The sequence below is a fragment of the Athalia rosae genome, chromosome 3, assembly GCF_917208135.1.
Source record: "Athalia rosae chromosome 3, iyAthRosa1.1, whole genome shotgun sequence".
NCBI lineage: Eukaryota > Metazoa > Arthropoda > Insecta > Hymenoptera > Athaliidae > Athalia > Athalia rosae.
In genome coordinates this window covers 5,838,960-5,966,948 of record NC_064028.1, presented here as the reverse complement: position 1 = coordinate 5,966,948, position 127,989 = coordinate 5,838,960, and the positions used below count along the sequence as shown (strand labels likewise).

Here is a 127,989-nt window from a genome sequence, read left to right as displayed (position 1 = left end):
ACGGCCTCGCCGATTCAACGACGCTAGTTAGTCGTAATGTGTATTTTCAGGGAATTTCGCGTACCACGTTCTTGTCCCGAAAGTCTTCCCCAATTACTCCCCGAAGTAAACTGCTGTGCGGTGTAAACGCGTAGGTATACGTATGTATATTTTTATAATATATTACGTTAATCAATGCGGAACACGCGTTTGATCCGCCGTTAAAGATAGCTATCTCAAGGTTCGTTTTACGCTCGCACTCCGAGAGAATTGTGGGAAGATTGCGAGAGAGAGAGAGAGAGAAAGAGAGGAAGAGAGACACGTTTTTTTTTCACGGGGGGGATCGTTACAAAAGCGTACAGAAACTGACCGCGAGCAAACAACGCGGAACAATGAGACTGACCAAAGTATAGATGATGCCAACGCCCGGCCGCCCGGCTGTAACAACCTGCGCTACGTAATATAATCGCGGGTGTTATACGCGGATGTCGATTGTCAAGGACGATTTTTTCCCCCCTCGCCTGTTTTTTTTTTTTTTTTTTTCTTTCAATCGGTTTATGATTTAACCCGCCGGATTCATCGACCCGAATTCCTTCCATCCCGGACGAATTCCTTATTCCGAGAACCGATCAAAATCCGATTCCCGAATCGATTTCCCCCTCCCCCACCAGCTGCGCAGGGGATGTAAAACGTAGCAGGAGATGACCAACACCTGCCGTATAAGGACGACGAGTTCGTCTTCCGAATTCGGATCCGCGTTCGACGGTATTTTTATTTTCGTCTGGCTCGTCATGCCTCAACGGAACCACGAAAGTTGAGTACTTTTTTAATGGGGGCCTAAGCGCGCGTAGTCTGGAATAATAATATTCCCTTCACCGATTTCTTTGCTGTGGTCGAAAATTTTTGTTAAAAATTTTTATCGCAGCTTTTCTACCTGGCGTAATAATAATAATAATCATTTCAACACCCAATGGGGGGGGGGGGGGGGGGCCTCGGATAGATTTCAGTTTTTCTCGAAGCGGAAAATGAAACTCGAAACCCGTCGGCATGTGGGCATAATTATCGAGAGTCGTTGATTGACAGCGGTGTCCGTTCTATTTATTTATTTTTTTTTTTTTGTATCAAATATGTAACACTTTGGCGCACCAACGTGCGATATCGCGTTTGTATGTTTTCCAACGAAATGTAAGCGTTGTTAATTTATACCGCGTGTTCAACGCCGCGTCGTAAGTGCGTGCGCGGAACGGCGCGAGAACGAGAGTTGTGTGAAAGTAACTGGATGAATATTAATTAACATGAATGAAATCTATGTAAGTGAATAAAACGAAATAAGAAGAAAGAGAGAGAGAAAAAAAAGCAAAACATCACGACACCTGCGAAGCTGTGCGTGCGTAGTGCCCGCATCGATTTTTATCTAGCGTCAAATCAATCACGATCGGATCGATAGATCATCTTCCGAAATGTGCTGCACGTTGCCTTGTGTATCGCATTATGTATCCGCACTTTCGCCCGGCCTTATGACGTATAATCGTCGGTAACGGATGATCGAATATTTTTATTAATCTTCGAAATTCCGAAATGAACGCGATCGATAAATAACGCAGTAGGGAACTGACCGGTAAGCATCCGGATCGGGGACGGACTACGCCTATGAATTAGCCCGGTTATTAGAAAGAAGATGATGAAAAATGAAATAAAAAAAAAAAATCAAATAATAGGGGGTGGGGATATCCGTAAATCAGCCCGGGGACGCGGTTTGGTGTTCCTCTGAAATATGGTGCGAGACGTGTATAAGAAAAAAAGATTTTCACATCCTCAATGCCGTATATCAAAAGACGTTTATATATATGTATATATACTGTGGGTAATTTCAGATTAGACAACCGTGATAGTAATTAATTTAGTGAAATCTACGGATGAAGAGCGCAAAGCACATGATTTATTACAACTGTAGCATATCGTGTATACATATATCTGTATGGACGCGGATCGAGTTCGCTCCACGTGCCGTTAAAACCCAAATAAAATCAGACCGTAAAATTTGTACACCTGTCATATTTCGGGGTACGTATCATAACGTATGTTGCGTGCGTTTTGAAAACTGAGGAGAATTCGTCGACGAATAAAATGGAAACAAAGTTATTTCGGAGGGTATTTTCTTCAAGAGGCGTCTCATCCGAACGAGTTACCCGATGAGAACAGTTGCGTATTTCAAGCTCCCTGCTCGCCGACTCGATTCGATAAACTATTCCGTGATTCATTCATCTCGAGGAACTTACTCGTAAAGCATCGGTTGTAACGACAACCTTGCAGTGTATTGGAGAGGAATTTTCGAATCCGCATTCAGGTCGCGTGAATTGGTCACCTGCACAATTAATGACTAAGATTATAGGTAATAATTTCTCTTATACGCGTCGTGAATAGTGAAATAAAAATGAATTTATTATCAATTATATTTCTTAAGTGAAATATATTGCTAGTGGACAAAATTTCAATGCAACATTAATTTAAACCCCGTTGAGTAACCGGCGTATTTCACGTGATACGATTTTTGTAAAACTCGATCTGTAGTAGACACGAAATGGCGAGAGCGCGGTTTATTCGAGGGGAAAAAAAAATTTGCAGTTTATACCGATCGAGTTATCACGTCGGTTCCGCTACCTTATCTACCCTATCATAAATTGACATGGCTGAGCAATTCCAGGTTTATCAACGCTTTTTGATCCTTAAAATTATGATCGCGACGATCGCTCGTTTATCCGATTCTGTTTGTTTTTTTTTTCTAATTAGTCCGTACGTGGAAACTGAAGTTCATTTATCGAAAAGTGTGAGAAAAGGTTCCCCTAATACGGAGATGAATTCATCTTCGCAGGAATGAAAAGGCGACAATAAAAATAAGATGAGAAAAAAAAAAAAAAAATTGAAAAATTTCTCTAGGGATCGGCGATCGTGTAAAATTATTCTACAAATTGGAATTGTAATTTGTAAGTGCGATTTCGGATAATTGGTGAGCGAGAATGAAGTGCAGTTCGCGTATCACGAACCGGTGTAATTAGGTTCGGTATACAATAATGGCCAGTTGCCAAACAATGTTGGAATGTCAGATGCATGTTAAATTTCCAGTTAATCGTTCGCATAATTCACACAACGCGGTACGAACACGTTGTACAATTTAATTGCGATCGTACGTATGAAACTGCCGATCGGCATGCTCGCGATTTCGATTCGAAGAAGCACCGCGATTGCACGTACGGACCTACGCCGCGTCGAAAATCGACGGTCATCGGTTCGCGTTCGTCGGTGATCTATGCTCAGAGAGAGAGAGAGAGAGATGCTTAAAAATCAGCGACAATATCTCGATCGACGATCGGCGAAACGCTGACAATTTCGCCGATCATATAAACACGCGGTCGTTACGCCGGATTATGGAAAAGCAGCCCCCCGGCTAATAAGATCGATGTGTTCGATCCGCATAAAAATTGTCCGCGTAACGCGATCTACCGGCTTATGACATTACGTGTGCACGCGTGCGTTTAGATTTATCTCGAATGTCAGATACTTAAGTGATTCGGATCCATTTTTTATTATTTTTTTTATTTCTTTTCTTTCTTTCGAATCGACGAAGTGGCAAATTATAATATTTTTATAGACGCCCACGCGTTCGATAACGGTGTTAAGACAGCTCGTCAACTTCAATCGCAATAGTAAAAGTAAAGCTACGTTGACTTAGGGCTGTTACGGTGCCATTATGCAGGTGGTACAGTTCCGTTCACTGAATTATTAATCAGCTCACTTCGGAGCGACCAGATCAAACCGTCGCTCGTAACTCGTTCGGCATTTTTACACCAGTTATACATTATACGCAAGAGTATTTTACATTCGGAGGGAGAATGGAAGAGAGAGAGAGAGAGAGAGAGATGGAAGGAGAATGATTTACTCTCACCTGGGATTATTACACCTTTTATAACACGGACGACGCGGACCCGAAAATTGTAACAGTGAAATTAAGGTGGATCGTTACGACCGGCGAGCGGAATCGATCGGAATGGCGAGGTGGCAAGGGGAAGAGGGAGAGAAGAAAAGGACTTATCAGTGGAACGAGAGTTGCGGCTACGTGGGGCGTTAGATTGAAATTAAAAAATACATCGCGTGTCAAGATTCGAATACCTCGCCGATGTTTAGTTACGGTTTGAAATAAATGCGTGAACTCTAACCCAATTGACGTCTACCTAATGAACGAAAATTATCATCCGACTGTCTTACGCTTGTTTATAGACGTGACCGCGATAGCTTAGAGCTGATTGATCGATATAATTCATTTGGAAATTCACGCGAATCAATAAACCAACCTTAATTGATTCTCAAGTACCATATAATGCTCCAACTGTTGCGAATTTAGCTGCACGAAATTTTTTCTGCACGAAAAAAGCGAAATATTGGCGATAACTCGATTAATTTTATAGATAGATCAATTTAACTTGCGGATTCGGATTCCTGAGGTCAAAATACACAAGAATAGCGTATAAAATGAAATATTTTTTTTCGACCCAAAATCGACAAAATTTTGAAGGGGTACCCCTTTGGATTTTTTCGATTTTTGGGCCAAAAATGTAGTATTTTTGAAATCGATCGTGGGGCACTTTTCCAACGTATTTTGACCCCAGGAACACGAATCCGTCGAGTAAATTGAGCTGCGATTTTTTCTCAACGAAATATCTCCATTTTTCTGCTCCGAAAATCGAAACATCGGTGAGTACTTTATCATTTTCACGAATGGTTCAATTTAATCAGCTCATACGGATACGAAAATATATGACGAAGCTGATATTTGTACCAGATTGACCCCTCACCTAGATTCACGTGGTTTTTACTTCAGTTATGTTTTCACAAACAAACAAACCAAAAAAAAAATTATGAGTCCAGTACTTGAGTATAAGGTTACCTGTGAAAATTATTATTCATCGCAATTCTAATTGGCGGATGCTGCGCTTGCAGTGTTCATTACATTGACTATTGAAATAATTATACATGAAACGTAATATCTTTCAAACGCATCCGGACAAGCGAGTTTCTACCCATGAACTTATTTACTTATACTTCAAGAACCGACGACCAACCACATAAGGAAACGGTTTCGTGCAACTTCCTATCGAATATTCAAAGAAACTTTCGCCGTGCAGTTTCATCTTGCCTACGATGATCAGCGGATGATCATCACACACGTATTCGCTGAAATATACATATATATATTTCAACGTAAAACGCGACCTCCGATACATTCAATTGGGCTAACCCAGTCGGCGACTGCAAATTCACAATCAGCAGATCTTCGATACTACGACTCACTGTAGGGTTACCACAGGACCGACGAAAAATTGTTCCTTTTCGAAAAACGTGAACAATACATCGGAAGAGACGCGAGAAAAAAGGGAGAATCCGCACGCTCGAAACCGCGTGAAAGTAGACGAACATAAAATTTCATTCCGTCATTTGCCTTGGAATGCAACAAAATCTAATGGTTGACTTGATCCAAATAGAGCTTCGTCCGATCAAAACGACTTTCGTCGAGTCTGGGCATTTATGCACAACTAGTTGCTGCTGAACGGTTAAGTAAGTAAAAGGTGGTAGCGTTTGTAAGATGAATCGCTTTCCTGACAGCCGTGTATCCCGCGTTGAATACAAATTTTAAAACACGCACATAATACCGCAGAGTCGTAGGTGCGTTCTTGAATTTCCCATTCGAAAATTTCCCATTAAATATTATTCATTCAAGAATTTTCGAGTTTGCTGTCCAAAAATTTTTGAAGCCTCTACAGTTTTTTTTTTTTTTCAATTCAGATTCAAACGATCGATATTCTTCTTAAATTTTTTTTTCTCCACGGGGATAAATTGTCCTCGGGGATTAAAATTTATATACGTAGCGGGTATTCGAGAAGGAAGCTGTGTCAAAGATGTAGATAACCGGGTAGGGGAACACCCTTTGGGTACGACGCGTGTGGCGACTATACATGTACGTACCTGCCGTTCTTTGTACATTTTATCTTTTGTTTTATTTTCCAGCCAATTATTTCTCGGGTCCTTTGATCAGCTCTTGTGTTTGCTCTAAAATTAATCCGACGATAATTTATGTTCCGGTTTGAATTCAACGACCCAGCCGATCGTTAATGCCGATAAAATGAAGTAACTCTGTTCGCCTCACTGATAATAGCTCGATCGGATCGAAGAGAAGAGAAAAAAAAAAAAATAAAAAAAAAAAAAACCGAATGTATGTAAAAATAAAAATGGAACATTTCGTACCTATAACACTTTGATCTCTCAACGAAAGTTGTTGACGCTACTTTTGATTCTGCATCGTTTATCCCACATCACCCAAAACAGGACATCCCAAAATAATATATTATACCATTATATACACATATCCCTACGTATGCGTGTACGTGCGCATACCAACGACGACTCCACGTCTGAGCGATTCAGTTTAACAACTTTCATTTTGCATCGTCTCATCAAAAAATATGACGTACCTATACATATACACGCACGCCGATGATTTTATCTCGGGTATATTTTTAATTTTTGTTTCCTCGGATTCGTGCAATATTTTTACGGAATTCCTTTCAGTACGGTGAACATTTTTTGCGGAAACAAAATATCTGACTACGGAACGAACGAATGCGGTCCGCTAAGTTATTTGATTTATATCATCGATTTATCGCAGCGCAATAAAATTCGCTTCGCAGGGGTTAAAACGGAGGTCTCCAATATACCAAAAGACGGTAATGATCGAACATTGCAGTGAAAGCCGAAAGGCTCGAGTATACGTGTAGCCGTCGTTGTAAAAAAAAAAAAAACAAAGTGCGAAGAAAGAAACCAAAAAGAACTCAAATGCCGATCATCTCTATTTATGAGTATTACCGATTATGCAAGTATAATGTACGTATACATATATCAGCCAGATGTATAATGTGAAATAATAAACGTATTACGGTGCAGAATTACAAGCGTTAACTATCATCGTGATGTATACCTACTGAACTATCATTTCTTCGCTACGCGAACGCCCAACAAACGTGGCTCTAATTAATGGGATTATGATTATGTCTGGCAGATTTTCAGCTAACTGATTACGCTTCGACTTGCGATCATTCTCTGAAACGCTAATCAGCAGGCGTATTATATATATATTTGTTTCACGCATGTAATCATATGTATAACGATATATAGTTTTATGCTACAACGATCCTTTTTTACTCTTTGCGTATAACATTTCGTAACACCTTCTACCCTCATAAATCAATGACGAATTATTATATATTACTTCAGTGATTAACGTCCGGTTGACCTATTTAGAAAAAAAAAAAAAAAGTAAAATAAAATAGAATACTTGCAATTTACTTACGTAGATCTAGGCGTACGTACAATCTATCGCGCGTTCAAAATTTAGTGACGATCATTCAAAATGCGGACAAAAATAACAGATTTCTGAAAAAAATTCATACCACATGTTATAGATCGCAAATTTATAGATCATTATTCCTTAATTATTCTAGCCTAGAAATATAATCTGAGGGAACGATCGGTCTGGGCAGAATTTTTTCCGCAGTCCGCATCAATAAGAAATCAGTATAATGTATGTAGAGGCAGCAGCTGGGAATAATGTTACGGTGCGTAGCGAGGCGCTGAGAAATAAGCGCGTCGCGTCGTTGCAGCTGGGGGATATTGCGGTGATTTCAATGCCTGTGCAAGGAGGTTCGATCGGGCGTGCGAGATTCGAATAGGTGTGTGCGGGGCACCCGTACGGGGCCGAGACAGTCCTACTTATCTCGACGTCCTCGCGATAATAATTCGCTCTTAGATTTACTAACGTCTATAAGTCCGCTAGATATACCCACATGGGTTTTATATGTATCTATATATATATATACGTCCGCGTTACATAACCTGCATATCCTGCAAGAAATAACATGCATGATTTTCTGTGCAGATATACATAATAAAATAAATTGTGTGCACAGAAGAGACAAGCGTAACACAGCCATGTAGGTACGTTAATTATTCGTATCTATTCCTTCTCTGCGAATAAACGCGTTCCATGGTACTGCACGGAAACGATTTAGTAAATCGAATGAAAATTCAATAAAAACCGGTTGGTGATTTTAACATTCTTAGGAGACGCGCCGCCGGAATATCCCCTGCGAAGAAACTGGAAACTATCGAATAAAGTGGTAAAAAAAAAAACAATTCTTCCAGTTTTCTGCAGTCATCGACTATCGAGTTTCCATCGCGATATAAGTTTCACATGTGTTACGCGTGTAAAAGGGGATTTTTGCAAGGCTGCAGAACCAACGGTACGAACGTTAACGGATTGTCTAGAGTTTTGCCGATCAGATTCGCACGACCGGCTTCGCGGTGGCGTTATATATATTATATATACACAAACTGCAGCTCGTTGTTCCAAGATATATCTACTCGTGATCGGCTGCCTCCCGTACAGTAGGTGCACGAGGTATTTGTTTTTTTTTTTTCTTTTTTTTTTCCCTCTTTTTATGCAAAATATACACCACGTCCGACTAGGAATTTGAAATAATAGCGTGTAACATTTGCGAGTCTCTGCGACCACTTTCACCGGTGTGTGACACCATTGCGCACCATTTTGTTTTTCGTTCGACCGTTATATATGCACGTCTAATGTACCATACAGGAGCACGTAAATGCACTATAGAATTGGTATACGTGAAACTGTTGAGCTTTTCCTCACAAGATGCGAATTCGGGTGCTCGAAATATACCTATTCTATATTTCGAAGGTATTTTTTTTTTGGGGGGGGGGGGGGGGGGGGATGGGTAACGATTTTCAATCGATCGGTTGATTTACATATAAGTTTCTAAATTTACAACATATAAGTGGACGCGATAAATATAGATAGGATAGACGCTCACCTAGACACATTCCGGCCAGATAGGATCGGAATGAGCATAAAATGCTAATGGTTTCAAATGTCAAAAATTCCCCGAGGCGTAGATCTCATAATTTGTGAAAACTTTAGATTTTGCCTATGCGCTCGTCGCGTAATGATAAAGGTCTTTGTTGCTAATCGCGCTTTTCCGCTTCGTTATTTCGCAACGGTATAAGGTATAGGTACAAGTCTCGTTTTTCGCACGATCTAAGTTAGGTATTGTATACTGTAGCATGCATCCCTCGTGTACAAATGCGTTATATATTCACATTCCGTTCGTATATCGTAGACATATTTTTTTGCGATCGATGTGAAAATTCTATCTGTACCTAGGTAATAATATTATAATTACATAATATATTCGTTCGTACATGTATATATATATAAGTAGGTACAGCGCTCATGTGAATTTGACCATATAAGTAAAAGTGAACAACCTGCATAGAGCTGCTCGATCTGTATCAGATTATCTAATGGACTATATCATCGCGATAGTTAAATCATACACGACGATATTTCAAATCAACAGCAACGGTATGCAACATATCTCATTCACACTTTCACCGGAATGATATTCGCGTTTCAAAAAAATAACAACTATTTCATCATTTGCTCTCAAAAATTTTTTTTCCAAACTCGGAATGCATAGGTATATTAGAAGAAAATTGTGCGGTAATCAGCTGTGCGATACCAGCTGTGTAACGCATATAGCTAATTGTAAGTATACCTATTCTTATTACTTCCTCCGATCATTATTTTTTATTTTTTATTTTTTTATTTTATCTACTGTTATCACGTCATTTTTCGGATGATTATAGCGCGAAAACCGATCGTGCAACAAATGACACACGAAAATTTGTATAATTTACGTGATATCTAATTTTTATTTTGTTTTCATTTTTTTTTCAAACGGACACGATGCAACAATTTTGTCTGTTTTCGAAAACAAATTCGTCGGGGCGATTTGTTTTTCGTTTTTTTTTTTTACGCCAAGTTCGGTTGGTCGAAGCTTATCTGCGAAAGCTATTAAAACAAACGACGTCGTTATTGCATCGAAATAGGAACGACAAGTGGATAATAAAATACATACCATATTATTACATGACTATGTACTTCGAGGCTAATGTACACTCGATTTTATTTCTAATACACTTTTAAAGTGTTCGACCCGTGAAGCGATTCAGCCCAATTTAACGGAATGAAAACCCCATGACGTATACCACGATTCGTCGTTAACAAATATTTAACAACCTGCTGATTTACTCTTACATCACACGCTCGTGTTGTACGATACACACAGAAATCTCTACCTATGCATATTCGTGCGTAACAGCTGACTTCTCAGAACGTACGGTAGGTGCATACACACGCATACGTACGTACGTACGTACATCCGTACGTTTAAAAATCAAGCGCATGCAGTGCAGCGTTAATTAACTTCAAAATGTCGTGAGATCATTGCCGCGCGCCCTACCTGCGCACAGTTACGGTAGCCAGGTAACCGCCGCACCGGCTTCTTTCGCTGTATATAATTATTTTATACGACATGCTCGTACCACGTGTTGGTACACCTATGTATACGACGTGTAATCGTACGTGCAATCGGCCTCAGCTGTATCGGTCGCGTATGAATATTATTGGGATTATTTCATATCATCGCCATCATCATTACCATCACCCGATTGCTCTAATGGCCGGTTAGCTCACGTATATTTTGTGCTATTCGTGCTCTATTAATTTTCTAACGCTTTTAAAATTTCAACGCTTTGACGTTTCACTTCGCGGCAATTGGCAGTCAGTAATATTACTTTTGATACAATATTTAAGAGAAAAAGAAGAAAAAGAAAAAAATAACACACACGTTGCCCAAGAAATTCTTCTCGAGCGTTTCCTCGGCGTTTATTTTATCATTTTGCGATATCCGTCGACGTCTTATTAATTCTCATTTTTTTTTCTCTTTTCTTCTGCATACCGTTCATTACCTCCGCAGCGACAAAATTATCCGTCTTACGTTATTACGAAACGTCCAATTTCCACGTATCTGTCCGAACGGTTCGGTAAAATTCAATTTCATCGAAGAGAATTAACGGAATCGATACGGCGCGCGGGATAAAATGACCTGTTCATATATACAATTAAGCGAGATATTCGACGACATATTGTGCGAATGCACCAAGTCATTAACACGGATTTTTATTGTTAGCTATGCATAAGGCATTTTCAGTCGGTATTCGATTTTTCATAAGGGTTTCAAATATTTATATACATATGGTCTGCGGGGCATAACATAACTCCGTCAAGAATTATTACTGCGAGGGATAGAAAATATGCGCGTCATGGGAAATCTGTCGATGATGGCGGTCTGAAACCTATACGGTCGACTGCAGCGGTAAGCCGCTACGATTTAATTGTATTTCATTACATTAGAGAAACATTGAAACGGAATTCAGAGGAAAAAAAATTAACATTACAGGTTCTACGTTTGAATTCAGTATTTCATTACATCGGGATCAGTTTATACGTCATATATTCGATGTATACTCTAAATCGCGGTAAATCAATCTCACTTTGCACGTTGCATTATGGCGCAGATGTGTGACCATCGAACGTCCGATTCAATGATAAATATTTCTATCGCACGGACGAAATAAAATGATATAAATTGCTGGTCAAGTTTATTACAGTTTTATTTTATTTTTTTTTGATTTGATTTGATTTGATTCGGTTTTTTTCAGGGACGAATAATTTATTTAAATTTCAAAACGATGTACGTAGCGTCACGATTTCTATAGGACAGAACAAGTGAAAAAAAGAATCGGTTAGAAATCAAATGAGTCTGACCTTTCGAGATTCTCTATGGCTAAACGTTAGCTGCATATAAGTCGAAGCTTATAAATTAGGATCGTGATTTATTAAACTTAGGATATATGGGCTCTCCGGCTCGTAAACAAAACAGATAGTTGAATCGCGTGTGTTGTATTTTAAAATGAACCCGACACGGTACGATTTCTTGAATTTGAAGTGCCCCTTTTTTTTTCACATTTTTCCCTACTGTTTCCATAGAACACACGTACCGTAACAACGTTATATGTCGACGGCTATGACTACCGTTTCACAAATGGCCCCCTCGTCCGAGCACCAAATTGTTCCGTTTTACTTTTAACGATCATCGAATTCGGCTGGCAACTTAAAATTTAACAAATTTCTAACTTTTACCAAACTCATCGCCAACGGAACAGAAAAAAAAAAAAAAACGAGTTATTTTTCTTTCTGTTCTTTCATCGCACATACACCGCCAAACTTTCTCCAAAAAAACTGCTCATCTTCCATCTTCGCGAGCTTGGGCCCATGCATTACGTTAGAATTTTTCTATTTTCCTCTCCCATCGCGAAAAATCAATAATTTTTATACGCGATAATAATATTTTTGAAACGACGAGAGAAAAAAAAACAAAAAAAAATCGAGACCGTTCTAAATTCCTTTGACGTCGCATCGAATTACAAATGAACGGATATTATAATCCTCGGTGCAGCCAGACGATCACGAGAGTTTCGAAGGAAATTTGAGCGGGTTATTTCTCCATACGTTAGTTCGGGGATTTATATCATCCACTCCCGCTTTTGCCAGACTCTGACCCGTCTATCATGTTAACCCCGGAGGCGCACGGTTTAAGATTTTTGACAAGCTCTTCGCAGCGGTTCATTTCTCCCGAGGTGCGAAAGCGAGGCGCGCCTCGTAGTGTTCCGTAGCCGCTACGTTTTTACACGATAGCGGCTGACATCGTGAACAGGATTTCGATTAACGTCTGTATAATCTAAGTTTTTAATTTCCTTTTTTTTTTTTTTTTCTCAACTCCATACCGCAATCACCGCATGACACGACTCAGAACAGTGTGATAAGGCAATTTGTCGATCGATCACGATTACGTTGAAAAAATTCAAGGGGGTTCCGTGACGTCACGTACGCACAGGTTGATTGCGAAACCGTTTTTGTTAACTTCGTATTTATTACACGTTTGACAATTTTTGTTTTTTGTTTCAAAATATACACCCTCGGTGAACATTTATCTCGAAATAAAAAAAATAGCTCTTTTAATTCGGGTCAATTTTATTTTTCGTGTTTCTTTCCTATTCCTCCGGACGGTTGCTCAACAATTATATATTACAGCTGTACTAACATAACCGTTATAATGTTGTAACGTACCGATAACTATCAAAGAATTACATGTAACAAAAACGGAAAGTGACAAAAAACGCCAGAGAGAAAATAAATAAATGAAAAAAAAAAAAAAAAAAATACCGTCTAATTTATAGGACGGTGTAAAAATTCTGACTCGGTTCTGAAATCCTTGACGTTAAATTGCTCGAAAGAAGGACGAAAAATAAAAATCATGTTTACGATAATTATACCACCTCGGTCATCGCGCGCACACGTGCTCGGCATAACTGCAGCGCGTTGTACGAGTGGGGGGCCTTAAAATCTACGATGTCAAAAAATCGTCCGACCGCTCTTAAGAAGTTTGGAAATAAAAAAAGTGAGAAAAAAAAACAGAAATCCGTACGTCATACGGGAAATACGCGTCATCCGCCAGTAGGTATGATATTAGGTATTACTTTCCAAGGGAATTCGTGAATTAAATCATTTTACTCACAGCGCAAATATCTGGCTTGAAATTATCCATTCGGCAGCGCGGCGGCCGTACTTTGAGGCATTCTTGACTAGAAAGATGATTTCTTGAATGAATAATGTACACAAGTGTCGTTACGTCGCCGGAGGACGTGAGCTGCTGCCACTTACCGTAATGCGAAGAATAAAAGTATATGAGAAGAAAAAAAAAAGCGAAGAAAATCAGGAAAAAGATTCATCGAATCGACGCGGTATTTCATATCCGCGGTACGAGCGAACATGAGGAAAACTCTCGTGGAATTGCGAACATTTTTCAGACGCAATTATAAATTAATACGCTCAATCTGCACGCGTTACGTTCCGTCTCATCTTCACCTCGGGGTTAATTTCACCGCGAGACGATACGGAAACGAATGAAAACGTGGTTACGAAATTGAGACGGTGTTTTTTTTTTTTATCAATTTTTCAAAAAACTTGGAACGATCCAGTGTGCCCGGGGGTTGCGAACTCGAGCAACGAAGCTGAAAGAAGAATCGTGAAGAAGGAGGATCGTTTTACTCGAGACGAAGGACAAGAGATGCGAAGAGGAAGCGAAGAGAGAAAGGAAAACGGGGGGAAAAAAAGTTTAAAGAGGAGAGAAAATATTGCACAAGATTCTTCTGCAAAGAAAGTTAATTGCTTTTACCGCCGGCGCATGCACGCGCTGCGCGGTGTCGGTAGTAATTTGTTGATAATCCGAAGGCTCGCCGGTAGCGCCTATGAAAAATTCATAATTTATATTTATAGCCTGTACAACAATAACCGCTACACCGCTTGTGATCGTAATTGTAATTAGTATATCGTGAAACCGAAAATTTGCATAATTGCATGATTAACGCGGTGTAAAGCGTAAGGATGATGAGCGTCGGGGGAAAACACTACTAAAGAGTTAATGCGCCGTAATTCAAGTCGTGTTCGTAGTTAGTTCAAACGGGTTCTCATCCGACGTGCGAGTTCATCTGTTTCATTTTACCATTATTTGTCTATTTTATCTCGGGTGGTTTTTTTTTTCTCTCTCTCAAGTTTCTTACGCCGTTTTCTATTCTGTAAAGCAAACACTCGATGGTCTCGACCAGCACCGATTCGGTATTATATGTATACAGCCATTTCGTTCGCGCACCGGCCGCAATTAATTTACTCGACAAATGACCGATCTTGGATCTGTGCGAGAAGAAAAAAAAGAAAAAAAAAAAAATTTAAGCACCGTGCTTTTATGTAATTCATGTAATCAGGCTTGCCATGTCTTTAATGTACCTGCGACACGTCATTTCCTCGTTTGATAGAAAAAAAAAAAAAACAGGATAAAAAGAAAAATGATGATTACGAGGAAAGAAAAAACGAAGGAATTCGGATGGAAGGAAAGTTCCCCATTATAAATTCTATCGGTCCCAAGATATTCGGATTAGGTTTTAAAAAAGCAGCATATCAATCGACGAAAAATTTGTATTGGCGATATGTAAGAACTTTCTATATAATAGATCGAGGAAGAGAGATTTCAAAGAGATCTGAATCACTAATTAGGCCCATTAGATCGAGAAAAATAGAAAGAAAAAAAAAATGTATATTCCGGTCACTTTTAGTTCTGTGAATAAAAATGATCGACCACCCGATACGTGTCTTTCACCCAAATTATTCACCGCAGATCGTGCCCTCGGGACGTTGACAATTTTCGTTTCACATTCCTATTATGTCGTTATGACGTTATATACATATATCTACGATAAAAGGAGAGTTGGTTAAACAAATTAGTTGCTCAGGTATTTCGTACCGAAAAATCGATCGAATATTCATCCGAATAATTCCACCGCCTTAAATTTATCCGATTTATATTCAAATGACGATTCCATAAATTTTATTCAACGTCAAAAATCGCCCGGTGGATCGCCGCGCGTAGATCGTTAACTCCCACTTGACGACGTGATTAACAGGATCTCGTTCATCTGCTTTTGCTGCGCTCCGCTAAAAATGAAATTTCGTCGATCTCGCGATCGAATGTTTCGAGGATCGCGATCCCGTAGCCGATCTCGCACGTACCCTTCGATCGATCGCGCCACGTGATAAAGTCGCGCTTATTGGTACAATAGGTGCGTATATCATGTGTAACAAGGTACGTACGTACGTCGATCACCGCAAAGCCACCGCACATCGGATTTTAACGCGCGCGCGCGGCGTCTTTCATATAAAGCCGCACGCGTTACGCAAATATGTTCGGGGAGCGCGCGGCCGCGTTCTTTGAGTGTGTTTAAAGCTCCGAGACCAATGATATGTAAATAGATCGCGACATTTTTATACCACCCAGTGACTTTCACTAATAAGATTCATTCCCGGGTTCCTCGTACTTAACTCTGAACAGCGGCGGCGGTGCGGCTGGTCGCGTAGCTCGTTGCTAAATAACGTTTTCTTGCCACAAGTATTATAATATCATCCGGACACGGGCTGTACCTCGTTGCGCACGTACATACATTTTCACGTACACCCGTGCAGATGTGTAACTCACGAACAACGTCACATGCTACAACCTAATTACGTAAAAAATCCGACACGAATAGGAGGTACTCGCGTCAACCGAATCCTTGGAGAAGAAGTTTGCGTCCCACGCTTTTTATCGGTCAAATTCATTACGGATCCTTCTTTTTTTTTTTTTCATTTTTCATCCAAATCGTTCAATGTGGTTTAGGACAAACGGAGAGGTCTTTTCAAATATTGACAATGCCCCAGTATTTAGCACATCGAATTCGAATTCTCACGCTCGCTTCGCGATATTGTACACGGAGTGCCCCGTTTAACGTACCTACGCGTCGTACGAGAGAACGTTACACCTAGAGATATCGTTGTCCCGTGTAAGTCGTACGAGTACTCTGATTATATTTTTTTTTTTCAACAGAAATCCACTTAAGTGTGGGTACGTCACGCCGTATTACCGGGTGTCAATTAATACGAGCGAAACCGAATACCCCATATATCGTACAAAAGTGATGAGGTAAATCGAGGGTGACGTTAGAACGCATTCCGAAGGTGATTTTTTTATTATTAATTCTGTCGTTTTTTTTTTCTTTGGTTTTTTTCTTTCACGCGTATAATATTCAAACGACCTTCGCGGTCGTGCGGCGCGCACTGTCGTCATAATGGTACGACGTATCGTAATAACGTTATTCAACGATTATGTCGGTAAGAGAAGCAGAATAAAAAAAAAAAAAAAAAAAACGAAGATGAGAAAGAACGCTTGCATCCGAAAAGCTTCCGTTCTTAATCTTACCGACGTATTACACGTTAGATCGGTATTACCGACTCTGTGTATATGCAAATACGTGTATGTAATTAATGTAACGAGCTCTTCAACGCGTCTCTTTTAGCCCGCGGGTCCCAGGTGCAGAGTGAATTTCAGCACCACCGTTCGACTCGTGAATTTTATTCGATACGCCGCGCGCGGCGCTTTCGAGTGCCTTGAGAGAAACACGCGAACCCCACGCCCCACCCACCCCCCCCGAATAAGAAGCATATTATACAGCGGACTGCATTAAGGATGACAGTTGTTAAGGCTGCACTTCGCGAGTGAGACGACGCCGCGCGCAGCCTCAACGCTGACATCCGGACCACACCTAAGGGCAAACGCCTTTATGAGATCGTACATGCGAAGTCGGATGTTAATAACGTTCCCCGCGAACGTACCAGCACTTGGCTTTTTTACTTCTTTGTTACCGAGGTGGTTTTTTCGATCCGTCTATTTTTCTTTCGTTTTTATCTCGTTTCTCGTCTTATCGGACGCCACGTCGCAAATCACCGTTTCACTTACTCAATCTTCTCTCCTACGCGCCTGAATCGCTCCGTAATTCTTTCTTATTCTTTATGTTTTTTATTTTATTTTCTTTTATTATTCGTAACGCCATTTTAATCGGCCATCAGATTTTCAGCGCATAATCGACGTTACGGTGATTTTTTTTTTTTTTTCAATCGGAATCGCGTAGCTGGTGTCCACGGGTATTGAGCTCGCGTTACAGCTATTCTGCGGTAAGACCGTGCGGAATGTGCGCGGATCGATTCCTAAAAAACTTGAACTCACATACGGTACGTACGTACGTACGGAACGATACGTAGCCAGCTGTTATACAATGGTTACGTATTATCTGGAACCGCGCAATAGATTTACAAGTCAATGGACACAGTCGTCGGTCGGATCGATGGTCTCGCAAGTATCATTATCCGCGGATTTTTTCCCTTTTTTTTTTTTTTCGCGCACACGATGTGACATAATTGCAGATAGTTGTAACGGTTTTTACGCTCCCGCGGAGGAATGAGGAGAATTAATAAAATAGAATCACGGGGTAGTTCAAAGTTCAAAGTTTCTCGGGAAGAAATTCCCGTTGCATGGATCCGCGGAACTTTCGTCGTTTCACATACTACATCTGGATTTACTCGTTTGCCATTTTATTATTTTCTTTTTATTTTTTTTTCATTTTTCTCTTTCTTTCTCCTCGAATTCCGTCGATTCATTTTTCTCTTTTTCTTCGTACCGAAGGGGACTCGTTGTGCAGTAGTCGCCGCGGTATTGTAGCCGCAACTTACAAGTCGAGGTTGTATTATAGCGAGATTTGCGGGACGCGCACAGGTTTTCCGTTGTACCCGCTGCAGCCGCGTATTATAACTTTCTCCGCTAAAGAGCACCGTGCATACACACAGGTATACACGGGGATTAAAGTCGTTGCTCGTTTCCCCGACGTTTGTAACGACTTCATTGTTTCGCTTCGCGGACGTCGACGACCCGCGAAATATACACACGCGCACGTAAAGCGTCGCGAAGCTCCGAGGCGCCAACGCCTCGTTTTTTTCATCTTCTCTCCCTTCGAACTCACGATCGAGTGAATTTTGTCTGATGATGAGATGAAAATTTTCGAACAATCATCGCGGTTTCAGAAGCTAAATTATCGGATTAATTATTTCAACGGTTTTTTTTTCTTCTCTTCCATCCTCCGCAAATAAATAAACTACAGTGATGAACGGTTGGATTGTTATCTTCGCTTCGCGTACACCCAATTTTTTCTTTCCGAATAAAATAACGCCTAGTTAAATATTATCTTGATACAAGATCTTAAAATCGCCGGTTCAAACCTGGCTTTCATTTTGTTATGATATCATGGGATACTTATTCGTTGAAATATACATAAATTTTATCGAACTGGGTCAAAGTCAATTAGACACATGTTCGTGTTTAATGTGTAGTTAAATTATCGAAAAAAAAAAAAAAAAAAAAAGGCTTCGCGAGCTGCAGGAGCTTGCGTTCGACTCGAAACGATATTGCTTCGATCTTCGCTCCGCTTAAATCGGCGTACATGATTTTTCGTCGCGTCGACGTAGGTGCGTATCGCGTACTCGAATGAGATGAAATTTTACAATTACGAATTCCTCGTGTACGAGAATTATCGCAGCGATGCCGCCACCGTGCGCGGTCCGGTGACCGAAATAATTGCACAATGCACGCGATGATTTCTTCGCGCGCTTTTAACAATCTACCGAAGTGTCCGTATACGCGTGTACACATTATTAATTCATACGTACAGCTTACTATGGGGATACTGAAAATTGTACGTAAGAAGAATGCGTTCCCGAGTCGCAATAAATCTCAGTTAGTCGAGCCAACCGACTGAATAAGATTTCGTGCGAGTAAGTAGGTAGGCCTAGCGGCGCGCTTACCTACGCGAGTCCTATTATCGTACACCGCACACATTTCGTACATGCGAAAAAAAAATGAGAGAGAAAAAAAAGAAAATTCTCATACACCTCGCGCGCGCACACCCGATTCTTCGGAGAGACCTAGTTGATTCGGGAACTCTATCATTACATAGACCAACCTTGCAACCACGCCTCTATATGTATATCTGCTTCCGCAACGGTGCAGCACTCCGATTCTTCGTAATGTATTTTCGGAAGGAGCAAAAAAAAGAAGAAAAAACGAAAAGAAGGAAGAGAAATGAAGGAATGATCACCGCTCCGCAACGCGTTCATTATGTTAATAGGATTTGTACAAAAAGAATAAAGATGCGAATGAAACGATTTCAGAGAAGTTTTGTTTCCGTCTGCAGCTGTACAGCGAGAGAGAGAGACACGATTTATGTGTGAAGTGTGATACGATTTTTCTTTCATTTAATTTTTTTTCTCCATCTTCTTCATCCATTAGCGACGAAGAAAATTGTCCGAAGCGATTTCTTCGAGCATCACTTTTTTCCCACAATCTCGATGAGATTTTTTTTTGCACCGATCGGGAAATGTATGGGAAATAAAAAAAATTCAAACAAACAAGGACGGCAGAAATAATTTTAAATATTCGTCGCAATGATTCCAATGATTGATCACGTTCGTAACGAGAATCGACAAACGTGTGCATACACTGCAGTGCGGTGATTATAATTCAATTCGATTAGATTCGCCATACGGTTTTATTTCCTCGTGCCGCTGTTACTCGCAAAATAAATTAGCTACAGAGTAGTATACGGGTAATACAGGTATTGCACGTTCGATTTGCGAACGCGGTGCAACTAGTCGCGGTTTGTTTGCGAAAGAGAAGAAAAAAAAAAAAAGTTTATCGAATAAAATTTCACGTAGATCAATCGCGGAAATCTGTGCGCAGGTGTCGTTTCGCGTTTGATTGATCGTTAAACGATCGATCGATAAACGTAGCTGCTGTAAAAATTCACGTATGCACATGCACGCGTATACCTTGACACGTGATAAGTGGCAATCGCTATCGAATCTGCGGTGCAAATCCGCCCACCGCTGCCAATTACTTTTGACAAATTAATTGAACCGTGAAGAACCAGGAAGAAATCTGAAAAAATATTACGCGCGCGCACTAATTAATTAAAACACGAAGAGAAGATATCGCGGGGATACCACCCCCACCCATAACTCGCGTTACGTACGTCGTATCTGATAAGTGCGTCGCTCTCCTCTGTTTCGCCAACAATTGAAAACAGAATGAAATGAAATGAAAAAAAAGAGAGAAAAAAGAGAAAAAAAATTGGAAAAAAGACATCGTTATGTGAAATAGACAAAAGTGTCGCGTGTTCGCATGTGGGAAAATACGGTGGATCGGCTCTACTCAGCTCTGCACTTGCAAGTTTACGACGGGGAAATCTGCGCTAAGCGAATCGCAATTAAAATAATATAATAAGGAGTCGTCGGTGCCACCACGTCCGACTCACTCGCGCGATCCTAACGATAATATATAACACAAATTAGGAAATCGGGCGTGAGTAAATGTGAGGGACAGGAAAGTTGATATTCGCAACTATACGTACGTATATATACCGCGTACGCATAGCGTGTGGGCATAAAAGTTGTTACAAGATACGAAATAAATTTTACATCCACAAGCTCCGTTTGGTATAAATTAATACACCATCGCGCGTACAAAGGATGCATGCACTTTTTTTTTTTTGGCGGGGGCAGAGAGGAATGAGGGAGAATAAAAATTAATGATCGTCCCGCTACGTCTCGGGAGGTACACCTCGCGATACAATGCAGAATACGAACGTCCTCCGGAGGTTTCAGGAATTTTCATTAATATTTTCCTGCTCCGCTTCGTGTCGAAACATTTTCCTTTTTCTCACACATTATGTGAAACGTGTGTTACCAACTACACGTTAACTGTAGGAAGTCGTTTTCGCGTAGTTTTGTCATCGCGGCGGATCGCGTTTCTACGAGAGACACGTTTTCGAAGGAAGGTGAAATTTTTTCACCTCTGAAACCCCGCAAAAACTCGACGAAATACTGAAAGACATTTTTCGACGTTTCCTTTTTTTTTCCGTCACTTTTACTTTTTTCCCTGTAGAAAAAATTCTCGACGATTTGGATCCTGTTCGTCGGACGATGAGTCATTTCGAGGCGTCGACGGGGGTGAAATCGGTTTTTCCGCGACAATGTCGCTACCGATTGCTAAAAGCGTACGATTTATAATTTACCGTTTATTCATATCGTGATTCACGAATCGGGCGTGAATGTAACGCCGTTTAAATACCATTCCATGACCTCGCGAGTCTCGAGGATCAAGTTCCGCGTCTTGCAACAATACGCCGTACAGAAATTATCGTGGAAATATTTTTTCCGACTTTATTTGTTCTTTTCTTTTTTATCCTGCGTATGGTTTGTTGAACAACAACGGCGGAATGAACAGCGGTAGGAGAAAAACCGGAAGGTACGAGCAGACGATATCCGTGATCAACGAACTGATCAAAATTCGCATTACGAGTCCGTTCGTCATGCCTCGTAAAAGTTAGCTTAGTATAATAAATATTAATTTATTGTAAATAAACACGAATAAAAATTATTCGTCCAATTAGACCTCAATTATACACCCATCCCATATTTATATTATAGTTTATTAATAATGTTTACATTTTTCAACGCGTCTGTGCAATTAACATGCGTACGTACGTAATGAGGTATCACAACGGAAAATTGGCTACGTTCGAACGGATTGTGTTTAGAAAGTGAAAAAAAATAAGTTCGATGGAAAATATAAAATTTTATTTTCCGGTAAAGTTCAGTGGACAGAATGAAAACCAATTTTACGACCGGTATTATGTTACATGGGTACGTTGTACGTTGACGGAATAAAAAAAAATAAATAACATTCAAAGCAAACAAATATCGAATATTATCTATTGTGAAAGAGTATTAATTCAAAGTTCCCGACTACATGCCTGTTAATTGTTATGCTTAATTTCTCGACTATCTCGTCTCGAAAATGAGAAAAAAACAAATTTTCCAAAACGATTCAGAGATTTTACCTCGGAAGCACGGAGTGGCGATACTCAAATATTTGGTCAGATACACCCGAATAAGTCGTGCCAATACCGAAGTTGTACAATTTTCTTGAATTGGTTATTTGGGTCAGTTAATTTGCAATTTCCACTTTTGCTGCGGCCAGTAAAATGGTAATAACATAACTTGGATTATAAGGAAAAAAAGCGTACCCGGTGTGGCACAATTCCGTTACATATTAGCCGCGTGTCGTTACCGTTGTTTTATAGTTAACGCCCGCTCTATATCCTATACGATCCGTGTAACATTGGTGGCATTTACAATTCACCTGAAAACGCGCGATGCATATGGAGGTGTGAATGTGATCTTATGCATCGATTCCATGTACGTATGATTCTTAGGAGGCAGTTTTCCGATGAATATGATCCCTGCCATCACGGATCGAGAGAAAATCGCGCGAAACGATCCCACGCCGCGCTTAAAAGCTCTCATGTGCGTACTTACAACGGTTCGTAAGAAATCGAGTCGTTCCGAAACGCCACAAAATACAAATTAAAAGAATACGAAACACAAAAAAAAAAAACATATGTGTAAAAGCGACCGGTGAGAAAAAAATTCTTGTGCCATACAGAAATTTGTTTAATCATTTGTACAGGGCACGAGTTTTGCAGAAATTGTTTGGCACCAAAATTGGCAAAGTTGATGCGAATGGTGTCAGCGAGGTAATAAATTTCCTAATGGTACCGCCAGCAACGAACTGCATTAGTAGGTATTATATGTATAAGCCACCAATTATCTATTATATATACGTATACCCGGTTCATGATTCAATTCGCATGATAATTTAGCGGCTTTTATTACCGGGTAATTATTATTTGTTATAACTATAGTGTATACGCTGTGTAAATTATTTTATTATTATCATATATATATATATATATATATATACACGTAGATACCGAAGACCGTGTTGACACGTTGGTTATTCATTTTTCATTTCGCAAACCAATAAAAACCTCAAATTATGAAGTCGTGAATTTTGTGTACTTATAAATTCGCGATACGTGTACTTATAAATTCGCCAGGGGTTCCGAAACGGAAACGTCCTCCAACCAATCCCTCCCACGAATATCACAAAAAAATTAACGACCTCTGTCAAAACGATTGTCTAGCCCTCATTACGATTGCGCATAAATTCCTGCCCGCAAGTATCGACGCTCGAAGTTTCCGTATTTTCTCCAGACGTGTTATTCGATAAACTAATAATTTAATCACTTGTTTTTTTCAGATTACATGTTACAGACAATAAGGAGCTGAAACTGGGTTGAACGCATTTATTACATGTACGAACCACTCGAGAAATTAGCTCTGCCATCGCGTCGTTTTTCTTCAAATATAATTTACCCGCGTGTCTGAGAACCACATGCGTGTAACATATCACGGTAGATAGGTGCATGTACGCGTCGCTTCCGAAGTACCTGGGCGTGTGTTTCACACGTACGAGTACAGGGAATTATTATATATTGTGTGTAAAACAGGTAAACTTTCCACCTGAACCTGAAGAGTACGTATATATATATATATATTACAATAATGTTGTTACATTCACTTGTGTACATACGTGTCCATATACGTGCACAATATATCCTACGTAATTATACACGGTGAAACCGACACCTCGATATATTTGACCTTGAACTTCACGGGCGCGTTACGTGCCCAGACACCGTGGAATCCGCTTCTTGAACCGGCGGGACGAAGGTACTCGTATAAAATGAAACACGTTCCTATTTTTTTTTTTATTTTTCAATTTTTTTTTTTCAACTCTAACGAGATTTTCGTCTTTGATGAGATTTTTTTTATTTTAAATTTTCGCGTTTTTCCGTACTCCACTTTCAAAGCTGCGATTACAAGGAAGAAGAGAGGAGAAAAAAGAAACTTTTTCCAGGGCAGAGCGAAGTGCAGTTCATTGGTTTTTTTTTTTCTTCAAAAATGCAAATTCATCGTCACGGGATAATTCTGAGGGAGACGACCGATGGCCCTGATTCTCCTATTTTGAGAAAATTTTGGCCGTCGTGAAGATATGAATAACGGAGACTCTAGATGTCGAAGAGAATGAAAAAAAAAGAAGTAAATTTTCATTTCGTCTGACGTGGGTGAAAATCGCGAGTGACGCAAACGTCCGCGTCGTTAAATACGGTAGCGTTTAAGTCGCTTTACGTAACAAATACGTGGCGGTGCGATGAATCAGAAGTGAATAGCCGTTAAGGAATATCTGCCTTGGCCGTCTTCTTTGCAGCGGATGAGTTTTCAAGTTCATCCGGTTGTTATATATGTACCATAAAAGCTACTATCCTTCACGGACGGAGCCGCCTGTGTTTCGTTGTGTTGTAAATACCTTATGTACCGTACACATATATATATACATATATACAAACACCGGGAAGGGGTCAGCGACGCCGCGACGTGCGGATTGCCGTGTTGCATCACAACGGATCGTTGCACCTGGAGGAGGTCGTAAAAGCGCGTCATCGCGTAGCGGTGAGCTCGCTCGCGAGTCGTCCTCGATCGTCTCGCGCGGGATTCAAGATCACGGATCTTAGGGATCTCTCGATCGTCTGGGACGCCTCGTATCGCCGACAAATTGTACCGTTCGATAAAAAAGAGACGCGAGACGAAGGTGAGACGCTAACGTAACTCATCCGAGCGTGATCACGTGCGAAGGGTACGTTCGGCGGCAGCTCGTGATCCACGATTTTTTTTCTTTTCCCCCACAGAAAAAAATCGAACGAAAAATCGGAGAGATAATTTGGTACGTCCCGAATGAAAAGCTTCGTCGATCGAAATTTTATTTCATACTCGAAGTTCCGGACGACGACGTCGTGTTTCAGCAGGGATTTTGCAACAGTTTCTCGTCGAACTGAAAACGGAGACGGAAGTGATCCGCGAAAACTGATCGAATTTTATACCTGAGGTGTTGAACGAAACCCACGTATGCGATGTCCGCCTCGTTTATGTAAATATCTTTATTAAATATTTGGCTCGAGGATACGAATACGTACAACGTTACATATTCGAGTAACCAATTTTATTTCAACAGTTCCTTGAAGCGATTGTGACAGGTTGATTTTTTTTCCCTTTTTTTTCCCTTTTTTTTTTTTTTCTCTCTTCTTTTTCTCAACGTTTCAAATTTGTGTATCGCATGCGAACGTATTATATCGCAGTTGCGTGATCGAACAATATGAGAACAACCGCCATACAGACTCGCTTTCGTTTCGCGATGACGACGACTGAATTTTTGACGTTTTGTGTCAAACTTACCCATTTGTTTTATTAATTAATATCTTTTTTTTTTTTTTTTTCATGTACACCCGAGAGTCAGGGCAACACCTTGAGGCGTATCACATCCTGACGTGGATATTCGTAATTGTAACTGACACGAATTTTAGATACACGTTTCAAAAAACGGCGTCCTTGCCTAATCAGTTTTTTGAATGAATAATCGAATAGCTACAAATTAATTTCAAATACAAATTCAAACGCTCCCAGCCATTCGGCCTGTAATTGGGTATTCGCATGGGCATTACCCGTATAATTAAAATTGTTCGATAGTTATTTTATATTTTGACAAAAAAATAAAGAACCTATGCGTATTACACCTATACCATTATACCAATGCCTGTACGATATCGTTATGAAATAGAATCGGTCCCAATTTTGACATTAAAATAGCCAAAGGCCAAATTCGTCGGTTTCGTTTCGCTGAGTGAGCGAAAATTTCACGTGTAAACGTAGGTGGTGTAGGTCTGGATCGTATATATGATCGTGAAATTTATCGATCTTTCACTAATTATACACACTAATTATTTATGTATACATATTATACGTTCTCGATATCGATAAGCGACGTGTACGCGGTATCTATCCGGGTAATTTTACCGACACTCCGAAAGTCTTTATAATAACCTGTGTATGTTTTACATTCGTTTATCGATTATGTAACGCGTGTAATTTCAACGATTGAAAAAGAAACCAAGAATAACAGCGATCTCGTACATAAATATAATTACAACATATCAAAATTCGGTACCGCGGCAACGGTTTCATTTTTCTCCACTTGTTTCCTGTCGGGGTTACTTCGAGAACTCGGTCGCGTACATAACGAGAAATCTCAGCCAAATTTCTACCAATTTTAAAACGAGTTGGCGTTTTTTTTTTTTTTTTTTTTATTTCGTTTTCTTTCCTTCGAATTCACGCTGAAGTAAGTAATTTTGCTTCGGTATAATTAAAATATTTGTATGCACAAATTCTTCAAATTGTGTACGAATTTCTGAAACAGCCGCCGCGCGTCCGCGAGTCGACGGTTGAATATATTCTCAGTTAATTACTTTATCGGTGATCACTTATAAGTACATATATAAGTAACTTCTCGCGACTCGCGAAGTCTGAAATTACCTTATTCAGTCGTACGGTTGAAAGTCGCCGATCCGGAGGAATGTGAAAAAATATTTGAACGATTGATGGAAGAATGTGAAAACGAGAAAAAAATATTGACCGAGTGTTAAACAGCGATTATCATTCAATTGGACCGGGACGAATCGAACTCAACGAAACACAGCGGACCACGTATTTCGAGGTCAATAATTCGAGACCCCGTTAGGCCTTGACGAGCTTCGTTAGATTTTTTTTCTTTTTTAGAATCCTGATTCGAGGAGAAAAAAAAAAAAAAAAATCGCTAATTGGCTGTAATTAAAAGTGACACTTCGGAACGATATCGTTTTATGCGGAACGTTCTGCGGGAACCTTCGGTAAAACTGGGCCCATCGGGCGGGCTGAATAATAATTAGTTTAATTATGAAAGTCAAATAATTTTGATCGTTCGACACTTGCGTTACATTCCTATCGAGGTGATCGTATGGATATGGTAACTTTTGTCCGCTCTGATTTAGGCATTGATCATTGCGTAACAAGGTCGTTCGCGTCGACCCTTTCCAGGTGACTCGTGAAAAGTGGCGCGAGTCGCACAAACTCCGATATCGTTCGTACTTTTCGTCATCGGAATCGAAACATTCGCGCACGAATGAAATCGCCGAACAAAATTTTCGTTTTCGATTGTTTTATTTCTGATGAAAATAAAATATAAGTCATCGTGCGATGTGAGTATGAAAATGGTTAGGAATCGACCGGGCACGAAAGATTAGAATGTAAAACAGACACAACGGAGCGTGAAGCAGACAGATATGGGATAATAATTATCACTTACACGCAATGTATTTGAATAAACATGCACGTGTACGGGGGTATAATAGCGTAATATTGAATATGCCCAGGTCTTGCGACACCGCGGTATTATGCACATTTACTCCAGCTGTAGTCTACATGTGATAAAAACATTTATTTTCATTTACCCGTGAGTTATGTGCGACAACGAACGTACGGACGTTAAATTACTATCGTCCAAAAGCACCGTGTGCAGCCTACACGATCATGATCAATTTAATCCCATGGGGAATAAGCTGTGGCCGACGAACATTTTCGTTTACGGATCTCACGATTTCTCGGCATATTTTTTGCTCCTCAAATCGTGCGTACCTCTGACTTTGGAGGTGTTAATTAATTGAGTGACGAGAGGGGAAAAAAAAAGAGTAAGACTCGCGTGTGGCTTAAAACCGATCGGAATTGACCCACTTGGGATTCGAAGCACGCGCGAATTCGACAAACGTAGACGAGCGGTGAAATTTTGTTTTCCTCTAATTACCTATATCGCGATCGCGTTTCTAATGCGGTTGTTATTGGTTTGGAGATGGAAGTTCGTACGTTAGAATTGCATTTTATGTATGTAGCTCGCTGTATATAACGTAAGAAGAATTTTAATTGCCTTTTTCCAATTAGAGCAATTAGACTCCCATAGGGAAGTCGGTATTTGGTCATTTCCAAGCGAACGCGTGCATGGCACAACGTGTACTTTATGTTTAGGAACTACAGAAAACATGTTTGTACATATCTGCGTTACTTTTATCGAGTTTTTTTTTTGTTGCTTTTTTCAGACCCCATCAAGCTGCAATCAATACACCATAACGATATGTAGGTACCACGTGTAACGTACGTTAACGCGAACGCGCGCGCGTTCAGCAAAATCGAAAGTTACACGATCGTTGTTCCACTCGCGCATTTTTCTCTCTTCATTTTTTTTTATTTTTTTTTTTTCCTCTTCTCTCAACAGGCCTAATATTTTTACCGCACATATTAAACTCCATCCATTGTCCCTTGCACCACCGCCAGACGTTCGTTCGCGCTTAATCTCTCGATCGCCATACTCCACCGGACACGCCTTTCGCGGTCACTCTAAAATAATTTTTCACTAAATTATACACGGGAGTATGTAATTGTGTTATAATATCGCACCCATTCACAGGGTTCCGACTCACATTGTCTACTTCTAGTTTATATACTTTCGATATAAAAATTAACAAACTCTCGCACATAGCGTATTATAACGTGTAGCGAGTAACAACTCCCGTTCGCTCGACCATGAAACCGTGATAGTCGTTTATATTTTATATTTCACTATCTCTACGTTTAACGTTGTTTTTTTCTTCTTCTCTTTCATTTCATGCAACGCGGAGAACAATCGAAGGTTATTTTATAACCGTTGCACCTATACTCGCCATCCCCAACGGATTTATAGTACACGGTGGAACACGACGCTGTTAGCGATCATGAAACAAGTGAACGGTCAAGCATTCTGTTTTTATCTTGTTTCAAGTGGAGAAGTTTTTGCTCGTCGGTGCAGCTGGATGTTATATAATTAAATGCAAGTCTCATTGTCACCGTGTCTACCCACCGGGCAAAAGGAACAAATAAAATTCTCCAATCATAATTCGCGTTGCACCTGTAGTTCGATCCGCATAACGAAGGTAGTAATAGCTTACGAAACAGTTTGTTTTTCTACCGTCTCCAAACCGAACGGTAAAAATCATGAGCCGGGATATCTTCCGCGAGGGTTGAGAAAATCACGGAAATCGTAGGTGCGTCGCAGTTCGGTGGAAGAGAAACCGGTCCAAGCAGCGGGTCAGCGGAATTTCTTATAATTTGATAGGCAACCTAATCACTTTCTCGTAATCACGACCGACGTATGGAATTGAAGTCCATTAAACTCCCGTAGGATTATCCGGAGATATCTCAACGGTGCTGCAGCTGCATAGGTCGATGCACATAATGTATAATACGGGAAAAACGAAAAAGAAAGCGGGAGAAAAAAATCAAAAATAAAAAAAAATCAAAAACAAGCCCCGCTATTTATTCCGCACCGCGATTACGGGGCCAGCTTAATGCCGGATAGGATATGAACTTTACGAGCGCAATATCATCACCATCATTCAGCGGTCGGTAGACGTGTATATCTGCACATCGGCCGTTTGCGGAGATCGTATAATAAATGACGTTATACGAGAATAAAACCGGTGGCTGGATACTCGTGCGGTGATTAGAGGGAAATATTTGTTCAGGTAAAAGTGTTAAAATCTTCGAGCAGATTTTCAGTAGCGGCCACACGTGCGCGGCTCGTTTATAAACGCGGCGTTATATATATATATACATATTAAACATTTACACGCCGTCGACCCGGTGTGAGTGTAATAAGCAGGTGCATGACGCTTGAAAAATGAGGTATAAGGTATGTGCAGCGCAAACATACGTCGTATATGCCATACGAGAGAACCCATAGCACTTATCCTATAACTTTATTTTATACGTACGTACGGTTAGAATCTGTACCCACATAGAGAAAGCCCTGCAACGCGCGCTCATAATTTATCGAACCGTGTAGCCCCGTCCCGCCGCCGGTCGTACGCGAGCGAAAATCAAATAAAAATTGAAAAAAGAAAAAAACAAAAAAAAAAGAGGAAGCGTAAGAAGACTCACGGATGCCGGAGGAGTTGAAACGAGAAAAGAAGTAAAAGGGATGATGTGCGGGTAATTCGTTTGTCAATTCGGAAATTTCAATGCGTTATAAAATAATTGAATAGCAGTCCCCGCCACTCGTTGATTCGATTAAAGAACGATCGATCACGGTAAGAATGATGAATAGCGGAGGAGGAACAGGTCGGTTGGAAAAGATGTACGTAGTTATACCTTTTTTTCTTTTTTTTCTTTTTTATATTCGTGTGATTTGAACTATTTTATCGATCACGATAAGAGGCTGGTTCCATTTCGTTCACACAATGAGTAAAATCTCGCGTTCCCTCATTAGCCGTATGTAAAACTGATGAAAGAAACTAAATGAAAGAAGAATAAGAATTCGAACAAAATCGAGTTTACATCTCATCCGTATACACGTTTCTAATTTTTTCAACGCTAAATAAGACACAGGCGTGTATATATATGCCACAACCTATATCTCACCATTGTGATCCGTAATGAAGCATGATGTATCGTATAGGATATGCTCCTAATTGCAGAATTTCATACGGCTGCGGTAAAAGTTTTTTTTTTTCTTGTTTTATTTTTTTTTTTCATTTATTCATATAACTAGGCGTTATCTGCGGATCTTCGCCTCTTAGAGATTCTCTCGAATTATCATATAGATTCAAATCGTCGAGAGAGATAGAGAAGAGGAACCTCGATTCCTGTCTCCTAAAATTGATGGATCGCGATTATAAAGACTCACATCTCAATCCTAGAGATCAAAAAAGCCTCGCGATCGTACCTATCTTTGGAAAGCATCGACAGCTGTTTTTATACCGCATACCATACTCATTATGGTGAGTTTCGACTTTCCTCTGGTTTCATTTCGTCCGATGTTACAATTCCTCACAATTTCTATCAATTATTCGATTGATTTCGCGATTTTTTTTCACCCCGCAGAGTTTTCAATCTCGTTAACCGGCGTCGCTCGATTCCTTTTTTTTTCCCCTTTTGGTTTCACAACGTGTAATAATACATGGAATGAAGAAAAAAAAACAAAAATCAACACACTAATACCTCGGCTACTAAAAAAATAAACGTCCGCAAGTTACTACACGCGCCACAGCTGATAGATTACAACCAATGTAACATAATTATGAAATAATTCTATTCAATAATCCATAATGCGTAACTACGTGGTAGCTTGTAGATCAAAACGAAAAGTACGAGACGTACGTCGTGGCGTGCGTATGGCGAATATGGTATAAGCGTATACCTGTTGTAAAATTGCGTAAAATTGTGCCACTTGAAAGACCACTCCAGAGCCTCGGGCGTTTTCATACAGGTAGTAAAGACATACGCGCCCGTAAGTGTATATTATTAGATTTTTATTCGTTTATTCGATTCTTTGTAGTTTTTTTTTTTTATTTTAATTTTGAACAGGTGTCAGCGGTTGCCAATTTTTAAAACGGTATGTACGGATCGATCCGCGTGTACGCGTGGTTAGACTTTTAATGTAATTTCGACCTTCTCGATACAAGATACGCTATACGTCTACGTCCGCACAAGCGTACGTAAACGTCCGTCATATTGTCGGAGTGAAAAAAAATCGTTACACCGATTAAAAAAATTATCATAATTAGCAACATGGAGAGAGAATTGAGAAAAAAAAAAAAAAAAAGAAAAAACTGTGTGTACTTAGATCCGAAGTAGCCGACATCCGTCATTCGGTAGGAGAGAGAAAATATCTTTGGTACGTAGACGGTGTACCTAAAGGTATGCGGTTTATTTGCCGATGTGTATATACACATTATTCCTTGCATCGCAGTTAATTGGGCGTAGGACGTCGTCGTACGTATAGCTAGTGTGCACGTGGATGTGTAGCCGTTAATGTAATGGGTTTTAGTTAATTTATTGCAAAGTGAACGAGAGCGGGGATCCGCATATCATTATTTGAACGGGAAATTTCACCGTCGGGCCGCCCGTCAGCTCTGTACGGACGAGTGACTTCGACGCCGGTGTAGGATACGATCCTCTGTTACTTCTGCGGCAGTTGGCGTCATTTGAAAAGTGAAAATCGAATAAATTAAACCGACAATTCTCCATTGTCTCGCTCGGTTTATCCATCCGACTCGATAGCGCTGACTGACAAAATATACAATATCGCCGATTTCCTACTCCTCGACGAATTCGCTATTTTAATCGATCGATCGCGCTGTCGACTAACAGCCCGCTTTTCAACGATCTCTCTGGCAAATACACGGATAAAATGTAACACGATAAGGGCGTGGAATTTCCCATTATCCACATGATATAATGACAATGGCAAAATTAACAGTCTAATGTATAACTATGGGTGTACGCGTCACGTAATATGCCGTGAGTTTGCGAATCCGTTTGCGAATTCCTTCTTACAGAAAAAGGACATCGAACCGCGCTTGGTGAGATTTTATCGATTCTATCCTAAGAAATGAATCTAATTATTTTCTTCAGACATTGTGTGTCGTGTATACCTCCTAATGGCATGCCCAAATTGAATGCGGCGCGGGGGCGATTTTTATTCTTCTTCTTTTTCTCTTTGATCGGCATCAGTAGATTTCTCGTTGGTTAAATTTAATCCTTTCACTAATTTCTTCTCTTCGATAATTGTAAGTGATTATGTGAATACAAATTTAGCTAGAATTGATTTCCGTGGATACGTACATAATAGCTATGTATACATACCTATGTACGTACATACCTATACAGAATTAAGCGCGCGCCGCGCGCGTTCGCTGACGCGAGGGGGTTACATTATTACGTTCTGTTGCAAATTTTCGATTGGATATCGGTCTGTGTTACCGATTATCTAACAATCGTTAAAACGAACTGTTCTCACCGCTGTTGCCACCGCTAACCGATTTTTAACCGCTACATTTTTGAACCACCCGTGCCGTCGCAAATCGATCGATTGTGACATTTGCGCGTGAAGTTTATTGCCCACGTCGAATCATAACGCGATTACACCTAACTGCATATTTTAACATTCTGGCGTAACCGTGTCCGTATTATACATTGTGGGAACTGCTTTTAATTACGCTTCGTCATTCTATAAATTTTTTTCATCAAAATGGATTAATATGCTGTTCTAACGTATTTTGATCTCAGGAATGCGAATTCGCAAGTTAATTCGATCTGTCTATAAAATTATTCGAGTTATCGCCAATTTTTCACTTTTTGGAGCAAAAAAATTGAGATATCTCGAGGGAAAAAATTCGTAGCTCAATTTGACCGACGGATTCGCGTTCCTGGGGTCAAAATACGACACGACACGAAAGAAAGTACAATGGAAATTTGACTCGTTTCGCGTGTCGCACCGGGATGTCCAACGGGACTTGTTACATTACAATTGAGTTAACGAATTCAGTTGCGCCGGCGATTTCTCGTTTCTGTCGATAGTAACGACCGACACAATCCCTCCATAAATCCTATAAAGTTGAATGCATGAGCGCAACGGTTCTATCCGTATGCCCACATCGCTATATAATACGTATACGCGGTGGACTTAGGCTTTCCAAGTAATTATCAAAAGTGGATCAAGGTTGGTAGTTGGGTAATGATACGTGGAAGGAATTCGCGGGTGTAGGCAATATTTTTAGACCAACAACTCGTAATGATATACCCTAGAAAATATATCCATTATATCCAACAGCGTGACGTACACAGGCTGATGGTGTATACCTATATCATATGAAGTTTGCATGACGTGGCGTTAAATTTTTCGGCAGAAAATTGGGAAGAAGAAATCAAAGAAAAAATCGCCGTCCTTGTACAACGACACGTTTTTATCTCTTGAAGAAATTTTTCTGTTGGCACAAAATAAAAAAATTTTACATTTAATACACGCTCCGCGTATGATAGCTGTCATTTTAGAACGGCGCAAACGTAGGTGCGAGTTGTCACAACGTTGATCTCTGTAAATGTGCAGCTCGACGTCGATTTTTTTATCGTTGAAATAAATCTCTTGAAAAATTCCTCGATCCGGTCCAGTGGATCTGCCGTTGATTTTCGAAATGAATTTTACAACTACGTCGAGCTACCGTCGTCTAAATTATGCTCGATCGCGTGATTATATATGTACGTATAATAATGCAGACTGCGGATCACCGATCGATTAAACGACGCTAGTGTACCGATCGAATTATATTCGTTAATGGTGATAAATGCATATATGTTAATGTATTTCGAAGGATATTTTATAACACTCTGCGTGGACATCGGGAATTTTTTTTTTCTTTTTTTCTTCGATTATCGGAAATCAGTAAACACGGGAGTTACTTTCTAGTGTACAGCGGTGAATATGCACGAAACATACGGACTCCGTCTCATTTCGTTTTTCTGTCCGCGGCGTTAGAAAAACCGAAGGATACATACGATATAAATTTCTTTGCTGGGCGTGGAGCGTGTAACGACGCTCGGCGTTTATCGAAATGTCGCGAAAGTCGAGTTAGAAATGGAGAAAAAAAATAATCAGTCCGACAATGAGATATATCCAGAGAACAAGTAAAAGCGCCGATGACAGGAAATGTCCGACACACGCCGTCCACGGAAATTTTCGACTTCTAGTTCTATTCCGTACGTGAAAGATTGAGCGCACAGCTTATCGCTCGTTTAGCATAAAATCGCGGAATCGTCGAAGAGAAATTCACGTCGATTATAAGCTCGTACGTACTTCGATATTATGATAATCATTTACATAAATATACGGCACACACAGCGGCGCGCAAACGTTAAATCTTATCTCGCATCCTCGCGACACGAGCCGCCTCTACGTATAACGATCTGATAAGAACACGCACCGCGGTCATTTACATACCCCTCCGATGTGCGAGTAATCGCGATTACAAATCGCAAAGCCACCAGAATCCGCGAGCAATCTCTACAGCTAATTTGCACGCGACCGAAAGTAAGACGGATCCGCATAGACGCATCGCTGCGGATCCGCTAATTATCGTTCGTACGGTGGATGAATAAATAAGGGGAATTGAAATAAAATCAACGAGCGCCTAAAATATCGATTACCGGTCACAGGAATTGGGTGAATCGGATTTTATCGACCTCGATGCCGTTGGAAAATAGGGACGCGTCAATATTCAAAAATATGGAGATAGATACGCGAATAGAAATTTGAGAAGCAAAAAAAAGTGAAAACTACCGATGAAGTCATCAGCTTTTTATAGATCCGTGCAAAAAATTGGTCGATATCGCGTCTGATGTGTAGATACGTGAGTTTATCTTCAAGTATATCACTGAACTGGACCACATCGCTGGACGTATGGGTCGAATAACGAACGGAAAATTGCCCCGCATTCGTCATCGACAAAGATATGGGGGATAAAGAAATTCATCCGTGATTACGATAATGCGATAATACAGTCTAATATCCATTGGTTTTGGTTTTACTTATATGTATATATATACCTACGAACGTCATATACGGTGCAGCAGGTAAACCGCAAGGTATATAATTTCTTTGTATATAATGCCTGCGCGTGAATTACACCCGTATCAAATTTCCGTGTGCTTTCAAATCGCGAACTTTGCGCCGCATAGAGTCTCTTCGACTGGACACGAACGTCCTATACAACGATACGATTAATAAAGGATCTAATCAACGGAGCGAAAAGTTTTGGGGCTTAAAATTAGAATGTCCGGAATCTTGCGTAACGAGAAATTATGAAAGTCGCATACCGCGATCAAGTGTCCCAAACCTGTAGAAAAAATAAAGAATAAAAAAACATCTATATCCGTTCGTTGCGACAGTTCGAAGCGATCGATCGTTAGGTCAGTCGAAACGAGGTGTGATATGATAAATGGAACGGATCATTCATCGAATATCCGTCGAGGTCGCGTTGCGGACGCCGACGGGGTCCGGCCGATCAGAAATAGCCTGGGTGGGTTCGAATTCCGTTTTAGGGCTGGACTTTTCGTAGATATTTTTGAGGCCACCGTCTGAATAGGAGAGTATAACCTTCGCCCGGCCAGGTGTCGATCGGCATTCATCATTTATTTATTTATTTTTTTTCTTTTCGTCTCATTTTTTTTTTTTTTATTATTTTTTGTTTTCGTTACCCGGAGCTCGGCACTACTCGCCATCGCTTATAAAATACGCGGTTGCGTACCTCGGTTGCAGGGAACGATCACCGGCTACGTATAAAAGTAATAAGCTTGTGAAATTTATCCCTCCAGCCGACGCGGGTATCGTTTGAAACGAATATGCCGCACGATCCTGGGGCATATTCGTAATATTGTAATTCGTAGAAGGGTTCAGAAGGCGACCGTAAAAGAAAGCTAAGAGCAACGGGAAGAAAAATAATAATTTATTCAACGTCAGGACTGAAAATTATGGGAGTTGAAAAATTGAAGCCGGATAAATTGGGAAATTTTAACCGACCCCGGCGTACGTATACGTATACGTACGCCGGTGCACAGCCTACGTGCACAAGCACCGATCGGGAATTGGCTCGCAATCGGCGTAATGTGACTGAAATATCGATTGTTCGACGCACGTGCACAGCGTAACGTGATTTTTCAAATATCACGATCATATTCACCCGCAATTCCATCGCGCGGCTACTCGAAGAATATATATATCTTACCTTACCTACACTCGAGGCCTCCCCGCTTCCAATTCTTTCTTTCGTTACTCTCACCGTAGGCTGTACGTGTACTTTTTTGCATACGTAATGCATACTTGTACGTGTACTATAACGACCCTGCAGGCGGTCATTATCCGCCGAATGATCGGTCCATTTAACAACCTATTGACCGTACATATGTATACACATTTTGCATAAGTATACAATACGTGTGCGCGTGCACGTATATTCCGTAAATAATCGATCGGATGTAGAAATCGAGGGAGCGCGCCGGTGACTGTAAGAAACGAACTACGACGATACGATAGAAGTAATTGTGAAGATAATTCGCGATGCGTCGCGGAATGAGAGGAATGAGTTAAATTTTCGACAAGGAGGATCGAGAGTCGGACAACTATAAGTTAATAACGAGACGTGAGCAATAGCGTACGCGTAGCAGGTATCTCTTGTTGGCGAACACCGGGAACGCCGCTTGCAGTGTCCTTCGGAAATGGTACATTCTACAGGTACATATGAAACGGCGCGCCGACGGAGTTTGGCGTGGTCGCGTTTGACTGATCGGATAAAGGCGTGTAGCGAGCGAACGGGCGAGAGAGCGAGCGAGTGAGTAAACGCTTCGCGTGGAGTTCCTTTCACCCGAAGCATGGCCAGGTCGATCAGGCTGGGACTTAATGGATTCAAGATCAAAGCCGTCTAACCCGCGCGCCCCCGTCCTCGTACGAACAAAATGAACCCACCTTCCCGGCGCACGGAGATTCTCGAAAAGGATGATCGCGTCTTCGACGCACCTTCGAATTTTAAAAACCCCACCCCCAAGGTTTAGGGATTACCATAATTCCCACATAAGGATAACATGAAAATCCTGTAGGATTATCCGATCAAATTTGTATCCGTCTCATTTGTTAATCGTCGATCGTTTCCGGTTCTTTTCTCCATTCAGGTATTTTCTTCATTCACGTAATCGGTTGAGGTTTAACGTTTTTACCCAAGATGGTGGGATACATGAAAAGTAACTGGTATCAGTTCGCTAACGAGAGACAATGTGGTGACCGCGCTGGTACCTATATGGTTATAAAAGTAGGCTACGTTTGTACGCATCGGGTATTTGCTGCTACAAAATAAGTTTCTTTCGAAAAGGAAAACTACTTTCCATAATTATCGTGATATAACCTCCGCGTATTACCGGTTACCTGTCTTCCACACAGTTTTACGATCGGTATTAATTATTTCATAATTTTCGTACGCGCCCGACGCGGATCGTGTAACAATGGAAAACGATGGACGCGATTTTATTCTTCTTTTATTTTATTTTTTTTTCCCAAATTCGTTAGGTTCAAAATTTACGCCGACGATTTCAATGATCCGATTGGAAATCTACTGGTTCATTCGTTCGTTTCTTTATTTTCCTCTCGTACCCGATCCACATGCCTGAATCGTGAATCGGGATAAAAAGCAGAAAATGAAAAAAAAAAAAAAAAGTAGTCAATTTATGTTCGAATGCAGGGAAATCCAATTTGCATTAGGGGATTATGTCACCCGTACTTCCGCGAGGCCCGTGTATCGCCATATAATTGTGACCGATAAAATTTATCCGCAGATACTCCGTAAAACTGCGATTAATCCAACGGTGAATAAATAAATCAAACTTGGGACCACGCTGACGTAATGAAATGCCGAGGCGTAGTATAACGTGTTACGCGAAAGTCCTCGTAGGCGTTAATAGAAATGAGAAATAACGATATAGAAACTTGGAAAACAAACCAAAGAAAAAAAACAAAAAACAAACAAAGAATAGAAAAAAAGAATAGAAAAATTAAGTCAAAATCATCGGGAGAAATTAAGCCGCTGTATCGGCGTCACGGATGAACGAAATGCAAGAACTCAGCTTGGTGAGATTGATCGTGAGAAATCAGAATCGGGAATCGAAAGAAATTCAGTCGGTTCGTAACAAGCGTACAGCTGTATCCCCCCGGATGAACGAAGCCAGAGATTCGCGGCATATGGAGGGTTCGTTTCGCGTGGTAAAAAAAAAAGGCGAAATACATCCGGTCATCGAACACAGCCCGGAAATAACCGAGGAGACGCGTCGGCGTCGATGCCGGACAGATATCGTACGTTTATGTATTTGTAGGAGAATAATTATTTCGCAAGTTTTGCCACCAATGGAACGTTGGTGGCAGTTTGACCGAGCCGTTGCCGCTCGGTGTTTTCAGGCCTTACAGTCAACGTTCGTTGGCTACCCAGTGTGCCCACTTATAGTCTCGAATATCAATCAATCGTTAGACATTTTACTCGATTCCTTAGCACAGATCGCATAGATCGGTTGTTGCTTCTAGACCGCTGAATGCTCCGTAACCGACGATTGCGAAATACGTCGGTACTGCGAACCTGAGTTAACCTATATATATATATGTATATATATGTATATATATATGTATATAATATACACGGTGCGGGTGCACGGGACACTCCCCTCGACGACGAGTTCCTACGGAGAACGGGACCAACCGCCGCCGCCGCCGTTGTTGTATAGAAAGGGACTGCCGATTCCGATCGCCTTTGGAAACACTCGCGCCGATATCGACGATCGTTACAAATCGAACGTTGGAACCGACGACTGTGAAAAAAATCACGCTGTCGAATTACAGGTTTTTTCCACAGAGATTCCGACACCGCGAAATCGTTTCTTTCTCTCTTTTTCTAATCGGCGAATTTCCGAAAAAATTTTTCGCTCGCTCTGAATCGGAAGACCCTAAAGCACGTTACAGGTAGAAAGGTACTCTTCCACCGCCGACCGCAACGGCACGTGCAGTAAGATAGATACCGGGTCCTGCCCTCCAGGTACAATTTTTATACGTACATTACCCCTGTACACGTGTATACGCGAAGTATACCACAGTAGTGTCCGTATACACCGCTATTCGAGGATCGACTCTCGCGAGTGTGAATTATTTTACAAATTTTTAATTCTAGTGCGGAAAAACATTTTACTCACTCACCGATCTGCAGTGATGCCGTTCGACTCCCGATGCCCGGCAACCCTCGAGATCGACCGCCACTCGGCGATTCCAATCACGTAACAATTACGCTTGTATAATTTACGTACCGTGTCTTCCGAACGCCGATCCGTGAGTGAGCATGAATGAGCATTACTGTGGCACCGCGATGTCTGAACGAGGATGTTTACTATGAACTCGTCGTACCCGTGTTGTTGTTGTTTTTTCTCCGTCTACCCGAGGAGCGTCTCCGCCGAAATACGCTCGTCATTTCCTACCCTGTTTCCTACAAGATCTTTCGTCCGATGAAATTCGACGTACCTGGGGAACCACAATAAATTACGTCACGTTATTCGAAGGTGTACACTAGGGTGGGTAAAAAAAAAAATTTGTTCCTTTATTTTCTCAGCATGGGGGCAGAATTTGTACCTTATGAAAAAAGGAAATTTTTCAAATGTGGAACGAAATTGTTTACTCGATATTTTGAGGTAGGCCACTCGTTTTTTGAATAAATAATTAATCAAGTGGGGTACTTCCAGCAAAAAAAAATTTTCCACCCAATGATTACTCGATCAATTACATGAATAGATGATTTTGGCTTCCAGATTTGGATTCCTGAACTGATTATATGTGAGATTACTCTTGAAGAACCAAAAAAAAATTTGATTTTTGAGCAAAAAATAAATCATTGTTTCAATTGGGTTTAATATGCTTTTCTTACGTATTTTGACCTCAGGAATCCGAATCTAGAAGAAAAATTGATCTACCCCTAAAATTGACCGAGTTATCGCCAATTTTCAGCTTTTTGGGGTCAAAAATGAAAAATTGATTTTTTAGTCTATATCAATGTAATTTGAGCTCAGGAATGCGAATCTGGAAGAAAAATTGATCTATTTTAAAAAATGACCGAGTTATCACCGAATTATCGCATTTTTTGGCATAAATTTGAGAATATCTCGAAGGGAAAAAATCGTAGCTCAATTTGGACAACGGATTCGTGTTTCTGAGGTCAAAATACATAAGAAAAGTGCCATACGATCAATTTTAAAAAATAAAAATTTTTGGCCAAAATTTGAAAAAATCGTAAGGGGTACCCCTTGGAAAAATCTCAAATTTTGGCCAAAATTTTTTATTTTTTAAAATTGGTCGTATGGCACTTTTCTTATGTATTTTGACCCCAGGAACACGAATCCGTTGTCCAAATTGAGCTACGATTTTTTCCCTTCGAGATATCCTCAAATTTATGCCAAAAAATGCGAAAAAATGAAGATTACTCGGTCATTTTTTAAGATGGATCAATTTTTCTCCCAGATTCGGATTCCTGAGCTCAAATTACATTGATATAGACTAAAAAATCAATTTTTCATTTTTGACCCCAAAAAGCTGAAAATTGGCGATAACTCAGTCAATTTTAGGGGTAGATCAATTTTTCTTCCAGATTCGGATTCCTGAGGTCAAAATACGTAAGAAAAGCATATTAAACCCAATTGAAACAATGATTTATTTTTTGCCCAAAAAATCAAATGTTTTTATGGTTCTTCAAGAGTAATCTCACATATAATCAGTTCAGGAATCCAAATCTAAAAGCCAAAATCATCTACTCATGCAATCGATCGAGGAATCATCAATTATTCGCTGTTGGGAGCAGAAAAATTATAAGACATATCGTTTGGTTTTAGTCGTAGACCCACTTTGATTCGTCGCAATTCATGTATGCGTCGAAATATTCGAATTCTTCAATTTACCAGCCAACTCGAGCTTTGCTGGAGTCAGCGTAGCGCTTTGTTGTGAGACGTAACCTTCGGGGCTGAGCAGAGGTGACACTCCACAACAAACCGCGCGCCCGTGGCTACCTGACTCCAGATAAGCTCGGGGGCTCGCTGGTAAATTGAAGAATTCGAATATTTTGACCCATGCATGGATTGCGACGGATTTGAATAGTGAACGAGTAAAAAACAATCACAATCGACAATTTTCAGATATTTTTTATAATTTTTTACCAAAAACAAAAATTTTTTTGCTGGAAGTAACCCACTTGATTAATTATTCATTCAAAAAACGAGTGGGCTACTTCAAAATATGAAGTAAAAAATTTTTTCCACATTTGAAAAATTTTCTTTTTTCATAAGGTACAAATTCTGCCTCCATGCTAAGAAAATAAGAAAAAAATAATTTTTTTTCAATCCACCCTAGTGTAGACAGCGCGTTATAAAATTTAATACACGTCGTACTCGAACGAATACTTTTTTCACCGCGTCATTCACGTAACGTTTCGTCATTTCCGCCCCCTACTTTTCTCCTCATTGACACCGTAAAATTCCTCGGATATATAACGACCGTTGTGTTTCCACTAGTAATTATTTAACCCGACAAGAGGAAAAAAAAAAAAAACCGTTTCGACAAAAACCGTTTAACCGTGGCAAAAAAATTTCTTAATATTTCACGCGAAACTGTTACAGCATAAATTTCTGCATGTGCATATTATAAAGCGGGTATCACCTTTCTCTTGTTTTGTGTCGTCGTTTCATTCACAAATTTTTATCCAATTTTTTTCAGAGTTATAATATTACTCTACTCGGTTACTCTACTCAGAGTATAAGAATGCAGCGCGAATAAAATCGTCGAACGAAACTCGCGTACCGTGACAATTTTGACTCGGGGTTATTATAAACTATTATTTTCTTTGCATATACATGTAATATGTGAAAATTATATCAGCGAGACAAATTGCACAACCATGCAGATTATTATGTCGTACGAAATGGCGGCATATCAATATTTCAACAGAGATCAGTAGTGGTAACGTACCGTACAACGTGTGGTTGTGTGTATAATTTTAACTCGAATACAAAATTATATATGTGTATATCGTATCCGTTTCTATTAATTTTTCTACCCTTTCAAAATGGCCGCGCCCTTCTTTGGATGCCCGACGATTAATTTAGATAGCTTTTTTTTCCTCCCATTGTGTATCATCGAGTCCACGGGGCATTTTGGTAATGGAATATTCGGCGCGTACGCGTATCAATCATATTACGAATTCGCTAAGAATCGGGCGTAATTAGTGGGTAATTTATACGAAAACTAATGGCACGAGTTTCATAATTCTACGATACGTTATATCATTTGTAACATACACGTGTACACGCATGACGTGTTTCGACCACCCGCGCAACCCTGAACCGACCCAACAAGGCTGCGTGCGATATGTAATTTTTCTTAACTGTTTTTTTTTTCTCCTTTTGTAATGTAAAAGGTGGGGCGTTTTTGCCAGGTGATTGTGTCTCAGTTTCGTTCCATTCAATGTCAATCAGAGATATATAGCCACTCCTATTGTATAAAATATCTGTACCGGATACGCCCCGATCGAATTAACTCTGAAACATGGACCCGGCCTACGTCGGGCATCGAGACATCAAAATCTACACGCGTTTTTTTTCTTCGTCCTCGTTGACAGGAGACAGAGTTTTATGATCAAATGTCATCTCTTGCACTCCGCTGTACCCGCGTTGCATCGAGGCGTCACTTCGATTATGTTTCGTCATCGGTCCTTTTCATGCATGACCTTACTTTTTTTCTCACCAGATTTTCGAACGAAACAACATCGCGGATCCCACGAAAATCGAGGGCCGCTACGGGCTGGTGGATAAACTAAGTGTAAAACTATAAAATCCGATAAGGTAGAATCGCGTTCGTTCGCATGTGCGGGTTCACGCTATTTCGTCAGGGAGAAATTTCGATTCCGTTACTTTCCAACGTGTCGCTTTTATACGGTGAGAAAATAAAACGGAACGAAATCAAATTGTAAAAAAAAAAATATCAACCGTAAAGCAAATGGAGAAAAAAGGAAATAGGAGAGGACAAAAATTATCGTCCGTCTGACACGTAACCGCGGGAGCATTCCGCGAATACGAGCAGCGCTTTGAATCGAGGGTATAAAATTTGTCGAACGACTTCGCGTGCCGCGCTGCACGGCGTTAAAATAATTTCTGCCATCAATATGCGCATAGCCTTTCAACGCTCGTTAACATTTTTTTGGTTTTTCGTTATTTTATTGGATATCACGTATAACTGTATTCGTCAGTCTTTAACAAAAAAAAAACAAAAAAAAAACAAAAATTATATTCATGTTTTCGATTTACCGGAATCAAACGATCGCCGGACGTATTTGAAAGTGAATTTTTTGAAGTACTGCCAACTACGATCGGATAGAAATCCGAATTATCGCTTTTCACCAAAATCGTTGACCCGTATCAGCGCAGAAATAAGAAATATTTTTCTATCGAACTACCAACGGTCACGTATCGCGGACGTGCCACACCTTTCACGGAGTGTCTTAGAAATATTTTGCTGGGATCCGCGAATCCCGATTCGCGACGGAGGTTGAAACTTTTTAAAGTCCCATGCGCGCTGACCGTTCACATTCTTCGATACGAATTATGTATCTTTTGCGGTCCGGTAAATGGTCAACGTTTCCTTTTTTCTGTTTTTTTTTCTGTTTTTTTTGTTACAAGTTTTTTCTCTCCAATCTTCCGAGTGATATTTCAGACTCCGTATAGGGTGGGTACATGCCAACGTGCACGGCGTTCGTCCCGCGCAAGTGTACCCGCATTAATTGCACACGCGGTTATTATAAAACTGAAATACTTGAAATTCAACGCGTTTCAGAACAACGGAGGTGGTCCGATAGCACGATCGACGGTGCTGAGACGTTCTAATTATATTTCTCGTACTCGCTAATCGTGCGGGATGAATAAATAAATAATTTTACATCAGGTGAAACTCTTCGAGCGCACGATTCCGTGACTCCGCATGCCCTCCAGCGCGGCGTGCTTCGAAGTAACGAAACCCCATTTTTGACCAGGTGAAAACTCGCTAATGGACAAGACCACTTCACTTCTTGCTCCCCCAACTATAAATTGCGAGCTTTTTCTAAACCGTCCTCATTTATTTACATTATACCAACGTTGCGAAATTAAATACATGATGCATAAGCTACGAGTCGTAAGAATTTATTCAGAAGAATACGACGCTATCGAAACCTCTGTTTTATTACAAACTGCAAAATCAACGACTGTAATCAATAACCTTTGATAGAACTTTTTAGTCCGGTTAAATGATCGACTATCTATCTACCTGAGATCAGAACAAAGAAAAAGTCAAGTTCTTATATTACGCCACCGGGGCGTAACGCGTAAGGTTCGATATATCTACGGTGTGAGTGTGCCTTTTGAGGTGAGAATTATTAGAGGTCCGAGGTGTGGTTGTGTTATACATTAGCCAGCCGATCGAAATGGTACGTTTTTTTTATCGTCTACATTTTTTTTTTCTCCAAATTAACCGAGAGTTTAACCTTGGAAGAAACAACGTGTACCGGAGTCTACCGGGTCATAGGTGACTTTGCAAGTAGCACTGGAATTAAAATTGAACGTGCAGAGAAAATTACGTCGTTCCAAACGCCGCTGGCAAAGTTTATGGATTTTTATCGATCGTTTGATCGTAAAATATTTCGATACATTTCCAGTTTATTCTAGGGTGAAAATGATGCTAGAAAAGGGGGAAAAAAAAAAAAAAAACATTCGATTGAAAACGGAAGAAACAGAAAATGTGGTGCGAAGCTTAACGAGGTGATTAGTAATTATGAAATTGAACGATCAACGATCTATCAACTTTCGAATCGGTGTTTAATTACAATATAATGAAACCAATTAATTAACACTTTCCGATTAGCGCGTAGTTATACGAGACCGGTCGTACTGGCCGTATGTAACCTTTGGTGATAATCGTATGGTGCGTATGGCTTCTAGAAATTGCTGTTCCTGCTTTCCTGCGAATGTGATCGCTTATTTGGAAAGTTGATACGAATCAATCATTCAGGGGTTGCGCTAATGCCGAGAAAAACAAGCGAACACATTTTGCAACACTGCGAGATATCTTCGTTTATTTTTCTTTTTTTCTTTTTTTTTATTATTTTCCGAGAGCTTTTACCGCACGCGTTCAAAATGGAGCTGATTTCTCCTATACAACGCGATAAAAATGGATCCGTAATTCCGTCTACTGATTCGTCCTACTTCATTCCCGTTCAGGATATTCGGGCGTGGGGAATTCGACTCCGCATTACCGCCCGATATCAATTAGTTGTGAATTATATTTCAAACGTAAAAAGTAAAGATCGATAATTTCAGATACTCTTCGTATCCCGTTCCGGGTGTCCGAGTGTGGGAAGAAAAAAAAAAAAAAACACCCAATTCACAGCTCCCGCAGAGATACGAGATTGCCAGAAGGTCGCAAACGTGCGATTTATCATTCGATCTAACCTGAATGTAGCTGTTGAAAAGACAAAAAAATAAAAGCAAAAAAAAAAAAAAAAAACTCCGATAATTATACCAGTACCAAATGATTATTTCAACACGCTCCACACTTTGTGCAATTATGCGTAATTTTGCCATTTGCTAGCGGCTCACGGTCGATCAAATTTTCTAGCAGTTAACGCGTCAACCCATAAGTCATTTCTGTAACCCGGTGCAAAAAACGAAATCGGGAATAAAATCTGCAATTTCGAAAATGCTCCGCGAACCAAGCGCGCGCGCGCCGTCGATACGAGTAACGGTGCGAATTCGAGGGGTGGGAAAAAAGAATCGTGGCACGAGCGAAAAAAATGCGGCGCGTTCCTCATGAGGTATTTTATGATTGATGCGAATTTTCACCTGCCAGGCACCGCGGGATTCGTGCGTATTGTTTGTATAAGTGATGACATGAACGAAGAAAAACATTTCCGGCAAAAGATGAAAGCGAATCTAATAAAAATGAACGTGTGTGTTCACGTAGGTGTGATGCATTCATTTAGATTCGAAGATAAGATGTAATCTACGGATCTCGATTCCCGATTCATCGCACGAAAGGATAATATATGCGCATCTTTTATATCGGCTGGTATAATTTCGTAGTTTTTTTTACTCGAACAAAATCAGGTGTTCGCTTATCGTGAACATTTTACCCCCCCCTTTTTTTTCTTACCGGTGGTTTTTTTTTTTTCTCTTTTTCTTCTCAATAAATTGGTGGATTGCACAGGTGCGCGTGTGTACCACGTAGATTTTCTGTACACACGCAAAATGTCACAACGCCGTACGTTTTATACTTTGAAACGGTTACCTAATAAACGTAGCTATCAGTTAAATTAAGAGGAGAAATTAAGACATTAATGTGCCCGAACTAAAATGCTGGAAGATAAATCACTAAAGTCGAGTAAACTGATGCAGTAGTGTTTTATACCTCACGTATACACACCCGTATGTATACACCGTAGAATTCTAAAATAATTACTTGAACGTTAGTAATTTATCTCTGTCTCCTAAGTATAGGCATATCGGGCACCCACCTCCCTCCCTTCGCGAAGGTTTCCGGTTTCGGCGTGCGGTTTTTGCAAAAGCTAAAACTTTAACTTCGCATTGCCATTTTCACGTCGCGTATGATGCGTGCCAGACCAACGTGAAATATGATTTTAGTATATGATGACATGTGAGACCGTCTTTTGGAATGAGGAAAACTCCATACATGTTGAATACGTTTCAATCTGTTCATCGAGTCGAATTACATTTGAAATAGTTTTATTTTTTTTTTCTTTCCATTTTCATTAAGTCCGCAACAGCTGAAAAGAAGCGGCGGTGCACGCCCGTATTGCTGCAGTCCGCGCTAATTCCTGTACATATAGGTACGAGCGTCGGTGCTGGTTTTGAATAATTTAGAAACCCCATGAGAAACTTAAGGATGCAATTATACCCGAGTTAATGATGCAATAGGTGTAATATACATATTATACATATATATCTTTACTAATAATCAAAACTGAGCTGTGGGCATTATAATATAGAAAATTCCATGCATTGTATATGGTGTTAATTATGACGAGAAAATTAAATTTTTTTTTTTTTTTTCTCCCAACGTGAAAATGTGAGACGCTCGCTTCGAAAATTTAGGTTCGCAGCCTACGTATTCCGCTGCTGATCTACGGTAACGTCGGTCGATCGTCGATCTCGGGTGCCCCGATACGATTTTCTTCGACTTCACCGAAAGGCCGGACCAACTCACAGGGTGATATACCTGGAGATATTTTTCTCAGTTTTGCCGCACTTATGCATTCCGCGGTCGCTGCGAGCTGCTCTATACTCGGCGGGTATATCGACCGGCGAGTATTACCGCGGTTCAACCGTATCTGTGTCTATATAGATTTATTTCATACCTGCCTTTCTAATAAATTATACCGGTGACCGCGCGCGGTTATCTGTCGCGACCAAATTCTGCACTCTAATTCGGTACGATCAAATCGAGCGCGCATTACACGCTTTTTATTTCTGTAAGAACGACAATGTGGAGAATTTTATTTTTTTTTTTGCGAGAAGATCGGCTCGCTCTCACCTCGGCTTCTTCTTTATTTCTTTTTTGTTTTTGTTTTGATTTTTCCCTCTTTCGCAACGCAACGTTGCACAAGAAATTAGAATCCGTTGTCATTTCGGACAGACGTCGAACCGAATTAATCACAAGTTAAATAACACTTCGATCACGGGTTTTTGCCTTAATTACAATCTCGAGAGTTTTAACGGGAGAAAAAGAAGTTATACAGATAGAAAGCACACGGTGGTTTGCATTCCGGAGTAAAATAAATTATACCGGCAAATGCGATCGGTTGGGTCCTGCTTATTAAAATATAAGCATACCTATATCCACGGAATACGTATACACCTATGTAATTACCATTCATTTATTATAAAAATCAAATTATAGTCGAAACACAAGACGTAGGATATTTTTTGCATTTTTTTTTTTTTTCTCCGCTTAACCCATACGGGTCTCCGGGTCGCAGTTTCCACGGTGAAAATCACACAATTCGAGACATTTTATTTTCCAATTAATTTCTGGAAACTCGCTTAAAAAAATGCGGCGTCAATTTGTTGAAATATCGATCGATGATATATTATTCACACGTATTTACGATGCATGATTTTTTAATGATTGCCCAATGAAATGAATAAAAAAAATAAAACGCGAACACAAAAGTCATTTGTGCGCAGTTCAGTTATCTCCCTCTAACTGGTGACCGTACAAACCTTAATTAGAGCAGCTAATAAAGCTGGGTTCCCTAATTGAAAGAGAAAGTGAATTTCATGCCTCCAATTATAAATGAATAATAAAAAATAAATTAATAAAATTTAAAGAAAGAAAAAGAGAAAAAAAAAATACAGAGACCCGCGTAACGTGTATTATAACTCGGTTCGTAATGAGTAATGATTTATAATAAACGTTATATTTTGTCATCTCGCGGAGGCGCACGCGGCACGAGTTACGTAAAACGGGACTTGATGTTTGAGTGGATACAGAAATTAATCGGAACAATATTTCAAAAGACATAAGAATTTACCGCGATGACGACACACGGTATCAGATAAATTGAGTCAGCTGAATTCGAAAGATGCTCCGATAAGAGAGAAAAAAAACCTTCAATCTTATCGACAGATCCGAAATTTCAAAATTTTATTCACCAGCAATATAAAAATTTCGTACTCGTCCGCGCGTCGTAGATTTTGTTGCATAAGCCGCAAAATCCCACGCGTATAATGTGCGACGGGATATTCGTTAATTGATCGGTGATCGGTAAAATTAAAAAGTAGAATTACGGCCGGCAATCAACGTCTGGATCTAGGAGATTCAAATTATTTACGCTTACCTACGTCGACTAATCAAATTTTTTTTTAAAAGGACATGCAACACAGACTCTCGTATAACGGGAGAACGTCGCGGAGCATTATATTGTAGTTAAAATGAGACCGGCGTTACGGTCGGCCATTGAAATCGTTCAAGAAAGCGGAAGATCGCGGAGCTTTCGTACGAATCGATCGTGTATCGTCAAACGATATTTCGGTATGATTTCGCGCGTAGCGTCGACGTCGCACCGTAACGCGGCACGACGACGTAATTGCGCTTTCTATACAACGCCCGACCTACGTGCGTACAGTCGCAGGCCACGGATGCTGGATCGGTACAATATAAACGGAGGGGTTTCCAAGTCGCGCTTTAACAACGCGCACGGTACGACGGTGACCAAAGTTAACCGGACCGTACAATTCCCGAGGGAGGCGAGCGCTCCAATTTCTCCCGGGGTAAAATACCTCAGCCTTCCCCCTTTACGTGTACACCGATATAGGAACGCCGTTCGCAAACACGCACACACCTGTACGCGTTTCTACAGCTGCATGAATTCTTATTATCTCAACCGCGTGGATATCACGTTCTCACCGTGGACACGCTACGTGCAATATTTGTCCGCTTTGCGAGATGTATTAAGTGAAAGCTTTTTTGTCATATCCCAAAGGGATTCGTTGGGCGACTCGCGTCGATTTTCGCAAATTATTTAAAGGCTATAAATACGAGGGACACGCGACGGAATCGGTCGATTCGATTCGGAACGAAACCGTTCGCACCTGTCGGATCTCCGGTTACGTTCGCAATGATTCGCAATCGACGTTGATTTTCCATTTTTTTTGTTTTTTTTTTTTTCTCTTTCTTCGGAACGATCTTTCTCCCGTTGATTTTCCTCAGGTATCTAACGGAGATCGAGAGTATCGATAGTCAATAAATTTAAGTCATCGATCGCCCGTTACGGCTAGCAGTGTCGGCGTACGCGGATTACGCAAATGTTTGCTCTAGTTTTTGACCGCACGCGCTTCGCCTAGCGTCGAGGCGGTGTAGCAGTAAGAATGTGTAGAACGTACTTTATATACGGTAATTTCATACCACATATCGTCGATTATAGACTACGAGGGAGTACGGCCCGGCTATAAACCGGTTGTATCGATACTCTGGACCAAAACGATATTTTCCTTATACGAAATTGATTATTTCAGATCGAACTATATAAACGAGCAGCGAACAAACTCGTTTAATTCTCTGGAATGACTTCCGATTTGCAGTAACAAAAAAAAAAAAAATGTAGACTGAAAAAAAATGCTTGAGAAAAAAAATCCAACCGTCGTTCAAGATATCGATGCAGGGGTTGATTCGAACGTCGGCGTTAAAAATCGCGCCCGGATTCAGCAACGTTTAGCGGAGCTGTATTGCATTTCATATTTTGTATTCGTGTGTGTGCGTGTGTGTTGCGTGAGAGAATCACTCATTGTCAGTTACAATGCGACTGACTTTATTCACCAATTAAAGTATCGGCTACATGGATATTAACGATTGCGAATTTGGTCTTAGCCTTCTCGTATGACCCAATCGACTTTCATCGCGTTCTTAAAGTTTGTTCATTACGTGTACAGGGTGTCCCGTTGGGGAATGCGTATTTTCACATTTGGGAAACCAGAGGCCAGAGGGGATGAAGTAAAAATTCTCGTTTAGATCGAAAACATACCTGAATCTCCGGAGATCGACGGATGTTCCGAAACTGCGTCGTCCGACGTCCGAATGTCTCGGCACACTTTAATCAGCCCGGTGAGAATTATCGAAAATTTCACTACGATTGTAATCCCGGCACATCAACCACCACGTCCCAATTCTCAGCGTGAAATGAAGAATGGACTCCGAACGAGTTGTGTTTACATTTCCGTTCAAAACAAGGGAAACGACACAACAACGGAATAAACTTGGGCTCTCTCGTACCGTAGAGTATTCATTTACCCGAGCGTCTGTTCAATTAGTTTGAATGGAATGAAATTTAAATTGCGCCATTTTCTTTTTTTTTTTAAACATCAAACGCACAAGCGTATCCCGATGCAAAAGTAGGCTGTGCCGGTTTTTCAATTTTGGTCATACTCAACCGAAACGGTGCGACCAACTTTCTGTCCCCCATTTTTTGCGGACGGCTTTTTCGAAATGTTCCAACGCGATTTGAGAAAAAAATGAAAACTCCGTACGCGGTATTCATCTGATATTTCCTCACCCCGTAATTTAGCGGTATAACCGAGACGTACCGCGTGAAAATCTATTTCCGTTGATACGTAAAGTTTGCACATAGGTATGTAGATTTTATGCGCATTCCTCGAATCTCGGAACGGAAATGACGGAAATTCACCTGTTCGCCGTTTCCATGTGTGCGCGTACGGACACAGGTATGAATTTATTTAAACGCGTTCGTCTACAGCGAAGGTTTTACGTAAAAGTTCTTGTACATTTCTATTGTCTTTCGACGGTATTTCGAGTTGCATGCCGTGCAATTTACGTTACAATTCTATATCCAGATATGTTGAGATACGTACGTACGTAAATGCACCGCGAATTTGCGTCTAATTATGGCAACATTGCTACAAGTTATACATCGCTGTTAAATTTGCCGTGAACTGGGTCAATTATTATATCCTACCAACGTACTAAATCTGCGGTGCACCAACTTTGCGTCATTAATCATAATATATAATAAAGCTAAACTTCCAAGCAAATCAATCCTTTTTTTTTCTTTCTTTTACCGTCCACACACATTCGTCGAATGGGATGACATGCTCGGTACGTAACAGGGTCCGCGTTAACGGTTGTTACGTCAACGCAGTTTGGCGATCATCTGATTTGTTTTTTTTTTTCTTTTTTTTTCTTTTTTCATCGTACGAACACATGCATACGTTATTATTTCCATACGCAGAGTTCAGAGATTGTGTTAATTAGAAATTATTGCGAGGTAAAATAAGGCGAAACACAATAGAAAGAAGTGTAATTAAAATCTGCAGAATATTCTATACCTATAATTATTTACCTATATTTATTACACGGCCATAACTAATATCCACATACAATCGAACTTTGAGCCGATTATTGTAATCATTAAATCTATTATTTCCCCACGCCTTGGTGATTAATTAACGCCACATTTCGAAATCCTTATGTAAACCGTATGCACCTGCGTTCCACTATTTTCAATGAGCGTATACAAATTAAAACCAGATCCCTTATTGCAGTGGTTACCGTACGTTTTACCCTTATAATGAGTCATGTAAATCTACCATTCCGTTCGCCAACGTCCGCAATAATAGTCCGTTAACTAATTTGACACAATTTTTACTACGTTTACCTGGCATAAAGCGGCTGGCAAGTTTACAGAATACTATTCAGCAAACGGCTGGTGGCCCGATCTCACAGCCTGGTCAAAGTCGCCTCAACTCAGCTAAACCAACGTTTATATGGCTTAACGAACTCGGACGAGTTGATTAACGGCTTTCTTGCCAGACGCTAATTAATCTTCATTCTATAAACCAATAGCTGATTGCAGTCAACTTCACCCTTTTTTTTTTTTTTCGTCTTTCTCTTTTTTCTCTTTCTTAATAGTTCACCAATACCTGTCCGCTGTTAGCGACAGTTTCTAATTTATTGTTACAAGTTACGAGTTAAATTCGACCGACTCCTTGAGGCGCCGCAACCGAAATACCTGAAAGACCGTCGAGTTGCCGAGACGTCGGGTTGATCGAACGAAGAAACGAAAACTCGAGAAATTACGTGTATTCGGAAATGGAAAATTGTGTGTATCTTTTTTTTTTTTTTTCTTTATTATTTTCTCTCTTGTGACATCGGTTAGAATTTTCTTTTTTTCACATTTGTTCCCCAATTTCTTTTTCCGTCTAAAAATTTTCGCCGATATTGGCCAACGAATGTCGTCAAACGTAAAAAGTTCGATGATTTCCGACGATTTCAAGGTTCCTCGGAAAGTGTCTTCAGTCGTCACCGCCCGTCATGACTTCCATGAATTCTGAAAATCGATTAACGCCAATAGCAAAAAGAGATCGACACTTTGGGTTCAAATTATTTCGTCGTACCGTCGAAGTCCAGGGTGCCCGAACCATCGGCGTCGATTTCTTCTATCATGAGATCCAGTTCTTCCGGCGACAATTTGTCGTCCAATTCGTGAAGAATGTCTCGGAACACGTCGGTGGTAATGTAGCCGTTACCCTCCTTGTCGTAGAGTCGGAAGGCCTCTCTCAATTCCTGTTGCATCGCCTCGGTGTCTTCTTCTACCAGAAACCTCGCGGCCAACGTACAAAATTCCTCGAATTCAAGCTCCCCGGATCCTATGACGCGTGTTTTTTATTTTCCATCGTAATATTTTTTTGACCGACTTCCGCCGTCTCACTTCTGGGAATCTCGAAAGATCCTCGACTCACCGTCTTCGTCGACCTCGGCGATGATCTCCGCTAGCGTATTTTCGCTGAGCTCGTGACCCAACATCGTCAAAATCGTTCCGACCATGTCCGTTCCGATGCAACCCTTCTTCTCATGGTCGAAGGCGTCGAAGGCCTTCTTCAAAACTGATGAAAAAAATACGAAGCTTCAACTCTGCTTGTATTTTACGAAAAACACTCCGTTAGTTTTATACTCACGAACTATCTGATCCTTGTTGAGATCATCCTGTTGAGAGATTGAGAAATATCGGTTAAAATTTTTCGATGGACGGGGGTGCAAAAAAAATTCCTCGATGGTTTTCGAGCACTTTTTTTAGATGGGGAGAAAACGAGAGCCGTACCATTTTTTTCCAGATGTATTGTCCTGCGGATGGTGCGTGTAAACCGTCGAGTCTCGCCGTTCGATATGCACTGCGGTATCCGTTTTTGTCGGATTATAAAGATTCCTCGTGCAAAGCGCAAGAATTTCGGAATGTTTCAATCTAGCGGTTTTCAGTCGCGTCTCTGGTACGTCATCGCTCTCTGCTGTTTCCCCTCCTCGCATAAAACCACAACTCGTTTCAACTGCAGCTCGATAATTTCTACAAATACTCCTTGGCTCCGCTAGTGGACTACACCAGTTTAATTATTTCGCCAAATTTCCCGAACCAATTAGGCAAAATACTCGTACCACGTTATCGAATACTATGCAACCGAAACTGTATCCGGAGCGCAAAGCTGTAGCGGAACGAAAATTTCCATCGTATCTTCGCGTTGCTCGAATTCCGATTTTTGCGACAATTCTCCATTGCATTTTTTCACACGACGATTCTAAAACCGACTGTCTAGAATTCGATGAGTTTTACGACCTGAATTATATATTTCAGGGGTGCGGTTTGGCACGGCGGAATACATTGCAATTGTTTCTTACTCTATGAAGTGCTCAGTCTTCGTCGTTGACCGCCGAGTTCTCGACAAGTCAACTTCGAGTTTGTCAGCCGGCTGTCGGTGAAACACGTCAGTTAAACCTGTTGACTTTCAGAGACAGCCGTGCGCCAGCGTTATACGTCAAACCCTCCGCGTTCTTAATTATACCGAAGACATGCTGCGGAACCGACGATAAGATCGTGGACGTGAAGAGAAAGAAATGGAAAAAAAAAAAAAAAAGAATCAAATGCACCGAGTAACTTTGTCACGCAAGAATTATGGCACAGAATTTACATTTGTCTACTTGTAATCCCTTCTTATTTTTTTATTTTTTGCGGATTGAAGTCGCCGCATCGTAGGGAACCAGATTCAAAAAATCTGGTTACCTGAATCATTCAACGATTGAATGAAATTTGGGTAATGATTCGCTCGGTGTCCGTCCGAAATATAGTCGGAGGAGCCGAATCGATTTTCCAATTATAACTTGGGTATCGGTTGACCATATGGAAATAACGGGGGCATGGACGTACACGAGTCGGTTTCATTCAGATTTGATAATAATTGTATTGTTGAAATAAATAAAAAATGGACGTTATTTTATTAATTTTGGTTACGTCAGACTAGGTGGGTATACATTATTTTTCCCTCTTATCTTCTTCGACCAAACGTACACGCTCTCGCTCCTATCGAAATTCGACGCTATCCGCGCGGTGCGTAAGTCGAACAAATATAACAATACGGATGATCTTGAGTACCACGATTCGTTGCGATGAGCCGGATCTGTTAATCATTCTATCCCCATCGATCGTCTCACTATCCCGTCATGACAGCCATGAATTCTGAAAAGAGAGAAAATATCGTCGATGGATTGTCTGAGGGAAAAAAATAAACGATTCACTCGTCGTGGAGTGATTCAATTTTCCGACTTTGTTCTCGTCTCCGATTACATCGAGGCTGTGGATCTTTGAAACGAGATCGTTTCGGATTTCAAAGAAATTGGGAAAATTTTTTCTCCTCCGATCTCCGAATCGTGACGTAGCAGCTTCGAACGCTGATCTATTTTAAAAGTTATCAAGAGACTCGTGATATGACAACAGCTGTGAATATAACAAACTGACGAGTGTTGGTCAACTACGAGCTCCGAAAATAACGATCCGTCGAAACAATGCCAAGAAGATATCGCCTCGCGTATGTGTACATATTGCGTAAACCAGGTTCATTGAGCAGATTAATTTGTCACACTTCGAAAAAAATTGCGCAGCTTTCGGATACGAAAATTCAGCGATCGATCGACCGGAAGAACGCGAAGCTTGCCGAACGGGAGAGTTTTTTTTTTTTTTAAATTCTCATTTTCGTTTACCTTCAAAGTCCAGAGTACCGGAACCGTCGGCGTCGATTTCGTCGATCATCATGTCCAGATCTTCTTCGGAGATATTTTCGTCCAGTTCGTGCAGGATGTCCCTGAACACGTCCGTCGTGATGTAGCCTTCTCCGTCCCTGTCGTAGAGTCGGAAGGCTTCCCTCAATTCCTGTTCGATCGCCTCCGTGTCTTCTTCCGTTACTATGAACCGCGCCGCGAGACCACAAAACTCCTCGAATTCGAGCTCCCCGGATCCTGAATCGAAATTTCAGCCGTCGAATATCGCGAAAAAATTGAGGGGGGACTTCATACGCACCGTCTTCGTCAGCCTCTTCGATTATGTCCGCCAGTGTCCCGTCCAGAAGCTCGTGTCCCAGCATCGTCAGAATCGTAGCGACCATGTCCGTGCTTATGCATCCTTTCTTCTCCAAGTCGAAAGCGTCGAAGGCTGCCTTCAATTCTGAATGAAACGAGAAAGAGGAAAATCGTCGGTCGTTTATAGAAGTTACTTTTTATCAGGTGAACGATACTCACGCGCTACTTGCGCCTTATCCAAACCTAAGTCCTCCTGCAAGAACGAGCGAAAAATGAAAAAAAAAAAAAATTGAAATACATTAGAAACGGGAGGAAACAAATATTCACGATCCACGCATCTAATTGAACGGCGAGAGATCTTATTTTTTGTAAGAAAAATATCCCGAAGCATCGATTTATGAATGATTTTTTACCATGTCGGTGGGAAGCTGCAAGAAATATTACAATACACCGTGGAGCAGAACGATAATATTTTAGATGCGAATAGTTTTTTTTTTTCTTGATTTTGCTAATTATGCGGTCGAGTACAACGAGAGACACTATCGCGCAAAGGTATTATAATTACTAATGATGTCCAAGCTCTCGCGTTTCACTTCAAATATAAAGAACGATGTCTAGGTCGGAGCGATCGATTTTTTTCTAGCGGTTTTCAACGTTACCGAGGTTAAATTTCAACATATACGTGTATGTAAGTCGTATACGAAACGTATATGATATATTTGTATCGAACGATATCAACGGATGTGCGACGATTATAAAGACGAGGATTAATCGGAACTATCCATTGAGGCACTGCAGATGCACCCACTCCGCGATCTATCACAGGGGCGAACTCTCTTCGGATCTAATGCAGTTATTGGATCGATTACCAATCGATGGATCACGTGGATATAACGTCATCGTTTGAACTTGCGTCACGTAAAATCGCGTCTGCATTCGTAAAAAATATTCAACATTCGTTCTTTCGTATCGCACGAGGAATTACGAGGCACGATCCCCTGACTTCTCGCGGTGCGTTGAACAAACGAATACCAAGAGCGAAAGAGAGGAAAAAAATAAAATAAAAATAAAAACGAAGTTTCGATATCCCAATTTTCTACGACCATGACTTTCTCCGCTCTCGTGTACGTTGATTACGTCGATTGCGAAGGAATTACCTAGCTACATGGAAGTAGGGGCGTACGAGCTGAAAATTTTATCTCGGTAAGCCGGGTTAAACGACGGTTAGGTATAGAACCTTAACATTGACCGATATTGCGTTTGTTCCATGGACTCGATTACGCCGGCACGATAAAATTATTGATTGATTGAGAGTCGGTGAATTATTATTATTATGATTGTCCGAATTGATATCGCAATAAAATATTTATACCATGTTATAGATCTAGAATACATCGGACAAATTTCTACCGGTCGTTTAAAATCTTGTTGCGAAATGTTCAGAAACTGTATGAAATAATAATCGATGTTTCCAGGTGCGGTAGTACCTCTACGTGGAATGAACTTTAATTGGCAATTAGCGCTGTTGTCCGTTGCAGAGTGGTCCGAATTTCAATGTGTATTAATTAATCCGACATCTAAAAATAACAAGGGGGGGGGGGGAGGAAGAATTTTCATAAATTAAAAGTGAAGAGATTTTCATGCGGATTTGATTGAAGGGGATCGATAAATTCAACTTCAGAATTAAGCGAGTGAAATGGCTGCGGGGAATTCGAAACCTAGCGTTCAAAATACGTAAACGAGCAAATTGCTAACGTGCGTGAAAATCAATTTCGTTGGACACGGGCGCCAATTTCGCGTCGAGAGAATTAAATGGATGGATGTCTTTTGGCATGTTGAACACGTGTACCTCGTACCGTATAAGCTTTGTTTATAGAAGTTGCACGGTAACGGAGGGGTAGGGGGAAAATCTATTTTCAATTGGCTTGCATTCAATTCTTCACGTTTTCAATGACACAAACTCTAAAGTTGTCGCACTTAGGCTACTACTATTACAGTCGACGATTAGAAATTGACCTTTTTATCTTCTCTGTGAATCACGAAATCGGCCTCAACAATATTTTTGGGTATAACGGGGCAATATCGTGACATTCCGCATTCTTATGCTCTCAATTTTTCACCACCCTTTATTTTCTCGGTCTCTTTTTTTATTAATCAATTTTTTACACTAGATTACACAATATAAAACAATACAAATGTCACAGCATAATCACGTACACTCGATGCCAAACGTTACTCTGCAGAACTGATAAAAAATATTTTTTTCATCTTATTGTGGCTTTTTTTTTTTTCTTCTAAGATTCCTCAGTCAACTTGAATAAATCCATCGATCCGCACTCGTTACGATCCCGTCATCGCAGCCATAAATTCTGCATAAAATACGGTGTAAATTGAATCACACGTCGATAAACTCGGTAGAGGATATTCAAACCTTCGAATTCTACGGTCCCCGATCCATCGGCGTCGATTTCGTCGATCATCATGTCGAGTTCTTCCTCCGTGAGGTTGTCGTCAAGTTCGCTCAGAATGTCTCTGAACACGTCTGTCGTTATGTAGCCGTTACCTTCTCTGTCGTAGAGGAGAAATGCCTCTCTGAGTTCGGCCGCGATCGCTTCCGTGTCTTCCTCCACGATGAATCGGGACGCCAGCATGCAGAATTCCTCGAACTGGAGTTCCCCGGTTCCTGGATACACGGACGAACGTTCACGCCAGGGAAATTTCGTGGGTTTTTCGTTTTTGAGAGCTGGCAAATTTTCGATCTTTACTCACCGTCTATATCGAGTTCAGCGATCAGTTCGTTCAGCGTTGCATCGTCGAGCTCGTGGCCCAACATTGCCAAAATTGTACCGATCATATCCGTGCTGATGCAGCCCTTTTTGTCATGATCGAACGCGTTGAAAGCCATCTGCAATTCTGACGAATAAAAAGGACAAAGGGTCATCAAACGTCCTCCGCACTTGAGAGAGAGAGAAAAAAAATATTTCACTCACGGGAAACTTGTTCCTTCGACAGTTCCAGATCCTCCTAAAAAATTTTGTGTTGAAGAAAAGAAGAAGAAGAAAAAATGAAAATAACGGTTTCAATCATTTCTATAGCCTGTTCACTGTACACGATAAATGTATCACGTAATAATGAAATAAATCTACACCACTGCGGTAACGCGTTTTTCAAATTTTCTACAGCGAGAGTGGAGAAAACTAAGGTATTTCAATGAATGAAGTCGATAGAAAAAGTTGACTAACATTTGCATGGAAAAATGGTATCTGAATTGATCGACACGACGTTTAATTACCATCGCGTTTTTGCTCCTCCCGTTAATCGATAAATCTTCTGCGGCTACGACGCAAGTTGTAAAGATCGTGAGATCTCGTCGCTGATCGACTGATGATTGTCACGTAGTTTCAATCACTCTTTTACCGGCTTTAAAAAGCTCGATTTTTTTCCAATTGTTTTCAAAGTCGACAAAAAATACGTCCTCGTAACACTAATTAGCTAGAAACGAGATCGATGCAATGACGTCGAATTCCGGTCACCGGCAATACATCATCGCCAATCATACGTCATCTTGGCACCAATCGGCAATCGCTAATTGTTTATTGGTTAAAATTCGTTCGACCGCATATATCGTTACATCGACTGTCGTCGGTACCCTGTAATTAATAATATTGATTGCCCCACTTCCGAATCTATAGCTAGACAACGATGTTTATTCCATATAAAATAATAATTCAATATCATTGATTCGAATCTATTGACTAATTCTTGCTCGGATATCCAATTTAAAATCTACGTTCACCGATCGCGCCGATTCCGCGATACAATTATTGCACGGTAATTTTTATTCGCTTCAATTTTTCACTTCGACAATAATGAAAAACAGCATCGCACGCGAATAATTTTCAACAACAATTATGCGCTACCTCAGAATTTTTTCAGTGGACTTTTATTACGCCGGGTGTAACAGATAATAATTAAGCCTCGCGTATCTGAAAATTTACCGAATTTACTCCAACACCACTAATCCAGGGAAATGGATGGATTAACGGCGGGATCTAACCCAGATAAAAATTCGTTGGAGCGAAAATTTTTTTCTCTGCCGAAACGACTCGTGATCCCTGAACCAATACACGCATATTCCGGAAGATCGAATTCATTGATTGATATTTTTTTTATTTTTTTCCTCTCAAACGCGTCGTATAATGTTACTCATCTAATTCAACGAGTGCATGCAAGTTCACGTATAGAAGTTGCCGTTGATAATTATTAAAACGAACAATAATCGTTCTCCGCATAGACAATCGTTAAAGCTGATTGCAAAGTTGGCTGTATGAAAAATTCTCATCCTCCCCGAGGCGGTGTGCAGTTTTCCCCCCCGCCTGCGGCTCTTAGCTCGGAGCTTGCACTCGATTGGTCGGGCTGTAAATCCTTGTATAGGATTTCTAGCCCGTTGCCAAGGTCTTCTCTAGAAGAGCAGCTACGATGCCAGACGTTTCAATCCCAAAACAGATATAACGTGACCCGCTTAGCCAATCAGATAACAAGCGGGTTCTGCAGCCCAGTCAGTCGAGTAACCGAGTAGAGGGTATAAATAGGCTGACACGACACCTTTGCGAAGATCTACCCCGCGACTCATCGAACGATTTTTTTTTTTTTCATCATTTATTCATCCGAATCGACACCCCGTTTTTTCTTGGCAATTTTTTTCTAAAGCCATTCTTCGCCCGGATAGCCTGTTTCCAATTTTCCGTTCAGGGAAATGAAATGCTAAAACTAATATCACAGTCCGCGTCGATCACATTCTAGAACACGGTGGATGTACCGTGAAAACTGTCAACGATGTGAAAGAAAATTTGCACAGTCTTCGATAGCCCGAACGATCGGTAGAGCTAATCGTTGATCGGTGAATTATTTTCCGATCGATTTCCGTTGTCGGCAGAAGATCCGAAAGCGGACGCCGTGGGATCGATCGTTATGTCGTTCGAAGCGTGCCTCTCGTCGACGTTCAAAGACAGGGAGGGTATCGATTGGTTTCTCGGGGGTGGCAAGGGCGGCGGTGAGTCGTCGAAGTTGTTCGGATCGTTGCAGGATAATATCTCCTTGATCCTGCCGATCCTCCAGGTCATAAGTTGCATGCTCGTGGGTTCGATACCGGAGACGTAACTCGTGGCGCTGCTACGAGAACTCGAACCGGAGGTGACGGAGCCTCTCGGACGCATTAGTTTCTCTTTGCTGACCGGCGTTATGTAGCCGGATCCGTGACTCGAACTCTCCGCTTCCGCGGACTTCGGACGGGGGCTTTTATTCGCCGCCAATCGGATCCTCGCGGGTAAAACTATCGCGTCCGCAGCTCTGTGACGCACCATTATGATCCGTTTGTTCCCTTTGAGGAGCCGGGGATTCCGGCGGACGACCAAGTATGATCCCAGCATGCTGACGACGCAGACGAAAATCAGCAGCGCCGTCAAACAGCTTATTATCAACGTCCTGTCCTCGATGGCTATCCAAACGCCGTTTCCAAAGTTCAGACGAGTCTGGAGCGACAGACAGTCGAACGGAGAGGTCACGTCACCGGTCATCTCCAGAAGACAGATGGTGTACGAGACTCCCGCCCTCAGTTCGCTCAAATGAATTGATTTTTTCACGTCCGCTATGCAACGGACACCGGAAGGCTCGCTGTTCGTTTTATCGAAATCGTTGTAGAACCATATCAACGTGTAGGTGGACACCGATTTACCGAGATTCACGTAAATCGAACCGTCCTCCTCTTCGTGGGCGGAAAATTCACGCGGCCTGGTGAGAAAATTGAACTGTCGCGTCGCGAGTAGTTTCCTACCGGATGATTTGGACTCGAGAAGTTCCTCGTGTTCTTCGGCCCCTTCGCACGTAAAACTGACGAGACTACGATCGGAAACTGTCATTTTATCTCCCGGCGTGGTGAGTTGCGCGATTTCGGAAGAGTAACCGGACACCGTGGTCGTTTGAACTTCGCAGAAATTCGCCTCCGGAAATTCGAGTCCAAAATTACGTGCCGGTGCGGCGCAACGGGGACGATCCGCTATGGTGTCGGGATGGGCGTTCGAAAATTTTCTCATCCATTCCATCTCGCAGTCGCACGTCCATTCGTTGTTCGCCAGGGTGACTTTGAAGTTCGGATTCCATCCGATTATCGAATCGAACAGACCGTTTGGGAGCAGCGTAATTTTATTATCAGCTAGAAAAATTTGACGTACGGATTTTGCGAACGGTTGAAAAGCGGTCGCTTCTATGGACAATATCCCCGAGTTTGTCAGATAGACGGACTGGACGTTTGGAAGACCTCTGAAAGTATCTCCTGAAATGGCTCCCAACGAGTTACCTGACAGCGATAATATTTGTACGGCGGGTAGCGGACTCTGTCCCAATATATTTCGCAGTACGATTTCGCTACGAATCGCACCGCTCATCTGTATTATCTGCAACGAGTTCGCCGTTCCCGCGAGAAGATCGGCTTCCACAGTTTGCAACAAGTTGTCGGAAATCACTAGTTCCCGGAGACCGACCAGCCGATCGAACAAAGATTTTTGGAGAACGGTCACAGCGTTGCAGATTATGCGAAGACTGGTCAGCGCCCTGAAGGGTGCGGTGCTGAAAGCGTCGGCGTTGATCGAAGCGAGAGCGCAACGTTTCAAGGTCAATTTGTTCACCTGCAACTTCGTCGGCAGCCAGCCCAACTTCAATGCGTCTCCGGAGAATCTGCAGTTTTCGAATATCAGCTCTTCGATCATCGCTTTATCCGGACATTGATTCTGAAGAAAAAAAAAAAACAAACATTATCGACAAATCCGATTTTTCCGAATATTGGGAATCCGGTGGAATTTCGTCTGTATAACTCACCTGATATTCGGAGTTTATTAAAATGGCGGCAATCGATCCAGCGTCGGCGGAAGCCGGTACGAAGGAACATGTCACGATGCAACTTTGAATCAAACAGTAAACCTGAGCCATCGGCAACAGTCTTCGATGAGCGGGGAAAAAATCCTCCCCCGTTGAAGAACTTATTCCTTGTAACGTGGGAGAAGATTCTTCGACTTTTTCAGCTTCTTCACCCTTCGACGAACTGCCGGCCAACGCACAAGATGCCAAAAGGAGACCCGACGCCGTTACCATCAGTCCGATAACCGCGATCTTCCACCATTCGGATTGTCTGAGAGAGAGAAATAAAAAAAAAACGTCGAGCGTTAAGATGGTCGAAATTTTGATTCTCCGATGGCTTACTTCTCCTCTGAATTTCGATTCCCGGATTTCGACAAAAATTTTGTCTTGAATTTCAAGCCTGGGAGCCGCATCGAATGACTTGTAATAAGCCGGGAAGTCGTACATTTATGGATAACACAACCGCGCCTCTGAATCAGCAAATAAAAGTTCGGCTCAAATCCTAGCTTGTTCGCACCGTCGTCATTTCATCCGTGGATTAATGTTGCTATAGACACACAGATACAGTTATTGACAGTTTTTCGGAATAGTTAAGTAGGAATTTTTATAATTTCCGCCTTTATCAAGAATTTTTTACATCTCTTTCTTTCGTTCAACGGAACGTTACATCATCGTGCTAGGTATTTTTGAATACTTTTTACATTTACTTTCGAGCAAATCGAAAGTAATCAACGACTCTACTTTCTCGTTTAGCTTGTACATAACAAATGCGATAATTTATTCGTAAAACGGATGTTCGTTCGTTCCCTCCGATGATTCGATTATATTTCAACTAATTGATCCTCTAAAAAATAAAGAAACAACAATGACGATGAATAAAGTAATGGGAGCTCACGTACAGAGCAGCACCGGCAAAGACCACCGCCCGCAATTAACGACTTTCCATTTTTCAAGCTACCGAAACGTCCTGTAGTTGATAATCTCTTATCTAATCTGAAATATATTCGCGAGTTTGCAGATAATCGGTTCCTAATTCATTTTGTTATCCTGTATCGCCAGTTTACCAAAATCTTATCATCGTATATCGTGTCTGTCTGACGGTAAAAAGCCCCCAAAAAAAAGAAAAGAAAAAAAAACGAAATCCAAACTAAAAGCTCCGGCGTAAAATATACAATATCAAGGCGATTTTCCCGGCGTTGATTCATCGTTAAAGTTGAGTGCACGGGGCTTCGCGTTTCTCAGCGTATCAGCCGCTTGATGTAATATGTAAAACGAGGTAAAAAAAAACGGTAAATCCACTCGACTGACGGGGGGATCCCGCGAGTTTATCTCTGTATTCCATTGACATTGTTAATCGATAGATATCGTTTCCGCGCACCCCCTCGATTCTGATTTATTTTCATTCCCTAATACCCCGATTCCCGTTTCCATATCGTCGTGATTATTCACGTACAAATTACATGACGCGATTCTGCCATTGCATAAAAAAAACGTGCTCGAGTTACACGGGTATGATAATTTCTGCGTAGTTGATATCTTTATTCACTTGAATGTACCACATATACATAGTAATTGTTCAACGACATAATAATAATAATAATAAACAGTGACATGTAGATACGTAATTAGAATCTGAATAATATTCAATACATTGTATACTCATACCAAAGAAGTACGATATAATTTAATTCTAATAACAAATCATTACGCGATAGATGATGTACATACACATATATTATATAACGGTATATAATATTTGTGTATAATATGTATATATATATAATATATAATATATAATTTAATATGCAATGTAATGTTAATAATAGACACACATATAGATATGTAGCTGTATAACATCAATGTTATTCTAACATTAGGCGTAGAATTTATATCCACATCAAGAGGTACGGAATGATCGTGTACGTAATTACACGATCGTTTCACACATATATATTTTGAATATATGTGTTAGCTACGAGTTGAGAAGATGACGGCACACGCACACTTATTTCTATTTATGTATTATTTATACATATATTATTTTAGTCATTTGCTTATATACTAGTTTACTTACTCGCAGCAGGTGTGCCATAATGCATATACAATAATTGATCGATTGATGGTATAAATTTATCGCATCAATCGGTCAATTAATAATTTCACTTAAAATTGAAAGAAAAGAAAAGTAATCCTTATCTATCTCATCAAAATTTGAATATTATAATTGTAATATATAGCAGACTGTATCAGAGTGACGAGTTTCGAGCATCGAATCATATTTCAGATTTATAATTTGGGGGGGGGGTGGTGCACGCGCACAAATGCCCACCACGTCTATGTACGGCTCATTTGGGGGTATTTCATACATACGCATATACAAATACCTATATGCACATCATAATTGAAATGGAACATTAAATGTATATAGTAAATAGCAAAAAAGTGCAAAGGTCAAGATTCAAGATCATGCGAAGTTCGAAATAACAATTATACATCGATATATCGATTAGGGGGTCGACACAGCAGTCTGCACAGTTATCATTGCTAATGTTCATAAATAATTTTTTTATATTCGTAATATTCATAATTACTTGTGAAATATGTCTAATCTTAAGGATATAAATAAATTACGTCACTTTTAATTGCGATAATTTTTTTTTTCATCCCTTTTTTCCTTGATCCTTTTAATCTTATCCGAAAATTCGGTATATCATGGGATGCGCCGGCAACGATCTGACACTGTAAGACACTGTACAAAAATACCCCATGATTGTTAAATCTAATTAATCGTGGCGCATCCGACGAATTTTTAACAATTATCCACATCGTCGATGACATGTATTTTTTATTTTCCTTCTATCTTTTCCGTATATACCGCGCGGCAGAGATTTCACGACCGGAAATAGTTTCTCGGCCCCGTTCTTCATTCTCACGATTTGTTTCCCCGATTAATTTGTCATTTCTTTCAACCCTTCCGTTTTTCCATGACCGCGCGGTTATTCGTATTTCATTTACACATTTCTCTACGCACTCGCTACCCGAGCTTTCTTCGCTACTCTTACGTCTATTTTCTACGCAGCAACTAGCATTCGTTCTCTCTGAAGCATATTCATTATACAAGCATGTGTGTGTGTGTTTAATGCATATCAAGTTTCTTATGCAATAATTTTAAACTCACTGGCCGCATAATTTGAGTTCTCATGTATAATACCCCGAACAAGAAAGATGAAAAGTTCAAACTCGTCTTCATATGCCGCCCGAGAACCCTGAGCAAAATAGGGCCAGCAAAGGGTTCAAGTTTGGCGTATTTTCGGACGATCGATTTAACGGAAAAGTTCTTTTTTCTTCGGTACAAATTTTCGCTCCGAATTAAACGCGGGAAATAATTATCCGTAATCGATATAATTCGGAACGAACGACGCGGCCAATGAGCTGAGACTTTCTTGTTTTTTTATTCTTCGCTTTCTCGCTTACTTTTTTTATCGACTATATTCTCAAAGATTTTTATAAAAACACCGTGCACCGCATCCGCAGGATACCACGATGAATCCAAAGCTGAACAATCTGCTGACGTCAGTTCATTATATTTCTCTATGAAAAGCCATACGTGTATAATATAACGTCGTAATTCATCGCCGAAAATTAATTGTTTTTCGAACACCCCGTAGAAATTCAATAGAACGTTGTATCTTTTTACGTTATTAAAAAGTGCGTATGCATAAGATATGTATATAGATAGATATGCATTTATATATATATTTGTATAGCATGTTAACAAATAAATTCTTTGAAATCTCATACTCTAAGGATATGTATATGATTTTTAATGGTTACTAGCTTGAAAGCCTATTAACATTATTGTGATAAATATTATTATTATTATTATTATCATTATTCTCATTACCTCCGTTATCATTATCATCAATATTACATTATAGTTACAAACTATAGGTGTTGTATGTAAATCTAATTACACACGCGTTATTTAAAATTGGCCGTTGGCAAATGATATGTATATTAGAACTTTTATTTTTTCCGTTATATGCTTCGAGTCGATAACGTGGATCACTTGTACCGCTTGTGATCAAATTTTTTCGCCATGAAATTCAACCGGTGTTTTCGAGTCACGCTGTATTGAAATTCGGAACGAAACAAGATTCACAAGCAGCTTGTTAACGGCTGATGAAAATTATCGACCGAATGTATGAAAAAAAAAATGGAATCGAATAAAAGTAATAACATAAGTTCAATGATATTATTCGCTCGTGTAAATTCATCGGCACAGAATAATTTATGCGTTCAAATCGCCTTCTTCCATTAACATACCCTTCGATCTTAGACTACGTCATTATATGTAGATTGTGTAACGTTATATTAATCCTACATCCAGTATAAAGTCATGGTAACCCTAGTTTAATATTAAATTAAATTATTTCACCTAACTAGATAAAAATGATTTTACTTTCGCGTTTCAGATCTCACAATACTCTCTTAACGTATAAAGTCATAGCATTTTTAATTTTGTCGCTTTCGTTTTGGAAAATTTTTGGTTCGACGTCATATTTCATTGACGCGTATTTTTAATTATTCAATTTGCTTCGTTTTTTTTTTTTTTTTGTTTCGTATTTCCAATTTTGTTCGTCCGACGTAACCGCCGTACCGTACGAACGTTAGCAGCAACGAGGTACGTCGAGAGTGACAAAAGGAATGTTATTACTACCGATCTCAAAAGCCGCTTGTAAAGTTGATGATTGAATAAAGTAGTTAAACAATCGCGGTGCCTACCCAACGATTGACAAGTGTGGACTTCCTGCACCTCGTTACATATGATCGTCAGGGATCCATTACGCCAGTTTAGAGAACGAACCGTTTCTCTTTAGATATACGCGGATACGAATCGTCGAATACTTCGCTGGCTCTTGGAAAGCTTTTTTGATCAACTCGAAAATGAACGATTAACATTCCTTCGTTTTTTCACCAACAGCATTTACTTGTGTTTTTGTTACTTCTGATGAATCTTGAAAAAAAAAAAAAAATTCAACGAAATATGTACACATGCAGGATCGTTCTTACGCAATAAAAAAAAAAAAACTCTTCATATCCGACTCGCGATTTTGATTGATTAACCATATGAAAGAAAATTTTTATCGGCTAAATTTTTCACAAGATATGTATAAACTGCGAGATAAACTACAGTTTTTGATATGTGGATATTTGCGATATTTAAAATCTTTGTAAAGATTTTTGTTTTTTTTTTCTCTTTTCTCTATTTTCTTTTACTTTCTTTCTTTCTTTTTTTTTTTTTTTGTTAGTTTTAAATATTTTTCAAAATGTCTTGGCAACGTTACTGATATGTATCGATTTTTAAAGAAAGCTCATTATGCTCCGCGATATGTTATTACACGACATTTGTCATTTTCTTTCCTACATCTACGCCATCTCGTTCAATCATTTATTTTTTGTCTCTTGACTAAATTTAATTAATTTTCTTTTCTTCTCGATAGCCAGTCCATCGTTTGTTGAATCAATTATCGAATATAATTTTATTATAATGTATATATTAGGTAAATATGAATAGATAAAAGAAAGAAAAACATAGACAAACGTAAAATTAAAATAAAATAAACTGAATGCACATTAATAATCTAACAACCTAAAATCTAAATATAATAATATATCATTTCTATGCTTTATATGTTTATTCACATATATAAATAGGTACGTATATATATATTATCTGTGGATAAAATTTATTTAAAATCTCTTCTCATATTCATTTAATTATTCATTTCTTTTCTTTCTCTTTTTTTCCTTTTTATTAATTTTCTTCGTTTTTTTCTTTTTTCATTATATCGATTAGAAAAATTATATCTTGAAATTTGACACGATAAATTTCGCAGTCAACAAGAAGCTTATTATTCGATTGTCAAAGATAATTTGACTGGGTTTCCCGCTACATCAGACGCATGTATTTATAATATAGGTATTTCTAGTGATATGATATTCGTAGAAAAATAAATTCGCGTACTTTTCGAATGGAAAAACGAAATCGAGAAGGAAACCAGAAAAAAAAAAACAAATCAAAAGACTTTATCTAATCAACGAATTGAATTAATTAATTCAAAAGAAGTACAGAAAAAAGATTTCTAATATTCTCTCTCTTCTCTATTTATATCTATCTAAGTTAACGATTATTTAATAACAATTATATTACTACAACGATGGAAAATCTAATAAAATAATTAAAAAAATTAATCAGCTATCCATATACCACGTAATAATGCGAAAATTCTTTTTAACATATACACGCCCCTTCCCCGTATATTATTGTGTATGTACATGAAGAAAAAAAAAATTAGCGACATTTGTGACATCGCGAAATTTTTCTTTTTGATATGTATTACACATATCATCGTTGACGGTAAAACAATTTTTATAATCATATTATTTTTAAAAATAATTGTAACAACGATCAATAAAATATTTGTGGGAAATTGGGGGAGGGACTTCTAGAATGTCTTTCTTTTTTTTTTTTTTTTTTTTGTCTTACTCCTCCTTAGAGTAGAATAACGAATCCTACGCCAAAAAGTACCTGTACACCAACAATTCTTGCAGCTATTCCCGGCGATGACGTTTGCTCGGCATTCGCTACGCATCCCATTCTTTCCAGCGGTATATTCTGTACGGAATATTCTCGATGCTCGTTAGCCATCGTACAAACCGTTCTTTTCTTCGACATCATCTCGTCGTCTTTGTCGCGTAGATTTTTTAACCAAGCCGAATACCATCGCAGTTCACAATCGCAAACTAAAGGGTTGTCTGTGAAAAATAATAATGAGAAGTGAAGGAGATGAAAAAGAAGTTTGAGATTGATTTCAATTTCAATACGCTACCAGTTAGATCGATTATTCTAAGAGTGTCGACCACGCTCTCCATAACTTCTTCCGGTATCTGAATCATCTTGTTGTTTTGTAAATTAAGCGTTTCCAGGGAGTTCAAATTTTCAAATACCATCGGGGGTAGAGTCTTGATTCTGTAACACGTGGAAAAAATCGTTTCTCGTTACACCTGAGATATCGTCGATCGATTAGTTTTGAGAAAACAACGTCGCGATTTTTCGAGCGAAAGTAACGACCCGCTGAAACATGTAACGCGATGATTTGTTGGAGTTACAGACCCCGGGCAAAGAAAATTCGATGGCTACGTAGCCGTAAGGGTTTCATTCCCACGTGTATTTGAAAATTACTCGGAAGGGAATGAGAGCCGTAGAGCCCTTTCCACGTACGAAATATTTGCTCGGCTCGAGAACGGAGATGGTACACATTCTAGAGCGTACAAGTTTCCACATTAATTCGTTAAAATGTCCCAAGAGTGTTGTTAGGTATATTTCTCGTGGTTGATACCGTTTCGCGTTACAATCTGGCTCAAATGGGTCATCCTTCTATCCTATCTTCTTTCTTTTTTTTGTCCCCCATTCTTCTCCGAACCCACCGACATTTATATCTTTTCAGTTATATCATTTCCCACCCCCACCCCCCTTGAGTTATTTTTTTTATCATCTCATTTTTATTCCTTCGACGCCTATAGTCGCGATAAAACTCGCCCCATTCTGACCGCGAATTATACGTTACAGGTGTCAATAACGCGTGTCTCTTTCGCCGTTAAGTAAAAAGTATAAGATGCATCATAATAAAATATTATTTACAAGTTCTTTTGTAGATTGAGAAAAGTAATGGAGTCACCGTATCCTGTAAATGCGTCTTCGGGCAATACGGTTATATTATTGACCCGCAAATCGAGATGACGAAGTCGGTGCAATCTCCTCAACGCGTCACTCGGTACGGCGTGTAAATTATTATCACCGAGTCGTAGATACTGAAGATTTTCTGAAAAATATAAAAAATTACATCACATGGATACCGCGACAAACGTAGAGAAAAAAAAAAACGAAGTTATACGAGCCGATGCAACGAGTCGACCGGCAGAAAATTTGCCCCATCTGTACGGCGAGTCTTCTCTCGTCCGAGTAATACGATATAAAAATCTTTAGATATCATAATAACAATAACAATAATGAATATAATAACAATAATAATAAAAGGAGAAATGGCCGGGAATCGTAGAAAACTTGGGTTATTCTTTTGCTCTATAATACAAACCTGTGCAGGTGGTTTTATTTGTGCGGGTAGGGTAAAAGAAAGAAAGAAAAAAATAATAAAACTACGAAACGAGACTACTTCTACGGAGCGGAATGATAACGTATAACGAGGATAACTGTATAGATTCGTAACCGAGATTGTTGAATGTAAATGACGCATTTTATTTTTAGACGTTCAACCACCGCGGACTGTTCAATTTTATCTTTCCGGAGTTATTAAAAATCGTTAGAATGTAAAACGATCCGATTTTCCTTATCTAATTTTAATGGTTCGACGTTAAACAAACTGTAGCTATAGATCTATATGCGCAAGAGAATTTGTCTCCCCCCCCCCCCCCCCCGGTAACTTCGTTATTCCTCTACCTGTGTATTTTACGCGAGACCTTCATCGAAAGCACGGGAACCGTCGATTGACATTTTCGGTTAATGGAGATCCTACGGAAATTCTAGAGCATAATTTCTCGAGCCCACGCCCCTTTCAGTTTCGGCAATTGCTACGGAATAAGATGGTCTTAAAAAGATATCATGCAAAGATTCTCGCAAACTCGTCGGTACGAGAAAACGAGAAAATTACTCAAATTACGCTTCCGTTCTTCATTTCACCGTTTCCCCGCTTTATAACATCACTGTAGGCTTTATTCAGTTTTCGCGGGTAAGCCAGAATTATTTTCAAACTTTAAAGAACGCTTTATTCATTTTTATCATTAGCCCCGGGAAATTTCTGGATAATCCTTCGCGCCTAATTGCGTCGGAAGCTGCGAGAGAGAGGTGGAAGGAAATTAATATGTTAATAAAACTGGGTGCATGACAAACTTCAACTCGACTAGCTTATATTCATACACTTCGGTGTACCCCTGCGTGCAGTTTATAATACGCCGTTTTAAGCTTCGAACTTTTCCTTTTTTTTTTTTCTCTCCTTCTTTCCATAATCCTCAACGACGTGCACGTCATCTCCGAAACATGCGAAACGATCCACCGGTGGAAAAAATATTGAACGGGTACTCGAGATTAATTATAATTGCGATACGTTAGGGACTAATTGTAAGATACCCGAATTAGGAAACGATATTCACATGAAGGGTGTATTAAATCTTATTTTTTCTCCTTCGAATGAATAAGGCATTCAAAGACGTGATCAAAGACTCTTACATCTCGTTAAAAAGCGGATTTAATAAAGGTGCTACGGACTCGCGTAACTTTTGTCCCTCGAAGAAAGTGAAAAATGTAGAAGAGGGAAAGGAGAGAAAAAGAAAAAAAAAAAAAAAATCGTTGATTGAAACGGCGGGCGGGTCTTAATTACCCTCGCTAATTGTTACGTATAATAAATACGCAGCTAAAAGTCGGTGGCCTTCTCATTTCTCTCGTTCGAAATCAATGCGAACGTTATATACATATACACCTACACTTCAAAGCTACATTTGAGAAAAAAAAGGAAGAAATTTTCTCTTTACAAACGTTAACAAAAAGGAACTTAAAGTTTCGTGTCAGACGATCCTTACCTTCGAGACCCATGAATGCGTCAGGGTCAACGTGAGTTATCAAATTTCCATCGAGTTCCAGAGAATTTAATTGCGTAAGATGTGAAAATACACCAGCCGGTACTTCTCGCAGTTGATTGTGCGCCAGTCCCAACGAATCGAGACTCTTCATACCTGGAAATGAGATGAAATTCATTCGTAAACGTGTTAGTACCGTATTCAAAATCCAATTTCGGTGAGACAAAATCACACCGATTTCTCGGTAATATTACGCGGAGAATCGAGGGTGTCCCGAGCGAGCTTTTCCACTCCGCGATGAAACGGTTACACGTGTAACAATTCATCAACCACTGAATTATTCTCAATATTTTTCGAACGTTTCCCACATCGTGCGATTCCGGAGCGCGCGAAACCACGTCATTCCTCAGGTGTCGGTTGCGCTCGTAATTTCGTTTCACCGGGTTAACCGTAGGTACGGTATACGTTGTATATAATTCTCGAGTTGCAGCGAACAATTTTCCGCCATCCGTAAACGCCTCGGAGATTCATCGGGAAAATTCCCAACGAATTTAATAACACACACCGGAGTCTCGCGGAACGCTTCCCGTTTTACAATTAAGTTATAAAAATGCTTGATGGTTTTTCTTTCGCGGTGCTTTCGCCGCGCAGAAGGGATGACCTTTTCGTCGTAACTCTGCACCTTTTTCTCCTTTATTTCTTCATCTTCACCTATATATGTATATATACATATAGATATATATGGTTGCACTTCGTAAAGGCGACGCCGGGGTAGTTTATGACACAGAATTACGTGAGTCACGCTCTTCAAGTGCAGTTCGTACACACCGTATATATATCCGAAGGAAACGCGTCAAAATTGGAAAGATATACGGCTGAGCGAGATACACACAATATCGCGTGTTCTATTTCGCGACGTGTATGACGTAGAGAAACGCGAAAAATTTTCCGTTCGAAAATCTACTACGGCGAATTTAATTTGCGCCCGGTACCGCGTCGGTTGTCTTTTGACTGGAAATTAATTATTTTTTTTTTCATCTTCAAAAGTCGACGGTATTTCAGCTTCATTCTGTCGCGCGAAACGTGCAAATCCCCGACGGACCTGAAACGTTCCGCGAATTCGTAACTTTGGGTAAAAATTTTCACTCGAAAAAAGTCGTTGAGAACTCGTTGCTGAGGTACTACACACACGCGTAGGTATACGCTAGTTTATACAAGTTTTTCGGGTATCTCCGGAGCGCGTTCATCACGAATGTAAGAAGAGAATCTTTTTTTCATCCCTTTTCATCTCGTTTGCATTTTTCCCTCCCACGGCGTGTACTGGCTTTATTATACATATTTCACCAAAGTGTATCCAGAGTCGGTCTGTATTTTACTTTCATACTCATAATCTTGGTTCAGCTACTGGATGCAGCTGAGGGCGTCCGTTGGCTCTGCGGTCGTTGCCGGGGTGCTTTGAAACGAGATTCTCCAGAAATATTGGACACCCGACACTCCCCGGGTGCTCGAAAGGAGGCGGTCGCGTGTCGCGGGTAGAAAGAGAGAAAAAAAAAAAAAAAAAACAGCTGCGGAAAGGTGGCGAGAAAAAGTGAAAAAAAATAGAGGAAGAACCGCGTACAGTGGTTCCGCGGGTTTCGCCGAATTTCGTAATTCCTCATTCGTGTGGGTTGGGTACGTTATACCTCCGTACCTATACGCCACGTATAAAGCACAAGGCGGGAAATAGGCGGTAGATTTTTCCCCGAACTCTAATTTGCATCTGGGAAAATTTTATTCAACCCTCAGCTCGAGCCATGAGCGTGTTTAAATTGAAATAAAATGAACCGCGTAAAAAAAGATTGAGAATCAGGCGGGGCTCCGTGAAGCCAAGATTCAGATTTAATAGTTTTTAGTGCGCGAGCAAAGTAATAATTTATGTTGTACACACGCAGGCACCCCGAACGCCTCACCTCTGATATTTGGCCGCATATTTGAGAAGGGGAACCCCGGAGTTTATGCGCGCCAAGTGAATATTTGGTGGAAAATTTACCCGCGCCAAATCGCCACTCGAAACGATCCAATTGTGTCAAATTCAGGCGTTGTCTGTTCGGAAAGCCGCGAATACAAAACGAGGCCAGCGATGTTTTCGGTGATAAAATTCGTGTACAGAGAATTATTGTTTCATAATAAGAGAGAAAGAAGAAAAAAAAAAAAAAAAAAAAATTACCCAAAAATATAGGAAAATACTCACCCGAAAAGTCACCCTTCTGAATCGTGGATATTCTGTTCTCTTGCATTTCCAATTTTTTCAACATTTCCAGGGTGGACAATGCCGAGGTCGGAACGGAGGTCAGTTCGTTTCCACCCAAATTTAGCCTCTTCAATTTCCGGCTAAAATCAAAATCACAATTTCCGTATCCGGACAAAAGGCGGCCTCTTTTTTTTCACTCTTCCATCGGAGTTGTAACGATGTAACGTTTGAACAATTTTCACCCCTCGTGAATCAATTTGCGAACTCCGTGTAACTTTATACACAAATCACCCCTGCGTGCCGATCGAACGAAACGCAAAGTGTACAAAAAACTAGATCGGAGTAAAACGAAGAACAAACCGAATCTTTCCGCATCGAATTGCAGCTGAAGATATTTCGCCTCGGATCGAATCCAATCGTTACATCGTACCACCGGGTAATTCATTAGCAACGTTAGGGTAGGTCGGTAAATTCAACTGACGCATGCCGTGTTGTTATACATGTATACAGCTGAGCGCACGATGTACCGTAATTGGATGTTCTAATTGAAGCTCAGAGATTAGACGACGATGCAAACGCGATAGAATCGTATCTGATTCCAGACTTAACCAGACCTCGACCAGACGCTCACAGATTGCGGTTGTTCTAATCCGTTCCACGGTCGACTGTCTCGCATTATGCGATACCGAACGCAGCTGGTGATCGCGCGTCGAGTAAGAGAAAAGATAAATGACGATTGTCTCGAGAATTTTTCAACAACAACAACGCTCCGTACACGGAGCGTTAAAATTTTCATCCTCGTATGAAAGATGACTGGAGAAAGGACGATGTATCACGAGTTTCGAAGGGTGCGGGTGTCTTGTCGAGTAACGCGAGACACTTACTTGTCAACGCCCTTGAAGGCGTCCGCGTCGATGGATGATATCTTGTTCTCGTACAGGGTGAGAATCTCGAGTGTGTCGAGTCCCTCGAATGCGCGAGCGTGTATGCCGTTTATTTTGTTGTGGTTCAAATTCAGAATGAGAAGATGATGGAGGGTCTTCAACGCCGACGACGGTACCGCCACCAAAGAATTCTGTGATATGTCGAGCTGGGTCAATCCTTTACCTGGGGAGTCAGAGAGGACGTTACCGATGAAACGAAAATAGTCACAGGCCAACGTATCGAATCGAAGCCGGAGAGAAACGAATGAATCGGCAAAATTTTCATGCTCACGAGCGACATTCTAACGTGGAATTTATGTTTATTAATCATCACACGTCATGCGAGCTCTATTTCCACCGGGGAATAACCGGCAATCAAATCGTTAACGCTAACACGTTCAATAAAAACTGCCTCTGTCTATAAACGCGGCGTGGCGAGAACAAAGGAGGAAAAAAAAAATTGATTATTTTATTTTGTTTTTTTCCCTTTTTTTTTTTTTTTTTTTTTTCGTTACTCGAATTATTCTACGCACCTATCGAACTCAGAGACGTCTCTTCGACGACCGCCAAACTGCTGTTGTGAACGGTGAGGTGGTGGATATCGAGACCCAGGAAAACGAAGCCTTGCAGTTTTGGTAAATTGTTGTGACGTAGTTTCAAGTAGTAGATGACCGTGTTCGGTCTACCTTTCAGTATAGCCATTGCCTTGTTGATGTGACCGAGGTCGGTGAACTCGCAAACGATATCCAACCCGAGTTTTTTAACGCTACATGAACAGGGTGCTATTTCCCCTCTGGGCGGACAATTCTGTACAGTTTGTCCAATGGTAGATCTCAGGTACAAACAACTTACCAAAAACCACACCAGCCAACATTTTTTACCCTTTAAACGCGTCCCCGACATTTCTCTTCTTTCACCTCCTCTCCTCTCCTCTCCTTCTCTTCTTTTCTTTCGCTTATTTTCTCCCCGTAACCCTTCGCTTCCCTTGTCCTGCCTATTTCAGCCTCTGCTACTTATCCGTGAATCCTTGGCCGTACATTCCCATCGTTTACGTTGCTGCCGCTGCTTCCGCCGCCGCCGCCGCCGCCGCCGCCGATGATCGCGATGATCTTTTCCCACCTCTGGATCACTCGCTGAATCTCCGCTCTGCGAACACACGGGATGATAAAATTGCTTCCGTCAATGGCGATAAAAATAGACGGAATTCTTTGCCGACTCTTTCTAAGAATACGCGCACATCCTCCTCCCCCTGACGTACCGTACATCACTCACGGTGTACTCGATTCTATATGCATTACGGGTGAAGAGAAAAAAAGGAGAGAGAAAAAAAAAAAATAATAATAATAAAAAACTTATCGAAAAAACGAGAAAAAACGAACGACAACCACCTGCACCTTTATCGATCGGTGCTTCCGCCGCCACTGCTATATATAACTCCGGGTTAGAACAACTGTGCGAAGTGAGGCTCTTTCGCGGAATAACTCTGAGGAGGATAAGAGTAAGGAGAGTAAAATAACGGTATCGCCAACACGTCAGTCACCTCTGAACCTATCCCACTTATTATATTGCCTTGAAATCCGCGGCTTCGTCTCATGGGAACTGCGCACCAGATGTGTATATATATATATATATTTTAGCACTCGTCGTGACAATGAGGAACTTACATCACTAATCACAGAGTCTCACAAGTAAACTAGAGTCCGATCGAACTTTTTTCTTATCCTCTTTCTCACCCCCGTTCGTTCCGTCGGTTCTTTTCTCTTCTCAATCGTTTCAACGAGATTTCATCGCGGATTTATGCTTTTTCTAACGTATCATTTTATCGAGCGTATAACGATATCTCGTTACGTTATAACCGGTCTCGATTTAGAAGAAGTTTTGACAAAGTCCGGGGCGCCTCTGGTACTCGATGGGCGCGCGCTACGCGCTGGCTATCATCCATTGCCTTGCTAATGGACCGCTTCCGGTTTGAGGGGCATATCATCATCTGAGGGGCTCACGAGACTAGCGAAACTTCGACGCGACGTAGAATACCGGCGTGGCCCAAGTTCCTCCGATTTATACGCGTATCATAACGTGTCTATGACTTGCTCTCCGGTAGAATCGGATAAGAAAAATCGTCGTATTTAAAACCGTCAATTTTTCAACCCGCCGAATATCATCCGCTCGCGCCGTTGGCGTTGTCGTTGCCCGCCAACAAAATTTCGGAGCAAAGAATTCGATTCTTTTTTTTCCCCCCCTTGTCACTCTTAGGAGACTCATGAAATTGTGGGGATGTTTCGTTTCGTTTCGTTTTTTTTTTTTTTTTCTCTTTTTTCTTCTTCTTCTCCCTCACTATCTCGATGCAACATCTCGCGAGCTTAGCCGGGATACACCTACTGCCGTAAATTTTATCCCCTTGTTCTACCGCGGTAAGAAAAAAAGCTTCTCATTCTTATTTCGTAAATTCTTTATGCCCCTAAAAGCACCCATGTTTCCTAATTCCCGTTGTTATGCACTGCAGGCAAAGAAAAATACGGTGGAATTAAGAAAGGTGCATTACGTAACGGATGTGTATAATGTACATATCTCGCTAGCCGCACGCCTGAAACGGGTGTATCTTTTACACGGTGATCTTCAAACTCCTCCGGTATCACGTGGCTTCGTTGTAATTCTAACGCAGTTTCGATTGTCGACGAATAAAAAGTTCGAGTCGACAAATTTTCCGGCGTAATTTTCACGTCTCTGCGTACCTCTCGACGTGTTTATATTCGGATACACGCTCACAAAAGTGAATCAGTACAAACCGCCTTCTAATTCTATCGTCGTTCTGTTTGACGTTTCGCTGATCTAAAGTTTAGAATTTTCAGCGGTGGAAACTCCCCGAGATACTTGAGTTAAGGTAAACTCATAATTTTCCGTTTGTAATACCGAGTTGAGCGAAGCGACGAATCGAATTAGTCGGCGTGTACCGCGTGCGCGATTTTGTTTAAGATTTGAAAATTTTTTCATCGGAAAATTCATTTTACTCAGCTCGCAAAAATCAGCTCTTTCGTTCTCCTTTCGCTCGGTCGGTCGGTTTTTCGACGCTATTGCAAGCTCGCGTCAAAAGGTAAATATGTTAAATGTGGTAAATTCCGAGACTCGATTATCATTATTTTCCTCAACAATAACCTATCCTCATTCCAGAGATCGCGGTGACTGAAATCCCTCGCGTAAGGTGTGTGTACCTACGTGACAATTGTGCGATTCCCGACTATCGCACGGGTTACACACACCGCCAGTGTCCCGGTAATTGAATTAGTTTCTACGTCAGAGCACCGCACAACGTCGGTTGAAATGAAGGTAAGAAGGATTTGATAACGCGATTCTACCGATCGGTCTTTTTCTCTTTACGTTCTTCTTGTTCGTTTTCAATTTTATTTACCTCCCATTTTTTTTCCTTCCATTTTCTTTTTCCTTCCATTTTTTTTTTTCTTCTTCTACCCCGAAAACACCGCGCGGAATTGGACCGCCTAACTTGTTGCTGCCGTACACAGGGGGTAGCTACTAATTCAATTTTCTGACCACACTGCGTAGTCGTACAGAAATCACGATTGTTTCTTACACATATGTACGGGTGATGTGAAGGTATTGTAGGTACGTTTGTACATAGAACCCCATCGGAGCCTCGAGCGGTTGGACAGGCCGCGAATGTCGGTACTTTGGTATAGACGTGACCAATTTTTCTCTCATTTTATTCCTTTGAGATAGACCGGGCAAATAAACGGAAAAATATACGAAGAAGAAGATGAAGTAGAAATGAGGAATGAAGAAAATAAAAGTACAGTACCGAGAGACGAAACGTGAGGGAGAAAAAATACAAAACTTCCAAGATCAGTGCGCGGCGCGAGCCAGAGATTTAATTTCCGTTTCATTATATAGATGCTTTCACTTTCATTATTATCGAAAAGCTTTCCTCTTTCTTTTCCTTCTCTTCGTATAAAAGGGAATAAGGAGCTTCAGTTTCTTTTTTTTTATTTTGTTTCTTTGATTTCGGTACGTCAAAAACACGAGGAGATGATCGAATCAAATGAAACGACTAGGTGGTCTGAAATATTCAGAAATGAAATACCTACTTCCCGCGAAACTAGATTACGCGCTTTATTTTTTCCCCACTACGACCAGCGACGTTCGGTAGTCCCTCCCGGATACCTATGTGCCATATTATGTAACAGAAATATCCTATATATTATTGAGGAACAACATTTTCTCGCCGTGTAGGTTCATGGAAAGCTGCTGGTTTCGGGAAAGGAATAAAACCCTCAGTCACCGATCCAACTTCGGGAAATATTATTTTCGTTTGTCGATCTCTCCCGCTTCGTCGCGGTAAATTAGTTTCACTCGGCGATGATCAAATTTTTCGCGAAACGAAGAGATCGAGGAAAATTTTTATTTTCTGTCGTCGTTCGCGAAGCTCCGATTCACGCGGATGTGGATTTTCGTTTCGTCGTCTATTTTTTCCGAGGACTAAAAGCGTTTTCGGTCGGGGAGAGCACGGCAAGCTTTTCGCCGCACTTTGTTACAATCTTTACCGATCCCGCTTCCTCGATTAATCGATTCACTTCCGGTTCCGACCACTTCCTCTCCGCCAACAAAAAGACCTTTCGCATGCAGTTGCGCGAGGTGACGGACGCGTCACCGACCTGTACAGCGATCAAATATCACCCCAGCTAAGACCACCGTTTTGTCACGACCGGTGCGATTATTCCATATATTTTTTCCTTAGACAAATCTGATGCGTCAAAAAAATTAAAAATTATTTCTGAAAAAAAAAAAAAACAGAGCCAAATAAATTTACCAATGATTTTTTCTCGTAACTTCGGTCATGACTATCGTACGAAAAAAAAGGCAAACGACGGAGAGTAGAAAGAAAAAAATTGTCGAGCTTACGAAGTGCGGCGACCAGGTGGAGAAAATCGTCTCGTACGTAGGATACGATTCGTCCCAGTTTCCGGATGACGAAATCCCCTCCACCCTCGCGTGCGTTGTAAATATATGTATATGTACACGTATACGTATATTATACCCATATACCGTATAACAGTGGTGAGGCTATATCGCCGTACGGTATAACTCACGTGATATTAATTATACCTGCATGGCATGGGGTTGAAAAGCGCACACGTTTATAACGATCTGCAGCGCGTACGCGTACGCGTACTTTCTGCCGTAGATATTATATGTATACATGGGTAATATTAGGATGATTTATTATTGACAACAAACCGTACATAGGTCTGACAGAAACTATGCGGCTGTAATAAATTGTGAATAATCACGTTTCGTGGGTACATATACGTATATGCACGCGTGCAAAGTTAATCAGTCTCCCAGTTATACGATCGCGATTCCCTAGAAAAAAAAAAAAAAAAAAAAAAAAAAACCCCGGGAACGTAATTTTCCAGTTTTTTTTTCCCCATTCGCGAAAAATTTCGGTCGCAAATAATGCGTACGAGAGATCGCGATACGAGGGATGGGATTAAAATTCGAACCTCGGAATCGAAAAGATTGAAGGCACCGGCCGCCTCGAATAAAACCAATCGAGATATCTCAATTTTTTTCACGCACTGAAGAATTGTCGATAACTCGATCAATTTCACGCAGATGGATCAATTCAATCAACGGATTTGAATATCTTTTCTTTTGTTCTCTTTCTTTCGCACAAAGCGGAGAAAAGATACCCAGGTAATTGGGAGAGACGATTTGCGCTGGTCTCCCGCTGGTGAGGCCAGAAGCTGTCATTCACACTTCCACAATTATTACCCCCAGTCGTCGTCGTTATTATCGTCATTATCATTGTTCACCCCCCGCGTTACGTCGCGCCGGATTTTCTCACCTTTTTCCTAATTATCCGCTTTTGTAGGATTTATTCCTGCTGTGGCTTCGTATTTACGAGAGCGAGACGCGTCCCGTTTTGACTCCCGAGAATTTCTACGACGAGAGACACAGCAGGCTGTTTGCTAATTTTCGAGCGATTATTATTTCGAAACCGCGATTACCGACCGATTCCCGTTTTCAATTACAATCGTACTCCTCGTTCACGATCAGCTGCGGGTGTTCGGGTATTAGTCGCGATACCCTGCAGTTGTATAAATATGGAAATATGGAAATATTTAAATTTTCCAGATTTTACACAATAATCTTTGCGACATCGACGTTACGAATATTATAACCGTACGAGTGGATACTTTACTTGCTTTCCAGAGGGAAAGAAAAAAAAAAAAACAAACAAATAAATATTCATCTACGGCAGTGAGTTTCAGTATTGGAATCTAAATCGAAATGCACAAGAGGTCGTACAAAGCAGCTATTGCGGTGCGGCTATGCATGCGAGTAACGGGGCGGGATTTATGCGGCGGATATACTCATACGGTAGGAAGGTACGTACGAGCAGCTGAATTTTCGTACGGTGCACCGGAACCCCTGTGCACGTAGTACATAATATTAGTATATAGTTTATAGGTAATATCGTAATATATGCAAATGCGCGCTGCAGCTCGATGTTTTCTTCTCTCTGTGGGCACGGAAACCAGAGAAGAGCCCGATATCCCGTTGCAGTTCGCTGGTATTTTGATACGCTGAACTTTGATCGGCGTACGGCGAATCATCGGAGATCGCGAAACCGTGAACTTTACCGATATATCCGTTAGCCGTATAGAGATAATAAAGCTCCGTGGAAAATCACAGCGATTCAATAGTTATTCGGAGCGAATAAAAATTCCTTTTTCCGAGTATCTCTCGTTATATCCGACCCGTAACAATACGCGGCGGTGCAGATGCCGTCCGTATCCTGCTCTCCGAGAGAGGAATTTATTTTTCATTCACCCGTGCGAAATTCGGCAGCGTATATTACCCGTTCGTTGTAGATGCGAAAAAAAGGGGAAAAACTTTTCTCCCAATCATCGGATTCTTAATTTCCAGACTCCGGATCGAAAATTCACACCTGAATTCGGCTAATCGTTAGTTTTTTTTTTTTTTTCTCGTACGTTCACCGCGTACCTACACCGCGTGACCGCGGATGCGCCGGAGTCGTTCGTCGTGCACGGAGAGTACGATGAAATAATGTAACCCGATTTCCCTCTCTGTGGTATTATATATATATATATATATATTCCATTTTGAATTCTTCCAGATGCTCCGTTGTTCTTCATACATTATCTGGAAAACTTAGATTGAGTTCACGCGTCCTCTGATACCAAAAACGAACGGCAGAAGCTCGTCGTCGTATCAAGTTATCCAATATGGCCGACACCGTCGAGCGGCCGGTATAGTACCCGCAGTGTTGGATTTCTTGTTACGGTGTTATATCGTTGTATGTTCTAAAATAACAAAATTCAATCCAACGCTCACCCTCCTACCCTGCCAACTGCAAAATGAAAAAAAATATCCGCAGATATTACAACGAGGAAAGAAGTTGCGGCGTGCTTCCCAAATCTAGTCGGTCGTTTAATTGAAAATAAACATGACACTCCCTTACTCGAACAGCCGTGACCTATAGTATATGTCACCTGCGTACCACGCCTTAATTACAACATCGACTGAAGGAACGTTTTTACCCCCCCCTATTTTTTGAGTTTCGGGTCAGGAGTTCTTTCCGCCTGAGCCGATCGAAAAATTGAGTCGAGAATTCGTTGTCTGTAGAGAAAAGCGTAACGCCATCGTCGAATAATCAGGTAAAAGGATTCCGATGCTGATTCCGATGCAGATAAAATATTAGGGATACGAGGTTCGCGGGTTAATTGGGTCGATATGTTCGCGAGGTAATAATTCAAGCACCGTACGCCTCATGTACGGATCGGAAATTCACACGCGTTTATAGCAACGTCACGCACCGTTAACTATATATCGACAAGGGATAGGACGTGTGATAAAACTACAGGCGGAGGGTCGTTGCATAAATTGAATTTTAGTGAAAATTACCCAATTCGTTCGAAAAATTTAATGAAAACTGGGTGAAAATCGTACCGTCCATGTATAGATATATTCACTGCGTGAGAGCGTTTAAATTTTCCCCGTACACATTTCACGGGAGAGTCTGAATTTCTCGGGTCATCTCACCGTGCGAAAATTCTGGCGATTCGGTAGGAAAAGTATTTTTTATTTTCTTCTTCACTTTTCGGTCGCAGAGTTTTTCGATTCCCGGTGAGACGTACGCTCCGGTTAGATATTTTCCTAACAGCAGCATTTCGCGATTCTTTTCCTATTCAGTAGGGCGAAAAAAAAATTCCAAGATTCGGTTCTTTCCCCCTCCCCCCACATAATGTAATTCGAGACCAACTTTTGAGGCCGATTCGGGCGCGGGATAAAGTCGCCTGATCCGAGTCAGGTTTTTCGGAGAATTTTTTTTTTTTTTTCTTCCGAAACAAACTCCGGGGGAATGCTTGGCGCTTGAACAATTTTAACTGCCGCCCGGACAGAGATCACCCCGTACAAGATCTGCAGATCGTCGTCCGATATTATCAACTCAGCTGTTGTTAACCCTCCGAGAATTTCGCCATTATTGATCGCGGTGGATAAAATATTGAGGGGCGCTGTAAAGGTCCGAGTAAAACGTCCCCTCATTCTTCTCATATCTACGATACACTGCCGATCGAGAAAAAGTTGATGACCGTAAGAACGATCCTTGTACAATAAATTATTGAATAAAATCCCGGCTACGGCAATCGTTCAACAATCTAGGAAAAAGTAGTCTTCAAAAAGCAGCCGATGAACAACTAAAGAACAATATCTCATAGGATCCAATTGTGGTTCATCTCGGTGGAAAATTTGGCGGTTCCTTTTAGCTTCTACGGAACAAGTTAAGGGGGCATTTGTATTGCGTGTGGGTGTAGGGTTCAGATATACTCTGGAGGAAGACAATTATCCTCCCTTAGCCCTCAGCCTCACGCAGACACGAGTCCGGGCTCCGGACGAAATACACGGGAGAAAAGTACGAGGTATGTCTCTCCCGTTGTTCGCGAGCTTTCGCCCTTCTCTCCTCCTCCTCTCAAGCCTCGCGGAGCTTAAGGCCGAAAGATTGTGGGGCGGAACTTCAAAGTCTTAATCTGTTTTATACGTTATATCTTTGCGCCCGAAATTTTCAAGGTTACACGCGAAGTCGGAGAGGTCCTAAAATATTTCGGTGAAGTATAAAACGAAGAAGGGAAAAATATCAGCTCGCCGGGAATCAATCAAAACTGCGCGTGGATCCCGGTGGGTGTAGGAAAAAAAAAAAGGAGGGAATGAGCTTTAGGAAAGAAATGATTGGCCGAATGTTTTCCAGGAGTTATACGAGTCGTTGTTTTTTTTTACCCCCGTAATTGCCCTCGCCATTACGGCTAATCAAACAAGTCTTCGAACCGAGGCATTTATATGTCCCCTGTACAGCTTTACGAGCTTTTGATTACTCCTGAGAATTATGGAGGTATTCACGAGTCTCGATCTAGAGACGAGCAATTCCATTATATTAAACAACAATTATGATACGACGGAGATGAATATTAATCGAGGGAGTAGTTAACTTGATGCACTGCGCCGTGTAATGCTACCGCCGTGAGTACTGGCTTGTTATCCATCTTCTTGGAATCCTGAGAACGTCAACGAGGCGATAGATGCAAATACGATCGAGAACGTTGCCGGAAGCGTGTCGGTAAATAACGACGACGAATAGAAATAATCAAAGAATCTGTGGGATCGACGAAAGAGAAAAATTTTTCGAAATCGCATCACAAGCACACGCAGAAGTTGAAATACAGATTTTGAGCTTCATCGAATGGTTCCAGGAGGATGAGAAGTACATATTTACGATATCGCGTCACGTACGTACGGAATTAACGACAGATCCGTAGATGACGTAGTCATAACATCGGAGTATCGCTGAGGCGGGAACGCGATAGGGTATGAAACGGGATATAGCTTAGAATATTACGAGGTAACACGTGTCCGCTTGCGTTTGATAAGGGGAAAAGGGTCAAGTTTCTATAAGGAATACCGATAGAAAAATACCGACCGTACGCGGAGCCGTGTCGAAAAAATTCCGAGTCGTCAGACGCCGTGAGAACTTCGATTCGGCCCCCCGTTACGGATTTTCGAATTCACGCCACGAGCTTTTTTCCGAGTTCGCCACGCAGCGCGTCGCCAGAGATAGAATCCGCGCGTGTTATTGCCCGCAGGATAATCCTTGAACTATTCTACGTTCTGTCGGACATGAATTTTTTCCCTCCCTTTTTTTTTTTTTTTTCTTTGCCCTCTAGTTTTTCTCCGTTCGCTGTTTTTTTTTTTTTTTTTTTTTTTCCGCCCTCACCGAAGGAATCCCTGCCGCGAAATGACCCGAACAAAACCTGCGGCTTTTCGTCTTTCTGATACACGGAGCTTGCGGGGAAATCCGGAAATCCTACCGGATAATTGAACGAGAAAAAACACGTGGACGAAAGGTAATGCCGGGCTAGTTGGCGATTCGTTAAATGAGAATTGCTTCGTTACCACAGTGATTCTCCTTGCAATTTTTCAACCATCGAATCTCTCGCCATTAAACCTTTAGTCATTTTATTCCTATTGTCTCCAGAAATTTATCGAGTCGATTGATAATTTCATACGAAGGCACGGGATTAATTCGTCTCTGTCGCGACAGCAGCCATTGCGAACGTATCAAAAAAAAAAAAAAAAATAGCGTTCGAATTAGGTGTGGGGTGAAAGAAAATATTTATATATACCAGCGAATAAATAATCGCTATCTTACTCCCTCGGCGTACATTATTCCTGTTTCTATTTTTTTTCCCCCCCATTTTATTTATTCACGTAGCTCTTTTTTCAAAATTTATTTATTCATTTTTTTTTTTTGTTTTTCATTATCTTTCGCACAATGCTCGGCAAAAGTTTTTGGACGCACGGTTGGGTACCTATGCGTATACATCACTTAACGTGTAGCGGTATTTTGTGTGTCTAATTTAAAGTAAGGGAATAAAAAATTTAACAAATATAATTTTTACACGGCAGACAGCTCGCTGAGCATTGTATAATTAGACGTAGGTGCGATAATATTCGTAGAGCGAAACCGTGTAGAGGATAAAACAGTTCTGAAACAGTTCTGAAAAATTGACGGAGTTAGGTTCAAAGTTCAATTGAATCGGGAATCACGAGTATTCATACGAGGGAGGAATTTCGATAGGAAAATTAATCCGTTATACTTTGTACGGTCAAGTACAAAGTCGATCCGCATTATTTCGACAAACTGCGGTCGCCGCCGCCGCCGCTTCGACTTTCGTAAATGGAGCAGATTGCGTAGGGCGGATTTCCGCCGCAATATAAAGCACGAAAAAATCCCCGGGGGTACAAACGTACGCATAACTGAAGAATTGTATTTGACGTCCCGATATTGATAAAAAAAAAAAAAAGAAGGCCATACCTTACGCGATAAGGTGGCCAACGAGAAATGGGGAAAAGGAAGAAAAAATAAAAATTTCATCCCTCCGAAAACGGCGCGATCGGGAAAAGTGTAACGTATCGATGAATTATCTCGAAATGGATCATCTTCATCGTCGCGGGGGTTGAATTGTTATCTCCATTTCCGTTTCCGTTTCGCTGGGACGTTTGTTACATACCGTGGCAATATTCGAGAACTGCATTCCCCGCAGCATCAGCTTATAACCTCGACGGAAACTCTCGTAGATTTCCATATACCCGTACGTGGATATTAACCCCTGGGGAACTTGCAAAATGTATACGGGGACTTCCTGCAGGTAGAACTTTCATCCCCGTAATTTTCACGGTCTGCCACTGTAGGCCCAGTCACGTGTACAAAATGGACTTAGATACGCGACGTAATATTTTACGTCGCGTAACATGGAATTTTACCGTGGAAAAAAAATCGGCGAATCTCCGTAGGGTCTAACGTTACACATGAATTGAGAAATCAGTTTTCGCTTCTTTTTTTTTCTAAAAAAAAACGTCAATGAAACGTTGGGCGCGATTAACCGCGAGCTTCGCGATATTATCGTCAATTTTCCATACAGGCGAATTCGAAGTTTGAGTGACGATTCGAAATTCGTTCGAATGACATTTTTGTCAATATTTGACGTTCTAAATTTTGGGCGGGAATAGGAGATCGTCCCGATCGCTGCGAAGTTACAAAAAAAAAAATCGTATAACCTACGCACCGATTTGTCAAATGTTTCAATATTCACGTTTCGAATTGGGGTGCGGCGTCGATTCCATTCGTCGTTCATTCAAGTACCTATTACTGCGCACGTTACAGTTACAGACATACATACACGTGAATCGCGTGTCTCTGCAAATTGTTTGAAATTTCACCCCCACACTACGTGTACGTCGTGTATACCTACGATAACAATATTAGTCGATATTGCAAATAAAGTTTGTTTTTGTTGTTTTTTTTGTTTTTTGTCTTCTAAAAACAACACCCGATAAAGCTTCCTCCGTGTAAAGCCCTTCATTTGTCAAATGATAAAAATTAATAAAATAATAATCGATTACCCGTCAGAATCGGCTCGGCGGTCCTTCCTCGTTACACGATACCGATGTATCCCTAAAACGTACGACTCGTCGCATTCGTGACACGGTTTAAAAACGGACATCGGAAAAGTTTGACAAAATTTTCATTTCTCTCATTTCACCGATCGTCTGATTTTACACTCTCCGACGTTCCGTTCTCGCGTTACGTTGTAAGAACGAGAAAAAGTTCTCCGCTCGCACCCGTACTTGCTTTCTTTCTAAACTTGGTACGGACATTTTATGTGTACCTATGTACCTACGTATAACCCTATACAGCGATTCCCGAAAGCAACCCCTCGACCTCGTCCCTCTGCCCATGGTTGAGGTAAAACCGATAATCCTGCAGCTGCGGCGGGCAGAGCCATTATATGTATACAGGGAACTTGTGTAGGTATGTTGCCGAAGAATCGAGGGCAATCGAAAGAGAAGATGAGAATGAAAACGAAGCAAGGTCGACAAAATGAGGTCCTTGTAGGTCCTCTTCATCCCTACGCGTACACAGGTGTAAAAGTATACGTCTAGGTATGCGTACTGTGTACACATGTGTGCGTGCAAAGCTTCGCGATACTCCTCATACATAATTTATGCAACCAAAAGCGGGCCACGGTTTCCGGATGAGAAATTGAGGAAGATCCTCGAACATTTCCCGCCTGCTGGGTCGCCGTTGCACGCTCCGCGTTTTTCTTTTTGCTGTTTTTTTTTTCGTTTTGTTTTTTTTTTTTTTGCTTTATTTTTTATCCTCTTACATCCTCACCTTTCGCATCATCGTCCTGCAAGTTTAGCGTGAAACTTTTTCCACTCTTTTTCTTACCTTTTCTTTTCGTATACCCAACCTACACATGTACACGGACGAGATGTGTACAATATATACTTCGGTTCAGTTTCAGAAAACGGGCAACCGTTGTACATGACTTGTTACTTTTTTTTTTTTTCTTGCGCGCGCGCGGGCACCGCAAATAAACAGAATGAACAAAACGGAAGAAAAAAAAACAAAAAAAAAAAAAAGAGAAAAAAGATCTACGGACGGGTGGAAATGAGCCGGAACTCGACCCCGTCGCTATAATTTCGCGAACTTTTCATTCCGGCAGGAGAGGGAAACGCGTCGTTGGGTGTAGCAACGGCGAGGCAGGCGTCCCGGCGCTGCTTGAATAAGTGGAGAAAAATTATCTTTGCTGAAAGTATAACGGCTCGAAGGGAGCTAAACCAAACCGAATGGCGTGATCTAGCCGGGCGTACCGTGAATCTCAATTTTATTATACTCATCCCTTACGTACAACGGGGGTAAAACCGTCCGCCACGCTTCGGACGGAGCTTAAAAATTTTTTCAGCGATTACAAACGCCAGGATTTGGCTATGGTTTCTTTCTTGTTTTTTTTTCTTTCACTCTCTCGAAAGTTTTCAAATTTTCTTTCACTTCGCTTCGAAATGGCCATTTTACTTTTACGGAGATAACGAAAGTCCGGGAGAACCTTTTTTTCTCGTACTCGCGGGTAATAATTCGTTTGGTTTTTTTTTCGCAGTCATTTTTGCGTCGCGTTCTTTCCGGCGTCGCGACGTTCGACGGGGGACACCGGGTTGTACATAATGAATTAACGACTGATACGATTTTTCGTACGTTCCGAAATAAAACGTCAAAAAAGTACAACGAGTTCCCGTCTCGTCGGGCGAACACGTGGAACTTTAGACCATTGAAGAGTTCAAGGTCTCCCCGTTATTTTATCTAAATCGCTGGCATGTTAAAGCCGATCGAATTGTATGGGTGGAAAATTGTTTACACAAATTGACGACGACGACGACTAGTAGGTTTTCCTCCGATTACTATACACGCCCGTTCCTTCCGCACGCGTGAATTAATAATGCTCGCCTTAGCACCGCTGGAAACGACGCAATTTCCCCGCTTTACGGGTACTGAGGGACTCGAAATGTTCCCAACAAATGCAAGTAATAATCGTGCAACTTTTTTTTTTCCAGCCAAGATTATTCGTTCGAAGTACGTAAAGTAATGTAAAGTAATTTTCCAAAGGATTTTCTTCGATAAATTCAACCGAAAGTACAAAAAAAAAAATAAAATAAAAGGGCAACGAACGTTGCCGAAGATTTTTTACGTTTCGCGTAACAGGTCCGTGAAAAACAGCACTTCGAAAATTTGAAACGTTCGAGTGTACTCCACCACCCCATTATTATATCCTGAGCTTGCCGGGCGGCCCCCGGTGAATTCGAACATGAAAAGCTTTATTAAAACTTCATTCGGATTCGTTTCAAAAACGTATTCAATCATTAAAAATAACGAGCGGTTTTGGATTCGCGTGTATTCCCTTGCGTATTATATCGTACGATTGAGAGTTTAAAAAAGGAACTGTTTAAAATCAATCGACATGCGACATGGAACTTCGCTTTCCTTGTCGGCTAATTTTCGGGAGGTTCGCATATCGCGAATTTTACACGATCCATCATTAGGTTCGATTGCATTATCCGTAACTTCGTGGGATCGTTTCACGGTTGACCCATCCCTCGTACCCTCGTATCATTTGTACGGTACGTGGTGCATGGCGTACGTGGATATCGAATACACGACGAATTTCCAACGTTATTTCATAACCACCGTTCCCTCAGATTTGTTTCCGGTTTTTTCGAAAAACAAAATTAATAAATTAATGAAACGAAAACAGAGCAGAAAAAACGAGAGAACGATGATTTTCTCACCCCTCGTCGGACAGCGAACGAATGAAATCCATTGATTTGACGTTAATCCCAAAATTTTATGATCCAGTGAAAAAAAAAGAAAAATCCGCCAATGATTTTTTCGTACAGTTATTTCGGAACGAGGTAAACTGAAACCAACCGTCGAAATTAAACTCGGTTATTTTATTCAATATCCATTTCACTCTTCGGTTTTACTTTTTTTAATTTTTTTTTTTTTTCATATTGTGGACATCCTTTAATTGATTTCCAATAGCTTTGGACGCAGCGCGTTTATCGGATTCTGATATTCAGGTATATCTGCCGATATACCGACCCCCTAATTAAATCCAACAATTATCGAAAAGGACTTCATCCTCATCGATGGAAGTTAGATGAGCGCGTGAGATAATGAGGTGCTTTCGAATATATCGAAGACACGCGTAGATTGTCTTCGGGATATTCCATCTCGTTGTCAGCTTTTTTATCAGAGATACTCGCATTATTAGCCAGTCGACAGACGTCAACCGATGATTTTAACTTCGCTCTAATTAGGACTGGGTAGCGGCGAACGATGAGGCGAATGTTACAATGAGGACATAACGTGGATTTTAATCCAGTTCTAAGGTAATTCTTGACGCGAGATGTTTTAATTATCCAACCGCAGTGGGCGCATATCCTTACAAACGTATATCCGCAAAGTTATTTTCGGGATAACCGAAACCCGAACAAATTCTAATTCGAATTCGAAGACGTCAATTTCAATTTATACATATAAGTTGCGAGCTCGTAAACCGGCGCAGATGTATACGTATATCTAACGTAGTACGTACGTACATACGGTTGGATATGTAAATATATATAGATGCCATGTATAATGTACTGTACATACATACAACGACTCTAGTTTTGACGTTATCGATCCATCTCAAAACTCTCCGAGGTCTGGTTACGTCCGTTACGTCAGGTGTCCAAGGTTATCTCCCGACATTCCTGTACCCCGTATCACCCCGACATGGAGAATCGCTCGCATCCGCTTCTTTCATTTTGCTCTCGTTCTCCCTCTCTCTGTTTCGAAAAATAAAATTTTCATCGCTTCCTCTCATCTTCGTTTACTCGACGCCCCCGCCACCGTTTCACATTCATCCCCTATCTACGATTCGACTCTTCGTCTAGAATCATTTAATACATGCGCATACGTATGTATGTAGCTACCTACATATTCGTGTGCACACCTTGCCACAATGCCGGAAACATCTCGAGAGGGGCGACTGAAATGTCACGTGCATATATATGCAAGCAATATTACAGCTTCCGTAAAACGAGGATAGTATATGTATACAATATGTCTATCTACCCAAACAACGAAGTAATACAGTGCAAATGTTTGCTACGCTATGTGCGACTGAACGCATAAATATAAACTAGAGTTTCTCGAACGTAATTATTTGCTCGAAATCAGGTGTATTCGGGAATGATCCGAATGAAGAAGAGGGGGAAAAAAAAAAGATAGGAAAGATAGATATGAATCGATGGAAATGAGATGATCACAGGTACGGACCGATTCGGTAGGTGAGCCTCGAAGATGCGGTTCACGTATTTTGAGTAGACGAAAAATTTATTCACAATAAATTCGTGCGTTGTGAGGGAGGGGAGGAAAAATGAAAAAAAAAAAAATGCGACTGGTACACGTAATCTGAGTCGGTATTATTAATCGTAAGAAAGGGATGAAATTCACACGGGGTAAGAGACCCGTCGCGAATTCTATACGGCGTCGTATCATATATGAGTCGGGGTTTGAATGGAGCAGCGCTTTCGGAGGTACCGGAAAGCTAGAAAATCCCCGTCCAATATCCAGAGCGGTACGCATCTCGCCTATTCCACGGGGAATCTACATTTCCATTGTATGGAAATAAGTAGATAACGCTCCCGGACGTCTCGTCGTCGTTTATCTCGCTAGTGGCGGAGGAAAGGATGTTGAAAAAAAAAAAAAAAAAGGAGAAAAATGCAGGAGTAACTTCTCTATTTTTTTTTTCAAGTCGCCGTAACGGTTGAAGGTCAGTTCAGAGCGTTGGAATTATGGAATTATTTGCACTGCAGACGCGAGCTTTGCTTCATTTTCTCCGTTAGATCGATGAACGGGAAGAGAAACGTTTCGAGCGTTCGTTCTATTTTTTAAACGATCCAATCCAACGGAGACCCGGGTGGGTTCCGGGCGATTTTATTTGGTTAATTTTGTCCGAGCCCTCGTCCCGCAGGGGTAGAATTACTTTTATCGGTAATTCGGTCGCTGTACTAACGCGGGCTCTGGCATTAAAAAAAAAGTGGCGAAGATAATTGGATGAAACTGTTACGGGGCGAATACCCGTTTATACATTTTGCCGTTATTTATATGTAAAACAACCACTGTGTTTAATTAGAAATGTTTACCTTTGAGGGAAACTTCGTATAATGTATAACATAACGTATCGCATTACAGAGCATTTAATTATTCCACTCTGATACGAGGGAAGCAGAAATTCATTTTTGCGTTCTTTTCCTTCTCCATATTCATTAACGATTCTGATTCAACGAAAGATAATGTAATATACGAAAGGTAAGCTTGATAAACAATTGTAACGGACCGATGGTATTGCATAAATTGAATTTTCCATCCGGGTACGCGGGTATTTTAGATCTTATCGTCGGTCGTGACATACTGAAAATGACAAACGACAGATGAAAACTCATTGATCCACGTTATAAACTAGAGTTATCAGATCATTAGGATCAAATATTTAGTCTCTACGGCATGCCCGATCGAAAAAGGTCGTCGAATAATTTCTGCGACAATCAGCCAACGGGCGATACTACGGCTCCGCTGTTTCTGCTGCAGAATTCGACTCTCTTCGAGCGGGTCGGTTTTTTTTTAAAGCTCAATTCTTTCGCGATAATTAAAGATTCGCCGAATCGACCGACTCCTCGAAATACCGGCGAGAGACTTGAATCACGGTTCATTTTATCAATAACCGATGGGGATGAAGTGAAAAAATTAAGCTCCACTTGTGAACTGGGGTGAAACGTTTATTCGATTCGTGAATGATAAAAGCCGCCTCCCGTGTCGATCAGTCATCCGAAATACCTCGGGGAATATATTTTAATAATTTTTCCACGAGTTTCGCGGGAATATCGGAGCGCCGCGTGTGCCGTAGGAATATTCTATAGTATCCCAAGAGAATAATTCTTTCCGCGGGTCATTTTCAAGCGATATTAAATTAAAATAATAATTTTTTCTTTTTTTTTTTTTTCCCAGTTATACCTACCGTTGAGTGAAAATTCCTGTTCGACACCTGTGTTGACCTTTTTTTGTTTTCATCCGATTATTTTCGTATAACTTTATCAGAACTTTGTTTTTTTAAATTAAACTCGTAACAAAAAAATCAAAGCACCGACTGGGAAAAATTGCGGAAAAAGTTCACCTGGCAAACGGAAAACGGAGTTCGATGTACATTTGCGATACCGGAAAAAAAAAGATAAATTAATCTTCGACGAAATGTATTTCACGTTTTATTTCTAGCTTCGTTGCGAAGTCGGTCGAAACTCGAATTTTCACGTACTGTGCAGCGGTGCGGAAAACTATCTATTCGCTGCTTTTGAGGGTTTCTTTTATAACTGGAGATCAACGACAGCTACTCGACCGCCGAGAACAACACGCGAGCTAGAATTAAAGCACACCCCATGCCTTTCCAACTAAAATTCAACGCGACGTAATTCTTATCGAGGAAACCACGTATAATAATCTAACTTACTCGTGTATAACGACGATATATAATATCTAGCCCTTTTAAATTATCAGAATGAGAAACTCCTTTTTTTTTTATAATCATTATTTTATTTTTCGTTCGTTCTCGATCTACGCGATGGTTCGTTAGATCAAAGAAACGAAGAAAAACTTTCAGAGGATCCGATCGATGCTGGGGAAAAATCATTACGTACAAATAAATTATCACGTAACAAAACTTCACCGGTCCGGATTCGTGTACCGAATGCCCCCGAGCAGGTTCCATCCCGAAAAGCACGATCGTGCCAGCGGAATACGTAGATCAAAGGATGCGCCATAGACGAGAGAGTGACCGCGACAATAATTTCAGTTTTAAGTGTACGTGATACACGTGTGACGTAGCTATGGAATATAACGAGTCAAAAGGGCATGAATTATTCAGCGGTGTTATTGGCCCAACCCGCGAAACTCGAGCACTTTCAATCCCACAATTTTTTTAATCCGAGTTTAAAATTCAGCGGAAATATGATCCGGGAATATTTTTATATCAGATATAAAGGGACATCTTTACGTGACCCGTTCTCCCAGGGATCTCTATGGGATTTCCGGTAAATTCGTTCTTAGCATCCAGAACACGTAGAGGTCTTCCGACGAGCGAGAGAGACGACCTACCGTTAATTGCCGACTCGACTAAAGGCGAATAGCTTTTGGGGGGGTAAGGTTAGACGTCTCGAATGCTCTCCGTTCTGCATGTAAACGTCATCTTGATACAACTGTGCAGATATATATATATATATATATATATATATATATAATGTATACATACATTTACAGAAGTGTTAATTTTCCGAGACCCAAATTATACCCGAGTTTCCGATAGGGATTTATGTACCGACTGAGTATACCCCTCAAATTCACCCACTATAGTTTAATCTTCTCCAAGGATTTACAACCCCCGATCAACTATCTCGTTTCAAACCCTAATGGCCGAAAGTAATTTTTTTGACAGCCTTAGTGTTGGGGTGAAAAATTATGCGGTTGGGGGTTGAGGAATGTTTATAGCGTAGTTAATTAACTTGAAATTGAAAAATAATCTCGACGTGTCGTATAACTATGGAAATATGGTGACGTTGAGAGGACGATTTTTTCAATATTCCAAAAATCAATATAAGTTCGAAAAATATTTCAATACGCCATTCCGAATGCGATACCCCGTAGATCTCCGCCTCGTCTAGTGGTGGAAATGATGCCGTAAATTTATAACGTTGAAACGCAACGATCTCATCAGATTCGCAATGGGTTCTATAGGTAGATAAAGGCAATTAAGTCCTTAGAATAATAAACGTTTCCAAAGCGTGCTTACGCGATAAATTCTACTGCAGGCTGAACAGTTTACCGTTCATTAACCCGTTATAATTTCACCGCCGAAAGATAAATTGAAGTTAAAATATCATACGAACTACATGCCACCGAAGAATCGAAATTGAATTAAATAAAATACAGAATAAAAATTTAATGGAATGAAAAAGTTGCCGATTAATGCGAATCAATCTTGTCAACCCCTCGGTTTGATTTCAACGGCAGAACTTCACTCTCAACTTTGATATCGGTTAAATGACAAACGACGCTCATCGATTACGTTCTATTTTACTTTCGTTCTATTTTTTTGTTTTTTTTTTTTTTTTTTTTTTCTCTCCGTTTCACGAAGAAACATCCCCTCAGATTATCGAAATTGACGTATTCGCGTTTTTGGCGTGTAAGAAAAAAATCTAATCCGTAGCTCGCAAGCGATGACTATCGTTTCACGAGTAGAAAAACAAAAACCTGCACGCGACGTACGAACCCAAGAAGGAATCTTTGCGGAATAAAGAAAAATGTTTAAAAAAAAACCAGAACAGTCGCGTTTCGCGTGTAAAAGGGTGAAAAGAAATGCCAAGGTGCGTTCCAGAGAAAAAAATAAAGAACGAAGAGTTCACCGTCTCGCTTCCTTACCAAGCTATTTCGATTAATATTTGAACGTATATGCGATGAAACATTGAAATTATAAACTTGCTCGCGGTTTTAAAAATTCATTTCAATCGGGTAGCTCAGCCCTCTGCATTAATATCGAATATTTTCAATCGAACTTTTCAAGTGAGAGTTTATTGCAAAAATAATTACTCGGATACAACGTGGAAAATATTCATGGCGAAAGTAAGACGCAGGTACATACCGGCCACTTCTTTTTATTCTTAACGGTATTCCGCGTAAGGTGTGTGTATATATATATATAGGTGTACGCACAGTACGAATTAAGTTACAATCTTCTTTTCACATTTTATATACGCGGGTGTTTTTTTTTTTTTTTTTTCTTTTTTTTTATTTCTCTAATTTCACACGCCTTCGAAATTGTCGGTGTTGAATTTTTTAAATTCACTTTGCAAACAGTCGAGATGCGGTACAGCGGGCAGCGGCGGGTGTACAGCTTTTAAGACAGCTAATATTATACCGCGTGAGAATTAACATTCTTTTCACGAGCGACTTTATAAAACTGGGTGCAAAATTGCTAAGGCACTTTAGTCAGCTATGCGCCGTACATAAAGAGGAAGAATAATAGCTAGCGCGGTACAACGGTAGACGGAGGTTGTTAGCACGTTAATCAACAGAAATTTTATTAATTATATCATACAATCGCATGAAACAAGTTAACCATCGCAATTTCGGTGCACTGCGCGTTTCGCCAGCTGGAGGTTCATGAAATGGGGGTAATTTTAAATATAATATATATATATATATCCACCTGGGCAAAGAGACGGTATTGAATTTACGTTTCTATCGCGCAATTATGCTCACCGTTCCGAAAATCTAAAAACGGCGTCTTTCTGGAAAACTTTAATGTCGATAAAAAATGAAACGAGAAATGTAAAAAGAAACAACAGTCGTCACCGCGGGATGGTGAAAAAAAAAATAATATTCATTCACGGGCACGCAATGCCCACATTTATACGCAAATGTCCGGGGACGTGCGGACGTTTTTTTTTTTTTTTTTTTTTTGGGATCACGCGGAAAAAAGAATCCTTCCGATGCTCCCTCAGGGCTAGGTCGCGCGACGACGGGAATTGGTCAGTGTGAGTTAAGCGACCCGGAAGGGATATTATCCGGCTTCTGAATCTCCCTTCAAAAGTGACAGACGACGAGGTTCCGACTTTGCATACACCCACTACGCGTCGGAGATACCGCGGGTGAAATCAGGGTATGTTCTCGAAAAGTTGGGCGCCTTCGATTCCTTCGGTCAGTTTTTGCGAAGGACATTTTACCGTATGATTTCAATAAAAATTCAGGTGGCTATCGGTTATCGATTCAATCCGTCGGATAATGACGAGGACGGATCGCCCTTTCGCCCTTTTTACGAGGAAAATTTGACTCGTCCCTTTTCTCGCGAGGATCGTTCCAATAATAATGGATAGATAATATTGCCCTTATATTCGAGGGCGAACCATGAAAGCAAAACGCGAAGGTCAGATTAGATTTGATTGGGTCAGGTTGGGACGGTCGAACCTGAGTGGTTGACCTTGTAAGCGAACTTTGGCGTAGGGGTCCACCTCGGCGGCAAACATAGGAGGTGCTACGCGTTTTACCTCGTAGATACCGCGAGATGTGCTCCGTCGGAGTAGACGACGTTCTCCCGGTTGTATAATCCTTTGTACCACTTATTACTCGTTTCGCGTATCTACGAGACGTGGGCTCGCGTAGGATACACTGGAATAGGGCAACTTAATTGGCCTCCGAGATAATAAAGGAAAATGGGCCAAAGATCTAGCGCGGCACCGAGGTGCAGGTTCCTACTCTAAAGCTTAACCAGACTAACCCAATCTCACCGATATTAGTCGGCAGAACCTGCGCAATATCGTTGCTTTCTACGGGACTAATATTCGTCCTCAACGTCCGGGGGGTGGCTGGAAAAATGAACGTCCAGGATGTACCCGATAGCTGGCTACGTATCCTAACGAAACCAAACCGAGGCGACCTCGCACGACCTGACCTCGACTCGCCCGACCTTGCCCAACTTTCGGTGCGCTCAAAGCTCGATTCCCAGTCTCTGGAAGGAAAAAGAAGCGAAGTCGATTCGATGAAAGCTGCGCCGTGGCTTTGGATTTCTATTCTAAAAAATCTAAAAAACTATCTTTCGATTTTTAGATTTTCTATAAGAACGAGGCGACGCTTTCGGCGATGGATAACGGAACGGGGGGTATCGAAGTGGCTCAGCTCAGTGCTGCGAAATTTGGATCACTTCAGCCGCCCGTTGTTCTGTCAATTTGAAAAACCTCTCGAACGAACGCGTTCGAATCGGAGAATCTCATTGTCGAAAGATTTATTTTCCAGGAGATTGAGTCGCCGGAAAATCGACCGAACGCTCGACATCCTGCAGATGTTCAATTCAGCGGAACGGACGGACGATGTAGGAGAAACTTTTCCGTCAATCAGTAAAGAGACTCTTCGAAATTCTATTTCTACGCGATAAATATTTTAGAATCCCAACTGTCCGGTGAAGTCACGTGGATCACCGAGTGTTCCCGGGGTTTTTCCTATTTTCTCTGTCGTTGGCGCGTATCATTAATCAAGTGGGGGAAAAAACAGCAGGTACGGAGCGGGTATCGGTGACTCCGACGTACGGGTGAATATCGGAGGGTGCAGGTATTACTATCTGCGTAATGCGTAATGAAATTGATACATCGTATTACTGCAGGGTAACGGCGCATCTCTTCGGTATGTTTAATGGCAATTAGCCACGCACCTGATATCGTGTGCGTTGCATGAAACTGACGGACGTCAAAATCGATATTATATACTTTGCATCAAACCTTCTCGCACGCAACTCGTTGAACATTCTTATTTATCGCCTCTTCGTCATGGAATGTTTAGTCCGTACCCGAAAAGAAAAAAAAAAAAAAGTAAGAAATATCGATTGAATAACTCGGGATGTATTAAAATGCCAAAGATAACATCTGATTCGTACGCCTGTTACACCGTTATTTGTGAAATACATATATATATATATTGAATGTCGTGATCATAATCGACAGTCGACTGTATTATAAATGTTGAAATAACTTCTAAACTTTTAATGCCCTAATTCGGTTTTCGTCGTTAATGCGGACTCTACATACCGGACCAGGTATCGATGAAATGCAACCCGAAGCCAGCCGGTAGGTCTGAGAAAATTGTCGGTTTCAAATAAAGTTCCGAGGTTACCGTTTGATTTAGAACGACGATACGTTATGCCGTTAAATGCTTTTTGCACGCAGGAGTATACAATATGTATATGTATATATGAGGCTGCAGCACGTGAGTTAAATGCAGCAATATTCCTTTCACATAAGAGGTCTAAAATATCGAGGCTCTGCACTGCACGATAACCGCGGCGAACGCGACCGATCCAGAAGTTTACTAAATCCATTTTCCTCCTTTTCATACATAGGGTATTCCACGTCAGAAATCCGAATCCGCAAGCCAAATTGATCTATCTATAAAAATGATCGAGGTATCGCCGATTTTTCGCTTTTTGGAGCAGAAAAATGGAGATATCTCGATGGGGAAAATTCGTAGCTCAATTTAACCAACGGATTCGTGTTTCCGAGGTCGAAATACGTAAGAAAAGTGTCCTACAATCGATTTTTAAAATACTTCATTTTTGGTCCAAAAATCGAAAAAATCCAAAGGGGTACCCCTTGGAATTTTGTCGATTCTGGGCGAAAAAAAAATATTTCATTTTACATGCTATTCTTATGTATTTTGAGCTCAGGAATCCGAATCTGGAAGTCAAATTGATCTATTCATCGAATTGATCGAGTTATCGCCATTTTTTCACTTTTTCGAGCAGAAAAATGGTGATATCTCGATGGGAAAAATTCGTAGCTCAATTTGGACGACGGATTCGTGTTTCTGAGGTCAAATTACATGAGAAAAGTGCCATGCGATCAATTTTTAAAAATAAAAATTTTTGACCAAATTTTGAAAAAATCCAAAGGGGTACCCCTTGAAATTTCGTCGATTTTGGGGTCAAAATCAACATTTTTTTTTTTCGGGTTTTCCATGCGATTCCCATGTATTTTGATCTCAGGAAGCCGAATCCGAAAGCCAAATTGATCTATCTATAAAATTGATCGAGTTATCGCCAATTTTTTGATCTAAAAAGTGAAAAATCCAGGATATATTTCGATGCGACTAATCTGTACCTAGATTTACTTGACCGATTCGTGTCCCCTACGCGGGAACACATGGAGAAATCATCCCGAAATCAATTGGGTCACGTTTTTACATTTTGCCCCACAATACGTCAAGACGTTGAAAAAGTTTCATCAGGTTTAAAAAATATAATGGAAAAAATGGTACGTTTAAAATCGAATGCCCTGTGTATGTATATTCCGTTGATAAATTCTTCCAATAGTACAGAGCGCGCTCCTCTGAATTCCCTTGTTCGATAAACGGATAAATCTCTTTGGAGATGAATACAACTACCCATATGCCGACTTCCAATTGAAAATCGTATCTACTTTTGCCTGGCAAATTTTCCATTTCAAAGCTTTCGAGGAACTGATGAATCCTCGGGAAAAAGCTTTTGCTATGACGATAAGTGATGGATACTTTTCTCGTTTTTACTCCCCGGAACGGTCCGTCGTTTAAACTGCAACACAACCACCATTGGTACTGACCTATATAATAATCTTTCCGCAGAACCGGAATTCTATTTTATTCTTATTTCATATTCATTCATTCGGTCATTGATTCCTGACGTTTTTTTTTTCTGTTCGGTACGGATCTGAACGAAAAAATTTTCCCTTCGCTTTGACGTAAAGTTTTTTTTGAAACTTGCGATGTATTTTATTACCGGAGGGGGAAACATTAAAATGAATAATATATAAAGACCCACCGTTGAAGATGAACGAGGATTTGATGAGAACGAGGAGAAGCGGCATATAAACGAAGTGTGGTGAGCGTGTAAGATGTTGGCACAGAAGTTCGCGAAGATACTTGGAAGCAAAAGTTGGGAAAAGGGAAATAATATGTTTATGTTATTTATACCTATATAGATATATACCGGCTGCAGTAACTGATGAAATGGCCACGGTGTATAAAATATGGGAAAACGTAAAGTTTATTGGGTAGTAAAGGGAAGAGAGAATTTTGCCGGAGCTTGGAGAACGGATACACGATGGAAAAGATATATGAACGGTGCTTCTTTTTTTTTTTTTTTTTCTATTTGTTGTTAATAAAGTAGAATCGCCCGTCTTAAGCTGGGCTGGCGCTCACGGCGTTCAAAGTTGAAAACCCGCTTAAAAAAAGATGACCGGATGAAGCTTTTAAAAAAAAATTGAGAAACGCTTCGAACGCCGGGAGATGTCGGTGAACTTTAGATTTTTCCTCATCTTGACTTCGATATAATTTCGTAAATTGATAAATCAGCAAGTACGAAGGCGCAGTTAGGCCACACGTCAGCGATTTTCTAATTTCTCCCTATATTTAATCCTCGAATAATCTTTAAAGCGCGCAGTCAATCGGATCGTCATGTTCAAGGGGCGATTAGTTTCAAGAGGGTTTCAAACAGCTCCGCGTGTCAAAACGATTCCGAGGAGTGTTCGGGAATTCGAACAACGAGAGTCCCTGAAGCAGCACCGGAGACACGGTAATGCGGTGAGGCAGATACACGCCAAAATAAATCGATCGAACTTTCCGATCTATTTTTTATTTATTTATTCTTTCCCCCCACTGTTTTTTTTCGCATGACACGAAATCTGGGCCGAATCCTCCTTTCTCCGCTCCGGAGCTTTCTGTTTCCATGATTAATGCTCCGGAGCAATAACGTCTATGAGAATAAAAAGTCCGAATTTTACCACCTGCGAAGAACGATCCATCTTCAAAGTATAATTCATGAAAAATTCAAATTTTCTATTGAATCTGTTTTTTTTTTTTTTTCTGCACTTTTATCACGTTTGATCTACCCGCTGTCTCGAAGTCCGTTACACCCCGCGTATCGGATAATTGTGATCGGAGCCGTTCGATTTGTAAAACTCACCAATTAACTTTGCCTTACTCTTTCAACCAGTGCAAAGACTAGGAATATTGAAAAGTAATTCGAGACCGACTGCAGAGAACAATGTTTCAGAGTTATATACTCGCGTTTACAGGACATCCGTTCACCCACCCCGTGAGTACGGATTTTTTTTCCTCTGATTTTTTCCAAGGACGAAGCGCAACGAAAAGGGAGAAAGAAGCGTCCAGGTATTCCCACGTATCTAATTTTTGTGCGCTTGAATTTTTTTACTTTTGTCCACTTTGAAGGAAAAGGCGAACAACAGAACGTCGGGGTAACGGAAAAAGGAGAGAGATGGATCACAAGCACACGCTTACGTCATGGAAAGCGGACTTTGTCCGACGACGACGACGATTTTTAGCTTGACCTCGACGTCGCGACGTCACCGCTAAAAGCACACCGTGACTCGGAAACACCCAGTTTTCACAATTTTCAATTTTCGCTTCCGGAAATTAATCGGACATATTCATCGTCATAAGCTCCGGTCGTCTTTGATCGAGATCCTGGATTCATTGGGTGATCAGGATAATTCCGATCGTGACTACTTTAGCGAGTGTTGTTCAAGCGCTCAATTTTCCACACCCTTTTTCATACCCCATTTGCCGAACCGTATACGGGTCGATCGTTAAGACGGTTTACCTTGCAAACTACGTGAAAATTACACCGACGCCTTTATTTCCCTAGAGCTCGTTTAAATTTCCTCTACACTTCTACAATCAATTTCTCCTTACTCCTCGATCAATGACATTTTTCCGTCCCTTGTAACGTTGACGCCTCAATTCTATAAAAGAATGGAAAAAATTATCCGCTCTTTTTTCTTCATACCTATACATCCCAACTTCCCCGATATCAAACTTTTTCTCGACGTCATTTCGTTGCGAAATTCCCAATCCGTTTTCACGGTATAAACTGCGAGGGTACACACCTATAAAAAATATCTACAAACTCTGTAAGGAAATGATAAAATTATTTTTATAAGTTGGAAAAAGCTGCGGAAGACGCGGTGCACATGCAAAGGTAGAAACTACGCAGATATTCCGAGACTTGAATTTTTCAATTCCTATTTGAAATTCGAACGCCAAACACACACCGCTCGGCATTACAGAGAGCATTGGAGCTGCTGAATCATATATGTAAAGCCGGTCTAGAGGTCCACTTTGCAAGGTCCTGAATATAAATATGTTCAAGTATATACTACAGGTACATAGTCTGACCGGTGTGAAGCTATGCAGATATCGTAAAATATATAACCCAGCGGTTTAAAACATTCGATGTCGGAAGAAACGAAGAGAAAAAAAAAAGAAATAAAAAAAGAAAAAAAGAAAAAAGAAAATGTAAAAACCGGCGCGAGAGTTGGAATTTGCAAATGTGTACGAGCTCGAAAAATTCACCCCTCTTGAAATACACCCACGGGAGCTTTTTGTTGGTATATATATGTACCATCATCTCCGTAATTTGTGTTCCCCGAATTTGGATGAACGGTAAAAAACAAGAATTTACTATGTATTTTATTTTACCAAATATATAATACCGCGGTGTAATATAAGGGCTTTTCAGTTAATGTGATGTAAATATACGTGGTCAGAAGATTTTGTACCTTTCAGCGAGCTTCCTGTTTTTTTTTTTTTTTTTCTTTTTTGTTTGCAATAAATTTATTCATTACTTTTGATATTTTTCGTTCTCTTCCGTTTAAAAACTTTTTGAAAATCATCCACAATACACGAATCCAGAGAAGTAAGTTCTCCAGACCCGCTTGTAGGTGTAAAAGAAAATACCTCTGAATATAAAAATCATTCGATATAAAATTCCTGGATCAGATTTTTCGTTCCCACGGCTTTCGCGGTCGCGGGACATAAATTTTTTTTTGCCAAAAAACCGTACGATTCTAGCCACGATATATCGGACTCCAGAAACACACTACCGCACAACCGCAACGAATAAACTTACGAGAAACCAGATATGAGGTATAACTTATAATCCTGAGAGCGTATATAAACCGCGTTATTTATTTCCTCAGCTTTTTCTATTTCTTTTTTTTTTTTTTTACTTTTCTCCCCACATTTCTCTTGAAATTTGTCAATCTGGATGCGGAAGTTTGCCGCGACGGAATATGCAAAGGTATAGTATACGTACATAAAATCCCCGCAAATTTATCGCTGCGACATGCATGAACCTCCCTACCTATTTTTTAACTTCGCACAGGACATAGGTACGCAGCTTTAGTTGAAAATAAAAAAAAAAAAAAAACGAAACAAATTCAAACAACCCGTAATTACAACGTAAAAAAAGTTACGACCACAAAACTGACACGATATTAATTGCTTATTACTTCTTTTTTCTTTTTTTTTTTTTTTCACTGAATCCCGAAAAATTGGAGACGCGACCGTTTACACAATGCAGATCAACGGAGGAAAAAAAGGTTGGTCAAAGGTCAAATTTTATTTCCACGCTCGTGACGATACACGTTGTAGTACAGCGGTGACGCTCGATAAGAAAATTACAGTGCGAGTGCTGAATCGACGAAAGGAATATTGGTTTTGTGCATACGACGCAAAGGAAAAAAATTCTTCTTTTCAAAGACGCATTATTCCAGATGTTCGCGTGCTATATATTTTCATCATTCACCGTTCCCGTTGGCTTACGATAAGTGATGAATAATTTGAAAGCAACGGCGACCTAACAGCGTGTGGTTCCTGTCATGTGTCCTAAGAACAAGATCGATCGTAGCAAGTGGTATATATACGTGAGGATAAAGAAAGAAACTACGGTGGCCGTCTGTGAGAATAAAAAAATTTTTTTTTCACTAAATGTATACTTTTTATACGTACGCCCAGAACACGCTAATGAACTTGTCACGATGACGGCAATTATAAATCATTACCGATCCTCGAGTATATGATGGGGGAAACGCGAGGTCGTTGGTAAGCACGGTTTTTTTTTTTTCGTCGGAAATCTTTTCGCCGAAGGGGGGTGGTCTTTTCGAGAGATTTGGAACTGAGCGTGACCTTCGTCGAAGGAGGAAAAAAAAAAAAAAAGGAATCTCGAGAAACATTTTTCCATCTACTACATCTACCACCCCTCCGCGGCTATGCGAACGCACGCGCCACGGAGCTTACTGGAATTCAATTTCGAAGGTGAAGAAAGTTGAAACTATGCGGACTTCGTTACCATGCAAATTAACTATAGCTGTCGCGCCGTGTAATTTATTTCACACGATGATTTATGGGGGAGAGAGAGAAAAAAAATGAACAGATAATTCACGAGGAAGTCCCGTCGCGGCGAACCCGCTTTTCGAATAATCACGAAATACGCGTTATCGCTAATTACCGTGTATCCGGAGAAAAAGGTCCGGTGGCGGAGGGCCGCGCAGGGTCGAAAATTTTAACACCCTAGGGCCCCGGTCTGATCAGGAATTAGAAGAAGTCCCGTACGTTATGATAGGGACGGAGTCGGTAGGCGGTCGCTCCCAGTCCTCAAGCCCAAGGGAAATTTGACTGGGTAACGTTCGACGCTGACAGAGGTAAATTTGAGGTTTTCGGGTGGTAGCTGGTACACACGGACGCGAAAATATGTGCGCGTTTAATGCGCGTGGCAATCTGTCATCCGACGCGACGGTATGCGAAAATAACCGCGTAATCGCCGAGTCTTTCACGTACTTTCTTTTCTCCTTTCTTTCACCCCATATCGGAGTCGCGTTGCGAGCGTCATTATCAACGCGTTTCTCGGTATTTACGATAGCTCGTGCGTTCGGTGGGGTAGTTAGGGCTAGTTACTCGTTTAACAGTTTCGTAAAACAAAGTATAGATATACGTATAAACTTTATCCACACGCCCACAAAAAGTCGCGCTTTGCGCGGTCTCGCCGCTTTCACGTCAACCATTTGCACGAATATACGTACATATTATTTTTAACGCAAAACCGACACTCGCGAAGTACCTATACGCCACCTGTACGTCTACTCTATTCCAAAAGAAAACATTCAAGAGGGAACCAAAAAAAAAACAAAAACTAATTACCAAAGAATCATATAAAAATATAAAAAAAAAAAAAAAACTGTACAGCGATTCCCTTTGTCCGAGGAAAATTCACACCCCCTCGCGCCCGCTGACGCTTTTTGATGTTGGAAAAAAATCGGGTACGAGAAGTCTTTCGTGAATGGAGAGACAAAAAAAAAAGAAAATAATTATTCCAAAGTAGTCGAGCCATGTGTGAGACGCGACACCCCAGCGAAATTGTACTACCGATGTCTCTGCGGCTATTAACGCGCGTTATTATACCGCATGGGCTGAACTGCATATCCGGATTAACTGTCAACACCGTGGTAGCTGAAAGTTTTGTAAAAGTTGTAGGTTGTTAGCCGACTTTAATAATACCCGGAAAAGTAGCTGCAGCATCAGTAGCAGGTACCGCGCTCTTTGTTATCCACGTCTATGGTGAACAAAAGATTTCTGTACGGGTCTCACCGTTTGTTCCACCGTTTTGGTCCGTATAGCCGTTCGTTGTACGAACCGTATACACCCGTTTTATTTTATTTGTTCGCTCTTTTTTTGTTTTTTTTTTTCTCTTTCCGGTACGTTTAATTTTCGTGCTTCTTTTTCTTTATTTAAAATTCTCTTCTCTCGAACTCGCTAAACTGGGCGGTAATTTACACCAACTACTCTCGCTGAATGTTTTCAGTTACATAATTACGCCCGACGTTAAAGTTGTACTACAGCGTTAAATATCACGTCTTTAAGAACGAAAAATCACGGAAAATCATCTTCTTTAGGTCCACGCGCGTCAACTGCTTCCTAAAAATTTACAACTTTTATCACATCCGACAACGTTGAACCACAAATTGGGCAAATTTTTTTAGTACTTCCGTTTATCCCCCTCGACAAGAAGAAAAAAAAAACAAACAAAACAAACAAAATTGTAAAACAAGAGATGACCAAAAAAGTATTTCGCAATTGCCTCCGCCGACACAGAGGGATTAATTATGTACTCGCGGTTGTATACAAAGCCTCGAATCCCGTTTTACGGGGATTATGTCAGCATCTCGCGCGAACGTACCATAGCTTATCATACGTACTCGTTAAATATCTAAAATCGGAGAAAAAAAAACTTGTTGCATTGAACGTACGCGATGTTACGGTAAAATTGGAAAAATTCTGGTAAATTTCAATCGCCCGGGGAGAGAAGAGGCTACGTATAAAAAATCAATGAAGATCCGCAGCCACTTACAATATTCGCGAGATTGATTTCAGCCGTAAGAACGAGGTGTGCGCTAGTCCTCAAATTTGAATTTGAATCGGATGAGAGGAAATTTATCTCTCTTTTTTATTTTTCTTAACCAGCTCAAGATCTGTGAACTTTCTTTTACCGTAGGTTACAGCGAGTACAAATATAGCGAAATACGGGTAATGCCGCAATTCGGAGAGCGGATCGTCGAAACCTCTTACAACAGAGAGAGAGAGTGAGAGATAGAGCTCTTAATAAAGCTCGATCGATTTTATTTACCCGATGCAAACAGAAAAGAGCGCGAGACAAACGTAATAATACACGTGATTACGTAACGATGTCTGGGCGTAATTAGTAATTGGTTACATGATGTTTGCACTTTATTATTTTACAATAAGATCAGACCACCGGTCGCTCGGGGTTGCCTAAATTATACGAAGGAACAAACCCTGATTCGACTAAATTCTACACGATTATCGTCGAAATGATTACGTAGTTGATCCTGTGCGACCTGCACGAATCTTATCAATGCGTTGGATTTTAATCCTCCCTCCAACAGGTGTAATACCTCGAGTAACAAAGACCCTGAACGTGACGAGAATAGACGAGTTCCATAACTCCAGAAATTTCTCGAGAATCGACGTCATTGAAATGGGTCATTGACGAACTGAATGAAGGCTTCCGATTCGAGACTTAAACCGCCGTCGATCGAACCGACTGGAACTTTATTGACCTCTGAGCTTTCACGAGAAATCACCCCAATCAAGAATCGTACGCTGTACGGGTGGACGAAACTTCACGGAGAAATTAGAAACCACGGAACGACATGTCCGACGACAGAAATCAAACGACGTCGCGCCCGACCACCAAAATCTCGTCAGCTTTGTCAATTCAGTTTTATCATGCACGAAAGCCCCCTCAAGCTTTTGGTACTTTATAGAAGTGGTAAGAAATTTTCCTGTTTTTTCTAACCCTTTTATAAACTGGCTCCCTCACTTAAATATTTCTCCTCTCAATCGTTTTTGCTTCGTATTATCGACGACGATATCTTTTTTTTTCTTATTCCCTTACTTTTTCTCCACCGTGACACAAATATGGGAAAAATCATACGCGTGTGACGGTGACATCGGTCAACCGAACGAAAGCTACTCAATTTTTTATCGTTCGAATACGCGGAAATTTTACCTGATTTTTTTCTTGCGAGTTTTCGGCATTCGCCCCTATTCTTCTCGGTGCCCCAAGCTTCTCCGTATTCCGCGGTCCGCCTGACGTACGCGGCACAGAAGAAAAAGCTCCGGTTTGGGAACTCTAATTTATTAAACGCACCTCTTTCATCCTCCGTCACCGATCAAACTTCAAATATGCACATCACGCGTAACCAGCTCTCTGTAGACAAAGCTTCGTTCTCATTTCATACTACGCATTTGATACATTCCTTGCAGCGGGACGAAACAAAATGAAAGTTTATTAAAACTTCGCCCACGACACAAACGCCAGATTAACTTCCGAATCAGGTCGTACAATGAACGCGCTCGGAGATGAATCTCAGGCGAACCGAATAACGCCGAAACAAAAAGCAGATGAAAAAGGGCCTTACGTAGCTACAATCTCTTTTGAAACCTTGGTCGGGATTTAGTTTTTTTTTTTTAGTTTTTTTTTTTTTCATCACATTTCCTTCAGCGTCACGTCTCCTTTTTTCTCCGCAACCGAATAATTTTTTTTTCGGACCGTACAGCTCGTCTCGGCAGCTTGACAGACGAGTGACGACCACATACATATTTCGTCGTTCGTAAACTCTTTACAGAAAGCTTTTGCATCGATTCTCCCAACTAACAATAAGCCGATGTAATTTTGGAGCTTATCGTTACTTAATTCGAGTTTTTAATGTTCTTCGTTACGACGGTTTCTTAATACTACTCCTCGAGATGTGTACGCTCGTCGGAATGCACGGATATCACGTAGGATGCTAGATGTCCCTACAGGTACATTTAGCTTAATTAAAACCGAGTACCGTTGCCAGGCGTGGAAACATTGCGAGTACACAACCGTGTGTAACTGTTCATATATGTATATGTACCGAGGTACATCCGAGCGATGTACTGAAAAGGGGGTACACAATCAGGAAAATTACCTCTGAGCTTTCTCCTCGTTTGCCGTCTGCTCGTCACTCGAAATAGATATCGAACGGGGGTAGGTATATGGGTGGAAAATCATCGGTAAGATCGTCTGCGGGGGATGAAAATTAGACGTAAATTCGACGATCTTATCTCCGATTAAACTCGGCGACGAGGAGCGAAGAGGCAAAAATCAGACCAGACGTATTCCGCACTGAGTCCTTTTTTTTTTCTCTCGTATAATTCGTACACGAAATGGCCGAGGCTGACGGCTGGGGCAACGAGATTAGCGTTGCCGTTACAGTTTCATTCAATTACCAAATACCGTCCATTTTCGTTTCCTCGTTGACACTATCTCGACTATGCACGCACCCCCTACGCGTATACATACATATGTACAAATACAGATATACGTACGTAACAGCGTTGGGTGACAACGAATTGGATTACTGTGTGGCGTGTGCGGCCGGTGGCAGCAAAGTCTCCTGCAGCCACTTCGCCCCACGAATATAATAATTCGTCTTTGTTTTATTCATTCCCCCGCCGTATCGGGTCAAAAGTTTGTCCCTTTATTGTATTTTCCTTTCCCTCTCGCCAGCGCGTCTTTTCGGTTGTCCAACACCGTCACGCGATATTTCGCGTCGTCGTATTCATTTCGGGTACCTAGTTATGCAGGCTCCTCGTTATCGACGGTTCCCTCATACACTCGTCGTACGTTACTTCATTCCCCCCCATCTCCCTCCCTCCGTCCCAAATCCAATCGAATTTATCGGTTCCATTGACGATTTCGTGCGACGAGGACGAAATTTATAACGCAATAATTTCGTTTCCAATTTCCTAAGCTACCGGAAACACCCCCGCAGGATTTTTACCGGTGTACGTCCGTGTGCTATGTAAAGGTGTACAAAAGGTGGATTCGAGCGAGATTTCGAGGCCACTAGGGAGGTAAACTCTTGTAAGGTTTTTTTGCGATTGGAATAAAACCGAGTTACGAAAGAACGAGGTCGGAGATATGGTCATAGACGCGGAACCCCGAAAGCGACCGACGACGATCTTCGAAAAGCTTCGGGTCCTACGGGTGTTCTCGAGGGGATAAAATTCACCCATTTCGAAACCATTAGGACACGCGATACACCGAGGCCGTTGGAATCTTTCCAAGGTAGTTTTATTCGCTAACGTTAACTGTATAGAGAAACGATCCGTTCGAGTAATAGGGAAGAAAATAGACTTCGAACTGATCCGGATGACCACCTGTTATCTAACGGCCGCGATTCCGCGCCCATCGGAAAAATCCTCATCGACCGCCCCCGAAGAAACTCGTGTAGGTTACACCCCGCCCGCGCAAAGGGGGAGAAAAATGAGGGAGAAAAAATAATGAAAAAAAAAAAAAAAAGAAAAAAACACACGCAGACAAAGGGAAAGAAGAAGAAGAAGAAGAACTTTTACACTGGGGGGTATGAAGATATTCGCGAACTAGTTAATTTTCTTCAATTTTTTCTCAACCAAACTGCAAAAGTAACTCGGTGAATTACTTCCTCGCACAATAACCCGCAGCCGTGTATAGCTCTGTTCCCGCACGGAGTAACTTTTGAGTCGAAGAGAAGCGAAAAGAGGAGAAAACGAAGTAATGGAAAAGCGGTAGAAAAAAAGAAAAATAATACAAAAAAAAATCTGATGAAATTATCGTTTTCCGGGTTAGAGAATGCTACGTAATTCCGGAACATGATGTGAAATCTTTTCGCATACATATGCATGTATACATACATACATACCCGGTAAGCGGGGTACGCCATTTTTCCTATGCAAAGTACATTACATTGGGCGGAAATTTGAAAGCATTATAATGCTCTTTTCGAGTAAAATAATCGTGGAAACGTATATGTTATATATATATATATATGGAACATTTTCAGAGATTTATCTTCACCTTAAACTTTACCGACGTTATGATACTTTTAAACCGGCAATAAAAATGGCTGCAACGTTGCAGCCGTTCCTTCGGTAGCGCCGCGAAGAGAGCTACTGCAGGTGTTATTTTGGAGTGAAAAGAAAAAAAATAAAATAAAAAAGTAAAAATAAGAGAGAAATAAAAGTGAAAAAGAATGAGATAACCGTACGTAGGACGCAGACTGCAGCAGAGATCTTTGAGATAGAACAATCCTGAGTGCATATCCTGCACAGTGTTGCACTCCTTACATCCGAGGCACGCTGCAGTGTGCTTTTTCTCTAATGTCGTATACAATTTACTTTTTTTCAATTTTCTCCAAGGAAAATCCAGGTTCAGGTGTAGCGACGTTGCGACCTCCGTCGTACGTGCACCGTTTCCACCGCACTTCGACTCGGCGATGGTGCGATACGTTCAAACGATACCCACCGAAAAATAAAAGACTCACTTGATCCGGCTGAGAAACCTCGAAACCAACGCGCTGCTGCAGCTCATCGTCAGACCGTCGAGCTTCCGAAGAACTCTTCACCGGTAAAAAGCAACGAAAGCAAAGAGGGAGACGCGAGTCAAACTTGGCGGAGGTGAGGGGCTCGCATCTTCAGGTATCGCACAGGTAGCGCGACTACCTACACGTACCTCGCTCGCCCTTCGTCTTTGGTAGTGTTGCTGCCAATTACTTTGCCAGATTTTCGCTCTTATAGTCGTTACCTGTTGTGCGCGAAGTATGTCGCTGGAGTGGCTCTTTTGTCGCTTCACCTTCGTGTCTACAGGTATAGAAAGATCGTGTTGGTAATTGTTTTTTTTTAATTTTTTTTTGTTCTTCTCGTTTTTCAACGTGCAGACAATTAGCCGGGTTATTATTTATTTAGCCTGAGACAACGGCGCGGAAAATTGGAGTGTTATTGAAATTATTCGAAGGCCTCAGTCTCCCCGGCAAATATAATTATCTCTTATCAGGCTGTTTTCTCGGAGCCAATACTTCCGTCTATAAAACTGTCATTTAAGGTTCGGGGTTTTGCGTAGGACGGTTCCACGCAACCTACGACGACGACGACGACGACGACGTAGTCTTGGCACAATATTTATCACTCAATCTTCTCGCGGAAGCTTCTCGTACCAGCGCGGTGCAACCGACTAATTTGAAAAATCGAGTTACCTCCGCAACCGCCCTGCACGGCTGAATTCGCCGTCCGCGAAAACAAGAGATAGGAGGGACAAAAAAAAAGGAAGCAAAATCAACAGTTCCGGTTGAAAATAAGTGAAATTAACTCGCGGGTTCGGTTTACCGCGGACGTTACGTTATTACGGATAAATGGATGGAAAGTACCCCATGTAGACTCATACGGTGACGACGGGAAAAATGAGGGAGAAAAAATAATGAAAAAGAAAAAAAAAAAAAAGAAAAACAAACACACGCAGACAAAGGGAAAAGAAGAAGAAGATGTAAGAAATATTTTTTCTACCCCATTCCATCTCCGTTATCTCAATGGAATGGGGTTTTTTTTAATATTTTTTTTTAATTTATGAAACGAAGTTTTCGACGGACCCGAGGACCTCGTATGAGATTCGGTGGCGCGGTTGGATGGCGTACATGCGCGAATGGCACAAACGGTGTATCGCGGGCGTTAATTGCCAACGATTTAGGCAACCGTTTCGTTCCCGGTTCATGACGGAGTACCTTTTAATTTGTCAAAAATAAACCTCACTCCGTTGTAGGGAAAAAGGGGTTTCTCTTTTGACGGAAACTCTCCGGTGTAACTGTGAAAGCTTTACAACGTGCGTAGGAGGGATATACGTGTACACGTATATTGTACACATAAATTATTTATCCTCATCGTCTGCGGGATTCAGTTCAAGAAACTTTTGTAATAAACGCGCCCCGCGTCCCGCTTTGCCGCGCGATAACCTTCACGCAATAAAAGCTTGCGCGCTGTGAACCATTTTCTTAAGAGATAGCTATACCTGCGCGTATACCTTTGAGAACAAAGGCTGATGGATGCCAAGCATATTTCTTCGCTACGACTTTTTCCATCTCTTACACCACCGGGAAAGATGGCTAACCGACCGGGGGCGACGCTTAGTTTTTTTTATCTTCGGTTTGAAAGAACGTGTTTTTTTTTTTTTTTTTTCAAATTTCCAGATCGTCTCGCGTACATAGTTTGTCTCGCACGGATCCGAAACGCCGGATTCCCACGGGAATTTGATTCATCGTTGCGGATGACAATCGGCTGCAATTTATTCCGTCCCATATGATTGGGTTTTTTTAGTTGTTTTTTCACCCCCCCCTATTTTATTTGAACTTTTTACGAGAATCGTACTTATATATACAAAACGAGGTTTTACACGAGTAGCGTGGGGTCAGACGATCCCCTGATACGCCGACTATTTGGGTCCCACGAAACACCTTTAGCCATTCACCTTCGCACGGGAACACGAGAACCTTTTTACCGGGTTTAACTAAATTTTATAGCAGTCAAGGGGAATTGAGAGCCGTCCCGAACGAGCTGCGAGACTACGCGCGCATTTCACCTACCTCGAAAAAATAAGGTAACAGATCACGTTCGTATAAATACAAAAATGTTCGAAATAAAAAAAAAAGAACAGCTGTCAGAGAAATAAAAACCGTTCGATGTGGGATAAGTAGAGATGAGAAAGTGCTAGCGAATAAGAAACTGGAAATTACCGTTTCTTAGTTATTTTTTTTTTTTTGGTTCAGTTCTCGTCCGTGAGTTTTAATTTTCTTCCAACCCTCTCGAAGATTTTCTTTGTCGTATGCACCCGTAATTCCCCGTTGCGCAATTGTCAAGAAACAATTTCACGATGTGGGTATGTGTAGAGTACAACAACTTCCAAGGAGATTCACAATTACCGGTGCTAGGCGACTATAGTTCGCTTCTCAAAGTTCTCCCTGCCGCGCACTGAAACATCGTACGTATACAACTTGGACACGTCCAGCAACGGCGCAGTTTCGCAGCCGCAATTGTTATACGACCACCGGGAGAATTTCAGATCTTCGGTTAACGGGTCGGTAAATTTAATCTCAGGGAGATGAAGAAGAGGGAAGAAGAAAAGAAAAAAAAAATGAACAAGACGAAGGAGGATCTGTCGCGGCCGATCGGACGCTAGGAGTAACTCGAGTGCGCGTAAAATCTACGCGGATCCCGCAGGAGAAGATAGAGTGAGTACGTGCATTGTGTGGACGTGGAACGATTTCTGAAGCTAGAGGACGGGCAACTCGCGCATTTATATCCAGTCGATCCCGCAGGGCGTCAGACACGCGATATCTCGGACGGAGATCTTCTTCCGTTCGTAAGGGTAAGGAGTGTAGAGGTTCGTTCCTGTACGTAGCGGGCAACAAGTGAAAGATAAAAATCGTACGTAGGAACTACGTCGGATATCCAGGGGACGCGATGTTTGAGGGATGCGGATACAGCGAGAAACGCCCGTTCCACCGGCTTATCCGTTGGCAGGGTTAAATTCACGCGTAAATCCAGCGATTCCGCGTTGCTGAATTCCGCGACTCGAGACGGTGCACATAAAGCCGGGATTTCCCGAAGCGTTAATAAAGCAATCCACACGATTCGGGATCAGAGGAGGAGTAGTTATCCCGAGAGCGTGAAAAGCGAGCGGAGAAGTTATCGAACGATCTGTCTGATGGGATAAAGCTTACTTTCGTACCACGGTGTTGAGGCGGGACTATACGCCTCGAACGAAGCAGCTATTCCGTCAGGATCGATTGTATTGACTGAAAAGCTCAGACGATTTCACACCAGCGGATGCAAAACATTCGCAGAGCGTGAATTTTCCCCCGTATCCACACACCTTCCGCTTTCTATCAAAGGATTCAAAGTTCTCGGTATACCTGTATATACGAAAAAGTGTATTTCAAGTGAGAATTCGCTAGTATCATCAATTTTTCATTACGCTGGACCGAGTTTTCGTTTTCCGAACCGGTGAAACGTGATCCCTCGTTCATTTCGGTAACGCGAAAGATGGATTGAGATAATTTCCATTATGTAACTAGAAAAGACGAATTTTATAAACACAGGGAGTCTAGAACGTATTCAACTGTAAGGATGACAAAACTCAACTGTTGCACGAAGTAAATTTAATGAACACGTAGTAGCTCACCCCGTTATCGAACCTGGAGAAAACGATTTCTTTTTTTTCCCTTCAATTTCCACCTTTTTTTTTTTTCTATATATACGTAGACCTCCGTTCGAGTCGCGCTCGGTTAAATAATCGCTTCTTTTCACTCGGAGGGGCGGCTCGGAATCGATCGCCTGCGGAAAAATTGGCGCGAATCTACAGCCGAGATGGAAGAACAGCTGTTTGTGCAACCAAAGGACCTGGAAGATGAATGATGATTAACTTCCCGTTCGGTTTCTGATCAGATCTGGTAACCGTTGAAAGAGCTCCGCTCCGGCGATGTTCGAAATCGGTCGTTCGCTAGCTAAAGTAGGTTAAAAGGACACAGGGAAGTCCGCGATTTTCCGGACTCTGTCGCTTGGGTGGATGGAAGAAAAATAAAGTTAACCGGTAGAATCGAACTCGCTGATTATGTCGCACTACAGGTTCGCTTTATGCTTTGGTTTCATCCTGAGCTTTTACGGTTAATATAAAAAGCTCGATTATGGGATCCCAGTGCGAACGACCTTCGCGATTAACTGCCACAGTCGGAATTTCTCAATTTCGATTCGAACGTCTGACGCGTGCGTAAGGGGCGATAATTGCCTAATGGTCAATTATGTACTGTACGTCTGTATGGAGCTTTGAGTATATAACGATAAACCGTATAACGTCGGGTTTCTGTACGTGACATTGATTTACTACAGATTGTTGGAATAAGGGTAGTGAAATAAAAAGAAAAAGTCACAACCTTATCCGATAATGCTAATAATACCGGGAATATTTTCAACCCGTTAATAATAAAGGAGGTCTAAATTTCGTGGGAAACGGGTCGACTTATTTATTCAAGCTTTTCACATTTATATAATGTATATTATATAAAATCTATACACGTCGAAAGTCAATTATAAAGTTTTCAAGATTCAGGTTCGGATCGAGGATGTACAATAAAACCGATTCCGATAGAAATAGGTGAGAGTTTCGCGATGTATATATAGTTGAAAATCGTAGGTGGAGAACCGGCGTTATGGATTATTCCGTTATTATAATACCTACGTACGCTGTACAAAGGTGTGCGCGAAAATCGCGCGCCGCTATAAATTCAGCTTTGTTTCCACCCGCGAGTTACCGGCTAAATTGTACGTGTGGCTCGAGCGCGAGATTCTTCCCGTGCTCGAAGTTAGTTCGGATATCCGAAGTAACGTGAAAACAAAAAAAAAAAAACAAGAAAAAACAGAAAAATCCGCACGAGCTTGCACCCGTATAGAGATATTTCTCGAGAGTTGTTTATCGACTACGGAGGGGGATGAAGGCGCGGTGGATTGTGAAAAATTTACCACCAATAATTCGAGAGCTGCACCAGCTGCAGCGGCGGCAGAAACTGAAGCGGGGTTCCAAAAGCGAGCGCCATTTTTCATCTGATATTTGTTCTTTCTGATATTCAATTTTTATTTATCGATGTGTTTGTTTTACTTTTGCGTTCGGTTCACGCACAGGAAAAAGGAACGTAGAGATCGAACGTGTATATTCGCAGGATTACGGCGTATATATTCTGCTTGTTATCAAACGCGTTACAACTGTTGCGGTTGGTCACGCGCTCTTGGAGAAAAAAAAAACAAAAAAAAAAAAAGGGTGTAAAAAAAAATTGGGGTCGATTTTTGTCACTCCTCGAAAAGTGCGAAAAAGTCAACGTTATTTTTACATCTACTCCGTTGTTCTTGCACAGTGTGACGGGGCTTCGCCCCGACAATATTTTATCTCGAAGGTCGGAGAAAAACTAACAGAAAAATTAATAATAAGAAGTGTTGTACGCCGGAGTAGTTGAACAAGTGTTTACATAATTTTATATACCTACGTCGGTATTATGCATTTCCCTGTCGGCGATATATTGAATTTTCATAGTGGAAGTATAAGAAAAACGAAAAACACCATGTTGGTTCAACGTTAGAGTTTCTCAAGTGGAAACTGTAATATCAAAAACCCCTTGGGACGGTTGCCTTGCAATTTGATTTACAAGATATATCAAAAATATCAAATAAAGCCAAAGCATACACCCCTCACCCTTATTTTTCGGAACGGGCGATTCGAAGACACCTACGAGCTTTTACTTTTTTCTCAGGGGGATGAATGAAAAAAAAAAGTATTTTCCGAGGACGAAAATTGAGCTAATTACCAGCAGTGTGGGATATTGAAATTTTTCGAGTCGTGGGAAAACTCGTGCGATTGAAGAGGTTGTAGATAAAAAAAAAAAAAAAAAAAAAAAGCTGCGATATCCGTATCGATCGCGCCATACATTTCTGTCAATCGGCAATTAACTTCGATACGAATGAAACCATGGTATCAATCGCACGGGTATTTACAGTGAATACCGGGCAATTTACATTACGCGTGTAGTGGAAAGAACAAAGAAACGTACCGCAGAAAATTCGGTTTGAATCGACCCTCCGATACTCCACCGTTGAGGTTCCAGGTTTTCGAATGATTTACCACTAAAATTGGTCGCCGCATTTGTACCAATTTCATTCGAGAAAACAAAACGCTGAAACCACGCGTTCAATTCTCCATTATGTAAAAATGAACGAGTTTCTTTGTTCGAGTCGAATGGAATTATTTATTCAGAATTTTTCTACGTCTCTCTTGAAGTTCGTGCTTTTTCATTTTTTTTAAGATCCAATTTCCCATTTCGTTTATTTTATAGGTTTGTACGTGCACCGAGAGTTTGTTGAAAATTAAATGAAAAACTAATTCCAAGTATAAAAGTCGAACTTATGCCCACGTAACGACGCAGCTGTACACCCGACTGCCTTCGATAAATATTGATATACATAAAATAACTCGAGGCACCGATAGTGAGTTAAAATTATTTGCTTTTTACCAGATAAACACCCTAAGAAAATATCTTTTCCTATTTCATTTCAGTTTTTATTTTCGATCTCATTCTCTTCTTTTGTCCTATCGCTGAAGCGAATGAAAATTCCACACACGACGCGAAAGAAATGAAAGAAAAAAAAGATAAAGTGAAAAAAAAAAAAAGCTCAAGAAGATCAAGAAAAAGAGAGAGACGGAAAGCAGATGGAAAAAAGTAACGTCAAGCACGGCTCCTTAACTTTGAAGGTGAGTTTCGTGAAAATGACGAACCCACTTGTTACGCGTCTCACGGCACCCGCACAATTCCTCTCTCTGATGTTATTCCAGGCAGAGATAAAAAAGAAAAGGGGAAAAAGATGAAGCTGTAAACATGGAGAGGAGCGAGTTTCCTGGGAATTTTTAAAATGGGAAAAAAAAACAAACGGAAAAAAAAAAAGAGTGGTAATTTTCAAATTCGGTTGTATTACATATCACAGATCTACCGGACGGAGTGATCTTCGTGTATCTCGCTGTATTTCATTTTGCTCATCGTATCACGTTACCGTTGCATTTGTTAAAAATAATAGGTGTGCATAGATGAATAACGTCGATTGTACGACAAAAATTATATTTCCTCCACGGCGAAGGAAATAAATTGAAAAAAAAAAAAAAGGTGGGAAAAATTAGAAACAATCATCTCACTCACCTTTGTATCACGTAAAATATTAATAATCACTGGAGCGCGTGGAAAACGTCGTACATCGCGCAGCGTGAAAGAGAGTTACTACGGTACTGGTGTTAGGAGGGAAGGTTCAGGACCGATTTACTACGAACTACGACCTCGTGCTCCCGAGGACTCCTACTTGGTTCTATCGGAGACGCGCGTCGCGGTGGCGTCGCGGCGTTGGCGTCGGGACGCTGTGCGCCAGCGCTCGTTGTCTCCCTTCAATTCAACCCTCCTCCAACGGTCCTACCAACTCCGAAAGCTTCCGTAGGTAGTTTGCGCCGGCAACTGGGTCAATACTGAAACCACCCCTGGTCTCGCAACCCTCAACCTTCAGCTTTTCCCCCTTTGTACCCACCGCTGTACCTACCTCTACGTACGTGCTACAAATTCTCTATCCATCCTTGTGCACCACCTTGTAAACTTTCGCACGACCACCATTCCGACGCAGCTTTGGACGAGCTTTGTCTTGTCCGACCGACCCCCTAAAACCCCGCGTACGGTACGCTTCGAACCACCGGTAGGGTGGTTCGAACGAATTCCGAGATAGACGAGAAAAAATTCCAACGAAACTTACGCTCCTCGAGCAATTCAAATCCGATAATTTATCGTGACCACGGGGGTAAAGGAGCGAGGGAAAAGAGAGCGTCCTTAAGAGTGCGATATTTCTTACTCCCTGGGATCCATCGCTATAGATACCTATGTGTAAGGAGGCATGTGTAGTTCGGAGTTTGTCTATACATTGCCCCTATAATCCCATGGCGAGAAAAGTTTACTCAAGTCACCCCCGTCACTTTGGCGGTGCCCCGCCGTTGCAATTGTTGGAAATTCTAACAAAATGAAGTAGTCTCAAACCCCCCCCCCCCCCGCCAGTTTTACTGCACACCGTATATATTCAACACCGCGGTGCGTTACACGTCAAACTTTGCAAGTTGTAATTCAACCCCTATACACCGATATCATATAGTTTCCCCGTTGTTCTTTTGCCGTTTGCATTCCGATCGCGATTTCTCGCAGCAAATAGGTAAAATACTGCCGATACCGGCGTACAGATTGCGCGTCGTCGCGGCTAATATTCACTTCAATTTTTACCCTGGAGAACAGGCACCGGCGTACCGCACTTATAATTGTATAACGGAAGAGGGAAAATCCGAGCTACCGCGTACGACCGTTTTACTTCGAACTTTTCGAAATTCGCCTCGTTCGGAGTTGGCCTTTCGCGCGATCCTACTCGAGGAGAGAGAATGATCGATTTACTTCGATCCCCGGAGGCTCACATATTTTTCTCGAGAACCACGTGTATGTATAGATGTTTTCAGCCATTTCAGGGGGAAACGATAATTGCCCGCCGATGACTGTAAAAATGAGGTCGTGTCGAACGGAAGAAAAATAATCTCAAGCTTTCAGATCGGAAAATTTCTGGCTCCGAAAAAGTAGGAGAACTAAAAGAATGACGCGAAAAAACTCGCTGCCGGTTTACTGGATTCCTTGAGCGAAATTCGTGCATCCCCGAGTTTCGACTTTCAATGTTTCACGATGTAGTCGAAAAAGTTCTTCGCGAAACGCACGTATGCAGTCATAGTTTGGAATAGGTAGACGCGAGTTTTGTAGCGCAGGACAATAGAGTTTTTCAGTTTTCGCCCTGCGCTGCACTTCGTTACGAAATTGTTAGAGGTCACGTTGTCGGCTACGAGACACCCTCTCTGCATTATTTATACGTCTCGTGAGCATTTTTTTCTTTCCTTTTATTCATTTATCCGTTTATTCTCTCTTCTTCCAGAACTGGTATCACGTACAATCTACTCTGCATAGAATTCGCGATCTTCAGTTCTGTCTCCCACCAGCATTGCACGTATTTCGTTTCATTCGGCGATTCGATTTTTGACCAATGATTTTTTCTTCGATTTTATATCATTTCGTTTCACAAGCATGTTGAGAGGTTTTTTTTTGCTGTCTACAAATTTTTCCCATCGTGATATCTCGATATTTCTGATCCAAAGAGCGAAAAATTAGAAATAACTCAATCAATTTTATGAATAAATCAATTGAAGTTGTGAATTTGGACTTAAGAATAGCATAGAAAATCCGCAAAAACAAAAATTGCGATTCGCTCGAAATGATTAAAACTGATCCATTCCAATATTCGTTCGACTCACACGAATATCCGAGCAAACTATAGCGAGACGCAGCTGCGCGGAAACTCTTTGCTTAAATTAGATCGGACCGTATAAATTTATTTTTCATCTTTCCTTTCTTTACTTTTTCAAACGGAATAGGGTTGGGACGGTTTCGCTCGCTCCTGGGGTTTCGAATCCAGCCTCGGAATTGAGAATGCAACTTACAACTAAAAGCCGGCAAACTACAAACGGTTGAGCAAAGTCAACTCACTTCAGTTACTTTCGGCATGTAGCGTAGAGAAAAAACGAATTAGAAATGAGATTTTTCGTTCGTTCGTAATGTACTATACAAATGAGAATAAAGGGAGATGTTTCAAACGGGTCGGTCGAACCAGCGCACATAGTGGCTTATTCCACCTGTTCGCGATATTTGCTAAAAAGTTTACTTTTTTGCTATTAACAAATTTACGACCGTTCGAAATTTTATCTCACCGGGTGTAAAATTATACCGCAAATATATCACAGCTCGGGTATACCGTAGCTTCAAGGGTTACCGATATAATTCATACCGGACTACAAGGGATGCGGGAATATCGTACATACGCAGCACGAACTTGATCGCTGCTTCGTAGGAATTGTTAAATATATTTCCTACAGAGTCGTACGAGCGAAAGAATCGCGTCGACGTAAATCCCTTTAAGAAAAATCAAAAATAAAATAAGCGAAATACGTCAAGGTCAGAAATGGGGGAGTCAGTTGGTGACCCTTGCAACAATTTACGGTATACTCCCCCACAGCCTCTTTCCGGCCGACGAATAAAATCACCGAGGGCAATATTCAAGGGGATAGGTTACATGAAATAAAATCGACTAGACTCTCGAAAATGTTTAACAGATCCGGACTCCTGTGGTCCGCGGAGATATCTGTTCCGACCTAAAGAATATCATTGACTGTCCGCGTTGTGAAATACGACGTGAAAATTCAGGACTCACCGCGAGCTGCTCCTCCATTCCATGGGTGGGTACGGCCTGGATCATTCGACTCGCGAACCCTTCAACCGTTACACGTGGCACCTCGACACTCCGCAAAGTTCTGTTCAAGCTCCTCTCGATAAATTTCGACTTCGAACACCGTCCCTTAGGTCTATTTCCATGGTTCTCACCTGTCGCGAGAGAAGAAACGTGTAATAACACAACTACAACAACACAACTCAGCAGACGCTTAGGTTCGGCCGATCATTCGGCCAATTTATACAATAAGCGACAGTATAGTGCACATTGTGCGTAAACACGTAAAATGGTATAACGTACCATTCGCGTACGTACGCGAGGTATAATTCTTCCCGTGATTCGGATTCCGATCGTTCGTTACAAGGGACATATTCCTAATGTTCCACCGATACGAACACCCGATAATCCCGGGTACCCCCGTACGCGTGCTACCGTTGAATAATTCAACGATAATTTTGCACTCCTCGCACTCCGTTTCGCAAGTTTGTCACCGACTGAATTCTCTCGGAAAATCTCTCGTGTACGAAACACGCGTTGTTACACTACTATTTTATGCCGTGTGATACATTTCACCCACACCCCCCCCCCCCCCCCCCCGTGTCACTTTTCATTCGAACGATTATTTTATTTTCATTTCTACGCTTTTTCCATTCGTTCGACGATCTCTTTTCGGCATTACGACGAATATTTGTACCTATATACACACACACACGACTTTTACGGAGAGACGTAATAACGCGAGGATATTGGACACAGGAAGAGACAGCTACCTGTAAGCTAATTGACGCGGCCTGACGAAAACCAAAGAAAATTTTCACGCGTCAAAATTTTACAGAATCTCTTCACACCGCGCGATAAAATCTCGTCATCATACACACATACACGTCGAACCGTAGTCTGGTAATACAGGGAAGATTTTCTTTTTCAATTTTTCGGTATAATTTCGTCGGAAATTTTTTATCAAATTTTTCAATACGCAACGGAAACCTCCTTGCTGTGCGGACCTCGTGGATCGGGCAACGAAAATTTTAGCGAATGAGAGAGAAACGAGGCAACTTTTAGCAGGGGGCCGTCGCGTCGCCATCGATATTCTCTCGTAAATTTCAACGGGCTGGTATCCTTACAAAGGTTGTAAAAAAATTCAGGTGATATAAATCGCATTGAAAAATATCTATTTTCAGATGATTTATTTTCCCTTTTACCTCACCACCTCGCGCAGAACGATTGAAAGAAAATTCAAATCTCCGTATAACTTTTACGTGTATGGAACGTCGATTCTTGAACGGCATAAGCCTCGGGTCACGACTACGCGCGCTCTCTGCCGCAGGAGAAAACTTGGAGGGGAAAAAAAAAATAGAAATAAAGAAAAAAAAAATAATACACGAAAAAAAGAATGAGAAAATAAATTGTCAAAAGAAGAAACAAGTTATGAGAAAATAACGGAGATTTGTGGAGTAGAGAGCTTTGGCTACACGTCGATAAATAATATAAAGAATCGTCTGTAATGAGAAATGGAGTTCGCGACCTTTCGATTTTCAATGAGTTACAGTCGAAAAAGTATTACGGTATTAAATCCTCACTCTTGAACTCCTCACTCTGGAGTACCAACTTGTTCGAAATATGTAATCCTTATGATTTATTTTCGATGTATTCTGCACTTTCTCGATGCACAAGTCGTTATAAAATTCCCCGCTTTTGTTACCTCGTTGTTGTTATTTTTCATTCGTTGCTTACCGTAGTTGAATTCATTTTTTTTTTTTTTTTTTTTATCTTTAAATTCATCTTTTTCCCCCCCCCCCCTTTTTTATGCACCCCGAACAAGTTACGTGAGGGGCATACCCACCCCGCTCGTATCGGGAGCTCTCGGCTACCTCGACAGACGAGAGGAATATTAAAACACCCTCGATTCACTCTATTTAATTTCATCAACAAATCAACTCACCTGTTTTAACCGTTCGTAAGCCCCACTTCCATAATTAATCACCCTACCCTCTTCGCGGCGCGGCATAACTAGAAATTCGCTAAACAACATACGCCGTCGCACACAATGGTGTGCGCAAAGTGTACGCCCGATGAATGAAAAAAAAAATTGATAAGTAAAACAAAAAAAATATACTCCAGCGATCGATATCGGCTTACGTATCGGTTGGACGTATCTTTTCCCTCTTCCTTTTCCTCTTTTTTCTTTTCATTTCAAAATTAGAACTTTCACACAAATTCGCCACGTGCCCGATATGACACAGGGAGGGGAAACGTGTTCCTCCAACAATTGACCATCGAGCGAGCTTTCGCTGCAGGTCACTCGGGTGGTTAATCTGTTTATACTAATCGACGGAGGGTATATAGAGATTGTATACGTGTGTATGGGTGGTAAAGCACAAAAGCGCGGGGTTGGTATGGAGCGAGCTTTAATAGGTGAGTGTCCCCCGAGGCGCGTGAGAAGAAGTGGGAGTTTGGGGAGGTCACAAAGAGAAGATTGGTAGAGACCGGGGGGGTAGAGGAGAAGGGAAAGTCGAAGCTGAAAAAGTTTTCTCTCCCGTGGCCGAAGCAACAGAAGGAAAGGATCGGGGCTCTGTCTCCGTAGCGAGCTGAGAAACTACCGTAATTAATGTAGAAACGGACCTAGGGAAACGTTAAGCTCGGATATAAGACTACGCGCGAACGAATGGCGAAGCAGGGGAGATGGGGGCGAAGGGCGAAGGGCGAAGGGACAAACGAGGAAGTATAAGACTTAAAGTAAACGAAAGCTGGCTTACTTACCCCAAAGGGATAGCAAAAGCTTTGAATACAATTGTTGCTCTAGCTGGAACAACGGGGGATGTGAAAACGGTCAAGCGTTAAACTGGAAAAATGACGGAAGACAAAGAAACGAACGAGAGGTACGAAGAAAAAATTAAAGAAAGAATCTTAACGGTCCAATCTCCATAATATCCCGGTAAAATATTCTTCGTACACGCCGTGTTCATTTGCGATACTTTAGTACCGTAGAATTTAGTTGTTATGCAATCCCTGCGTCCGTATAGCTTGGACGGAAACTATATGTCACGGTTGAGAAAGCTTGATTAGGTACGTGTGTACATGACGTGGGCTGCAGGTACATTATTGTTAGTGTACAACGTTCTGTGCATTGTACCTACTGTATTCCATGGTCTGGTCATGTAAATTAGACCCTGAGCTTCCGAGCTTTAAGGACAATATAGTTCGATATCGTAGAGCGTTGGCTGTTGCCTGTGAAGAGAAAAAAAAAAAAAAAAACAAACGACAAGAACGAAAAACGATGGAGAACGAAAAACTGAAAGAAGGATTATCCGAGGGGAACGTAGATTCTTTTCTTTCATTTCTTTTTGCTGCACTCCGAACAAGCAGCTTACGAGTTTTACGGCGGTATTTGCATGTATTAAGAAAAAAATCAAATACGATAGAAAAAGAAACGCATAGATCCGGAAAAATAGATTCCATTTACATTTCAATTTTTTTTTTTTTTTTTGTTTTTTTTTTTATGTTTTTCAAATCCCCGTTTTATTGATTCAATTTCAACAAAACGTGATCCAAATGTATGAACGACGCCAGACGTCGATCCGGGTCAAAAGTTCGGAATCGAATCCAATTAATTGACTAAAACCCGTATTGTTATATTCAAATTGTTGTTGTTGAGGTATACGTATGTACGTACCGTGTATCCGACGCCACTCGACATCGTACAAGTACGTACCTCTCCACTCGAAGGCTTCGTAAGAACTGATCGGTTCAATCGCCGCCGAGGGCTGTACACGAGAGTCGTTTTCGTAACATGACGCTGTGTTGTCAAAATCAAACCGATGACTGTGGAGATAAACAACAACGTCAACTCGACCTTGATAGAATATCCGCAGCCACAGCAACGGCACGAGACTTGAAAATTTAACAGACGATACGCAATTGTCTGTCTATTTCGTTCTCCGCGAAGACAAAATGTGACTCGGGAGGATCGTGAGAAAAAAAAAAAGAAACGGGGATGAAAAATCAAGCCAGGTTAAATCCGAAGAAGCATTTTTTATTTCCGTTGACGCGAAACGCGTTCCCTGGCACAAATCCACGGTCGGCACTTCTGCGAGCGAAGACTGTAACCGCAATGGGGGTGTTTTTAGCTAATGTAATATTTATTAGTCACCGGGTAACGTACACCGTTGATAGAGTGGATTAACCGGGTACATTATTATTTGCCTTATCATTTATGTTCATAAATTATTCATCGATACACCGAACGCAAAATTATTTCCACCTGTTATAAGAACCCCCGTTGTATGGATAATCGTGAAAATAAGCGAAGGGTGAAATTCCGAGGAGAAGGTGTTCCCGTTTATGAGATTGTTACGGCTAAAACTCACCGTGCAAACACATTATTGAGGGTGGCCGCAGACGCGGTTGAAACCGCAGGGTGCGAACGCCTCGGACCTCATTCAAAGTATATTCCCAGTATTTCCCGTTGTCCCTCGGAACTTCTTGTAACGTAACGCCGGATAACTTCGACCACAG

General features: G+C 41.0%; 5 protein-coding genes and 1 long non-coding RNA gene across 12 annotated transcripts; 1 reads left to right on the top strand and 5 right to left on the bottom strand.

Moving 5' to 3' along the window:
• The first annotated feature begins 15,485 nt into the window (after positions 1-15,485).
• On the top strand, positions 15,486-26,389 carry LOC125500344. Its single transcript, XR_007277685.1, has 3 exons — positions 15,486-16,615; positions 23,013-23,126; positions 23,646-26,389. It is a non-coding gene; the product is annotated as an uncharacterized LOC125500344 (long non-coding RNA).
• Positions 26,390-53,488: 27,099 nt separating this feature from the next.
• Positions 53,489-54,524, bottom strand: LOC105693878 (troponin C, isoallergen Bla g 6.0101-like). The gene is made up of 5 exons (XM_012414088.3): positions 54,391-54,524; positions 54,248-54,275; positions 54,032-54,175; positions 53,687-53,938; positions 53,489-53,619 (listed from the first exon to the last, which is right to left on the bottom strand). Exons 1-5 carry the CDS (start codon positions 54,391-54,393, stop codon positions 53,585-53,587), a joined length of 462 nt encoding a protein of 153 aa, XP_012269511.1. The 5' UTR covers positions 54,394-54,524; the 3' UTR covers positions 53,489-53,584.
• Positions 54,525-55,534: 1,010 nt separating this feature from the next.
• LOC105693879 (troponin C, isoallergen Bla g 6.0101-like) lies at positions 55,535-57,475 on the bottom strand. Of its 2 annotated transcripts, XM_012414089.3 has the most exons (5): positions 57,044-57,471; positions 56,850-56,883; positions 56,632-56,775; positions 56,316-56,570; positions 55,535-55,794 (listed from the first exon to the last, which is right to left on the bottom strand). In XM_012414089.3, exons 1-5 carry the CDS (start codon positions 57,044-57,046, stop codon positions 55,769-55,771), a joined length of 462 nt encoding a protein of 153 aa, XP_012269512.1. In that variant the 5' UTR covers positions 57,047-57,471; the 3' UTR covers positions 55,535-55,768. The 2 variants fall into 2 exon arrangements, with proteins under 2 accessions (XP_012269512.1, XP_048508911.1); XM_048652954.1 differs by having other exon boundaries at positions 56,850-57,475.
• Positions 57,476-58,755: 1,280 nt separating this feature from the next.
• LOC105693908 (troponin C, isoallergen Bla g 6.0101-like) lies at positions 58,756-60,065 on the bottom strand. Its single transcript, XM_012414153.2, has 5 exons — positions 59,923-60,065; positions 59,621-59,654; positions 59,400-59,543; positions 59,062-59,313; positions 58,756-58,999 (listed from the first exon to the last, which is right to left on the bottom strand). Exons 1-5 carry the CDS (start codon positions 59,923-59,925, stop codon positions 58,971-58,973), a joined length of 462 nt encoding a protein of 153 aa, XP_012269576.2. The 5' UTR covers positions 59,926-60,065; the 3' UTR covers positions 58,756-58,970.
• LOC125500179 lies at positions 60,039-64,179 on the bottom strand. Its single transcript, XM_048651846.1, has 3 exons — positions 63,885-64,179; positions 63,504-63,813; positions 60,039-63,415 (listed from the first exon to the last, which is right to left on the bottom strand). Exons 1-3 carry the CDS (start codon positions 63,953-63,955, stop codon positions 61,517-61,519), a joined length of 2,280 nt encoding a protein of 759 aa, XP_048507803.1. The 5' UTR covers positions 63,956-64,179; the 3' UTR covers positions 60,039-61,516.
• Positions 64,180-68,538: 4,359 nt separating this feature from the next.
• LOC105693906 (chondroadherin) lies at positions 68,539-120,496 on the bottom strand. 6 transcript variants are annotated; one of them, XM_012414149.3, is made up of 8 exons: positions 120,330-120,496; positions 76,883-77,495; positions 76,311-76,533; positions 75,427-75,566; positions 73,200-73,352; positions 71,248-71,428; positions 70,436-70,575; positions 68,539-70,361 (listed from the first exon to the last, which is right to left on the bottom strand). In XM_012414149.3, exons 2-8 carry the CDS (start codon positions 77,250-77,252, stop codon positions 70,099-70,101), a joined length of 1,470 nt encoding a protein of 489 aa, XP_012269572.1. In that variant the 5' UTR covers positions 77,253-77,495; positions 120,330-120,496; the 3' UTR covers positions 68,539-70,098. The 6 variants fall into 6 exon arrangements, with proteins under 6 accessions (XP_012269572.1, XP_048508909.1, XP_012269573.1 ...); XM_048652952.1 differs by lacking the exon at positions 120,330-120,496 and adding an exon at positions 82,207-82,322; XM_012414150.3 differs by lacking the exon at positions 120,330-120,496 and adding an exon at positions 78,014-78,257.
• Between the last annotated feature and the right edge of the window lie 7,493 nt (positions 120,497-127,989).

Bases quoted from the DNA above. Each gene is read 5' to 3' on its own strand.
- LOC105693906 (XM_012414149.3), bottom strand. From the start codon at position 77,252: ATGTCGGGGACGCGTTTAAAGGGTAAAAAATGTTGGCTGGTGTGGTTT. The intron at 76,534-76,882 runs GTGCGTAGAATA...CTGACTCCCCAG, and splicing joins GACGTCTCTGAGTTCGATAG to GTAAAGGATTGACCCAGCTC. The intron at 71,429-73,199 runs GTAAGGATCGTC...TATATTTTTCAG, and splicing joins CGCATTCATGGGTCTCGAAG to AAAATCTTCAGTATCTACGA.
- LOC125500179 (XM_048651846.1), bottom strand. From the start codon at position 63,955: ATGCGGCTCCCAGGCTTGAAATTCAAGACAAAATTTTTGTCGAAATCC. The intron at 63,814-63,884 runs GTAAGCCATCGG...TCTCTCTCTCAG, and splicing joins AATCGAAATTCAGAGGAGAA to ACAATCCGAATGGTGGAAGA. The intron at 63,416-63,503 runs GTGAGTTATACA...TTTTTTCTTCAG, and splicing joins TAATAAACTCCGAATATCAG to AATCAATGTCCGGATAAAGC.
- LOC105693908 (XM_012414153.2), bottom strand. The intron at 59,314-59,399 runs GTGAGTAAAGAT...CCGTGTATCCAG, and splicing joins CGCTGAACTCGATATAGACG to GAACCGGGGAACTCCAGTTC. The intron at 59,000-59,061 runs GTTTGAATATCC...TATTTTATGCAG, and splicing joins GGGGACCGTAGAATTCGAAG to AATTTATGGCTGCGATGACG.
- LOC105693879 (XM_048652954.1), bottom strand. From the start codon at position 57,021: ATGCTTCGGGATATTTTTCTTACAAAAAATAAGATCTCTCGCCGTTCA. The intron at 56,776-56,849 runs GTGAGTATCGTT...CGTTTCATTCAG, and splicing joins GGATAAGGCGCAAGTAGCGC to AATTGAAGGCAGCCTTCGAC. The intron at 55,795-56,315 runs GTAAACGAAAAT...CTCTCTTTTCAG, and splicing joins CGGTACTCTGGACTTTGAAG to AATTCATGGCTGTCATGACG.
- LOC105693878 (XM_012414088.3), bottom strand. The intron at 54,176-54,247 runs GTGAGTATAAAA...TTTTTTCATCAG, and splicing joins CAACAAGGATCAGATAGTTC to TTTTGAAGAAGGCCTTCGAC. The intron at 53,939-54,031 runs GTGAGTCGAGGA...CACGCGTCATAG, and splicing joins CGCCGAGGTCGACGAAGACG to GATCCGGGGAGCTTGAATTC.